Below are 121,896 nucleotides of genomic sequence, written 5' to 3' on the forward strand. Positions count from 1 at the left end.
CCAGTGCGAAAATCCAATGGTGAGTGGAGGCTAATGGTGGACTATCATGGTGTGAACAAAGCCACGCCACCACTGAGTGCTGCAGTGCCGGACATGCTGGAACTCCAGTACAAACTGGAATCGAAGGCAGCCAAGTTGTATGCCACAATTGATATCGCTAATGCATTTTTCTCCATCCTTCTAGCAGCAGAGTGCAGGCCACAGTTTGCTTTCACTTGGAGGGGAGTCCAGTACACCTAGAATCAGTTGCTCCAGGGGTGGAAAGACAGCCCTACCACTTGCCATGGAGAGATCCAGTCTGTGCTGGAGCAGGGGGAAGCTCCTGAACACCTGCAGTACATCAATGACATTATTGTGTGGGGTGACATAACACCACAGGCCATCAAGGTAGAGATGCAACATACAGATGGGCTCATGATCGAGGGGTGGACCTGACCATGGACACTATAGCACAGGTTATTCATGATTGTGAAACATGCTGCAGTCAAGCAAGCCAAACGGTCAAAGCCTCTTTGGTATGGAGGACGATGGCTGAAATATAAATATGGAGAGGCCTGGCAGATTGATTACACCACACTCCCTCAAACTCTCAATGGCAAGTGCCACATACTTACAATGGTGGAAGCAACCACCGGATGGCTGGAAACATATCCTGTTCCTCATGCCACCGCCCGGAACACTATCCTGGGCCTTGAAAAGCAAGTCCTATGGCAACATGGCACCCCAGAAAGAATAGAGTCAGACAATGGGACTCATTTCCGAAACAACCTTATAGACACTTGGGCCAAAGAACATGGTATTGAGTGTGTGTATCACATGCCCTGTCATGCACCAGCTTCTGGGAACATAGAATGATACAATGGACTGTTAAAGACTACACTGAAAGCAATAGGTGCTGGGACATTCAAAAAATATGCATTTGGCAAAGGCTGCCTGGTAAGTCAATACTAGGGGATCTGCCAAACAAACTGGACCTGCCCAGTCAAACCTGTTACATACTGTAGAAGGGGATAAAGTTCCTGAAGTGCATGTAAGAAACGTGCTGGGTAAAATAGTCTGGGCTACTTCTGCCTCAGGAAAAGGCAAACCTATTCGTGGGATTGCTTTTGCTCAGGGACCTGGATGCACTTAGTGGGTAATGCAAAAGAACGGAGAGGTCCAGTGTGTACCTCAAGGGGATTTAATACTGGGTGAGAATAGCCATGAGTTGAATTGTATTATATTAATTATTATATAATACTGTATGTCATTACTGCCATGATTGCTATATACCATAGACGAAAATAGTGATTAATTAGAATGTATTGGAAAGAGTGTAACCTGAGCATGGCATAAACGGTATGGAATAAGTGCTGGATATATGGCCTGGTTTCAGTTAGGATAGAGTTAATTTTCCTCCTAGTAGCTGTTAGGGTGCTATGTTTTGGATTAGGATGAAAAGAGTGCTGATAATATGCTGATGTTTTAATTGTTGCAGAGCAGTGCTTATACCAAGGCAAGGACTTTTCAGCTTCTCACTCTGTCCTGCCAGCAGGCAGGCTGGTGGTGCAGCAGGGGCTGGGAGGGGACAAACCCAGGAAAGCTGACCCAAACTGGCCAGAGGGGTATTCCGTACCATATGGGGTCATGCTGAGCAATATATATGGGGGTGGCTAGCCGGAGTGGGGGGGGTGGCTGCTTGGGGATAGGCTGGGCATCGGTCAACAGGTAGTGAGCAATTGCATTGTGCATCACTTGTTCCATACACATTATTTTTATTGTTATTAATAATAATAATAATATTCTCCTGTCTTACTAAACTGTCTTTATCTCAACTCACAAGCTTCACATTCCCGTTTCTCTCCCCCATTCCAGAGAGGGGGGAGGGAGGGCGAGCGAAAGGTTGTGTGGTGTTTAGTTGCCGGCCAGGTTAAACCACAACAAAACAGCAGAATGTTCAGGGAACAGTTCATAGACACTGCTGTAAATCTGACAGTGCTTCACATCCTGGTCTGCTCACTTTCAGATGGGAAAACACAGTGGATAAAGAAAGGCACCAGATCTCCATTAAATTCTGAAGTGACATTGATATTTGCTAAACACTTTACTATTAGGCTTTCAAAATCGCTCTGTAAGAGAGAGAGTGAAGTAAAAAAGTAAAGAGAAAGAAGGGAAAGCTTTCTGAATGCCAATTTAGTTACTGAAGCTTAAAATAAATATTATGCAAAATATTCTAGCTGCATGCTGTAAAGCCACTCATTTGTTCAGTGCATTACCCACTTACTCTTCCTCACGTGGGTCACCTGCCTTTTCAAAGCTCTTAATGCGTAAAATTAATCCCTGGAGGAGATTACACAAATAAGCTATGGAAATACAGCAATGATCTCCTGATTTACACAACATTTGCATCTTTCTTCATTTTCTTCATTGTAAACAACTGTTGCTTGCTTCTCTGGGAAGACTGCCATCATTGATGAGAGCCTCTTTCATAGTCCCTAGGCTGAAGACACACTGGCTCTCTGGATTTTACTGATACACAGCCCTGAATCAGCCTCCTTGATCTCATTTGGCCTATCCATCTCATCAGGATGAGCAAGAATTTTTGTCACTGATTTAACTAAGCATAGATTTGCAGACTACATCTTCCTTGTAAGGTCCCCCTGACTGATTTCTGGATTTTACGTGTCTTTTCCCACAGTGGCTTATCATTTTTGCCAAATTATTTTCCCCTACATGTTCAAAATATAGAATCTAAATTAAAAATTAATTTAGATTAATTTAGATACACTGACTGGCATCTATTTGGGAAGTGATAAGGAATAAGCACATTATCTTTAACTGACTTTACAAACATACATTTATGTCAATAAAAAAAAATATATGGGGGGGGTAGCTATTACTCTTAGAAGAAAATCATTGCATGGCTTTATTTTCATTCTAGTCATTCTCATTTCTGGATTGCTGCACATATGAAGGAAACATTCTCTTCTGACCACAATTTCTTACACACTGAAGAGAGGAAATCATGTTGCTCTGTAGACGAAGACTTCACAAGCTTATCCTTCTCACAGGTAAGGACTGAATAACCACCAGGCCACCAAGAAATGTCACGGGCATGCTGTTATCCTCGTGATGAAGCTATAGTCCCTGTTGCTTCTCTCCTTTATCCACCTGCCCTTGTGGGTCTCTGATTTCCTAACGCTTAACCTACGCCATTGCCTTCCAGATAGAAATCAATATCTAGTACATCATATGTACTAAAGTCTCAGTTACTGCTACTAGGTGTCTTCTCTGGCCTCTGCCTTCTTCAGGAAAACTTCTCAACCTCTTACGTATCCTGGCCATCTTCAACAACATCAATATCTACTAACAAGGTGGTACCTCAGGCAAATACTGCCAGAAGTATGCCCTGCTCCCAAAGACCATTACTCTTAGCAGTATTTAAAGATTGGTATGTAAATTACATTTCTCTAGAGCCTTGAACTTGTTAGTAGAATAGACATTGGCTGCAGGCAGCTGCAGCACAAGTCAAACCAATTTATTTAGTGTAGATTAATAATTTGATACAATTATTTTCTAAGGACACTTACTAGGGTTATTTTAGAATGTTCAGTCATTTCACAGTCTTAAATGTGCTCTATGATGAATGTAGCTGGATTTATACTTCTAAGTCAGTTTTGTTTCATTTCAGCTTCTTATTCTAAGCAGATGCTCTACAAAGATGAACAGAGGTCAAATCATCAGCTGTTGGCTGTAATGCTGTCCCCTTTCTGCTAGTTCAGTGAGCTCAAATCCCATAAATCTTCTTGATCTTGAAATACACAAAAGCAGATTGGAAACTTAAAAGAAAAACCTGAGCATTTAGCTGCCTCAGAAATGTCTTTCCAAATATGCATTCTGCAAGATTTATCTTGCAAAGCTTGTTAACAGATCTGTTCAGTAATGGGCATCTTCTGACTGGTGATTAAGTAAAGCGACATTGATTCCACTGAGAGAGAATAAGTAAAGGCTACCGATAAAATATCTGAGCCTGTATTTGCACTTCTTCAGAAATGAGGGCATATACCTGAATTTATACAATTGTGGAAAATATACTCATGTTTTAAGGTACATCTGGCTACTCCGTCGTCACATAAACATTCAATACCATTTGCAATATCCATGGTATTGCAATCGATGGTTGCTTGTTCACAAGGAAATGTGTTTGTGGCAGGCATTAGGTGATATAAACCAACAGGTTAGGCCTGATAACCTGGGGCTCTAACTGTCTGTTTCAATAATATTCATCCCTATTAGCCTTTTCTGGCCTTAAGATGTATGCTGATCATGTTTAGGAAGCTCCTTACTTGTTTGTGCTTGTGTCTGCAGTTTTCCAGCTCATCCATCTCATGCACAGACTTAGAAGAAGCCCAGAGATGCAGGCTCACCACGGCAGGCCTGCACTCTGCCGAGGCACAGCCTGCGCTCAGACAGCCACCAACAAGACCCATCTTATCAGTGCTGCTTTCTCCTTCAGAAGGGCTCTGCCATATTAGCTCAGGAAGGATCTTCAGATGCAGCAGAGGGCTGGCTGCTGGCTGGAGAGTTTTTTCCAGCAGTGCCAGCCAGCTCCAAGTGACTGGATGTATGCCCATCATGTTAATTAAGAGATCGCTGCTGTTACTGGGTGACGAGTATGTGTCAGATTGCTCGACAGAGTGCCAGACGCTGTGCCCAGATGCCACATGAATGTCTTGTAACAAGACAGGAGATGGGCCACGTCTGGGGGCCCTCCATGGGAAGCATTCTCCTTTGGCATGAGTGTGGAGTCTCCCTTTTGTGAAGGCCCTGCTGAGGAGGGTTTCAGATGTCTCCAGCACTATCTTAACTTTTTCTGCATTGACTCAGAAACAAAACTCATTCCATTGATTAATGCTGAATGCACAGTTCACCCATCCATCTTTTTTTTTCTGTCTCTTATTTTAGTTTTCCTATTGATCTCTGCCACCACAAGAAAATCTGTGAGATGTGGGCACAATATAATGAAGCTGGAAGAAGTGACATTTCTTTGTCCCTGAAGGCATTCTCAGCAACCTGCAAAAGTTAAAAAAGGATGCCACATTTTAAAATCAGGTTATGTTTCAGTTCAGGTTATGACACACACAGTCAATGTATAAGGCTAATCGAGATGCCTTTCCAGGATGACTCAACGCCCAGGAATCCCTGTGAAAGAGGTGGAGGACATGGGACATTTACAGCAGGAAAGGTGACCTGTTGGAGGAGACGTGTTGGAGGAAGAGACCAAAAGACAAAGGGTCCCACCCAGAGCGAAGGAAATGAAATAAGACTGTTAATGTTAAGGTAGATCAAAAGTCTCTGTTGCCCACATCCTCTCCCTGTCAAGGTCTATACGCAGACACTTAGAAGAAAAGCCTAATGGGACAGTGCCCTGATGCTACCAGTTAGCCCTTAGCCTTGAGCTCTCATCTGCTTAGCAACTTTCAGAGATGGATATTGTAACTATATCATCTCTGTCTAATGGCTTGGTAGGCTTTATTTCCAATGATTTTTCTAAATTTTTTTTTGAGCAGACTTATTCTTCTGGCTTTCTCAACACCCTTTACAACATGCTGTGGCAATGAATTCCAGCTTAAGAGCAGTACGTAAAAACCCTTTGTTTATAACCTGTCACTTGATCGTTTCATTGCATGTCCCTCCATTCTCTCATTGTGTGAAGCAGTCAGTAATTATTCCTCATTCATTTTCTCTGTGGTGTTCATGATTTTATACTTTTTGTACCTTTTCTAGTTTTATGTTTTAATGTTTGATTAATCAAAACCACGTGAAGTTTTCGATGTGTGAGCTTGTTGCAGATTTTTGCAATGGCCTACTCTTCCCCCCCCCCCCCCCCCCCCCCCCCCCCCCCCCGCCGTATTCCTTTCTCATTAGTTTTTAACTTTTCATTTTCCTTCTTCACCAATGCTGAAAATTGAATGGATGTTTTCAAGAATTACCTAGAAAAATCCAGGTTCTCTTTCATGAATAATAATTGCTTTATGGAACATAACGAGATGCAGAACTTTAGAACTGAGGTGTTTTTATCTAATGTAAAAACAGAAATAAAAACTTGGAAAAGAAAACAAGGATGCGTATATTTGTAAGAAGATGAATGATACAGACTCTTTTTCCTTAGCTCATTTTCAGAAACAAACAAACAAACAAAACAAACAAAAAAACAAACAAAAAACAGGTAGCTGAATGAAAGAAAGCTACAGAGAAGCAAATTACACTGTCAGAGATAAGAGATGATCAAGATGTGGACCATACAACCCTACTCGTCACATTCAGATGAAGCAGGCATTATCGATGAGGAATAACAACATATAGTGCAATTCCTGGTGAAGACAGATGGTAAACTTGTGATGATGATGGAAACTCAGTGGAAACGGGAGGAGAAGAAAAGGTTAGAGAAGAAATGATCTAGCTGTTTGGCACACAAATGCACCAGGGACCACCCATCAGAGGGGCCCAGGTGCAGTGTAGGAAGACAAGGGAAGCAAGAGGTGAGTGTTGGCCAGCAGGATAAACAGTCTCATTCTAGCCATCGTACTGCTGCCTGTACTAACTGCAAAATACCAATGAAGAGAAATACAAAACTAGAAGACTAGTCCCAAGTTCCTTTTCTGGTATTTTTCAAATTGTGAGAAGGTGAGATGAATGAGAATATATATATACACACACACACACATATATATATAATTTTCCACACAACTAGTGACAGCAAGTAGTTTACTTTTAATGTATTGGCTCTGTTAATGAGTTACATATGAATTTACAGCCATTATTGCCTTAAGAGGTTTTCAGCAGTTCTGTCCTACAATATTTCATGTGAAAATTCATGTGCTCCAAGCATTATTACTCTTTATTGCACCTAAGGGATTGTAGTGCACATATGTTGGCTTTATCCTAGCAAAATAGTTTAATTGTTTCAGTCTCTTGCAAGGAGATGACCATCAGTGAAAGTGATTTTTACACTTCTCTATTGACTCCATGAATATCTAGATAGTTAAATTAACCTGATTATCTCCAAAGTAATATAAAATGTTAACTCACTTGACCAGGAATAAGATGGAGACCAGACAATTTCTCCATATGCACAGTTTAAAATCTGTTTAATAATGGTAACAGGCAGCTTCTTCCAAACAAAAGTAAACACTACAGTGATATCCACAATTGATGCAGAATTTCAGCAAGCTTCCCCAGGGAGTGGCGAGTATCTGATTTGTCCCATCACCTCACTAGAGGTATCAGAGATATCAGAGGTATCAGAGATATTTGGTATCTCTGATGGGGTGTTCCCTGGACACCAGAGACAGAAAATCCTAGGAGAGGAACCTATTGTGCCTTTCTGGCAATTTTCTGTCTTCCTGGTGAGAACAACAAGGACAACCCAGTGCATCTCGCTGACCAAGCACTGAGGAACACCAGCACTGCTCCACCACAGCAGTCCATCTGGCTGACCATGGCTGGGAGCTTCTCAGGCTGCAGCAGAGCTGCTCTCAGGACAGTGATTGGAGGACTGGGCTGGTGTGTGTTCAGCTCTGCTGGTGCTGAGGCAAACAAAAAAGATGTTGGGTACAGGCTAAAGCATCCAACAAGCCTGGGTGTTTCACCTTCTCTTTCACAGTGCCCTGCCACCATGCTAGAGGTGGCATCTTCAGGCCCACATATATGTTGCTGTGCTGGATGTGTCTGGGCTAGCGTCCACATTTAACTAATGCCATAGACAACGCTTCTGATACCTGGGAGCACTAGTCACATGCACATTAACTGGCTGTGAAACAGAAGAAAAAATCTGCCTCCATCTCCTCTGGTGCCTGGGGTCAGACTGTCTGTGTCTAGAACAAGCAGCTGTTTCCGCTTGCAAAAGCTCCACTACATGAACAGAGACCCTGGAGAAATTACAAAGTCCCCTGAGCCTCCACAGATTGCAATGCATAAAATAAAATGCTAGGGGAAGACTGAAGTTCAGGGCCTTCTTTTCCTCATGACAGCTCTGTTTCCACTTCGCTTGCTATTTGAATTCATGCCTTGGCTACTTTTAAAATCACCTCGTGCACAGCAACCTCTTCTCATATTCTGATTTCAGTCATCCCCTGAGGTAAATAAAAGCTGGTGGCTGCTGGTTTAGGAACCCACAACCCTAACTGATATCCCTGAAAGAGAGGAATTTGCCTTTTTATTCCATATGGATGCGCTGGGAAATCACAGTAGATTTCCCGGGAAGTCATGTCAAAGACTTCATATATGAAATCACATAATCTGGAATTGCTTTTTGGTGTGACTAAAATCTCTTCTACACCAACCCAGGGAAAAAATATCAAATCATACAAGAACTGTATTAATTTTATTTGGCACACTGACAGCTCTGACTTCATGTATGGAATTGAATAGGTATTTACTTCACAGATCCAAAAGGCATGGGCCAAATGATCACTGCTGTTAGTCCACTGAAGTAAATGGAATTAAAGGAGGGTGAATCATTTGTGAGAGCCTAACATAATTCATTAATTTGAAATATTTTTTTCATCTATTTGGTTGCAATGGTCAATATATTGTGGACAGGCTTTTTCGATTTGGGAGAATGTGATAAGGTCTGGAGTAACTCTATGCAGTGATTCCAGATGATGGCATAGAAATGAACACAAACTTTTCTGGCTGCTGAAACAGGAGTCTTATTAGGCTTATTAGGCTGAGAGGAGGGATTAAAGGACCATCAGAGCATGGTAAGAATTATAATCTGTACAATGTAGGACAGTTAGAGAAACAGTCTGCCCTGGGATTGCCTCTGGGTTTACAAATGATAACTGAGGAATGGTAAAGCTAAAATGGCAAGGTTTGCAACTTGAAGGAAAAGCTCCGGACTATTAATCACAGGTGTCACATGGACAGGATTAAGCGCAGAGACAGCTGCATAATGTGGGACTCATCCTACTTTAGTTTCCTTGTCCTGCCCAAGAAGCAAGAGACGATCAGGCAGCTCAGCTGAGACAGTCTGCATTTACTGCATTATGTCAGTCAGAAACAGAACTGGTTCCAGAGATTTTACACATCCTGTCTGAAGGAAAAAAAAGAAAAAAAAAAAAAAAAAGACAAACAAACAACAACGACGACAACAAAAACAAACATATTATCTTTGGTCTTTGTAAAGAATTTAAAGAGTTTGTCTCTATGTGACTTTTATCACCAGCTACCTTTTGTTTCACCTCCTAGCTGCGAGAAATGCACATCAATAAGGACAGAATGACATGAGGAGACCCCTGCAGGGGCTGGGTCAGATCATTAATTCTCAAAACACCCACTCCCCATTTCTTTGCACAACTGCTTTGCTCTCTCCCCACTCCTTATTATCCCCCTGCACACCATCCAGCACCCTTCCATCCTAGCTGGTGATAACAGTGCAGAGCAGGCAGACAGGAGCTGCCTGAGCAGAGTGGGAAGGAAGGAAAAGCACCACTCCTCAGGCTTGCTCGCTGTGCAGGCTGAGTAATTTTTCAGATACAGAGACACACACAAAAAAAAAGATAGTGGCGGCTCAGGAGACTGATTGTGCTTGACGTCTCTTTTTCATGCTCTAAATATTGCTAGGGATAGGGAGAAGGATTTTGTAGAATCAGAATAAAATACTTAATCATATTTAAATTCACCTAAATTCTGATTTTTTTTATTACTATTATTTTAGTTATATTTCATTTCAGTACAAAATGCAATCTCTTTTTAATACTTTGAATTGTCTGCCAAAAATATTCAATTTCTGACCGTTTTTTATCAGACATCCTTTCTGTGGATGTAGGGAGATTTTTGAAAAACTGCTTCCTTTAAATGCTGTCTTTACATTTGGGACCCTCAGCTGCTTGGGGGCCTTGGCTGGTGGCACAGAGGTCCCTTTTAGGCTGAAGCCATTTACAATAACCAAAGTTGTTACTATTTATTTTTAAAATAATTCGTGTATTTCTGACCTGTTTGACTTGCATATTTGTAATTTTGGAGTCTGGACTCAGACACATCTAATAATAAAGAGAGGTATAATAACATATACCTACAGCTGTTTCTATCCCTCATCAACAATGGTGATGTTTTCCACATTCCAAAGGTTCCCATATGCCACACAAGAAAAAATCAGGTTTTTAGTCCCTGGAGCCACCTCACCTTCTCAGCTAGTCCATTTTTATTTTTTTAATGACTTTTACTTCTACTGAATCCCGTTTCCAATTTCACTACACCTAGACCCTTTCTTTTCTCTCCTTTTCTATGCCTATAATTGAAAATCAGAACTCCTTGCTTCTTCACTCAACTGCAGGAGAGCATGAAGGCTGAAGCTTAAAAGAATGGAAATTGAACTGCGAATAGATGGCTGTATATGGTCACTTTATTTAATAGAGTTTCAGCTTTTTAATAATCCACTGTGTGATTACAGAATTAAAGAGCAAGGAAAATCTGAAAAAAAAGCAAACAAAAATGATAGAGAACAATTACCAAAATGAAACAAACTAATGATGAATGATGCTTACTTTAAAACAATATTTTATTGAATTAGGAATAATTTGACCTATATTGGAAACTGAAGGAATTATAGTGATTGTACTGGGATAATGCCAGAAAGCAGCTTGGCTGCATTATTAAGCTTGAATGAATCAGCTTCGACTATGAAATGCATTGCTAAGTAGACAAGGACAGTAACAAATTATAGAAAAGAAAGAGAGGACATTTTGTCACTGCATGGTATGTGTGCAAGCATTGATCATCTGTCTTGATGAGGACAGTCCAGGGAGGTGGGGAAATACCTGCATTCTCAGAAAACGAAATCAAACCTTGGCACAAGGCCATCATGATTGCATCTGATGGTATTAAAGCACAGGTAGCAGCCTGCAGTTCAGTATACTTAGCAGAATACTGGGGCTGGATCGAGGTCCTTTGGGAGAAGGCAGGTCCTTTTCACGTACAGGGATGGTCTCGTGCTGTGTCTGTTTGCCATCTTGCCAACGAGGCAAGCAGATCAATGTAGGCATTATTTATTACAGGTGCTGATAACGCAAATATACTGATGTTCATAACACAAAATAGAGTAGCATAAGGTGCCAGGGTGAGAAGGGCAATTATAAATGGAGATTAATTCAATCTTGGTTACGGCTTTCCTATGTCTGCGATGTTAATGGAGTTGCTCGGTTGTAACTAAAATTAGCTTTTAAGCCAAACAGTAAATGAAGACTACTTTGTGGTCTACAGCAGCAACGTAAGCCTGTCATGTGTGTGTCTGTGTTTTAAGGCAAATGTTCTCAGGTGCTAAACCAATAACCAAGGAAGAACACGCTCTCAGCAACCTCTTGCTTCTAGAAGACAGATGCATGTATGTAGATACATGCAAACCATGTGGACTAGTCCTGGGGGCGTTTAATGTGCCAGTTACCACAGCATGAGGAAGTGACCTGATGCCACCTTGGAACAGAAGGTGGTTGAATGACACAAACCAACCCTCTAATTGCACAGATGGGGACACTCAACATCACAGAAAATAACTTGTTATTAATGGGCTACATTTAGTCAGTGAGAGGTCTTTTGGAGGCACTAAGCAGCATGTCTACAGATACTACTATTTAATAGCAGAATTTGAGGCTGGTTTTCAAGCTTTCAGCTGCAGAAATATCTGCTGTTAATTTTTGCTGCAGGGTTAGAACAGCCTATAGATTTCACACTGGAATTTTTAGACCTTTATTGTATGTTTATATGCTACAGGCCCGTTCCCTTCAGTTAGGGATTCTCTCATGGGCTTGATTCACCATCTGTAATTTCCTTACGGTGCTGAACTTCAAGACATCAGTTTCTTTCACAATTTAAACATGCTTTTTATGCTTTTTTGAAAAAGAAAGAGAGAAAAACAAATGAATATATTACTCAGTGTTTTGAAACTTGTTTCTGTCTAACTTACGCACTAGATGTAGATCAATTTTCCCAAACTTTTTTTTAGGACAAATAAAGCAAACAATTTCACATCTCTATAGACAAAGACATGAAGTCCCGTTTTTCTCATTGTTGTTGTTTTGTTTTGTTTTTAAGTAAATACAGAAGGAAATTTAGTTTGGGTCAATTGTTTTTTTTTTGAGAAACTTTGAAGTATTTCTATTGAGTTATGAGAATTATCTTACTCAAACAACAGATTATCTTTCAACATGAAAAAAAAAAAGACACAATTAAATACAGTGAAATTAAAGAGAGATGAAATTTTTTGTAATTGCTTTTGAAAAATTTTGATGCCAAAAAAATTGCCAGAACTGACACTTTCCTGTAAATGGATTTGACTTGAATGAATCAGCATTATTTCACAGGAAAACTCTATGCTCAAAATTACCCCAGTGTACCACAGATTCATTCTCAGAGAGAGTTTACTTCCATACCATCCCTTTCCTAAATGCATGAATTCTGACTGTTTGAAGAACTCCCTAAGGAGCTACTTGTTAAAGATGTTAAAGATATTTTTCTTATCTAATTCAGACCTTACAATTTTTATCACCTAATTGGGGTTGAGGTGGGGTGCTGAAATATGATCTCTCAGTTGAGATTTGACTTTTTATTTTTAAGCTGAAACAAAATGTATTTGGCTGTCCGAGTCCTTCACTATATGTAATTTAAAAGAAATAAGTTTAGAAATTAAACACATGAATTACTAAGCAATGAATAGAAAAGAACTTGCTTTTGTACATGGTTGAGTCCAAATATCTCTTTAAAAGCTGAAGCACTAAATTTATTTGGAAGGGAATTTGATTTGCTTTTTGAAAATAACAATAGTTTTCAGAGCAAACATTCCTGTTCATGAAGGGCTGTTTGTTTATGTAATTAAGTCAGTTCAAATTTGGACAGATCATGAACGCTTCTCTGTGAAATGCCAGGCATGAAGATGGCTCCCTTTTTTGATGCAAAATGCCACAGCATGAAGGAAGACTAATCTTCAGAATCCCAGCCTCCGAAGGGCAAGAAGAACCAGAGCTTGTTCTTCCACTGACTCTGGTGAATCCAGGATCCCATCCTTGCCTGTAAAACTTGAAAAGCTGATTTTTTATTATTTTATTATTTTATTTTTCCCAGGTAAGTGCTGAGGTTAGTTTATGAACATTTATTAAACATTTAGAGTTCACCCAGTGGAGAGACTGCTATAGTTAATGTTTTATTTAAAAACTCCAGATTAGGGTTGCTGCAAGGGAAGATAATCTTCATGTGTGAGGAAAAGTGTTGGCCACGTCCCATAAGTGTACTGAACAGTGACACCTCTAGGGGTGATTAAATTATTTTTATCAGTTGAAGGTGTGTCTCCTGTTTTGAATCAAATGTCTAAAAACAGTGAGTTTTGGATTTCTGATTTCTTACCTTTAATGTTCCTTATAATTTTCTGTATTCTACATGCAAAATATCTGTTAAAGCACCAAAACTGTTCAGGATAGAGTAAACAAAATATAATTCCTTCAGCTAGTTTAAAAAAAATGTGTACCTGCCTTCAAGATGCAACACAGAGAGGCAAAGCTGGTTTCACCTCAGTTTGATGTTAGGCATGTCTGACGTCCCTGTCAAAAGCACCTGTCATATTGCATTACTTTGGATTAAACTTTGGTCCTTCAACCTCTCCTTTAATTCCACCTGTTCAAGGAGTGCATGGAGTGAAACATCGGCTCACCAGGATTTCTGAGTTCTTTGCTTCTAAAGTACTCTGAGGACTGCAAACTGGGAAAGGAAACTGATCACCAGTCATGCTGATCTACAGATTTATGGGTTTCGTTTGTTTGTTTTTAACCTGGAGAAACAATAAAAGATGTTCATACCAGAAGCCTCTTCACAAACAAACAGACAAACAAAAAACTCTGTAACAACTGTTTGGCATCTGTCTGAAAAGATACCGATATTATGAATGGATGAAAGGCATTGCAGCACTGGGTGCACAGCAGGTGCATTTGTACTGCATAACTTAAAGCAGTTTGTCAATAATTTCCTGCACGATGGAGATAATATTGGAAAATGTTAGAAGCAGTGTCACATTTGTCACCTGCACACAGAGGCAGCATGGACTTTTCTGCTGCAAGCAAGAATTTGGAGCTGTTCCTCCCCATCAGTCTGCCAATATGACTTACACTTCAGATAAGCTCAAGCACAGTAAAGAAAAAGCCTGACTGAGCACCCTCCTCTAACTGTGGTGCACAGACAATACAGCACACAACCTAACCCACAGCCCATAAGGGGGGAATGGTATCTTGGGGACTGGCTGAAAATATCTGTGCTGGTAAGTGGAGCTCTTGGTCCCGATGTCAGTGGGGATCCCAAAGTCTCCCCAGGCAAATTTGCTGTTGAAAACTGGGGTAAGGCACTTCAGAAAACAAATAATAACAAACCAAAATCAAACCAAACCAAAAACTTAGCTGTGTTCATGGTTGCAAAGTGAAAGCTGGGTCTGACTGTAGAAAAAGGCGAGTTCTGCACCAGTGGCAGAGCTTCTGAAGAGTGAGCTGTTCAGGCTGTCACCAAACAGCACTCCCAAAGGGCCCTCTGCCAGCCTCAGAGGCACGGACCTATTTAGGGTGATTTTCTGCCTCAGCCTTTTCCGCTCCCCCTGTTCCCCATTACCACGTCCCACAGAGTCCAAGCAAGCAGCAGCGTTTTTCTCCCTGGAGTCAGATGAAAACAGTTACCATCCTTTGGTGGCCTCCTTGCAGGTAGGAACATAAATTTTAAACAGATAAGGGAAACACACATGAGAATTGTGCCACTAAGAATTCAGGATTCACTATGTATAAAAGACTGAAATCATGAATAAGTGCTAATTGCTGAAATCTGGATGCTTTCTCACCTGTTTTGCTCTTTTATTGCGCTCTTAGCAGATGTTACTGAAGGAATATTAACATCAAAAGTAAACACCATGGTGAAAATGTTTGATGGTTGTTACTGAGTGCCGCAATTGAAGTAGAAGCAGGGTGGCATTTATGACCTTTCTTTCACCATTTCCCTGTTGCTGATGTGGTCATGGGCAAGCTGGAACATGGGAGGCTCCCTCCAAACACCAGGTCTCATTTTCATGCTATGGGGTAATATAGCCCTGGCACAGGCTGCCCAGAGAGGCTGTGGGGTCTCCTCCGGGGAGATCTCCTAAAGCCACCTGGACATGGCCTTGTGCAGCCAGCTCTGGGTGTCCCTGCTGGAGCAGGGGTTCAGCCAGGTGGGCTCCAGAGGTCCCTGCTCACTTCAGCCCTTTTTTGATCCTGTGATTTTGAGCCCAATGCCACGCATAGTTTAGAGCAGCTCAAGGGCTGCCCTACCTTTCCCTGTCTTTGGATCATCCTAACTCTCTTGCAGGCACTGCTTTGCCCTGGCAGAGGCATCCCCAGGCAATGGCAACCCCCGGCCAGTACATGGGAACCAGCATTGCCATCCCCTTGTGAAATTCCCCGTCTGGGTGCAGCCCGCACATACTGAATCCAAATCCAGCCGCCGGGATGCCATTACTGGCCTGTCTGTCACATTGCTATTAGTGTGACGGAGAGGAATGACTCTAGACAGGAAAAGACATTAACAAAGGTCATTAATGAGAGGTTCTGGGTATTCTTAGAAAATCACAGCATTAGTGGGATGACTTGAAATATTTATTAACATGGGGAATTATGTCAGTTTGCAGATATTTCTCATTACCCTACTTTTTTTTTTTTTTTTTTCTTTCTTTCTTTCTTTTTTTTTTTTTTTTTTTTCCTTTTTGCAAGGCTACAAAGCAGGCCTGTGTGAAATCCAGCAGTGGTCTCTTCAATCACGGAAAGTGCTTTTAGAAAACATTATGGTAATGCTCAGCACTAAACGCTGTTTTTCCCTGAAAAAAAAAAAAAAAAAAAAAAAGTAAAAAAAGAAAAATCACTGGGAAGAAAATAAGAAAGCAGCACAGAGAGAAGAGTGTTCTCTGCAGGAAAGCAGCTTCTTCATCTGCAAATGTTTTTAGAACGCAAAATCAGGATGGTTTCAAGCAACAAAATTCAGGTGGTAAATAATTCCCAAGCTTGAATGCAAGTCATGTCCTAGTCAAAGGAAAATCCAAAAACATTGTTTTCATTGGTGGACTTCCTTCTATTTGCCATGTATGTTTATGACCCAAAAGAAAGTATGTAAGAGTGGTTAAAGAACAAACATGTAGGGTAAATTTTGAGCTAGTTGGTAAAATGAATATCTAATACATATTTGGAAGTTCTTCGTAGGTGCTGGTGAGGCTGGATGCCACAAAATTTTAATCCTTTCCTTACAGAAAGCTTAATGTCTTCCAAATGTCCATCATAACTACTTTGCAACATTTGGAGTCATGACATCCTCTGCAAACACTGCTGATGTCTGCCTACAACTGTAGGCTGGAAAAGTACAGAAACTGCACAGAATTAATTTGCAGGAGTGGCTTTCAATATATAGGTTCTCAAGGCCTATGTAGAATCTGACCCATGTAGGAGAACTGCTACCAGAAAAATCGTGTTTGATCATTAAACACATGCACACCTCCAGCTGAGCACAAGCACCCACTCAAAGTGAGCCTAAACGCTGATGGGAGAGGCTGCTTGTTCAAATTTGTTGCTGCAGCAGTGGAGGGGCTGTTAGAGTTACCTGATGAAAGGGAAAATGATGATAGCCTTCATATTTGTGAGCATTTAGGTGATTGTCATAAACAGGCAACCAAGCATTTGTCTTTCATGTAGGATGCCAGGCAGAGATTGTCATGTGGGTGTGTGGCTGTGCGTATGTTTGTTGTGATTGACTTAGCTCAAGTCAATAATTCTGCTGAGATAAGTACCAGAAGTGCCAGAGGCAAATGAAGGCAGTAAAAGGCACCTTGCTAAACATCTCTGGATTCTAAAATAGAGTGTAGTACCTGCACAGTTACTATCTAAAAGGCATTGGCAGCCAGTTCTGGGCAGAAATTGATTTAGACTGGAAAACTATTAAAATATAAAAATTTACTACGCAAAAAAAAAACTATCAGATGATTTTGTTGTTAGTGTTGCTTTTAGTAATCACTATAATGATTAATCTTTTGCCTTCTCTGTATCTAAAACAAAGCAAGGTATCAGGGAGCAAACAGAGATGTAAATAATCATGTAAACATGGGCTTTAGAAATTTTCTATTAAGCCTGCCACACCTGTTCCTCTTGTCAATGGGGGAAGCACCTTGAAGAAGGAAGCACAGTGTATTATTATTATTTTTTTTAAATGCAAATGAAGGAACATAGAACCTATAACATGTATCGACTACTGAGTCATTAGAGGAACTCTGAGGAGCTCAAATTCAGAGGGAAAATGCCTACATAAAATTATACCAAGCAAATCTGGCATGGCAGTTTTCCATTAATGCAAAAGAAAGCGTTTCATTATTGATAAGCAGAATGCATTCTATGTTTAAGTAGCTGGGTTCAACACAAGGGCTAAACTAACAGGCATGTTTACCATGCACAGCCCAAAAGTGGGTCAAAAACAATGGAAGGTGACCTTAAAGTCTTCATTTCAGATGTCGTTTACAAATCTGGATATATTATAAATGTCTTGGTCATCTGTCCCCCTGTTTTAGAGAAGTGACAAAAACAACATTGATCATATTTCTTTTCAAAGTTACAGACCATTGACTCTGGGGGTGCAAAAATTCCACGATATTCTCTCATTCATATAAGCAGAACTTCTCAAGTGACCAAATGTTCATCAGCATGAATAAAGACTACCCCAGAAAGATCTTCATAGTATTGCAAGATGGGTTTTCTTCTTGTATTTATTAAAAAATATAGGACACCTTAAATTGGAGCATTGTTGCTTAGGTTTAATTATATATATATTTGTAACATGGTAAGTACGTTTTCCTGGACTGCAATAATATCACTTTTGGGTGTAAATTCCTAGAGAAATGATTCCATTGTATAAACATAAAATGCATTTTCTTATTTTTGCCATTACTATTGTTATTGCTATAACTATTATTCCTATTATTGTTGTTGTTGTTAGTGAAAAATGCTCTCCAGAAAATCTCTTTCAAGAGCATTCATGCACAAGGAAATTCCTACACTTTTATTAAAGTAATTTTTTTAAGACAAAACTTTTTGTCGTGTTGTCCCACCACATATTTTCATCCTTTACGTGTGAAGGAATTAAAAAGGCCTTACAGCTTTAACAAAGACCATTCCTCAGCATGACCTCTAGGAACAGCCGAGGTCAACTATCTAAATGGAGTTCAATTGTAATTCATCTTTAAAATGCCTATAACATTCACTGAAAAATGGTGTCTTCCCCAGAAGTTTAAAATGCTACAGAAAGCACATCAACTCCTCTGAAAAATAGTACATTTCTACCCTGAAGGGCTATACAGCACAAATGAAAAATCCTCCAAATGAGTAATTTCTGAAGCCTCAAATTGCAGTAATGCCATTTAAGAACCTGTCAGCAGTTACGAAGATGAAGCTGGACTCTGACCAGTTTGGGTTTTGTGCTGAGGAATGTACGTGGCTGATGAAGTTCCTAAAAATAACTGCTGTCCATCCTGCCTTTGTACCTGGTGATGGACCCGAAACCTTTCCATGCAACATCAATGAGATGCCGGTGGCATGGTAGGTCATGGTTTTTGGAGCCGTGGTAGGAGAGAAGAAGCTTGTTGCTGCACTCGTGAAGTGAAACTGCAGCTGAGATGAGAAAAGTGCAGTGAAAAATGAAGACAAGCTGTAAGCCCTCAGAAACTAATTGGCAGCACAACCAGTTTCATTCACTAACTCATGGGCATAAAACCAAATTGCTTTCTCATCATGAAAATAGTGAGGGTTTTTAAATACTTTTCTTTTAGGCTTTCATCCCTTTTACTATTTTTCGTCTACAGTGCTATTGTTTCCTTTTGTTTGAACATTGCTTTTCTTTTTGCTCTTAGTTCTAGCATTTTTGCAAATCTAGCTCCTATGCACATATGCTACTTGGTGAACTAAACCAAGAGGTGATAACTGGAGACAATCAAGGAATTCTCTTTTTAAAACCTCACAGCTTGTGCGAAGTGAAAAGTTATTGAGATACAGGCCAAAAAGGTAAGTGCTGAGAGTCGCAGCTCTATGTGTGTGTCTAACTAATAACCCTCTGGGAGAATTCACAATAGTCTGAAAAGAAGAGAGACCCACTGTACTATTTCTAACACGGAAATTTTATTTTTTCCTTGTTATCTGAAATTTTAATTAAAGCCATGCAGACTAAGAGTTTTTGGCCATGTGCATCAACACAACAAAAGTCGCCACTTAGCACAGCACAACAATATATCGTAATGAGCAGTGTCTTTTCATGCAGCAAAAACATTCCTTCAGTGGTAAACCAGGTGTAAGTCTGTGGTGAAAAATGAGAAGGCTCCACAAAGAAATACTCACTCTTTTCCCTGTAATTCTGCTGGTCATGTCAAAACACACAGGGAAAGAATATTCTCATATGCAGTTAGAGCTCTGTCTTAGTCACCTCAAACATATAATTTTATATGAACTAAGATTCCCTCTCAACCATTACTTGGCTTCAAATAGATCATGTGGGATTTTTGTTTCCTTGCTTTTTTAAAATATTAACACTTGAGAAAGAGCAGTTTGAGTGAATGGAAGTCTTGGGAATAACAATACATTCAATTAAATACCACAGTTTTATTACCGAGTATGACAATTTGGTAGCAGCAGGGTCCATGTACTCTTACAAGGATGGATGGAGCATGCAGCATATGCAAAAAGCCAAGGTCAGGAAACTAAAAGCCAGCTCCAAATATTTTCCAAAACCAGTTTTCAGCCTCTCTCAAAATGATGCAACATTTATAAATCAGCTGGGTCAGAGGTAAGTAATGACACAAAGAGAAAACAGTATAGGCTGAATAAAACACATCACCCACCTACAATTGCATGTCTTCAGTCATCAGTACAATTCCATCAGAAACGGACCTGCTGGGTGGGTGGGAATGTGGTATTTCCTGCTACCTACCTCTTCAGTCTTTGGCTTCTCTGTTAGCACCCTTCATCACTGACAGACTGATAAGAAAACCAGCTCTGGGCTCTAAGTCATCAATATTTATTGTGGGACAGACCAAGAAGCCCACCTTCACTATCTGTCTGAAGAGCTATACCCACTCTGAATTAATTCCCACCCAAAGGAGAACAGTTTCTAATATGGGATTTTAGGACAAAGTGCCATCCATACAAACTATCAGGCTTGGTCATGAGAACTGGCCCAGGGTGGAGCAGACATAGATAGTAAATTCCTATTTTGTCCCCATTTGAATTACTAGAGCTTGAAAATGGAGAATGATACCATACACAGATGGGCCACAAGATGCTAATGACTCTTGAGCAGTACAGCCCTGACCTGGATTTAAACTGACAGCCAGAGAGGAATGAGATATAGAGCCTCTCCCTCAAGTCATCTAATTCTTTTTCCTGTGATGTGATTTTAATATAATTCTTTGCATTCACAAAGCATCGCTTAATCTGAATTAGCTTTTTGAGCAAGATCTGACATGGGCTGATCATTTTGCCTTTCCAACCTGTTTTATCTCAGCCAGGATTCATTTTAGATCTCCTTAATATTTCCTCCAGCTGTTTTGTTGTGACCTTCAGTAGCTCTAGCCTCCCTCTGGCTGACCCAGATGCTTCGCTGCTGTAATCTGAATCCCCAGCTCTCAGAGGTCACCCCTGCTCCAAAGCTCCTTTCTAAGCTTTCAGTAAGCTCTTTCACAGAAAGCTCTTAAAGGAATATAGTTATCATGACATATGAAAGAAGGAGCTCTTGTCATTAGAAACTGCTTATGACATAGGGGAAAGAGGAAAAGAACAAATGGCCGCTTTTAATAATGAAGGGGAATTACCAGCAAAGATCCAAAAGATTTTAAGCTCGAACTTGTGAAGCAGCTATATGTGACAGGAGAAGGAGGTGAATGACAAAGGTTTTGTGAATGATAAAAAATGATTTAGTAAAATCAGTTCTAAAGTGAAGAAAATCTCAGATCACCAGTTGCCCACATCTGAGGTATCAAGAAATGGAAGAAAGGTTGTTTTGTATTTGCCCTTTTCCTTTCTTTTTGTAAGTATCCTACTGGCCAGTGTCAGAGACAGGGTGCTGAGCTAGAGGAGTTGTCATCCTGACTTAGTATGGGCATCCTCCTGCAATTAAGAAGGAAGGGCTGTACAGAAACCATCTACCAAAAACACTTTCATGTGTTGAATGAAGAAAAATAATCACAATGTCCTGCTCAGATACCTCCAGTTCACAATCAGTACAGCCTCCAAAAGAGATTATACAGATGGCAATTATATTTGGACATGCAGGAAGTGTGTTTCCAAGGCAGGATCATCCCAAGAAAATTCTAGCCAAGGAAGAGTCCTGTTCAGATCTTGTGTTGCCCTAATCTTCGGATGCTGTGTTAACATATGTGCTTGTGCAACCCATCCCGCTCAGGAGAAATTTGTGAACCAGCTTCCACAATCAAATATTCTGCTGCATGAGGAACGAGCTGATGACGATTTCAAGTGAGCTATAAATAAACTGAAGAACATTAAACAAACAAGTCACATGATGGATGTGGAGATTAGCTATTATGAGGAACAATAACAACTTCTCATGGGGGAAAATAAGAGCACACACAATATAGTTGTTGCTAATAGGCCAGGCTTTGTGTCAGGTGTAGAAAGCAGACAGCAACAGAAGGAAATATGAGCTACATGTACTTCTTGGCATGGGCATACTCTGAATGCAACAAGCAAAAACTATCCTAAGAGACAGGCCAAAAGCTGTTTACATAACTATTGGGGGGGGGGGGGGGGGAAGAGAGAGAGAGAAAAAGGAAGGAAGAAATGATCCAAACAGGATGCTGTATTTCAGGACATAAGGTGGGAAGTGTTAGTCACAGCATCAGGCATGCACATCTTTCATCCAGAGAGAGGAACCGTCTGTGTGAAAGCATTGGCTACACTTTCCAAAGCTATCTGGTACAATGTGTTTTCAAAGGATGCAGGGAAAGATCATGAAATGAGACACTGAATGGGGGAGCACGTCTTGTCAGATGGATAAGTTAGTCTTCCCCTTTGCTACTGAATCACAATGAACAGCCTCCCTAAAGTACTACAAAGAATGGAAATTTCATCAACTACTCACCTACAAAAACAACATTCAATTGGCTTCTATCCATCCGAAGAGATAAGAAGCCACGACTTTTGCTGGAAGGTACCAGAAGCTTGGAAATTGAGGAGGTTTCTGAGTTCCCAATAACAACAACAACCAAAAAAAAAAAAAATCTGAGAAAATGCAAAAGTAGGTGACATTCAGATAATTAAGGTAACAAATGTATGTTTTTAAGCCATCTATTCAAAAAATAGTTTCCCAAACTTTGGTCTCAAATCAAGATTTGAAGGCAAAAGCTACAAAGTCATTCAAAATCTGCTAACTCTTTGCACTCCTATCAGCAGAAATTTTAGTTCAGGGTGTATTTATAGTACAGCATTCTGAATCCAGCTATGATTGACTAATTTTTCAGCTTTATATAACCAACATGGTAGAACTGGCAATATCATATCTACAAGCAAAGTTCCACTGCTGTATGCCATATTAAATATGTGGCTTTGATCAGGAGATCAGAACTCAAAAATGAAGTGTTCCCTACATCATACAACAACAGAACAGATGTTTTTTGACTTGCAGCTGTTGCAGAGGAATTTCTTGAGAGTGCACGAATAAAGAGGGAAAAGTTCAGCACCTTTTTACATTCTGAAGTCATACCCAGAAAAAGTAGTGCTTTAGTGAGTTTGTTTGTGCGATGACTTATTTCCCCAGTTTTTAACAAAACTGAGATGTGAGCTTCTCTTCCAAAGGCAGTGTTTCCTTTAAATACCTGTATAACCCATAAACACTTCAGAGAGCTGAGGACCAGTCTCTAAGGCTGCCGTGTCTCATGTGCCTCTGGACAGTCCACTGGTGCTGTCTGTTCACTGGAAATGGGGTCCAGGCCTCCCATTTGTTGCAGAGCTGAAGTGACCCTGCCAAGACAGGGCACTGATCCTTGGGACAAGTATTTTTCTTGTTCACTTTCTGCAGAGGGAGCCGAAGCTAAGAGACGTGAGCAGCATTTACAGCAACAGGAGGGATTCATCCTTCACACTGAACCACAGCTGCACATGGGTGTACTGGATGAACTTTTTGGAGCGCTGGTCTCCAAGCACAAAGGAACAGTCACTTGTAAAGCTAACACACAAGGACTGTTTGCCCCCTCAACCAAAAAATTGCTACTGCATCTGCAGCTCCCAGCATTGACTGAAGCAGTCCCTTGCAAGGGTGAAAATACGTATAAAGGCTTAGTCTCTCCTCTTCATTACTGGCAAAGCTGCTTATTTTTGCCCTCCTTAGTTTCAGAAAAAATAGAGCCGATGTACTGCAATGCCTTGCAAACTGAGAAGTCGTCGTGTGCCATCATAGAATCAGTAGTGTCTTAAAATGGATAGGTCACTGAAGGAGACCGATGTTTCCAAGACTAGGGCATTGCTGCTTAGGCTAAAGAGCAGGCAGTTTTTCTATTTGCTCATGCCAATAGCCACATATATCATTATTTGTTAAGGAATCTATTCTGGATCGTCCTGGTTCATAGGATTCCATTCTGGAATTTACTGTTCCAGATGGTGAATATTGTGGAAAGCTTCTCCAGGGTTTCTTTTCTGTCACTGAGCATTTAGATGGCATTAAAAAATAAAATAAATCTATTTGTGGCAGACACCCAGCAAAGCAAGTTTCATCCTAAACTGCTAAAGAGTTATATAATTACAGTCAACAGAAAGCAGCCTTATCTGCGAAGTGTCAGGCAGCCTTACAGGCAGCAATAAGAACTCAATCCCTGCTACTATATGATTTTTCATGTTTCTTCTCCTTGTTATTGCTTCCTCTGAGTAACTTTGTGCCCCATTTTTACACTGGTTGTATTGGTCCAGTATTAGCCTTCTGTAAAATCAATGGGGATGCTAAATTAAAAAATATAGATTAAAAGGATTTTTTTTTAAAGGAAGATTTTTTATTTTTTTTTTTTTTACCAACATAATATTAATGACTTGTAAAGACAGCAAAGCTTGGCATATGAAGGAAGCTCTCTTTGGCTAGCCAAAATAATTTCTGTCATAATTGGCTTCTTTCTGCTATTTTTGACAGATGTGTCCCCAGTATAGTTCTATGCAACTGACATTTTATGCTCCTCATCATATTAAGGAACTGCAGGAAAAACAGTGCCTAAGCCACACTGGGGGAAAAAATGTCTATAACTTTGCTATCAGAACTTTCTTCAGCCATTCTATTAAGAATTTTGAAGTGAGGGTACTGTAAGAAATCATTCAAATCAGTAACACCGAGGGTTCTCACAAACAGCAAAGTCATTGCAATATTCAATGAATGAAGAAGTTATTTCCCCAGATGACTGTAAAATAACTTCCAAAAAACAATCAGCAGCTATTGTGATGGAGGTGCTTTTAGCAGCTCTATCGTCCTACAGTAACACCAGACAGCAGCAGCTCTGGGTTTTGGCAGGCCACCCAATTGATTGGGGCCTATGTGTGTATTGACCCGGAAGGTGATACCCTCTGGCTTTGAGAAGGAGTGGGAAATGGTTACAACCGAAACAGGGTTCAGGCACTTCATAAACTCATTTTGACGGTGGATAAGAGAGATTAATCAACTTGGCAGGGGCAGAGCATGTCTGATGCAGGTGTCTGTGCAACCGGGCTCTTCCCAACCCTGTGTCATCTGCAACTTCTGCATATCTTCCCTTCCAAGTCCTAGCGATGGAGAATCCGTTCATGGTAGAAGCACCTGAGCACTCAAAAGCAATGCACCTGCCCACAGCTCAGTAATCATTCATTTGAGGAGAGGAGCCTTACAGATACTAGGAAACAGAGGAACCATAAGGGAAACAATCACACACCTTTCCCTCTCTGTGAAAAAGAGTAAGTCTAGACTGTTCTAGCCTGGTGGTCAAGGATATCCCTGTAAGGACTGACAGTTAATGCATGGAGTCCCTTATGTATCTTACATAAGGAGACTTTTTTTTCCATCAGCAAAACAGCTGAGCACCTAAAAGAAAACCATAACTAGAAGAAATAGTACCGGGTAGTGACTTCTTGTAGTAACAAAATTATGCTAATATAATAAAAGATACAGGTGTAAGAAAGTGCTGTATTAGCAATGAATGGATGAATAAACCCCACAGCTGTGCTTTCAAAGACTCCCTATCCAGCTCTTTTACTGAAGCCTTTATAAGAACACAGAAACCTGTTCCAGATTACAATAAAGATCTTAAAAGATTAAGGTAGTAACACAGCTTGCAACATGGACAGGACCAAGAAACTACCAGAACAACAGGATGGTTGTATTTCCATTGTGTTTGTGATATTCTTCTCATGCCAACTCTGTTGTAGGCGAGCTCTGCTGAACATGTATATGCATCATGCCTCACTTAGCCGCTCAGACTGGCAGGTCCTTTAAGCTTTAGCTTAAGGAGAAGAAAGAGGGAAAGGCCAGAGGGGTGGGAATAAGGTGGGACCTCCGTTCCCTCTCCATTCCTGCAGAGTCTCTGTGACTTGAGGTGGTGCCACCAAGCAGAACCCTCTGATGCTCTGTGGCTGGCCGAGTTCTTCAGTGCCTGGAGTTCCTCCTAGTTTGTTGATCAGCTTCCCCATTGTGCTCTATGCAGCTTAATCACATGCTGGCAGACACTAATGGGGATGTTAATCAGCTAATTAACATTTATCAGTAGCTGAGCTTCCTGGGAATGCTACAGGAGCTGCTCTTCGCATATGTCACTAGGACAGCCTCTGTTCCCAGCTTAATCAGAGATTTCCACCTGTTGTTTTCCTTTTTTTTTCTTTCCTCATTGTTTGGCATACTTTGATGGTACAGAGGATAATGTGAACCAAAGCTGGGAAGAGATATACTGCACAGTCATTGTCACATCACGGATCCCAAGAAGATGAATCCATCAATGGGACAGGCAGTGGTAGGGAAGAGAAATGGAGGATCAGACACCAGAGTATAACCATGCACATCCCATATATCAACCTAGGAAGCTGGCTCAGTCCCTGTGGTAGCATGTTCTAGAGGAATGTTGTTTCTCTTACCTATTGGACACAGCAAGAATGAGGAATTAAATGCTTGATACATGAGATACAATAGACAAATTGTTTGAGTGAAAAAGGACATCCTCAAAAATGATTCCATGTTTTAGGCAAGGCATAGCTTGTCAAAGAAAATCAAAAATGCAATGGATATTGTCTTCAAGAAAATACTGATATTGCTGCAATAAGCAACATTTATGAGAGAGTCTGGGCATTAAAGTTAAAAGAGCTGTGGCTTATTCAGAAATGAAGAAGTATGCACAAAGCCTACCAATGTACTGTATCTCTGCAAAGAGAAAAAGCAATATATGGGATAGATCTGCCAAATTCCAATGTGTCATCTGTGCCTCAGAAGACACCAGATATGCTGAACTCCAGTTCCTGTTATGCCATTTTTTGTCTATAGCTGAAAACAGAGAGATTTCCCTTGATTAAAATTGGTTTTTAAATCTGACTCAGTATTCACAGGATCCATTGGGACATCTGGGCAATTCTTGCAAGAAGGTTAAGGAGAAGAATTGGAATGGAAAACTGAAGAGAAAAAGGGAGCAAAAACTAATGGATGATAGACAAGAGAGGAGAATAAAGAGAAGTTTCAGAAAGTGTATGCATGTAAAAGATATACTAGAGAAAAGAAAGTGGGAAAGGTAATGCATCACATAAAAAGAATATTTCTATTCAGTTCTCTCTGCTTTCTGAAAACATCAGAGGGACAAGGCACTAGTGCTGGTGTTATAACTGGGTTATGGTTGTGGAATGGAAGCATGTTGGTGCATTTAGGGGAATAGTGAAATATGACTATAAGTATTTTCCATGGTTTGAACAAACAATGATTTGAGAAGTACTGGAGATTCACATATTGCTATGTATTAACTTAGGGCAGGGCAGGGCAGACAGAAATAAAAGGGGTAGTTTTTTTTGCAGTTGCCACTTCTTTTGAGCATCATGCAGTTTTGATCCTAAGACAGGACTGCAATTTGTCAAAAATGTGCTGCTGTCTCCTGTACAGTAGTGTCCTATTAATCACTGAGGCAGTGTGAGGACTTCTGCGTGCAGGTACAACAGTGCCTCGTCACAGGTATATGACTTTGAGGAAAGAGGAGTCCCAAAGCAGGGATATTTTTAAGGACATTACACATAATTTTCCAGAATCTTTATCTTAAAATCCACCCTAGTTGTTTGAAAGAAGCGGGTTGAATAAAATGAAAATAGTAAACAATACTTTAAACAGTGAATTTCAGTGTTATTAAGTAAAACTAAGTAAAAGTGTTTTTTTGTTTGTTTGTTTGTTTCTGTTGTTTGTTTGTTTTTTGTTTTGTTTTGTTTTTTTTTTTTTTTTTTTTCCTGTTATTAGGTATTTTTCTGAGTTCTTTCATGACTGGGATGAAACAGGATAGTAGGGAATTGATAAAAATGATATGAGGTATCAATTCATCTTTCTTTCACTTATGCACAACCATAGATAGGTATCATTACAATTTCTGTGCCTAAGTTTCCCTGTCAGGTAAGGTATTCCTACTAATAACTTCATGATGACTTGGCAGGAGTGAAATGAAGCTTAAATTACATTGTTTCCAGATCCAGTAATAGAATAATGCTAAAATAAAATAAAATGTTGTTGTTCACTGTCTGGGTTTCCACAGAAGACAATGAACAACTGGAGAGAAAACGCTAAATGATCATACTCTTGAATGATTGACCTGATTTTCCCAGATGCAACCCATGTCAAATAAGTTGGGATTGTTTTCTTGGTTTCTGCTGAGTTAGTATTGCTTCTCTTCTTTTCTACTGCACTTTTTATATCCAGATTCTTTCAGGTGAACAGCCAAAAGGTTGAGGGGAACAGGGGGAGCTGCACTGCTTCATCCCAGGTCACACAAGCCAGTGACATGCCAGCTGGTGCTATCTGGACAGCTGATATCCCTTCATCTGCAGTGTTAAATCTGTGTTTCCTCTCTGCATTAGAGCTGTAGAGAGACAGACATAACTGGGGCAAAGTTGGGGGGGGAGATCTTGTAGCTTTAATTCCCCCGTTGCATAACGCATTATGTGAGTGCCTGAAACACCAAGTTAAGGCTTATCTTCAATTTAATGATGCAATTGCCCCATTCCATACCAAACTGCAGGAATCACTAATTACATCTCTTAGAGGCCAAGCTATTCAGCTTACATCAAACAAGAGGCTGGAAAAAATAATTACTCTTAACAAGTGAACTGAAACTATTATGCAGACTTCCCCAGTGTGCAGAAGCCGCAAGTCATAATCTGAGATGGAGGATAATAAACAGCAAGTAGTGTTAGAGCACACAGAATTTCCTGTGTCCTATCTTAAAATAAATAATAAAAATAAATAAATAAATAAATAGATCTGAAAGGTCAATGCAAAAAATACCTGCACAGATTTCTGCCCTGGGGTCATAAAGACAAGCTAGGATGCTGATGAGACACTGCTCTCTGCAGAGCTTTCTGAGCTGAAGGAACAAACTGAATTATTGCCATCAGACAGGCCAGTGAAGACTGTCTGAAAGTCTCCCTTCCCTTTTGTACTCTTTCTGCTTCCTGCTGGTCCTGTCAGCTCAGATGTTGTGAAGAAAATTCTCTTCCTTCTCTGGTGAGGAGCAAATGTGCACTGTAAAGACTGGCTTGAAATAAAACTGGGCCAGCAGCCAAGCTTGGATTCAGGGCTCTACGTTGCTCTAAAATAAGCCCATTTACCTTCCCCCATGTGGTGAGAGCTCATCCTATGGCTGTCTTCATCTCCACCTCTCTCACTTTCTCTCTGCTCACCTCCAGTGCCTCGCCCCTCGCTGCTCCCTCTTTCCTCAGCCTCACCAGAGCTTTTGCAGGGCAGCACATGTCCAAACACCAGTCCAGCCTTTGCGTGGGCTGCTGTAGAAGAGGCTTGGGAGCTGCAAACCCACTGCCTCCCACCAGAACACATCCATTGCTCCAGCATCATCACCGCCTTATGCCATAGGGCGCACAAAACTGTTAATCCTCCAAGAAGAAAGAGGTGTTGAATTATCCTGAATTAAAGCTCGCACATCAGCAGTTGCTGCAGAAGGTGGCTTGAGGGGATGCAGGGCTGGGCAGGGTGGTACACGGCAAGGTCCTCACAAGTACATGATTACAGGAGTTGTTGGAGTATTTCTGCCTGAAGCTGGTTCTAACCGTGTACGCGTAAGTCTTGATCTTTTGTTTCATTAATGAGGACATTGCAATCACTGTTTGGGTTAAGAACAGGGTTTTTTGACATCTCAGGTTGTTAATTTGCTTGGAGGCATCTGAGTGCTTTCGAGAATTAGCTAGGGAGAAATTTAAGTACAATGTCTTTCAGGGATTAAATAAATATCCTCATTGTTTTTAGACACTATCAAAGGCAGAATGTGGGGCCAGCTGAGCTGTCAGTCAGCCTTTCTGTGGCAACTGCTATCACATATATATTAAAAGAGAGAGAGAAAAAGAGAGCCCAAAAGCTGAGCTGGAAACGTTTTTAATTTACGGATAGGAATAGAGAAAACATTTTAGGAGAGGGATGTTGCAGCATCAGAGAAAGCTGGAACAATAAAGTGGAACCGAAACCTCACATGCCATACTTTGTGAGACAAAGAGAGAAAATAGCCGTGAGTTATATTCGTAGCAAGGTGACCCAAAGTGCTTTCACGGCTGAACTCACAGGCTGCACAGAATAGTCATGGTTTGGGGCCTGTGAGACAGAAATAAATTTTTAACCTGCGTTTTCTACACTGCAAGCAGTACTCCCTTCCTTCTTCTGCATTCCCCTGTCCTTGTTGGGTGTGACACTTAGAGCCTGCGATAGGAGGGCCTGCTAGAGAGAGGAAGAGGGTGTGATGATGGATTTAGTCTATTTATAGCCACCCTAAATGCACCTCAGCCTTGAGAATTCTCCCAGGCTCTTTTCTTTCTTCTACGAACAATGCTATTGTTGTTTATATGCAGACAGCAGCTTATCCAGTCGGGCATCACTTACTGTAGTCATAAGAAATACAGCTTACTGTAGTCATAAGAAATACAGCTTACAAAGCTTCAGATGGATACAAAAGCAGTCAGGCAATGGAGACAGATCTAGAGATGCTGTTCCTGGCCAAGTGGAATCAAGCTGTGACTAGCAAAGATAAAGGTCATCGCAGAGCACCAGGCAGCATAGCACTGCCATGAATTTTGCAGTCAACAACTTAGAGGTGGGCTTCAGAAAGGCATCGAGTATTACAGCCTTGTTGTTTTCACCATGAACCTCTCCCATCATTCAGACAAGGGCTATCCATTTCCTTGAGTTCAATCTACTTTCTGCAGTATTCCCAGATGTCCTGTAACTCTTTCAGGTTTGTTTTCTCTGGTTTCTTTACTTCAAATGCTTCACACAGCACTCTTGGGCATCTCAGCAGCATCCATATATCATTCATCTTCATCAACGACCTTGAATTTGGGAGTTGGACACAATGATCTCTGGAGGTCCTCTCCAACCCCTACAATTCTGTGATTCTGTAATATATAGGTTTATTGGGTAAGTTCAGAGGACTCTGCGTTCTTCATTATCTTTCTTCCTCTGCTTTTGCCCTCTTGCTGTCCTGAACTGAGATGCAAGATATACTAGAATGCTTAGTCATGCTTTACATGCTCCAGGGCTTCCTCAGTGCTACAGCCCTTTAAGGAGTATCCCAAAGCACGCTTTCAAAAACACCTCTCAGCCCAGTTCTGGGCTGCACTCCATATCTGGGAGGTGTGAAGCTCTGATTTTAGGCTGAGAAGTTCTCCTAACTTTTCTAATTACCCATTAAATGTCTTTCCCTGGTCCCCTGTACATGCCCCCAAGGATTCACTCACTACTGAAAAGCAGCTGATGTCCATTTTGCCATTTGGCTATGGGAAAGGAAAGTGAAAGAGGAACTGAAGCACCGAAGAAAGAAGTGGTGCATTGTGAGGCTTGTTATAGATTACCAGCAAGCAGCATGAGTGGGAGTACTGAGAGCTGCTGGCATAAGTTCCTCCCTCATGCTGGCACAGGTTCCCCCACTGTGGGGTGGCTCAGGGGTAGCCACCCCTGCTCGTTCAGCAGATTGGGGTCATGGCTGATGTCTGTGCAGCCTGGCACCTGCCCTCTACCTGGATGCTTACAGTGAGTGGATGGGGGAGCCCCAGCAGAGCACACCGTACACCCAGTGCCACTCATGTGTGATTTACAGAATAGGCCAACACATTAATTTACTCCAGAAGTGGGGAATAGTTGGTAGCTGATCAGTGAGAAAGCAGTGGGATAAGTTCTTCACAGCAAATAAATGGTTAGCATGCCTGTTTCTTACCAACCTTCATAGCATACCTTTCCCATATCTCCCAGGAACCATACACTGACAGACAGCAGAGGACAAAACCACTGTTTTTGCTCTTCAGAAAACATATCAGGATGGGCATTGTCTTTTTGACACAATGATTTTTTATCATAAACAGTGTCCGCTTCATCAAAGCAGGTCCCTATAATCTCTAAGAAGAAGTTATATCTTGCCATCAGTCTTCTCTATGAGAAATTAGACCTTACTTGAGCTGTGTTCTGCATTGCATAGCAATTATCCTGCTGTGAAGGGATGGACTTAATGGCCAAATAGGTAATTTCTATCACTAATTTCTTTGCTTACATCTCAGGAGGCTGTATGCTAAAAATTCTTTTTAATAAGAAGAGCTTTCTTATCCTGGTGTACATAATTACATCGCCAGTAAAGCAAAGATAAGTTCTACTTTTTTTATGACTCATGATTTTGCCTGCCTTGCTTTTCAGATGCTGAATGTGATCCATCTCTCAGCCATCTGATTCTTAAGAAGCCTTAAGCATGGCTTACAAACATTCGGTCCCTTCAAAGTGCTATAACTTATCTAAACCAGAAGCATGGTAAAACTAGTTACTGAAAATTTCATCTGCAATTACAACCTCTTTCTATATTGTAGCTGAGGTCAGGAGGAACTTTTTTAAACAAAGGCACTCAGCTGCACAAGCGTCCTGTCAAGAGCCATTCATTACGTTTAGACTGCAGAGGACAGGCTGAAAATGGTGGAATCAACAGAAAATATAAATTCATGCCTGATAATTTATTGCCACATGCAAATTAGTTGGTAGCCTAAGTGAGAACCTGACAAAGCTGGATTAAGGGCAGAATGAGGGCTGCAAAACAGAATCTTGGGTTTCTGATTTTTTGTCTTTTTTTTTTTTTCTTTTTTTTTTCTTTCCCAGCTTTAAATGTAAAGCATTAAATGACAGTGAATCACAGCCTGCATCTAATGTGTAGTTTGGGCTAGCATGTGTCTCAGACGTGGTCTTTTTCCAATTATAAATTTTGCCTGGGCAGAATGAGAGGATTTTTCACATTTGCCTATGATTTCTGGCATTATTTCTCACTAGCTCCAACAAGTCCATGGTATGTCTGGAAAGCTGGGGTGTTTCCTCAGAGTACTGACAGGTCAGCTGTACAGTGCTTGAGCTGCAGGACCAACACAGGAACACGTGGCTGTGCCAATATATCCCACTCTTCTCGGGAGTATCAGCAAGTCAGCACATGCGATTGATGTGTTGCGTGCAACATATCCTGAAGCACTGAATAATCTGCATGGCTCATCACAATTAGCTGAGTCTCACAACTTAGCACGTCACATGCATTACTTTAACAAATCCAGCACAGAGCTAGTAAAATTTTCCGAGCAGATTAAAAAGGTTGTTTCCCAGTGACTAATCATACCAAAGCTCCCGTACCGGTGTGTTAACTGGAAACCATGGTGTGACAAATACAAAAAAGGAATGACACACACAGTATTCCTATGAGGAGCTCTTGAAACTGTCAAGATGTGCAACTTTTTTTTCACAAATATTTGAATAGAGAGTATAGAGATCTTTCTGGCAGTGAGTCAAATTCAAGTCCTTTATCTACAAGTGTATTTTTGGTGATTTCAGGGCAAGGATAATGTTTCCTTATATAGCTGCATCAGAAAGATGCTTTAAATCACTTCTGAAGATTGCAAATTTCTGTCTCCTGGGAGTGCATATGTATCTGTGATAGACACGGCACTTGAATTAATGGCTGCCCAAATCCCGTCAAGACCTCATGGACATTATTGACAGAGAATGTTGATCAGGCACCATAAAAAATGATGGGGGGAAAAACAAACAAACAAAAAAGGTAAAAAAGTTCATTTCCTTTTAAAATCACTTTGTGGCAAGGTGTCAGAGAGAGCTTTGCATGGAGTGGTGCTGTGCCAATGTGAATAACAAATGTCTGCTTGAACACCTGCTGTCCTAAACAACTCGACATCCGGTAAGCATCGAGCAGTCCTTGGATGGAGCAGGGGATGAGGAGGCTGATAGCTGCTCAGGAAGGCAAACAGCACCCATAGGATGGGACCTGCTGGAGGAGGCCAGGTAGCAATTGAGTGCCTCGCTGACCCTCTTCCCCAGCAGCTCTGCCAGCAGCAGGCAGCTTTCAGTTGTCTCTCAGCTGGTAAGCAGCCCTCCCCTGCTGGTCCCATTTCGTTTTCGGGCTAGCTCCTATCACTTAGCAGCTGCAAGAGGTTGCCAGCATTTGGTGACTCTGGTCCCACTGCTCCAGGAGGAGCTGGGATGCTGGGGAAGGTGGGTGAGGAGCAGAGCTCCTCCATTATAACAAGGCAGGGTTGGCAGGGTGGGAAGGATCTCACCAGGAGGAGAGGAAGAAAGAGTTTTCACTTCTCATTTCCACTTTCTTTCTGATCACTTGCTTTGATACAGGCTGAAGTGCCAGTCGTACTTCAGCACAGAAAAATGGGAGGCTAAGACGGAGCCTGATCGCACAGGTTGCTAAGAGAGTAATCTAATTTACAGCAGATGGTGTTTATTGTTACTTCCCATCTGCATGAGGATTAAGAATTCTTCTTAAAAGAAAACGATGCAGCCTGACAGCATCCTGGTAGGAAGGGGCAAAACTAATTCCAATCAAATATAGCTTTTCTCATAAGAGAGGCTTTTCCAAACCTTTGGGTAAGCTTAGCTTAAATGGAGTTTAGGATTTTTTTTTTCCTTTTTAAATAGTATTTCTCTAAGTTTCTAGCTGTGCACAGTCATTTTTAAAAATGTGGAGGAATGGAGTCAAGTAAAGGTTAAGTGCATTGCTTCTGACCAGAAAGGAACTTAATGTCAGAGCCAAGATTAAAGTTTCAGCTCTCCAAGGTCTAAAATAAGGATGCAGTCCTACAAAGGCACTGATAGCACAGCTTGCAAGCATCTGTCCTTCACCCAAGTACTGACAGAAGAGAGCCATGGATATGCTGTCTATGAGCGATCAGTCCCTGAGAACTGCAGATGTCTCTCCTATATTCAGCTCCCACTTGCTGATGTTGTCTCATTGCTCAGCATGCCTTTTTGTTCATATTAAGAAAGTAAATTTTTGTTCTATTGGTATAATCCACATGAAATCATAAGAGTTATACCAAGGTGATTAGCACACTGAGCCTCATTACAGTCTGACTGTTTGTTTGTTTTTTATATACCACACCATAAAACTCACACCTAGCATATAACTGTGTGACTATCACCCTCATTTGTGCTCAGGCTTTAATGAGCAATCATCAAAATGACTACAACTTTTAAACAGTGATGAAACTTTAAACTGGAAGTGGAGGGAAATGACAGTGGAAAATTACTAGAAAGCAAAGCAAAAAAACAGTAGTGTTCAAAATAGCAAAAGAACAAAGAATGAATGGATAGTTTGGTCAAATATGTGTATGTGTACAAAGGCAACTTGCCTTGATGTGTGGGCCAGTCCCCATACTGCAATGATTTTACTGTATTTATAATATAACTTCACTTCTGCTCTATGCTGCTTGTTTATAGATTCATTTCAGGCTTAGTATGCCCTCTTTTCCTTCCTGCAGTTTTTGTCCTGGAAAAAAAAGCAGAACCTCATTATTTTTCTGGGATTTCTAGAAATCAGGCAGCCCCTGGCAGATGGCTGGTGGTACAGAAGCAGACTGACTGGGTATCTCAGGAAATTCATGGCATTCCCAGCAAGGGGAAGCCATCTGAGGCCACTGGATCTGACCAAAACAGCTGCCTGGATGCCAATAGACACCCATCCCTTGCACTGCAGCTCTACACTTGATCTCTACATTCACGGCAAATCTGAAGCAGCTGGGGTGCGTCTGATATCTGGCATATGTGCTGCACAAATAGAAACCTCTCTCTAGGATTTCTAGAAGAGAAGTCTGGAAGTCCTAGATACATCTGCAGCAGGTATTCTAGTGGTTGCTAATTTAAAGCAAAAAAAATCATTATTTGTCGTCTTCTTGAGACTTGCAGTAAAAAAAACTCTGAAAAGGTTTGCAGACATGGCACCTATGTTGGCCAGAAGATGTTTCGCCATTTTAAGGTACAGTTATTAAAATCCTCAGATGTGTATTTTTCCTCTTAACTGGTTTACACAACTGTGGCACATCTGAGCCTTTTTCATTTTTATTTCCTCTTGTGGTGGTAGTAGGTGAACAGTGTGTGTGTGTGTGCATACACTCACATGCAGTGTACTTTATATATATACCACAACTCATTTTCCAGTGTGGAGTTTCTCTTCCAGCTTGGTTATGCTCTTGCTTCTTAACTGATCTGTGCAAGAAACCCTTGAAGGCTTTGTTTTACAGTTTCACAATAGAGCATCCATTTGCTACTAACAGAGTTATGAAGTTCAACACAACTTGGTGATCCCAACCAGATCTATGCTTATTGAACACTGATATAATTTGCTTCCAATTCCACAAAGAAATACTTCTCAAGACCTTCTGCTCCTTAAGTCTTTTTTTTTTTCTTTTTTTTACAGCCTGAAAAATGTGCATGGATTTCTGTGTTTGTCTGAAGCATTAGTGACATCCAGTGGTTACCAATGCAAATGCTAAAAATGCTTAACCCCAATTGTTGAGGGACACCTAAACTTCTTCCATCTCCTTCTCCAACAGATAGCAATTAGAAAAGGAGAAAAGCAAAAAAATTGTGTTTCCTGGCTCTTCTCAGTACATTTGTACTGTGGACTTGATTAAACCTCACAGAACTTGCAACACAAAATTGTATTTTTTCATTTGTGATATCTGTAAGAAATGACAGTGCTCCTTTAAGAAACCAGGTGGCTGAAATCATGCCATATACCACCAAAACACGGTTACAGACCACAGTACAAAACAACCAAACAATCAAATGTGAGACCAGAGAGAAATATAAGCTGCATACGCACAAGGGTTTCACTAGGTAGTCTTCCATGGATGTATGTGCATGACAGGTGAGAGAAGCTGAAATAAGAACACAAAACAAAAGGAGCAACAGTGATCTTCTGGACAGTCATGAATAATGTCATCCTGATGAAAAGCCTCAAAGGCACTTTGGGACAGAGCTCTGGCTAAAGGAGGTTTGGATCTATAAACAAATACATTACACTGTTGTTTGAATTCTCTCCTTTGAAGTAGATAGGCTTTTGGACTTTGTTGTAAATTAGGATGTTCTCAAAGAAATAAGTACCTCTACCATCTGTTTCCCCTCCCAATGGAAATAAGTTGATAGTCTCTGAATTTTGGGTAAGAGTCTGCTGAATCAGCCATAGGCAGTTATCTCAGCTCCAGTGTTGCCACTTCTGTGCTGGTTGGTATATCATTAAGCTCCAAGTAGCCAGCTGAGATGTCAGCAGCCCAGAATAAATTTTCAGATGATCTCCAAATAATTATGTCCCATTTTGAAAGCTTCGCTCACTGTCATGGTGAAGCTTGTCAGAAGGAAAAGGTAGAAACCCACTGCTTTTGTCAGGTATTATTTGGGTCACTGAGGCAGGATGTCTTAAGTTAAGCAGCCCCTCTCTGTTACGATTTCTGTTTGGGTAAGGCAACTCAAGCATGAGAGGGCTGAAGCCTCCTTCTTCACTGTCTTTCCTACTGTCTCTCTCCCTCCTCATCTGTCTGTACTGGACATGTCTTTGATGTAAAGTACTAGCCTGTACTTAACACATCAGGGAACAGGGGCTATTCTGCAACGTTTTAACAAGATACATGTTCAAAACATGGTTTTGTCTGGTCCATTTTCATACACCAGTTCTACGTATTACACACGTTCACTATCAATCTTACAGCACATATCATACTTATAAAAATCATATTTTAATATACTCACAAAACAATGGTGTTACTGAAATTTTACACCTGGCTTCCAAGACCCATCCCTTGAGAAATTAGCAAACTTCTTTACCTTGTCCATTTAGGCTCAAGATTTTTTTGTTTGGTTTGTTTGGTTTTGTTCTTATGTTGCATATTAATATTAAGCATTATTACAACCTCACTGATCAGACTAGAATTATTTATGTCTTTGGGGTGAGGCATTGACATGTGTTGTAATGGCTGAGAGTTATCACAGAAATCCATAGCTTTCACTCATTAACTTCAGTGCTTAGGACTGGAACCAGGGACATAAACTCTTCTCCCTGTATTAGTGTAATCAGTTTCATTCCCATGTCTTGTGCCCCAAAAGAAAACAAATAAAAGGCAGTTAGTGAAACATCAATATTAGAAAAATACCATTTTTCTGCTGTGAACTTCCATTTCTTAATTGCAGTTCATTGTTTTTAACATCTACTGAAAGCCGCCAACACAGATTTTTTCTTTCACAGTTCTGCCAGAGCCAAGTGACACATTGATGGAGATGTCATTTTAGACATGCAAGGCACTCAAACCAATACATCAATGCTAGCATAGTAGTTTGTCTAATATTATCTACATTTCCTAAAGGTTCTTGGTACCTGGAGCGTCTACCACAAATTAATTGTAGTATCTCTGTCCCTGCATGATGCATGCTGTCACACTTTTCTCCTTTATCAGAAATTGTATGCAATGCCTTGAGCTTTTTAAAATGATAAGAACAGAGAGAAATCTTAAGAATGTGGTGGGAGGTAAAAGTAGATACTTTCCTTCCCAACTTAACTAATGCATATTGGAGGAATGGAAGTATTTCCAAGATAAGTGGATTAGTCATTGGCAGCCTTCAAAAAATGATGACACAATTATACTAAATATGATTTGTCATATCATTATGCATCCTTCAAAATGTTCTTTATTTGAGAATGAGAAGGGATGCTGGAATTTTTAAAACTCAGCACCCACACAAAAGCTAAATGTAGTTTTTCTACTCTCTGGCCCCTACATCATCCCTGTAGCAATAATACTGAGATGGACTTTCAGATGCTTTCTCTTCATTCATCTGATGAGTTCATTATCATACATCATCCTAAAACTGCAGATTAAATAGTGACAACAGCTTTCACAAGACGTTTTTAAGTGTTGTATCTTTGTCTCTGGGAAAGGAAGATGGGAAAAAAGCTTAAAAACCATGCTTTGCTAGTCCTGGAAATTTTGGAATGACAGTGATGCGAGTCGGGAAAGGAAAAGGTTGAGGGGTTTAATAGTAGAAATGAAATAAATAATACTAGCACAGAAATAATGAAAGTAAAGATAGCTTCATACAACTTTGAAATGGCTCATTCCCTCACTTATCTTCTGTCATGGGGATACTCTGCTCTGTGCATAGCTGTACCAGATGAAGATGACTGCTTATTTCTGGTTTTACTGTCAACTTACTGAATGTGTTATATTGCAGTTTCCATTGGCAAATTATTACATTACCCAGAAATCGTGGTTATTTTACAATTACATGAATAAATTCATTGGGTGTAAAGAGGTCATCAATAAATAAGTGGAAGCATACTCTTTTTTCTTCAAAGAACTTTGTAAGAAAAACTTTGTCAACAAAAATATAAATGGTAACAATACATGTAGGTCTTCTTATTGCAAGGTTTGTCTTAGCGAACAAAAGTGATGTTAAAAAAGTACATGTAACTCCTTTTTAAAGCATACGCATTTAATATTGCTTAGAATTTTAGTTTCCAACATTCAGCTCATTAAATTAAAAGGACAGCAGAGCATTAATATGGTTTTATTACTATACCACTATGAAGACATTTTAATATCACAACATAAGAAACAACTTTTTGATCAGATATAGTCATAACTACTGGGAGGAAAAAAAAGGGGGGGGGGGGGGAGGGAAGTGTGGATTTATGTGGTGGGTATATCTTTCATGCTTTTCAGCTTACAACACATTTGAGCTAGAAACCATGTCTGCCAACGTCTGAGATCTCCAAGAGGGCTGGGCTGTGAAATAACAGGCTCAAAGAACTTTTCAAAGAGACAGGATGAGAGTGACCATTTCACTGGAGATGGAGAGCCTGTCTCACAGGCAAGGACAATCAGCATACAATGAGCCAGCCAGAGGGTGTACATGACCAGTCATTACTGGACTGCTCAGGTCTTCATCCTTCTGATAACATATGAAATCCTAACTCACACACCAGCTCACGGGAGCAAATCACTCAACAAGTTAGACTCTGGTGTATGGTTTTGACCTGCTAAAACCTATGAAGTGCAGCAGGTCTACAGGGCTTCAGCCCACCCTACCAAAATCTATGCATCAGGAGAGTTGCTTCCACCCATCTGTGGAGGTGCAGGGAGCACTATAGCAGGTACGCTTCTAAAATTGCTCAATACAGCTTTGAACTGAGCTCACTAAGGCAAGGTTAAACCCATACAGCACGTGTGAGGAAGGAGGTCATTTTTGTCTTCCATACTGAGGTGGCATACAAAAGCACAAATGACAGCAGGGTGCCTTTTTAGAGCCAAAGTTGCCTTTACTAATGTGCAAGAAACCTCAAATCAAGGATTTTGAAAGACAGATGCTAACAGAGGGTTTGCTGGCGAGCAGAAGGATGGAGGAGGTGAATTATGCTCTGATTCTTGATACTCTGCAGTACATGGGCACAAAGTGAAACACACTGACACATTATGGAAAAGCTGTTTTTGCTGTTAGAGCAGTCAGGCAATGGCACAAATTGCCCAGAGAGGAGCTGGGTCCTTGTCCCTGGAGATACTTAAAACCCCACGGAGACATAGCACAGGACAGCTGCCTCTGGGTAACCCTGCAGAAGGCAGGGACCTGGCTCAAAACTCCCCCAGGAGCTGCTTTCCACCTATGTTTCCACGCTTTGTGCACGGCTTTAGGTGCATGAGTCCCTTGCGTGTACTAGGCAACTACTGTAGAGCAGAATCCTTCCACACAACTCCCCCCACACGGCAGCCTCCCCCGGCCGCCATTTTGTGCTCGGCGGGCCTCCCCCCTCGCAGTGCGGCGCGGAGCGCTCCAGGGGGCGCTGCAGCGCCCGGCCCGGCCCGCTCATGGCGCACGCCCCGGCCCGCCCCGTCCGGGCGGCGGGGGGGCGGAGGTGTCGCGCTGGCAGCGGCGGCTCCTGGGCCTGGCCGCCCGGCTACAGCCGGGAGCCGCTGCCCGTCATGGAGGCGAAGAAGATGAACCTGCCGCGGGGCCCCGACAACCTCTGCTTCGACAAGGACGAGTTCATGAAGGTGGCCGGGGGCAGCGAGGGGGCTCCTGCGGGGTGAGGGGGGTGTGCGGTGGGGTCAGCTCTTCTGTATGGCACGCTGAATTTGGAGCGCTCTGTGTGTGCATAAAGTTTTTGCTTACATCCGTCTCCCTGTCCTGTTTGGTTTCCAGCCGGATTTTGACGTTGATCACTTCGTGTCGGAGTGCAGGAAACGCGTGCAGCTGGAGGAGCTCAGAGAGGATCTGGAGCTCTATTACAAACTCCTGAAAACGGCCATGGTAGAGCTCATAAATAAGGACTATGCAGATTTTGTTAATCTCTCAACAAATCTAGTAAGTGTTACTAGGTGGTACTGTCAGGCTTAATACATCTTACTGTGATTTTTATTTTTCATATGAGAAGTATATAGCTTCTATTTTGACCTGTTAGGTTTAAGAAGGCTTAAACTCTGACCCCTTACACTGAGAGAAACTGAGAGACTATTCCTACAGAATTTACAAGCAGCACTGAATTGCTGTTGGCCCATAATAAATGTTTTAGATGTATTAATTTATCGTAAAAATAATTAATTAGGAAGATAGATTCAAGGCAGACACTTCTTGTTTTTATCTGCTAACATTTGTAAAAATTAAAGGGAATAAGTTACTAAAATATTAATAGTAAAGATGCAAATAAGGCCATTCGGAGAGATATTTTTAGGACTCTTCAAACTTACTATACATCTGTGTATTCTTAGAAAATCCAACACATTTTGCTGAGAATTTTAATCGCTTTCATATTAAAATTTCTTGTCCATTGTGCCTCCTGCTCTTTTATTCTAATTTATAACATTATACAGGTTCAAAGTTTGAGATTTATCTTCTCTAGAAAGGGAAAAAAAAAAACAAACATAAATTAAGGTTTTCTTTCATTGTTGGCTTTATATGCCAAAAACGGTCTGACACCTTTATGCCTGCGTTGGAAGTAACATATTTGTGCATTGCACTTAAAATTGGAGGCCATAACAGGAGATGTCTCATCGCAGTTCTCTTTAAGTATCTTTAAAATGATAGACTTTGTCAGTAATTTACATATGAATTTACCAAAAGAGTTACAATCTTTTTTGTGATAATTTCTTTAGGTTGGCATGGACAAGGCCCTTAACCAGCTTTCCGTACCTTTGGGACAGTTAAGGGAAGAAGTTATGGTATGCTCAAAACAGTCATTATACATGGCTTGGTAATCTTTAATTCACTTTCATATAATATAGAAATGTTTTACTTATGCTAATAGTTACAATTGTTTTCTCTCTGAAAATTCTATTCTTAGGTAACATGAGAGGCATTGTTTTCTAGCAGTTGTAGTAGGCTTATGTTTTTTGTAGTGCCTTTCGATCCAGAAGTAAAGAATCCTTTAAGTGTGATCAACGAATGGACTCTTGCAAGTTAACTCTATGCAGATATTGTAATTATTTTAATATCTGAGTAACTTGGAGATGGGAGTAAATAAGTCAGATTAAAGGCAGTCCCACTGGAGACTTTTTCCTTGGCCCTGTGGTTGAACCATGAAAGATCACCCACTTCAAGTCAGTCTGATTCTTGTTCTAAGTCTCACCGTGACTTAGCATTTAGTGAAAGGCAAATTTCCATCATCTTGGCAGCTGATTCAAGTGGATATTTGCTGCATGAATGTTCCATCAAATATCTTAGCCTTGATGTCTAAAACTGAGAATAGGTTCACATATATAACATGAAATAGGTTCACCTAGAGAGCTATTTATTGTATAGAAATTGCTACTTAAATCTGACTTTTAACTTCAGTTTGAAGACATAAAATCATACTGGTTTTATTACTTTGTTCTGGGTGAAAGGTGGGTTGTACTCTATAAGTTATGGAGAAAACACTTGGCTTGAAATAATGATACCTGTCATGGCAGTACTTTAGGAGCAGGTTATACTAAGATTATACTTAAGTTACTTAGTCTTATTTCTGTCTTTTTCTTTTTGAGAGTAGTTGACATACTATAACTTTTATTTGTCCTATATTCTTATTGATGTCTCCTGTTTCAGGAATTTAGAATTTAGATGTTTGTTTTTTAAAACTTGTTCTTCATAGTGGGAATCCAGCTTTTCATACTGACTTTCTCTTTCACAGAGTCTTAAATCATGTGTCAGTGAAGGAATTCGGGCGGTGGATGACCGGCTGTCTAAACAAGAAGATATTAGAAGAAAAAAGGTACAACAAATTATTACCTTGAAAAGATCCTCACTGGGTCAAATTCTGGTTTTGACATTAACCGCAGGAAAATAGAGTTTAAAAAGTTCTAGGCTGTCCAGATGCATATTCCACAGAATTTTGCACTTCTAAAAATAAGAGGGTTTGGTTGACTGACTTCGTTTTTACAGTCTTAATGATACAAGTCTTTTTCTTACTTTTTTTTTTATTTTCCAAAAACATTTATGTTCAGTTGGCTTTTTTTTAGTTACAATTGTTCTTGTTTCTGCTTGTAGTAGTATATAAACTAGTATATTGCAAATATAAACATATGGCCATTTAAATTTTGTATGCAGGAGAATTAATATTTGTGGTTTTGCTTAACTTGGAAAAATTATAGGCTTATGCGAGCAATACTTTAACTGAGACATGATTCAAAAATTAAGGTGGAGGGAGAGAACTTGCAACGGGAAAAAAAAAAAATTACACCCAAAAAAAAAGTCCAAAAGATTTTCAGGGTTGTTATATAATGTAATGGGATCGGGGTCAGACATAAAAAATCTTTCTTTAATTACAGATGTGTGTCCTGAGACTTATTCATGTTATTCAGTCAGTTGAGAAAATTGAGAAAATTCTACATTCCCAAGGCACTAATGAATTGTCCTCTTTAGAGGGAAACAGGTAAAAACAAACAAAAAAAATAAAACAACCGAGTAAACACTTTCTTTTTAATATCAGTGGGACTAATTTAATTTAATGATATTGGAGATAAACTTGCAAACGTTAGGATATATCTTCAGACATTTAACTCTGATTGAATATGTGACTTATTTTAGTATTTTTTCAACTTTAGTCCTCTGTAAATTTGTCATTCTGAATTACTCGTAGTGCTGAAGTGTGCATTAAATTGTATTTTTTTTCCTAGGAAGTCTCTAATCCTGTCATGTCCAAACTGCTCATGCAAATGCATGTCTTTTCCAATATTGTTTGGAAGTAAAATGTGGAATAGTTTTTCTTGCTTTCCCTTCTTAGGTATAGCTGAAAGGACTGCTGCGAGAATAGTCTAAGGCAGGCAAGCCACACAAGTTATACCTCTGAAAAGTTCTGAAAAGACAGGACTGTGACAAATTCCAGTCAGACTGCTGAGTTTTGATTTTCAACAGCTTAATGGAAAGCATCCTCTCCCTCTACCTTTGAGAGAGGGAAAATGTATCTTGGCTAGTTTTGGTACCAGTGTACCAGCCAGGCACATGGAATAGTTAGCTGGGATGCAAGTGCAACTTAAAGGTGGAGGAAAATGACAATTTCATAAGCTTGTTTAAATGTGAGACATGCTTTGGGGCTCTTCCACTCTGTACACTGGATCACACGGTAGTGAGTGGGGGGAAATGAACAGACAACTCAGTTCACACCTAGAGGGATGAAGCACATGCAAATATTTTCTGTCACGGTGAGAGACTTTGCAGAATCATGTTTGGAAGCAAGATTGTATGTAAGTGACTCAAAATTTAGGCCAAGTTTTGGGGCCATATAGACCTGAGAAGCATAGGACTGTTTCTCTAGAGATAGCTGTGTTTAGTTTTATTTTATGATGGAAAGGGGAAATAAACAAATCTGGATCGTGAAGAGCACTTAATGCAGTTTCTTGAGTTCTGTTAAGACTGACTCTTCGGTGACAATAAGCAGCTTTGCCATGTAGAAAGCAATGCTTCATACTGCTGGTGCTTGATCTCTTGTTCCTCAGCTTCTGCTTCACCCATTTCATATTGTAGTAGATTCAAAACAACTCTAATTTTGTAGTCTGTTCCAGATTATTATTGTGTGACTGCAGTAGTACCTATCTGAATTCCAAATATTTGTATTAACAACAAAAATTGGGGGAAAACATTATCTATTGCAACTGAAAGTGAGTATATTTGCAAGGATCTAACTGTTCTCATTATCTCTCTTCCAGTCCACTCGTAACCGGACAGGTTTTAGAGAGAATTGCCACAGAATTTAATCAACTACAATTTCATGCAGTACAAAGCAAAGGAATGCCCCTTTTGGACAAAGTGAGACCAGTAGGTATTGTATTAAAGCCAGCTTAACACTTGTAGGATCAAGCAAAAATATCTAAATAGGAAGACAAATCTCTTTTTCCACAGAGTTCTACTGAATTGATTTACAGGATAAATGACTTTCAAGAGGCTGTTTTATCAGTAGAATGGAAGTGTTATTTCTTCTGAGAGTTTATGCTTTGCTTACTAACGTCTTTAGGATAAATTATTTGAAATAATAGTAAAAAAAACATAACAAATGCTTTTGTTAGTCTATTATGTCTTGCAGTTTGTCTGCATACTGATAGCGAGGCCTAGTTCCAGAGATTTATGTTGGTTTTGTTAACTGCAGTGTACAGATCAAAATACAAGTGGAATGTCTTAGAAGTGGTTGACTGGAATAAATTGAAGCTTGTCTTTTATTGATATTTAGTGCCTAATTCTTGGTATCTGTGCTGGTAGGCTAGTGTCCCTGATAGCTTGTTTTTAATAGCTGTCAAATGTAAAAGATGACTTGGTGTTTGTTTATTTTTTTGCCTTTTTTCCCTAACCATTCACTGGAGAGAGGGAATGAAAAGTAGTGCTTAAAAAGTATGTCATATGGAAATGGAGTAATGTTTTAAGCAGATGAGCATGAAAGCTGTCATCCTTAATGGCTTCTGAGCTAATGAGATGCTTCATAGTTTTTCACTATGTATAAGTGCCTGTTGGCGATACAAACTTGTTTTATCTCAAGACTTTAAGGATACCGTGTTGATTCATGGACTGTTCACAAGACTATTCTGGCAACCAAATTAACAACAGGGGTAAATGTGAGCAGCAGAGTAGTATTTATGGTGGGAGGACCTTTGTTCCTTTGTTGTGTGGCTGGCTTTACAATAGTTACCAGGACTTCTGTTTTGTACCTGTTGTTGCTGTACTGGTTTTGGCTGGAGCAGAGTTGATTTTCTTCCTAGTAGCCCATATGGTGCTATGCTTTGAATTTGTGATGAAAAATTTGATAACGCACCGATGTCGTAGCTGTCATGAGATCATAGTTTCCATGACTAGTTAGCAATTGGGTTACTGGTTTTGCATGTTCAGAGCAGATTCTGTGGCTATTGAAAAAATTAGTTTATAGATGGATGGCTGCAATATAGCATGCAAAATGCCAGAGAGAAAATTTGACTTGTTAAATGGGTAGTTCAACTATGATTAAATTATCGTGCATCATTGAACTCGCTTTAAATACAGAGCTGCAAGGGACCATCCTGGGCCAGGAGTATTATTTGCAGCTAGTGTGACAATGAATTGGATATAGTGGAAGAGATGTTACAGATCAGGAAATATGGTTAGCAGACAGGAGGATGTGTGTTGACTGAAGCAGCTGTTAGGCAGAAGCCAGAAGGAGTCTAATGGCATGTCGTTTGTCACCAGTGTAATTCAGTGTCTTTGGTTTGCAGTTACTTGTCAAGTTGTGCCAGGAGCACACCACAGTTTTAGTTTCTGACACTTAGGAATAAATGCCACAGTTGTCATCCCTGGTAACACATTAAAAAGGTTTTGTGCGTTATCGAACATAGTGGTTCTGTTGAATAAGGAACAATTACTGACCCATTTCTTCAGTATGAAGGAGACTGCATAACTTAGCATGTCTCTTTCAATATACAGAGGAAAATAAGTGCCTTTTTACGTAACTTTTAACTTTGTTAACCCATTAAGCTGTGTTCATGATCATTTAATGTTGACAGTTATCAAAAATTGTGTACATTTTAAATGAAATTTGAAAGCCAAATGAGGTATTTCTGGAAAAAATTTACTTCAGCATTAATGGCAAGGCTTTACTTTTAAGTTTTTTTACACTACTATATTTTGTTTCTCTTCATAGCGTATAGCTGGAATAACAGCTACGTTGCAGCAGTCTCTTGAAGGGCTGCTCTTGGAAGGCCTTCAGACTTCAAACGTTGACATCATACGTCACTGTCTTCGCACTTATGCAACAATTGACAAAACAAGAGATGCAGAGGCGTTAGTTGGTCAAGTACTTGTGAAACCTTATATAGATGAGGTAAGATAAAATCAAGAATCCTGAGAAAATGATCTGACTTGCAAGAATACTTGTTTTTTTGGTTATTTTCCAGCTTTGGATAGGAGCTTCAGAGTGCTTCTGTGGAGAGAGAAAGAGAACTGACCCCTAACGGTGTCAGTTTGTTGTTCCTATTTAAGAAAGAAAGTGGGGGAATTCTTTTTCCTGTTACCAGTTTTTAGTTATATCCCACTGCCTACATTTTGCTTGGGTCGGGGGGAAATCCAAATAACAAACCTTAAGCCAAGCACACAGCTGCAGTAAAATACAGTTTACTGTGGAGCAGGGTGCATTGGATCAGGTCAGAGGTGTGCCTTTCTCATCTACTGGCTCAATACCAGGCAAAAGCAGTACAAATAGTTCTTACTGCTGTTCCTTTTTTTTCTGTAGGAGCAGTATCTGCTGTTCCCAGCTGTACCAGGACATGTACCAGGATTTGTTTGGAAAGTGTTTGCTGTTCTGTAGTGGAAAAAAACGTGTCAGGTGGCCAGTTCTCAATTCATGAGAAACTTATTTGTAGGACATCAGTTTGCAATAGTGAGTTGGACCAATTACAGAGTACTGATTACATTTTCTGAAATTAGAGGACTTTATGCTAATTTTCTTGACTGTGCAGCTTTTGCTGTGCCTGTAAAAAGTTTCATCAGCAGTACCTTCTGGTACTGCTTTGTTCTTACTGCTTCCTCTGGCCTTAGCTGAATAATCTATGCTATTTTTTTTTCTTTCTGTTGTAGTTGATGTTAATGTAATCCTTCTGAAAAAGAAGGAAAGATTAATGAGTAACCTGCCACAATAATGGGTCAGCAAGTCAGTCAGTTGTGCCCAATTTTTCTTGTCTGTCAGCACACCTGCAGTTGCCACTAAAAACATTTTTAAGCATCTATGATTGTATCATGGCAGCTCTAGTTTGAAGCTTCCGTGAAAATACAAAAATGGATTTTAAGATTTGATATTTTGCTGTGTTTAAACAAACCTGATAAAACGAGTTTGTTATGGTTTTAATAGATATGCTGAAGTGGTGTTTCCATAGCAACAAGCCTACTTTTCCCCATTTTTAAGAGGGGAGGTGGCAATAAATGTTAACAAATTTTTAATCAATGTGTTGGGAATTATGTCTGTGTTAGGTATTGACTGTGTATCATTCAGGGGATATTTGTTCCGTACTGTGAATCAGTGCCCTTTTCACAGCATAAGCTCTAACACTGACTGCCCTGTTGCAGGCAGTTTCCTTGCCTTTCACCAGGCTGTCAGAGTGTTTCACAAAACCATTAAATTCACTGGTCTTACAGAATAGGTTAAACTGGGCCCACAGCAGGTCTGTGAAGTTGTTGAACAAGAACTAGCATTATGAACCTCTCAGCAGTATTACGATGATGAATGGTCCACGGCTTTCACTGTTGTGTCTCTGGGGAGGAAAGGCCATGAAGTATGAGAGCTGCCTTGGTGATTGCAAATAACCACTTGCTTGACCTGGGGTATGTTAATAGAAGGCAGAACAGATCTCCTTTCTCTCATCATTACCTCTGAAATAGATAGCACTTTTCAGCAGCTTTGAGTCCCAAGTCACGCTGTTGCTGCATCTTCCCTTTTGCTGTCCAGATTTTATTTTATTGCTGTTACTCTTTAAATGGAGATATTTTTAACTGTTCTCTTTGCTCTATAAACCTCTAAATGAGATGTGATGTCAGACATTCTTTTATTTTTCCAGTTCCTGAATATTTAAAATGTATTTTCTCTACTCATCTTCCACAAAAAATGCAACCGCTCATAGTATAGAGTCAACATTTCTTATAAAGACCCATAAAAGTAATGTGAACATTGTTCCTAAAAGTGTTGATTATGTTCCTTTAGGCAATAACAATTGCCTTTTCTTACACTGGTGTGACTTTCTAAATATAAATGGAGAAGTGAACTTAATAATAATAAAAATAATTAAATACCTTATTTTTATTTAGAGGCTGTTTTCCACATAGTTTTTCCAACCTAGGCAAGTGAAAAGTTAGTCTGTGTAACCTCTGGTGAAGGAGTTGTTCTTCTGAATCAAGATGGGGAAAAGAAATTACTTTTTTTTTCCACTCAGTAATGCCTTTTGCAGCCAAGAGATGGAACCTTTCCTTTCCCAGTGGAAGAATAGTCTGTCTCATAAAAGCAGGGCTATATGTCATTGTCAGTAGGATGTTCCTCTTCTTCTGTAAGAAAGGAAACATTTAATTTTTTTCTGTTCTTACCTTGTGTGCATACAGATTTATAAAACAAAGACAGCTGTTGGCTTTTGGATGGTAGAAGAAGTAGGATGGTGGATCCAGACCTTTCCACTTAAGAACAAACTTCCCCCTTGGGTGCTTTCTAATACTGTAGCAACAGCAGTGGGGACTGGTCATGCCCTCTCAATTTTACTACTATCCATTCTATCCCCACTTCTGCACCATTCTGCTTGTTTATGTAGTGAGAGGCAAAAAATAGAATAACAAAAAATATAAACTATTGTCCTTTTCCCGTATTACCCACATAGTCTGCCTTCTCTTTTCTCAGTGGTTATCCCTTTTCCCTGGACTTGAAGTACTGTCCTGTGAAACCACTTTGCCAGCTGCTTTAAAGGCTTAACTTCGTGATGGAAGATTCTTGGCTCTTGGCTTACCTGCATTTGGGAGTGGACCAACCTAACTCTACATTAAAAAAAAAAAATTGACTTTATTCTAAGGCTTGATTAGCTTTTGCCAGTCACATGTTTGCTATCACAGACTAGTTGAGGTGATAGTGACATGTACAGTGGGTGGGGAGCCAGGCACGTTGGCTAACAACTAAAAGCTAGAGGCTCATTTGTATTCTTGTGGCTGGTCTTGCTGATTAGAGTTATGCATTAAGGAAAGCAATAATTTAAGCTGGCACGTTCTGCTTGGAAACTAGGAAAGTAATCTACCAAATATTGCAATATTTAAGGTTATGATATGAGAAGTTTTAAGTGAGTAGGCTTTTGAATTTTACATTGCGGTATTTTATACTCACTTTTCTGACATTTAATATTGAACTCTTCCTGGCAGGTGATTGTGGAAGAGTATGTTCAAGCTCATCCTAATGGCCTTCAGGCCATGTACAACAAACTATTGGAGTTTGTTCCTCACCACTGCCGTCTCTTGCGTGAAGTTACAGGGGGAGCTATTTCAAGGTGAATACCTTGGGGTTTCTTACAGTTGCACTAAAGTTACAGTAAATTTAATATATATTTTTGAAATATCTTTCATAGTTACTTACCATACATAAATGACTTACCTGGTCTTTCCTGAAGATTCATATTCAAGTTTGATTTCTGCCTCACATCTGTGTTTTTCAAAACAGTGAACCCATTTTCTTGATGTTGGGGCCCAGACCTTCAGAGAAGGGAAGGAGAGAATCCTGTATTTCAGTAGTAGAATTGAGTACTGTTTTCAATACAATGTGCCAGATGCCTTGTTGGTTTTTGTGCTTTTTTTTTTTTTTTTTTTTTTTTAAATCAAGGAAACATGATTGGATGCTTCATCCAAGGAAAAGGGCATAACAAAGCTATCAGGAAAAAAACAAGTTTTAAAGTAACTGGGTTGTTAGCATACATCAAAAAGTGGGGAAGATCCTCAGAGATTTGACTCACTGTATTAATGGAACTATAAGTTTAATTGATTTGTATACTACGTCCACTGTTTTCTTAAAAAAAGTGCTTAATTCCTTACGCAGTTAATTTGCCTGTTTCAAAGTTTAAATAATCTATGTCTACTGAATTGTATCCATTTATCTGCTTGTAGACTGGTTAGTGTAATGGACTGCTGTATTTAGCAGAACTATGGATATATCCCCTGGGGACTGCAGAATTACTCTTCTAATTATTTGTCCATTGCTGAGCTTGTTATTACTCTGAGTTTTACTAACACTTCAGTTCTTTTAATCCCTCACCAGGTTCTAATCTTAAAAGTAGAAAGTCTTGACTTTAGAGTACTGAACTGGAATTAAATGTTTGTGTGTTTTCTGCTCTCAATTTATAAATTTTCATAATCAGAGTAGCCTTTAATCTTCTGCTTCAAAGCACAATATTGTGCATAAGTACAACATGGAACAATTAAGAAAGAGTTCTTTCATGCCATCGTATTAGTCACATTACTTCTACTTGTTATCTCCAAAGTTTGGAGCTGTTTAAGTCTTGAAAGCCTACAAGTAGGAGTTCTCAGCAGAAAAGTACTTGCTTTCCAGACACGCTTGCAAAATATGTAGCTGATAAAATTTTAATACAGTTCCAGAATTCTAAAAAATATTTTGTTGAGACCATGGGATCAGATATGAAACCTGAAAGGAGAACAATTAAAGAGAATCAGCAATATTAAAAAAATAAAAAATAAAATAATTTAATTACATTTTGTCTGATGCAGTACATGTCTTTCTAGTTATCCCTACCTCCAAATAGAAGCCTGGTGGTGAAATATAACCATGGAATAATTAAACTTTTATTTCAGTGAGAAAGCAGACATTGTTCCTGGATACGATTTCCTAGTGAATTCAGTGTGGCCAGAAATAGTACGTGGTTTAGAAGAAAAACTGCCATCACTGTTTAACCCTGGAAATCCAGATGTGTTTCATGAGGTAATTACCTTTTTTCCATTTGCTATTCTTGTGACACACACAAGAATTGAATGAGCCATGTTCTCCAGGCTTTTTCGCTGCTGCTCTTGTATAAATTCATGTGCTTGCATAGCCGGGAAGAGGAGGCTATCTTACAACACTTGATCTTTTCATAGGCATTAATTCTCTCCTTGTCTTTGTCAGTGCCCTCGTTCTGGCTGGGATAGAGTTAATTTTCTTCCAGCTAGCTGGCATTGTGCTATGTTTTGGATTTAGGATGCAAATAATGCTTGTAGTTGTTGTAGAGCAGTGCTTACACTAAGCCAGAGACTTCTCAGGTTCTCACACTGCCCTGCCAGCGGGGTGCAGCACTTTATTTATTTATTATTGTTTATTATCGTGATATTTTTACTTCATTTGCTGTTGTATTAAACTGTCTTTATCTCAACCCATGAGTTTTACCTTTTTTCTGATTTTTACCTTTTTTCTGATTCCCCCATCCCACTGGGGGGAGCAAGCAAACAGCTGTGTGGCGCTGAGCTGCCTGCCAGCTTAAACCATAGCAGTCAGGAAGGCTCATACAGAAGTTACTGGAAGCTGTTTAGTCTTGTGAATTTGGCCTTAAATGTTTGCTTTAGGAGTAGATGGCCTATCTCAGCTGTAGAATTGCAACATATATGAAGGTGGGAGAGTATGACAACAATATTTTGGCAAGACTGGGACTTCTGTATAGGAAGGGTTATTGTTCATTTTAATTAAATGTCTGGGTTCCAACTTGCCCTAATGCTTCTCAGTTTCCCATAAAGCTTCTATCATCCTTCAGGTTTCACCTAATGCCCTGCGTAGTGCAAAGTATGAGCTGTGCTGCGTGGTTTACACAAGAATGCATTTTCTCTTCAGAAGAGCTGGTTTTGGTGCTTTAAATCAATTCTTAATAGCCTGTTATTTCATGCTAGGCTGATACTGACCAGTGATGCTGCTACATTTATTTAAAAAAAAAAAATCCCAGTGACTTTCAGTTACTTCATGTAGTCTGTCCAAAGTTCTTTCTAGACAGCTTTTGTCCACTTAATGATCTCGAGTCTGAGTCAGAATCACAGTATTTTATGTAAAAATCAATAAGAAGTTGAAATGCCAAGTGTAATGCCATGCTATTACATCCATGGAAAAAAAGAGTAGGAGCAGTTACAAATTAGGAAGAGGAAAAAATTGTAAACGTTTGCTGTCCTGATGGTAATCGAAGTAATGCAACGCAGACTTTAGACAGTGGTTTCCTAGCTCCGTTTTGTAAGTTGATGGAAATGCAGAAAAGTCTTTTTCTCCATGTTGTTTGCTTATTTTGCATTTGTATGTAGTTTTAATGCTGAAAAGTAGTACTTGTTACAAGGTCCTTTTATGTAGACAGGATTGAAAAAAATTTTTTTCAAATCATCCTGTGAAAATCAAGCTAACAGTCTTAAGCATATATGTTAAAATAACTATTTACTTCTGCAGTTTTTAAATAGTTTCAGGTTATTGTGTCCTTATTTCTGACTCAGATTTGTAGCTTTACAGGCATTTAAAAATAATACTCCCATCTCTAAACATTGATTTGAGACTGTTAAGTTTAAATGCCTGTATTCGAAAATTGCTGCATTTTGTTTCAGACTCTCACAGTTTCTGTTAAATAACTTCTGTGCAGTCAACAATCCAATCCTGGAAGCTGAAATGGGAAGCAGTCTTGCTGTTAGTTCCCTCTCTTAGATATAATGTTATAAATAACTAGATAAATGTCTGAGTTGCCTTCCATTTTGAAGGTGATAGTTTTTTTCGGAGTGTTTTGTTTCTATCTATGGCTAGAGATAGAAGGCAGCTGAGCATTAATGGCTTGTTTGCCTTTTAGAGTATTGGGCTTATTATCTAAGAAAGCAGGCTGAAAGAGCACTGATGTCTCATTCTCCCTGCATTTGACTCCCACAGCTCTTACGGTTCCGCTGTGTTATAGATAAAACCACACTGGGATGGATGTAGTTACCTAAAAGATTTTCCTGTGCAATTGCCAGAATACCATCTCCCCACCCTGCAACTGCCATATCACGAGAAAAACGTGCTGTAATGGTACACTGAACTGAAAGTCACAAATGTACTGAGATATGCAATACAAAAATGTACTGAGATAAGCAACACTAAAGCATGTCCATGTCAGTGCATGGCCTGTGGTCCCAGGGTTGCTTCTGAGAGCAGAACCTGTAAGCAGCACCTCAGGGGCTTCTGAGGATGTTTTACTGCTTCATCAGAGAATCTGAGTATGTTGCTTGCCTATGGGTTGTGGTAAGAGTCTTGCTGCTGCAGCCCTGCTGCTGCTCTTAGCACCACACCGTCAGAAGCACTGAGACAGTGGCTTACTGAACATGCAGAGATTTCAGTGAGACATGTAGGATTTCTTTTATGGCTGCTGTTTTGGGGTTAGGAGTGTTCCTTGTTTTTTTTTTTTTGTTTTTGTACAGAAACCATTTGCACATAGTCAAACTTTTTCATTGCAGAGGCAGATTTTAACTGTAGCTATGTTTTTACTCCTTGTTTTACATAATCTTTTTCTCTGTACTGTTAATACAGTCTGTTTTGTGTGAAATAACATTTTCATGTACCATTTTGCCTCTCGTTTCTTGCTCAAGGCTTTGGTGGCTTTCTGCATTGAACATGTTAATTTATTATGTTTATTTCAGGCTGTTAATAAGTTACTGAGAGTAAGCCCAAAGTGTATTTCGGGATTGATGCATTTTTTCTTTGTTTGCAACTGGCTTAATACTATTTGTAAATATCTTAATAAACCAACCCTTCCAGTTGTTTGAAGTTTTACTGCAAATATTTGGTATTTGCAATACATATTGTTAGGGAAACAGTTCTAGAAATTCCTGTAGAACAGTTTCTATATAATAGAAAGGAAATACCATACTTCCCTTCTCATGTGTGTTTGGTGATGTCTATTTCTGGATTTCGTTCCTGATCCTTTCCATTTGTTGTATCCCTTTATCTCTAATTTCCTGGGACTGACTTCAGTGCTGTGCACCATTGTTGTTCTACTCCGGTGATTCAGCTCAGAAATACCAATACATCTGTCTGATCAGCTCTCTTTTCCAGACAATTTCACGCTTTTTAGAAGTGCTGTGTGCTGTTTTTTCTTATTATAGAGTAACACCTGCTAGATCATTGGTTTTAGTTTCACAGCAATCCAGGATTTTAGCCTTACAAGATTAGGTGATGGCAGTGGTGTCAGCCCATTCTGAGTCTTGAGCTTAACTGTAGTCTGATGCAGGAGATCTGTTGAAACCGTTGTGACTTTCATTGCTTAAGGGGGCCTTGGAAGTGATCAAAATGCTCATTCTCTTTCTGCAGAAGTACACTACCAGTATGGATTTTGTACGGAAATTTGAACGACAGTGTGGCTCACAGGCCAGTGTGAAACGATTAAGATCTCATCCGTCCTACCACAGCTTTAACAACAAATGGAATTTGCCTGTTTATTTTCAAATAAGGTTGGTATGCATTTGTAGTCATCAATTCTTTCAGAAGTAGAGTTGTCACAGCAAAATGATACTGCTTAGGGTCAGATCTTCTCGTTACGTTACAAAGTTCCCCTCGTCAACAAAATCATAGAAGTCAAACTATGAGAATATAATTACTGAGCCAAGTCATAGCTTTATGCATCTTCCAGCACGTTAGCAAAATCATAGAGTACATATTGCAGGGTAGCTGGCTGTCATTACACTGAATTTCATATGCTGCTTATGAACAGACCTAGGTAAGTCTTGAGTCTGGTTTCAGGTTCTGTTTTTCAAGTGCCGTTTCTCCCTGGAGCTAAACTGTATGTTGAGTGATACTGTTTGTGCAAATCCAGAGGAATAATTACAGTGAGGGAAAAAGATTTTATTCTACAAAATAAAAAATTAAAAGGCTGACAGCTTCTAGCTTTTCCACATCTGGCTATGCTTCTGACCTATTATTTCTGTCTCACAGGACAATTCTGAAGTTCTAGATCTTGTAGGGTTGTCTTCTCAAAGATCACCCAGCAATTTTCTTTATGTAAGAAGCTATGTCATAAGTTCTAGCTTACTTTTCCAGCTGGTGTGATGTACCTGCAGCATTATGTTGTAAAGATCTCATGGGAAGAGAGCAGAGAGAACCAAGAAAGCTCCATTTTAATTCTAGTAAAGCTAAAATTTTACAGAAAGGAACCATATTTGTAGGATGTCTAGCCTATGCATCTGATTTTAGGGCTGGTTAACAGGCCTCCAGGCAAGAAAGCTGCTTGTTGGTAAAGTCTGTTAGTTGTTAAGCATTCTGTGTGTCATCTCTCTTGGTCCAAAGACTTCTGAGAGTCTCTGGACAGCTTCATACACTGTTACATGAGCAGAGTTTGTTGCCTTGAGGGTACTGCAGCAGTGTTAGTTGTGAATCCAGTCAAAGCAGAAGCAGCTAATAGTTTCCATCCCCAGTTTTGTTTCACATGTCTTTTAGTTCCTGTATGTACGAGGATGATTACTTGGTTTTGTGGATTGCTTTTGTTTATAGTCCAGTATACTAAGTAAGTTTTTAATATTCTGCCTTTAGTTTTGAACATGCCAGCCCAAGTACTGTATTAAGTGTCTGCAGTGTGTTGTACTTGGACTGTGTATACCCTCTGGTCTTTGCATTGTACTTCAGTAGGGTTCAATAACATTTTCTGTGCTAGCAAAACCAGTTACAGGATGTTTTTTCCCTTGCTTCTCAGTATCCTGCTCATTTATTTGTTCCACTACAGCTGTTTCTGGGGCTAAACTACATGTTGGATCTCTGAAATGATCAGATCTTTTTTTCTTAAAAAGGGGGGAGGCAGCAAAAGGAAGAATTCTCAAAAAAAAAAAAAAAAAAAAAAAAGAGGGAAGAAATTGAGGTTTATTTTTAATGTGGATCACTTTTGTGACTATGTTTATAGCATGATTCTATAAATGGTAATTACTGTACAGCCGTAGACATATTTATGCAGTTTGTTTAATCCAGGAAAAAACTACAGTGATGCCAAATCCTGGAATCCTGTAAGGGCTGGAGCTAATACAAATCAGTGGCAGGAGTGTGGGTCTGGAAGCAGGCAGGGTCTTCGTGTTTTGGTGATCCAGTGCTTTTTATAAAATAATGGTTCTGGCTTCCTCTGACATCCTCTTCTGTTTTTTTGCTTGCACAACTGTTCCTGCAGCTATGCAGTGAGCCAATATGAAGTACTGTTACCTTGGGCAAAAAGGGCTGACTTTCAACTCTAATCAATTTCTCCAAACCACTTCACTGTACAAATATTGATGCTGCCCCAAGGGAAAAGGGCAGGAGCACTCAATACAGTAGTGGTGCTGACTGTGCAGACTCTAAGGGTCTGTGGAACTGTAGCAATTATAAACCTCTTAACAACAGAAAGACATCATTAATAGGTCCCTGAATCTGCCCTTTTGTTTGAAAGTGCAACTTTTCTAATACGTAACCAGTTGATAAAACGTTGATGCTGCTGCTCATAAGATGGAAGTGAAGCTTCAGCATCTTCTCTCTGTTCAAACATATTTTTTTTTCCCATTGGATACTTTGGGGTCTGGCTCATACAAAGAAAAATAAATATTTTTCTTTTAAGATTATTATAAATCTGAATAGTTCACTATTTCAGTAAATGGTTAGATAACGGCAGCTGCTTCATCTTTTACCCTATCAATCCTTTATACCTGAATCATCTGACAACTTTTGGAATTGCCCATGAATTCTTCAGTGCACAAATGTGAAAATAATGCCATATATTCATTATGTATAGCAGCAAAGCTTTTTCTTTGAAGTGTGTAACTATCCTCAAATCATACAGGATTTTTATTGAAGTGTTATCTTACACTGTGACATTTACAGTTAAGGTTGCTGTTTTGTTTTTTTCCAATTGCAGAAATTACTCAGAACAAACAGACCTCACGTAAGCCTGTACAAATGATTCTTTAAGGAATAGATGGATGTAGAGGCATTTCTTTTGTAGCAATGCAGGCACAAGCACCCCCAGTAACTCTCTTCCTTGCCGTCTGTTTCATTTATGTCATTACAGCTGATAGTGGAACTGTAATGAGCCTACATGGTAGATATTTTTTGCCCATCTAATAAATATTCAGCAAAATTTGCATAATTTTAAAAAATCTGATTTGATTCTCTAATCCTCTTCACCATAAGACCTGAAGACACTCCTTTCTCAATGAAGGTGTTGTACAGGCAGGAATGAGGGTTTGAAACCATTTCACAAATATTTCTAAAATATGTGCTATGTCTTGGTAGCAATTGAAAAAGGTAAGTCACATCACTTGCTTTTTATTCCAACCCCTGGTGTGTCAATCACAGATCGCTACTTAAAATACTGTAAGCACGCATCTAGTCCATTAGTAGTTTGAACAAGAAAAGCTAGATGGGTCCCTGTTCTGATCTGGAAATTACAGTTGAGAGGTTTTAAGATGAGCCTTGCAGGTTCGTAATTGGTAACCTTGGTAGGTGTACAGATTACTCTGCACATAAAAGCAAAAAAGGAAAAATGACAAAAACTTATTATGGAGGACTGTAAAATACAGTTTTATTTCAGCATTAGAGGTAAGAACTTGGTGAAAGGATACATTTCTACAACTCCTGCACAACAAGAGTACTTACCTAATACTTCTTTAAATATGGATAAGTACTGTAATGTTTTAATATTAATTTTGCTGCTACACCTCAAAAAATCAAGGGCTGGATTTTTTTTTTATATTTTTTGTTTGTTTCATTTCGTTGGTTTCATTGTTTCATTGGTTTGTTCAATTTTTTTTAAAGGTGGGATAGGGGGTGTCAGGGCATCCTGTGAGGAACTATTGATTTTTCAGGTGCAGAATTGTTTGCAGAACCTTATGCCACTGTTCATTAACAAACATGCAGAAAGCTAAAGGCTCCCACTGTCATGTGTCATGCTTGAAGGTCAGCTAAAGCAAGTACGAAACGATGTATTCACTTACAGTGTGAAAACAGTACTGATTAGAGGAAATAAAAAGCAGCAACAAAACCATTTCTGATAAAATCTAAGGACTTGACACTGAGCTATGGCTTTGATAATGCTCGTAATTGTGATTTTCATAATTTCCCAATGTATAAATTTCATATCTGCCTGTAAAATGTCAAACATGGTCTTTGCAGGATTTAAAAAACACACTTAAGATCTTTTAGTGTATGTGCACTGATAGCATAGATGCTGATCATTGAAAAGCATTTAGGCATCAATTTAAGCAATTGTTGATTTATAACATTCAAAACTTCTATTTTTCAGATTCAGAGAAATAGCAGGGGCCTTTGAAGCATCACTTTCAGATTCACTAGAGGAAGCACCAGGTAAACTTTAATTGCAAAAATTAATTATTTCCCTATTAAGAAGGAAGCACTGTTTTAAGTAGCAGTGGTTATTGTCTGTTTATTATTACTTACTAATGGGCATCCTGAGGGTTCACATAAGCTTTCTGTTTTCTTAAGAACTCATTAAACAGTGGAATACATTTTTGTAGGGAAGGCAATATAAGACTACTGTTCAGTGATCGCTTACTTAAAACACCTTTTTAGCAGCAACAATTAACATATTTGCGGAACTGTCCCCTCAGTGCAAGAAGGAAGTATTGGCATCCTGTAAGTGACAACCAAAAGACCATGCTGTGTTATTGGGGCAAACTTTTCTTTATTTTTACAGACATCTTCCCTGCTACATAGCCCTATCTATTGGCAGCATTTAGGGTTGCTATAGTTCGTTTGTGTTGGTGTCTGCTCTAAAAACATACGTTGATTTATGAGCAGATGAGGAGGTAAGCATCGGAAGGATTACAGTGGAAGGACAAATCTGGTGTATTTGTTAGAAGTACACTGTAATTAGAAAAGTTGTTACTTCAGTTACTGGAGTAAATGCCTGTGAAGAAGGTAGCTAAGAGTAACTTGTGCATGTGTATTTTTACTTCTGACTTTTAAATTATAGAACTGAAGAGCAAGGAGGAAAAAATAATGGTGATGAAATGCATAAATCCTACAATTTCAAGGCATTTATCTGAATCTTGCAGACACATTCCTTAGCTTTATGCTATATAATATTAGTGCATGAACTGCTTTAAAAGTATTTGGTTTAAATATGGATATTCCTACTGTGTTTTCAATAAATATTGAAGACTTCTTTTTAAATCTCAGATAATGCAATTATTAACATCAGTGATGTTCCGTCTTTCACAGTGTGCTTAGGAACTTTACCTTTGTTGCCTGATTGTTTTCAGAGGGCAGCTCGTATTGCCTTTTGGCCACTCACATGGTCTGGACGAGTCTTCTGAAGTGCTGGTCAGATCAAATGTTTTTACCACTGTTAGCACACCGTCTGTGGAAACTTAGTCTGCAAATTTTGGCACGTTACTCCATGTTCATTAGTGAGGTAAGAAAACTACGTACTTCAGGTTTTGGTGATTAGTTATGTCCATCAGTAAGAGACCTCTTGAAACAAAATGTGTAACTTCTTTCTAATTACTATTCTTCTGAACTTAAAAATGCTGAACAAGATCACCCAACCAGTTCCTGAGTTTGTTTTATATAAAGTATCACTGCAAAGCATATCATTGGGCACAAATATCAGTATTGCTCAAGTATTACTGTCTGATGGTTGCCAAGATTGTACTATGTGTAAGATTGCTTCTGCCAGAGACAGAAGTAGCCATAATCTTGTGTTTTGTACAGTTGGTATCAATATGTTTTCATATTGATACTGTGAACTAGGTTGTGAAACTGAGCCAGGTGAAAACTAACCTTGCAAAAAAAATAAGGTGTTGAGTTAATACAAATCAGTTGCTGCATGGTCAACTGACTCAACATCGTAACTCATGCTTCTGAGCAGAAGATCTTGTGCTTTGCCCCATTCCTAGCCATACAAGTTTCTCTCTCCCCCTTTCTTGTGTCACAGAATGACAGCATGATAGAATAATTTGGGTTGAAAAGGAGGTCTAGAGGTCATGTGGTCCAAATTCCTGCTCGAAACAGGGCCAGTTTAGATAAGGTTATGGAAAACCTTTTCAGGTTGAATTTTGAATATCCAAAGGCAAAAATTTCAGTCTCTTGGGGAACCCTTTTACAATGATTGACCACCCTTGTAATTAAATATCTTTTTCCTTTTGATATAAATCCCTTTGTTGCACTTCATATCCATTGCCTCTTACTGTCACTGTATCTCAAGACAAAGTCTGATTCCACCTTCTCTGTACATTCCACTCAGGTAGCTGAAGACAGCAGAAAGATCTCCCTTTATCTTTCTCTTGAGACTGAATAGCACTGTTCTCTCAGCTAAATTGTCTTACTAAAAGTGCTCATTAAAACAGTAGCTGAGTGAGGCGTGTGATTTACAGCTGAGGGCTTGAGGAGGTGGGAGAAAGGAGATGATTGACAGCAGTGAGTCATGTTTTCTGAGACCAAAAAAAGACCTTGAGTAGCCTTGTTGCAAGCACGATAGAAGGGGAGGGAGGGGGAGACTCAAACTGCTCTATTTGGTGACTGTTGGCGTAGAAGGTGCTCAAAACTCTTGCACACAGATCTCTGAGCGTTGCTCCTTGTAGTGCTGTAGTAGGACAGGTTGACTGAAACAATCTCTTGTTTCTGCAGTTAGTTGTCTCTGCAATGGAAAGTTAATTGGCACAATCCACAGCTGGTTTTGTGTTCTGGCGTATGAAATAGTCTATTTCTACAAAGCAAATAATAATCAAATTTTTGATCTAGCACGTTCTGTTTATTTGAACACCACACAGGTGGTAATTACTCCAGGATGGTATTGTCCTGTGGCATAGTAATAAGAGCTCTAAATTACTGAGCCATTTTGTGCACCAAAAACTGTTTTAAAAATACTGCTTTTAATGCAATTTAGGAATGTCAGTATCCCTTGCAAGTGTTACATTCTAATGCCAAAAACTTAGGAAAACTTTGTGCTGTTTCTGTATACACAACTTTAACTGCTTTTGCTATTGCTAGGACTCACATCTCAGTTTGATGTTTCAGGTTTCTGTAAGGCCCATTTCCAGTGAGAATGCAAAGGAAAGCAAAAAATCAGTGCCAGCTGGCAGAAAGGTTGAGGCTTCCATAAGCCTCAACCCTAACGAGGACCAAGGGAATGGGTCTTCTCCAGAAAGTCAGCCTTTGCCTTCTATATCCAGTACTCAGTTGGTGTATATTGCTGCAGATCTGGACAAACTCCAGGAACAGGTTTGTGCTTGAGACTTTACTTACAGAAGTCTTTGTCAGTCTGTGTGCCAGTACTATTTGGCGTTTTGTTAATGATATTACTACCAAAAAAACACAATGCATTTGTTTAAGATTTTTTTTTTTAATTCTAAAACTGGAGTAGTCTGATAGGAAAAAATACCACCTGAAATACAGGGTCTATTCTCTGGATACTTTGAGTGGCAAATTACAGAGAAACCACTTCAGATATTTAAACTTTTAATCAGTAGCTTCTGGACTTTACCACTAGAGCATGTTGTTTCTACTCACTTCTAATGTAAAGTGTAACTGTCCAGAGTTTTACTTTTGCTAGTAATCTCTCTGATGTCTCAAAGTGTGGTACAGTATTCAGCTTTAATGTTATTCTCTTTTATATATTTACTGTTTTTAAAAATCTTTCAGCCTCAAAAAGGTTTTATAATCAAGATTATTGTTCTATCATCATGTTTTACTAATGAACCAGAATCTTTGAAAGAGCTGTATGGTATTTATTTGCTTTCAGTGGGGACTCTTTCATGTTTTTCAGCCAATGAGGCTGGAATTCCTGTATCTTGTGAAGTTGCCTCTGGGTTGGTAGTATTTTGTTAATTATAAGTTATTTCCCTGAGGATAACTGTAAGGTAGAAAATTGAATGATAGACCTTAAATCCAATTAATACTGTATTTTTCTAATACTAGGTTTCGATAAACATAATTAAAAATTCAGAAAAGACCGAAGGTGTCTTTTAAAGCACTTGTAACTTGCAGAATGTGTAAGAGCCATTTAAATATATTTATAACAGGACTCTTGTTTGTTTGTTTGTTTGTTTGTTTAGATTCCTGACGTCATAGAAATGGTTAAGCCAAAACTTGAAATGATTGGCTTCAAGAACATGTCTTGTATTGCAGGTAAACCTGAGAGGCTGAATTCAGTCTTTCCCCATTCTCCCAAGTCCCTTTGCTGACCAAACAAAATTAGCTTTTACATGCCGTATAATTTACCATGAGAAACTTGAAATCACTCATGTTTTATTGCCTAATGATGCCTGCTTCCAACATTAACCATTCTGTGAAAGAGAAACTACCTTGAAATCTAGAAAACATTTGATTAAAATTCAGTGAGTCTGAAGTGCTTTTTTTGGGAAGTAACTTGTTCAATAATTAGGATGCTTCTCCAGGAAGAGAGGGACCCACTTAAATCTAAATCAAGATTATGGGTAGATGGATAGATGCCTAAGTCCATGAGAGTGGTAGCTGCTTGTGTAAATCCCCAACTCAGTAGATGATCTTTTGCCAATCACAGCTTTGTGTCAAGCGTTTTCCAGTCAGTCCATGGGGAATTGAGGTACTGTGAGAGAGAATTTCACAGCCTCAGTTTCTTTGGTAGGTTTGAGCCTTTTGATTCAAGCCCCTTGCTGCATCGATAACACTGAGAAGAGGGAAAAAAAAGTGAACCTGGAGAATGTCAAGTTACCCTTTTTTAATTGTCTTCCCTGTATTTGTTTTTTCTGGCTGAGAAATGGTTGATATTCGTGGAGATACTTTATAAATGGTTGGTGTGTATTTATTTAGCAAGCATCCTGTATTCAGCACCGGCAGCCATCTAGGACAGGGAATGAGATTGGGATGATGCTGGATTCACACAATTTGTAATGTGATTGGGCAGGGTAGCTCAGTCTAAACTTCATTTTTTTTACTTGAATAGAAGCCTTGGAAGACTCAAAGACTTCTTTATCAGCCTGCGTGCCTACCTTGAATAACAGAATTATCCAGGATCTGAGTGAGTCCTCTTTCACTTATCTGAAGAGTGCACTGGAAATTCCAAGATTATATAGGAGAACCAATAAGGTCAGTGCTGGTTGCAGAAGGAAAAATAAATCTCAGAAGGGCCTGTACTAAGAATCTTAACTGGGCAGTACATTTACAATTTCAGGGCTGTTCATATCTGCTTGAGAGTCAAGAAATGTATTAAATACTGAGATGACTTAGTCATTACTGTTTATCTCTTTGAAAAGAAAGAATTGTATTTTCAAAATTTTAGGTAGGGTAACAATGATGAGAGCACAGGTTGAGACGGAAGGGCAAGACATAAAACTGTTGTACAAAACCAGAACGGTTAATAAGAAAAAATTGGTTTCCCTCGTCTCATAGCATGTATTGTAAGATGTGCTGCTGTTGGGTGGCAGGGTTTTGGTAGGGTTTTTTTTGTTTGTTTTGTTTTGTTTTGTTTTTGTTTTGGAAGATGGGTTGATCAGGGCAGGGAGTGACACTTCAACCTGCTATGTCAAGAATTTTTTTCTTGGTGAGCTAGCTTCCTAGATTTCGTTCGGGAATGCCATGCACAGAAGAAACAAGATAAGAATGGTTAATAAATAAATAAATAAAATGATTTGGTGAAAAAACAATAAAAAGTAATTAATAAATATGTTTCCAAAACCATGTTCAGATCTTAGCGTGTCTTGTTGCTGTGCCTTGTCTTTGCCAATTTGCACAGTTGTTATGGTAGCTGGTTTGGTCTCATATAAAAAAAAAAAAAATAAAATAAAATAAAAAGGCAGTATAAGAAAATATAAGTAACAGGCATTTCAGATGTCAGAGATTGTGTACCCTGGGTATGATCTGTTCCCCTGCAACGCAGGAGGTCTGTCCAAGCTATTGCATGGATCACCCCTGAAGAAATGAAGCAGTCTGCTTCCAAGACCATCTCAGAAGAAAGTAGAGAAGGGATATTAGAGTTATCCCAAAAGCTTTCTTCTGAAAAACATAGTGAGTGGGTGGGGTGGTATGAGAATAGAAGGAGCAGTGGTTTCAGTTTAGTGAAGTATGATACGAAATAGCAGCTATTTTAATGAAGAGAGCTAGGCTGTTGTTTATACAGAGCGTGTTCAACTTTCTGAAGTCAGCATGAGCAGCAAGTAGGCAATAATAGGGGTGGCTGGCACATGCATCTCTCCAAAAGCTTTGGTCATTATGGACCTTGTTTCATAGCATTTTACATAGTATAAAGCTGCTGAATGATTTGGTCAAGGTTTGTTCCATGTCTATGAAGATCTCTTTATTGATTATTTGTGAATAATCTATTTCTTGGTTTACATGCATGCTCAGCATTTCACGTATGTGCTATAAATGGTGTCCATGTGTTCAGTAAATAAATTACAGATTCTTTTTTCCACCATGTTTCCCTGCCTTCTCCCAGGAAGTGCCAACTAAAGCTTCACCTTATGTTGACAGTGCTCTTAAGCCCTTCTACAGACTACAAAATGAATACAGAGATATATTGAAACAGCCCATGATTCATCAGTGGTTGGAAGGCGCCCTCTCTGAAAGCACACAAAAGTAAGAGAGCCATGCACAACATTCGTTGTACTATTTAAAAACTTCATTGTCAGTTGAGTGGGCACAGGAGAAAAGAGAAAACACGCTACAAGTTGACACAGCCGTAAAGAAAATGGGAATATGTCCCCTTTTTGACCTGGTGCATTCGTTCAGATTTCTATTACTGTTTTGTACTCAACAGATGAAAAGCAGGGCTGGGAACTCGAGACCTGACCTCTGCTCAGATGTACACAAACTGACATTGTGGATAGAGCATATGGAAATTGTTTTGCTCTAGTAATGCAACAGTAAACTAAAACCTTGCATTTTGTCTCAGAAATTACTTAAGTCCTTAACCTCATGTTATTGTCAGCAAATCATGGTCAAATTCTCAAGAAATTTGAGTTTGACTTTCCTTTGACAATTTTATTGTATACAATGATAATGCAAATTTTAGTGCTTAAAAAAAATAATGAAAAAAGCTGAAAAGCCAGTTGTTCCCAGCTGTATAAGGCAGTCAAAACACAGTGCTTTCCTTCATTCTGGTTTCCTGGCTAGCATCTTGAGGACTTCTGAGCATGAGTATCCATCTGCATTAAGTTCTTTAATGAAATTTGTTTGTCCGTCTACTTTCCTTTCAACTTCATACTGCTGTGAGATGTTATCTTCTGTGAGTTCAACCATTTCAGTGTGTACAAAAAGAAAGTAATAATTGCTTTTGTTTGGATGTTCTGCCTGATAATTTCATTGGATATGTGCTACTTCTGGCACTGTGGAAAATGAGAAGGAGGCTTCAACACTGAATTGTAATCTTTAGGTTGGCCTCTGTACTTAATGGTGGAAATATCAGTAGCTTCTTCTCAAAACCACTCCTCTCAGCATTCCTCATAATTTTTATGAGGGCCAGTGATGTGCATGCAGTAGGCTTTTCTATAAAAGTGTAATTTTTCTCAATCTTCCTTCATTTAGGTATTATGAAACTGTTTCTGATGTGTTAAGTTCTGTTAAGAAAATGGAAGAGAGCCTGAAAAGGCTGAAGCAAGCCAGAAGAACTGCAGCTTCAAATCCTGTTGGTACGAATGGAGGTATGAGTGATGATGACAAAATCCGACTGCAGCTGGCCCTTGATGTCGAGTATTTTGGAGAACAAGTAAGTTAAAAGAGAAGTTTGTCTACTGCTGTTAGGTAAGGGAGTGAGATACAGGAGGAAATGGGAGCTCAGCTTATTTTTTTGGTCTTAAAAACTTTGTGCTTTGTTGGTTGTTTTTTATATCTGTGTAATTCAGGTGACTTGAAACCTTAATGATCATAGAATCTCCTTGAGCAATGCATGCTTTCTGTGCTTTTGTATACAAGTGAAAAAGGTATTTCTCACTATTCAGAATTCAAGTATTGCTTAGTACTCAGAAGCACAAAGAAATACTGAGTGGACAGACCAAAGGACAGGGTATTTTCTTAGCTCTGATGGAAAATTCTTTATGGTCTTGCTTTTGTTTGCCTTCTCCTGGGTAATTCCTGCCTTCACTCACTGCATAATCAAGGGTTTATTCCCAAGAGCTTGGAAGGGGTCAGATTTCTTTCTTGTTGTGCTATGTAACAGTAAGTTCCTTTTGATGCTGAATACAAAAACTAAAACAACAAAGTAGAAACAAGTAAAAGAACAAAATATTCCAGGAAATGGGTGTAGTAGCTTTATCAAATTGTGCTGATTAGTAGTCATTATTTCCATGTGTAAGTTTCAGAAAAAAAAGTAGACTACTAATTGCACGTCCATGTCATTAGTTGCCAAGCACTTGTTATCAGTCTTGGTTATGAGCAGATGTTGTCTGTACAGTAAAACAGGTAGGTAAATTCTTCCTGTGTGTAAGGAGATGATTTTCTTATTTCTGAGGCTTACCACAAAGGAGGAAGATTTGGGTGGAAGCATGGAAATCTTATTTACTAACAAGAAATACTATTTGGCAGTTTTTAACTGGGAGCTTGAGTTGGGTTTGTTCTTCTATTCCTATCCAATTATGTGCATTAACATAATGTGAATTTAAGTTAAACTGGGATAGATTATTCATAATCATTTAGGAGCTGGTGGACATTACCAAGAGTTCCAGCAGCAAACATCTTTCAGGATCACTTTATCGTGGTTTCATTTAGATTTCAGTGTACTTTTGTTTTTCTCATGGTTGTATTTTTCTAACTGCCAAAGCAAGAGATTCCCTAGGTAAGAAATGACTTTTAGCAAACTCTCTGTTGTTGTCTTCATCCCACAGGAAATTCAAGGCTAGAACAATGGGCTCTTGCAGCTTATTGAAATGCTTTTGTTACTGTGCTGTTGGCTGTTATTGGGTGTATCCATGTTTGCCTTAAAGGCTTTCCTCAAATCCCAAATGAGGATTCTGGGCAAAATTTCATTTGAAATGAATGCATTAAATGCATAGTTACAGCCAAGGTTCTCTTTCTGACTGTTTCATTGGAAACTTGACTTCCAACTGACTTCGGTTAAAAGTTGCCTAGAAGATGGTTAAATGTTTTACTGCAGGACGCTCTGTTGAATGGAAAGACTTACCTGAGCAAAGCTGGATACAGCTTTTTTTTTGTAGTGTGCACTATATGCAGTTATATTTCTTTGCTCATCAGTGCAGGACAAAACATATGCTTTACTAATTGTTTTAAGGAGAGCAATCCATAAGCTTTTGTTCTAAATAAAATTAACATTTCTCTTGTCTTTCTAGATACGGAAGATGGGACTGGATACAAGCAACATAAAAAGCTTTTCAGCCCTTACAGAGCTTGTCCTGACTGCCAAGGATCAAACTACAGTGGAACAATCCTAGATACTTTTGAAGCGTGTGATTGAAGATAAACATTGTCCCTAAAAAAAAAAAAAAAAAAAGAAAGACTTCACTGTTCTTTATTTTACCAAATAAGTAGCAATGAAGTGCTTCCTGTTGTATCTTAAGCAACAAATAGGTGCATCAACTGTCAAGAAAGAATCAACTGTCACCGAAAGATTGAGAGTTTACCATAGTTTTCCATTATATGGAAAGCAGTCAGAAATTCTAAACTTTTTACTATAGAATAAAAGTGGAAGGAAATGTTTCTTTTTTATGTTTTATTTTAAATCTTACATTGTAAATGAATGAACTTACATGATGAAAATAGTATGTAATAAATTGTCTTCCTATCTTTGATGTCCCATATGTTTTTGAGTCAAATATATTTATTGCTGGCTGTCTAAAGCTTTCAAAGGGACAGCTCTTATGGAATAAAGACAATGCTCACAGGAATAGAGTCTGCTATTTATTGCTACTGCTCTGCACTTAACACCTTTCCCTCATCACGGGACATGGTTAGCTCTTGTTAGGGTTTCATAAAAACATAATGTTTTTATGTTAAAGATTATTTTTATTCCATGGACCTTGTTGATTAGAAGTGCTACATTAAAAAAAAAAAAAAACAAAAACAACAAAAAAAAAACAACTAAAATACTGTACACTTCAAAAATAATTTATAATATCAGCACCTAACTTTCTTGCTGTTACTTTCTGGCTACCTGCTTTCTTTCAAGGTAGAACTTAATTTGCTAAGCTAGAATGTATTCAGAGTTGGCGTAATTGTGATTCATCTTATGTTGTATATTAGAATTCAGAGCTATATTTTGCCTAAATACATGCAGAATTTCTCAGACTTCACACCTAGCTACCTTAGTACAAGGTGCATCTTTATGTAGCAGGAAATCTAAAAGTTTTACCATGATTTTAAATGGTAGGAGGACTACCAGAGGGCTCTCTGGAAGCTAGAGTGACTTGCCTATTGAAACTTTATGTGAGGGATAGGTAAGTCTGGGATGAGTAGAAGAATTTGAGAATTTCAGCATAATTGTCAGCTATGCTCAGTGATAAGCCATGTTGTTTCGATGACACGTTAAAGAGTCTGTCATCTTTTGTTTTCTTTCTCCAAATCTCCCACGTTAGAGCATGATTTTAGGTGCTAGTTCACCAGACTGCTGATGAGCAGTTGACTGCAGCTGAGGGCTGGGTGAATGACACCTGGGATACCTGGAATGTGTGTTACTGTGCCTTTGGCAGAGGAGTGCAGTGGGAGACCGTAAGTGTTTCCTACATTTCAGTGGGATTTTTGCATCCAGATTCTGATGGGACAAACAGAGGGCGGGACAATATGTGGCAGTAAGAGAAAAGTTGTCAAGAAATGGCAGATCTAGAAGCTGATGTGCTTTGGTGGTGGTTAGGATACAGTTACGTTACATACAGTGTGAAAATTGCCAGGAGAAAGCATGTCCTAGTATGTTTCAGTTTATAAAGAGAATGAGAGCCTTTTTAAATGGTTAGCCTGGCAACTTTCCTCAAGAGTCTGAAAGTCTGTCTTGAGTTCTTTTTGGCTTCTGCATTGCTACCTGTACTCATGTTTCTGCAACTGGAACTCGGGCATCAAGAAAACTGGTAACTACAGGGGGGAAAAAATGTTTGTTAGGACTTCATTAGCTCTACAGAGTGAAGAATAAAGTAAAATAAGCATTTTAGACATAAAATTGGTGTCAGAAACAAGTCTCAACAGAATATATGCTGTTGGGGAAGCAAAGGGATTTAATTGTGGGTTGTTTTCTTCTTTTACCATTTAAATGGTACATACACATAGAGCTTATCCTTTTCATACTGTAATGCTCCAGAACTTTCCGCTTCTTGCTCTGTCCTGCTTAGTTCTAGTTCCCTATCTATGTCCTTTCTTCCTCACTCTGCTTTTCCAGGGTGCCAGGGGGCAGTATTTTGTTTTTCTCCATGTAATACTGACCAGCCTGTGGAGTTCTCCAGCCATGTGTGGTCCTCACCTGTGAAGAATGTTATTTTGTCCCAGAGCCTACTGGCAGCATGGCCAGGGGCCCCTTTTATTTGTCCTCCATCTCCATGGTAAAAATGGAAACTCTTGTGGTCTGAAATTCCATTTGTGGCTGAAGCTACACACTGACTTCAAGGAATAAACGGAATAACTTTTAATATAGCTTATATAAGCACTTGGAAGCTGTCTCTTTCATGCTTACAGCTATACTGGTGGCTGTATTGTGTGATAATTGGCAACTTACTGTCTTATAAAACATAAATCTGACAGTACATTTCAAAAGCTGGAATGAGATCTGACTTAGACATAAACCCAAGTGAACTGTGGCAAAGTGATTTGGAGGTGGTTTTATTTGCAGTTTTCCTATTCTGCGTATTGATAGCTAATTGCTGCTGTATAAAATACAAGCACAGTATTTATGGGTTAGAGCATCTGGAATACATACATACAGTACAATATCCATGCATTTATCCAATTGCAGCATTTGTAATCCTAGTATTCTCAAGAAAGATATTCCTCTGTCTTTTCCTATTAAGACAGAAGAAGGTTATCTTCCTACATTACCAATAGCAAGGCACTGGCATTAGTAGTTTTGGATTAGATAGAAATCTGGGCCACTGTGGATGATAGTGAGCTGCTGTGCTCTGCAGAATACATCTGGCACCATACCCCAAAGAGGTTTGCAGTTACTGCGAATGCCATCAGCACCAAAGACAATCTAGAAATGCGAGGTCAAAATCCATGTTCCAGTGTAATCAAAGGAAAAGCTCGTGCAGGCTTTCTTAAGTACCAAAAATTCACTCCCAATTCCTCTCTTCCTCATTCACATTCAGGAATCAAGTCTAATAATTAATCTGCTCTTCCAGTTTTTCAAACCTTTATGACACTGCTAAGATTTGCACTGAACTGCTGAAGCCATTTTATTCACATGTATCAGCACAACAGCCATTAGTATAGATCAGTGCCATTAATTCTGGGGGATTTTTTGGTTCTTAATTCTTTTAAAAATGGTTCGGATGTGTTAAGGTTTACAGATTTGGGCTCTAACCAGTAATGTTCTTTTTCACTACAAAGCTGTAATAAATGCCTTTCAGGTTAGAAGATATTCTAAGTAATGGAATTGTATTGGCATAGTAAGCCTTATTTTTTTCTAAAAAATCCAGAGATAATGCTGTCACACCATGCGAATTCATACATTGCAGTTCATTAATGCTACCAAACCTCATTTTTAGCTTTTCCATGGAGTTAAGAAATAAACATACCCATCTGGGCTGGAGAAAGAAGAAACTTCCTATAAATGTGATTTTGCTTCTAAGGCAAAATCTTGTCTCAGTGGGACAAGCAAAGCCTGCCCATGATGTTGGCAGCATTTTAAAGGAAAATAGTGCTGATCAAGCTAGAAATTTCTGTGCATAATTATAAAACTTTCTCTGTAAAAAGTGAAAGGGAATGTCTCTTGTGAATCTGACCAAAGTAAAAGTGACCTCTCAAGAACAGAAGAGTTCCTTTTTTTCTACCTTTCTGTAGTAAATGCTGCTTGCGCTCATAAAATCTTTTTTTTTTTTTTTTTTTTTTTTTAAGTCAGTGGCTTGCTGACTACTGTTTTGTCCCCATTGTATCGAAAAGATTGCTGGGGCAGAAGGGAGACAAGATGGGAAGAAGGAAAGAAGAGAAGCTGGGAGAGGAGTGTGAGTCACCACCCCACGTGAAACAGATGATGACCGAAATTGGAATGTTGCAAATTTTTAGCTTTCAAAAAGCTGTATTTCAAACACTACCTGCTTCATCTCAAAGCTAACTAGAACACTCCACATGATCATAAAAATAGCTGATGAATAAGAAAAAGGTGATGGGAAATGTGTATCGTTTTTTTCTTCTCCACACCTTCCCCCCTTCCCTCTGCCCCAGTTCTTGGTGCTTGCATTTAAACACTCTGCAGTGGGTTTGTTATTCTGCCAAGGAAAAGCATTGCCCTTGACTTCTCTTCAAAAACAGCTAAAAGGAATGGCTTGTTCAGTGTTACTTCGAGTGGTCCCGAATCTTCCTTCTGTGCTGTGGGGTCTTCTGGTGGATCTGTTTCATCGTTTGTCAGTTTGAAAAAGGCTTTATTAATGATCTGTAAAGGAAAAGATAAAAGTAATCGGAGTCATGATAGTGAGAGCTTAAGTAGATGAAAAAGCACATGAAGTAATCAGTTGAGTTAGATCAGCTGTAGCCAACCCAGGATAGACTCCATGGATGTTCAAATAAACCCTTGATGCACTTGTTCCATAACATGAAAAGTCTCTACAGCAGCTTGTACACTTGGGCTGTATGAAATCCCAGTACCCATTATCCTGACAAAGCTTCAAACATAGGACATCTTCCAAAAAGAAAAAAAGTCAAAGGCACTGAAATTACACTTTTAGAACATAATTTGCTGCCTTTTAATGGAAGATATCCCTCCCCTTTAAGATCCCCTCTTTCTTTCCCTTGGGACCTGAATGGTTGAACCTGTCTTCAGGTGAGACAATGTGCCATGCTTGGTTCTGTTTTTGCAATTTCTGGGAGCAGTCCCACAGTGGTCAAGGGAACAGCCCAATAACTGCCAGAGAAGCTGTGGATGCCCCGTCCCTGGAGATGTTCAAGGCCAGGTTGGATGGGGCCTTGGCCAACCTGATCTAGTGGGTGGTATCCCTGCCCATGGCTGATCTTTAAGGTCCCTTCCAACCCACGTTGTTCTATGATTCTGTGTACTGCAGCCTGTATCATTCAGTCCAGTTTTGTTGCTTTGAGTTGTTCAAGCTGTTGGTATGGAGGCTAATTTGTGTGCACAGAACCTAGTGTGCCCAGACCTCAAACCTGGTGATTGTGTCACATCCTCTACTGTAATGATGAAATTTAAATGCTGTAGAGCAAACCTGTTCTCCTAATTGAAAGAGGATTCAGTACCATTCAGTCATCTTGAATGTCTGCTGCTGATCAAGTATCCCTCATTGCTCATACTGTTTTGTTTTAGGTCAAATTTTACAGTTAAACAGGCTAAAGCTGAACAGAAAGCATTTTTTGCTTAACACCAGTGATATATACCATACCTTCCCAACAGTTAGATTGGTGTCACTTATTTTACTGAGATCTGCCCCCTTCCCCAGCAATGCAGGCAGTTTCATATCTGCAAGAAGTTCCTGTAGATCAGAGCTGTCTTCTATTTTTAATTCTGGCAAGGTTAATTTAATTTCTCTGAAAAAGAGAGAGGAGAAGAGGGAGGGAGAGATGAGAGTATGTCCTCTGGTATCAAAGCATGGTGTTTAGGCAGTCTTTGGGCAGCCAGTGGACATTTCTTCTACTAATACTGTGTCATGCCTGTGTTTCTGTGAATCTCTGCACCAGTTGTTACACCCTCCCTGACAGGATCCGACCCCTGTAGGAAAGCAGGGAGCAGGCAGAGCTGCACTGTGCACCCTCTCCCACTAATTCCTATGGGAGGGCACATGTGTGTCCAAGCTGTACCTTGGGGACAGATCCTGGAGCCAGGCCACAGACTGCAAAGGGAGCTTGGACTCTACTTTGTCCAGGTCGTTGCCATTGATGGGCTGCAGCAGCACCAGAAGAGCGTTCTTGCTGACAGGGACTTCAATCACAGAAAAAGTCTCACTGGCATCAGTCTTGTACTTGAAAATCCCAGTTACTGACAGCATGGGGACCGAGATCGCTGTGTTCGAATCGACCCAGAACTCCTGAGGCTCTTTTAGCAGGGAGGCTTTCTTAGCTTTCACTGAAAAACAGACCAAGAAAGAAGTTGAATCTTCCCTTTCATCCTTCCTCCCCTCTGCCCCTTAACTGGTATATTGTTTGTTTAAAAACAACACACCACATTAGATAAGGGTAGTATGTGTAAAATCACATTTAGCTACTGTAAAAATACGTATCCTGTCTTTAATATGCCTTCTGGTAGCATCAGGCAAAGGCAGTGCAGATTTACAGAACAGAGTCTGAAAAATCATCAGGACTGTGACCTGCTATGTTTCTACCAGCTGTGTGACCAGGAAATGCCACAAATTTGGTAGAAATTTCTGCTTGCTCAGTTACCTGCTCCCTCCCAAGCTGCCAAGGTGGTTCCTGGGTGGCTGATGGGTCTGATGCGGAGGGTCTGGATTTCCTCGCCATCCCATGAGCAGCTGTGACGACCATGTGCTAGGATTGCTTGTTTGGGACCATATCTGGCAGGGCCAGCTGCAGGAGTGCCCTCACACAGCTGGAGCTGGCTGCTGAGGCAGCCAGGGGGCTGGTGCAAGGGAAGGTGGTACAAGCTCACCCTGGGGTCTTACCTTTAGCCTTCTTGAGAACCAAAGCAACGGGGAAAGTAGCAAGCACAACACCAAAGGGTTGATTGAGCCTAGGAGGTCAAGAGGGACATACCTGAACACTTGCTAAACCTTGATATAAATTTCTTACCCAGTTCAAAAGTATGGGAAGCCTTGCTCTCACCTCCTGCTGCTTCTGTGCAGCTTTGCATTTCAACATGTTATCTGCTCATTGCCATAGATCAGTGCTGCTGCCCAGTTAGGCAGATAATCCTGTTGACATTAAAGAAACTACTGCCATCAGTGAGAAGGGCAAAGATCAGTAGTCTTGAAATTGCTGTTTTGTGGAAAGGGGAATTAGGAAAACAGATTTATACATTCTGGTAAAGAAAGGAATGCCTTCATTAAAGTAATATCAGTATAAAATAGGAGCTGGCATAGCTGTACTGCTAAATAGTCTATTCTCCAATAAATCCAGGGAAATGCTGGATCCTAACACATGTAGTACATAATAAGGTGTACATAGGAACACTTGTCTCCTAAATCACCTTGTATAAAAAGCAGATTTAGGCACTTCCACTTAGTGTAAATTCAACAAAACGCAGCAGCGGGTAGGAGATGTGAAAGGTATAAGCAAAATAAAATACAATAAAATAAAATAAAAAGTAAAGAGTTGTTCACTGTTTTTTTTTTTTTTTTCTTATCTCATAAGAATGAGGGATGGAAGCTGAAAGCAGAAAGGAGACACTTTGCCTGTGTAATCTGCGGAACTTACAGGACAGCAGATGTCCAGAGTGTAACAGAATAAAACAAAAGGAAAAAAAAAAATCATTCAGAGAGATAAATGTATCAAGCTGGGATAATAACTTTTTAAATAGTCTTGGGAAGGACATAAGGAATGTCACAGATAGAGGAAGCAGTATCTAACTGCCTGCAAGGCAGCAGGTGAGGCAGTAGGCTCCTTACTGGTGGCTCCTATCATTTCTGTGAAGCAGCACTGCCCTCTGGCAGGGTGGACATGTGAGGGCACAGACCTTGGATTAGCTCCAGGCAGTTTTTATGTTCCTGTTAAGTAAAACGAGCTCCCATAAAGAGTTGACTCAAAGTGCCAGGAAGCTAATTGCCTCTGGAACATTAAACATGAATTTGGATGCAGAAAGTTTGCTATCTGAAACAAGAGTGCTGCACGTCACAATTTAGTTGTATGCAGATTTGTTAAATGCTGCCAGTAGGGAGAAAAACAAAACAAATCTGATGTGGCAAATAAACCAGACTGCTTCTTCAGCAGTACCATTTAAATTATTTACTAATTTACAATAGTGCATTTGGATCTGATTACACAAAATTTCAAATCTCTGGTGTTCTCTTTGGGGCTGAGTCTATTAATACTGGGACAGCCATGAACCGCAGCAAATCAACCCCACTGGGTTTGCAATGGCTCCCCATGGCCATCTGCTGCTGAGGGTCTGGATTCCTCTGCCCTCTAACATGCAACTAGGTGTGTAATCCCCTGAAAAGGCTCCAAGAGAAGTTAGAAGTCTTAACATGACTATTCACATCTGGTTTTACAACAGTGTTGTTCTTAGGACATGGGAGAGACCTGTTCATAGAATCTTAGCATATCCTGAGCTGGAAGAGACCCTCGAGGATCACTGAGTCCAACTCCAGGCTCCACACACGACCACCCAAAAATCAACTCGTGTCTGAGAGCGTTGCCCAGACACTTCTTGAACTCCAGCATGCTCCGCGCCATGACCACTGCCCTGGGGACCTGTCCCAGTGCCCGAGCACCCTCTGGGTGCAGACCCTTTCCCTAACCCCCAGCCTGACCCTCCCCTGCCCCAGCTCCATGCCGTTCCCTCCGGTCCTGTCGCTGTCCCCAGAGAGCAGAGCTCAGCGCCTGCCCCTCCGCTCCCCTCGTGAGGGATCTGCAGCTGCCATGAGGCCTCCCCTCAGCCTGCTCTGCTCGGGGCTGAGCAAACCAAGGGACCTCAGGGGTTCCTCAGGCATCATCCCCTCTAGGCCTTTCACCGTCTTTGTAGTCCTCCCTTGGGCACTCTCTGACAGTTTTATGTCCTTTTTATACCGTGGTGTCCAAAACTGCACACAGTGCTCATGGTGAAGCCACACCAGCACAGAGCAGAGCAGGACAATCACTTCCCTCAACCAGCCTGGCAATGCCATACCTGATGCACCCCAGGGTACAGCTGGCCCTTTGGGCTGCCAGGGCACACCATTGATTCATGTTCAACTTGCTTTTGACCAGAACCTCCAGATCCCTTTCTGTGGGGCTGCTCTCCAGCCTCTCATCCCCCAATATGGGTTGCTCCATCCCAGGTGCAGAATCCAGCATTTGTTCTTGTTAAACTTCGTATTGTTAGTAATTGTCCAGCTCTCAAGCTTGTCAAGACCTCTCTCTTCAAGGCCCCTCCACCCCCAACAAAGTCAACAGCTCCTCACAATTTACTAACATCTGCAAACTTACTCAAAACACCTTCTAGTCCTACATCCATATTATTTACGAAAACCTTGAAGAGAACTGGTCCTAAAATGGAGCCCAGCAGAACCTCATAAGTGACTGGCCACCAGCCTGATGTAACCTCATTTACTATAACTCCCTGAGTCCCAACCATCAGCCAATTGCTCACCCATTGCATTATGTTTTTGTCTAGCTGAAAGCTGGACATTTTGTTCAGAAGGATACTGTGAGAAACCATATTGAATGCTTCACTGAAATCCAAAAAGATTACATTGACTGGCTTCCCTTGATCAACCAGAAAAGTGACCTTGTCATAAAATGAAATTAAGTGTGATAAGCAGAACCTTTGCCTTGTGAACCAATGTTGCCTATGACCAATGACTGCATTATGGAGTATCTTCTGACAGCACCCACAAAAAGCAAAGAAAACTGAAAATCCAGTTTGCAAGTGGGAAGATAAAGGCACAAAAGCATTTAATGCACATCTGAGCTCCACCCTTTATCAGTAGAAAACTTAAATCTCACTGCAAATTTATTGAAATACAGTCACCAGTATAAAAACTGCCCTAAGGTGTGCCATCTCCAGTATTACATTCAGGCACTAGGATGCTGAAAAGCAAGTACACTCTGGTGTACTGGCTCTGGTGCAGTAGTATTTCTGGGAACAACCCTAGGTAATTAAAGGATTGTTTTACTTCCAGCTTCCACTCTTCCAGACTGGAAGAGTCTGGAAACCCTTCCAGTTTCAGTAACTGGTAGCTTACTTTCTGACCTAGGAATTGCCTCCAGACTATGCTTGCTTATGCTTGCTTTAAATCTACATCCTGATGATTTTTGCCAGAAACCCCTCTTTAGTGACTTTTTATGACTTTTAGTTCTTTTGTGGTAAGAAATCAAGTATGGTACTCTATTATTCATCTCACCACACCTTTACTAACCCATAGTTTCCTGGTCAAGGAAACTTTCCCTGAGGCCATCTCCCTCCACCTCCTCTCCATTGCCCTTGCTGGCTTGTGGCTGAGTGAGGGGAGGCAGCGTGCAGGCAGGACCCTGGGAATGGGACACTGCATAGGGCTGTGCTTCAGGTTCTCATCTGAGCTGTTCCCCCTTGCTGTTTGACCTTGCCTCCTTCCCAGGAGCAGGGCTGCTACCTGTCCACCTAGCCTGCCTCCAACACAAGTGCTTGTTCACCCTTACCTGCCAAGCGGACATCCACTGCAAACAGCAGATCGGTGGATGGGTCAAGGTCTATCAGTAAGCATTTGCTTCGGCCCTCGCTTTTGGCCTCCACAAAGGTGTTTATTTGCTTTGTTGCCTCACTTGGGTTTGTAAAGTCCACAGCTCGGGTGTAGAAAGCATCAGCTGAGGGGAACAAATCATGAACGAACTGTTCAGATAAGGGTATGCCAGGGGCAGAGAAGAGGCAGAGTGTCTTGAAAAAGAGCAGCTCTTCATCCCTGTTTTTGATGAGGCTTTCAATAGTCCTCAGGCTTGCAAGAACCTTGTGCCCATCCACCCTAGAGGTGCAGTCAGGATCTCCAGAGGGGGGAACAAATCCCAGCAAACCCTGCAAATCAGTGGCCGTCTGGTTGGATGCACCCAGGTAGAAAGACACCAAGGAGCCATAGAGACTGGTTGGGGACAGGAGGACATTTTGGCCTCGACGTGCTTCCCTCAGCTCACTGTAAAACCGCACACCCAGGACATACACAAAGTCCTTCAGGTAGCTCAGTTTCTGCCTCCCACGGCCACTCAGGTTCGGGGTGTCCAGCTTGACTTTGTCCTTCAGGTCATCTTCATAAGCAGGTGTGGTTTGGGACTCGATGGAGGCAGGGGCAAATGTTTTCCTTCCCTCTTGGGCCAGGTTTTCCATATCCTCACAGGTACTCTTGTTGAAAGAAAACAAACTGAAAGGATGGACATAGACCCGGTCACAAGCCACCACAGTGAGGCAGAGGAGCAAGCAGAGAAGGTCTGCTGCGAGGTTCATGTTGGAAACCACTTCCACAGTGTCTGCTGAAAGAAAAAGTGGAGAGGAAGGAAGACCGATCAGCCTGTTGTAAATACTGTTTCTTGTATTCATATGGTGAGGTGCCCATACTGCATTGGAGTTACAAGGACAGGAATTGCAGCGTATAGTGCCAGCTGGGCTGCCTGCTCCCTGAAAAGGACGGGATGAAATGGCCAACAGTTTCATGGCAGCAGGTGGGGATGTGCCAAGCATGGATTTGACTACATTACCAACTGCGATATCCTGAAGATTGAGCACTGGAAGCAACATGGTAGTGCTCTGCAATGAGTTAGGCTTGCGAGCTAGACTGTGCTAGTTCTGGCAAAACATTATAATAATGCAGCTATATTGCTCCCGGGACCTAGTCAGAGCTATCTCTGCAAATTGCTGCACTAAATCTTGCTGACACATGGACGAGTTAAGCGATTTGCCTGCTGTTACAGGGGAAGTGGGTTTGGAAACCAGGTCTCTTAAGGTCCCACTGCTGAACTCTCCTACTTTGCATGTCTAGTCAGCATAATATCTGGCACTAACCAAGCATTTTGTGTTTCCATAGCCCAGTGCAAACATTCTTTCTAGCTTCTAGGCAAACACACTCAGGGCTCCCTTACAAAAATGTGCTAACACGGAAACCAAGAGCTTATTTTCATAGCACCTTCATTATTTGAATACAGAGTTAGAAGGGATAAACTCTGGTTTTCTCTTCTGTGCGAACAGTTCTCCTGTGGTAAAAGACCTCCTGCTGCTCTTGTTTTTCTTGACTAGAAATAGAGAAATTTCTTGAACATTGACGTTGCCAGTGTTTCGGAACAAAGGACCTGGTGCATATGGGAATGCAAAAGGCATAGACACACATACATGCAGGTATTTATGAACATCCACATGTATACACAAACACACTGACAAACTGTGTTTATAATTCTCACTTATCCTGTATCCAGTTTTTGATAACTAATAGCTCTGTTGTGCCTTCCTTGGATTTGTAATCTACATCTTTGGATTTGCATATCTGAAATCCAAATGAGTCAGAAATTACACTTCTGTATGAATAATGCTTATCATTTGCCAAAAATGCTGTTAATCAGAGCTGTATTTTTACACTAATAGCTGTATCTTGTTAGTTGCAACTCTGTTCACCCTCTTATGTGCCTCACAGCAGCCACTGCTGGCAGCAAGCTCCCCAGCCCCACTGGTGCCCAAAACTTGCTTCTCCCCTCAGCCACCGTGCTGACCCTCAAGGGCGGAAAGAGCAAGAAGAGAGTTCTCACTGCTAACACTTACACCAGGCCTGGTCAGTGGTGAAGCAAACGTGATTTAGTTCCCTAAAGAAGTCAGCCCAGAGCCTTTCAGAAAAGCAGGAAAACTTGAGCTGAAAAATTGGCATTCAGAGCAGATCCATTGAGTGTGCTTACTAGCCTCTGTCCGTGCTGGTGTCCCCCTGTGGATGATGTCTCCTCTGGGGCAGGCTCCCTGTGGCACCTTCTTGCTCCGGGAGCTGTACGTGGTGATGTTTGGGGCATTTATGCCTTTCCCCGAGGAGGGGCCTTTCTAAAAGTCTCCAGTGGCATTGCACAAAGCTACTTTACATCACGGGCTGGGAGGCCAAAAAAAGTTAGTTCAGACCAGATAGGGCCTGATAAAACTGGAGCATGATTTATCACTGGGTGCACAGAAAACTCCAGAGATCAATACACAACCTTTAACCCGACCCAGCGCATTTGTGCAGCCTGCAGTTACACATTTACTGAGATGGACACAGGCACTTCATTATGTAGGAGAACTGATTATAGCACCTGAAAATAACTCTGCTCGTTTTGTGCTGGACTCGAGGAAATGCAGGTTTCCTTGTGCCTGCATTTGGTGCACAGTCAGACCAGATTTTTTCCTGTTGGGTAAATTGCCTTTAAGCTCTGACTTGTGGTTTGTGTACCCATCAGTGAGTGGCATGTCAATTTTTACCATTTTTTACACTCTTGACCTATCCAGAAGATCAAAAGTTTGCTTGTTTTACTCTTAAAAGCAAAATGTTGTGGGGAAGATGAAAACTAGATGGATTAGGTCACCAGATCCAGCTGACAGATAATTCACCCCTTCTACTCTCAACTTCCCAAGTCCTATTTAGAAAGAGCAGTGGGATTCAAAGATCTTTCTGCTGCTTTTGGAGTGGTCCTTCAGCTTTGGCATGCCCCTTCTTCCTCTTTAAGCAAACAAATAGCCAGTTAAACCGGGGATGATGCAGTTGGTCTGTGCTGTGGTGCCCAGTTACATGGGGGCTTTAAGGAGTGAGCCAGGAGCCAAGGCAGAACAATGTTGTGGGTGCACCTGGGCTGTTGGAGCTGGTGGAGCTGATGGTGCTGGTAGAGACAGTCAAGCCCTGCTGGGATGAGCACACTGACAGAGGGATGGAAATACATCTCTGCAGCACTGCTTTTCATTTGAACAATTTGACTACTTTAGCTGTAATGAGTCCTGAGCATGGGGCCATATGACATGCTGTCATGTAATGAGGCCCAAGCAATCAGCTTGAAATATTTAAGGTGTTTTCTCCTCTTGCTGCTGGGGCATCTCAATCTGAGAAGCATCTGGCAGCAGAACAATCCCTGAGCATCTGCACCATCTCCAGACGGCTATGAAATGCATGGAGCCTGGCCATGGATCCAGGCAATAGGAGAAGCAGGCACTCTGTGGCTCCTGCAGTGCACCGTGGTCTCCTCTTGATGTCTGCAGGCACGAGCCCCAAATCTCTGGCCACAGGGGATGCTGCCCTATGGAAGAGTGGGGGCAGGAGGCAGCTGAGCAGAAACTCCCACTGGTAGTAGAGCCTTTGATTTCACCTCTTGTTTATGCCCCAGTTCAAAGCTCAGACAAACCTCACCTAATTATGCTCATTCAATTAATATTTCCCTACTAAGATGCATTATACACTAGAGTATTTCTTAGACCTTTGTCATTTATCTTTTCAGTTTCTAATAAAGGAGGAGATTTTGGACTATGAAGAACATACATTGCGACACATGGGAACATATTTTGCCCTATTATGACTTAATTACACTCAGTTTTACATTCTACTTCTGAACCATTTTAAGGTAGAGTGCACAAGCGTTATTCCAATTACTATATGTGGACTTTTTTTTTTTTTTTTTTTTTTTTTTTTTTCTGTTGGGTTGCCATGGTTTTAGGAATGAACATATGCTTGAGGATAGATCTAGACTTCAGCAAGAGGAGAATCTCTATCGTGCTTTTCAGCTGTGGTGTCCACAGATTTTTTTCCCCAAAGAGAGCTGTGCCAGAAAAATTGCACTGGGAAAAAAACAGGTGAAAAACTTTCCAACAGCTAGGAAATCAAGCAAGTAAAAGCAAGATCCTTCCCAAAAACATTGCCTGTACAAAGAAAGCCCAAGGCCTGCACCCATTGCCTAACAAATCTCATTTTGCAATTGCCACAATAAAGGTATAAATAAACACAGACCTCTCAAAGCCTCTGTCCAAGGAAAAGGTTCCCGTCCTTTTGCTCCACTCCTCCTGATCTCAGGAGAGGACTCATGTCTCCCTTTTATACCCACCCTTACATAAGCTGGCCTGAGCTCCCATCCCCCCTGCGCTGCCCTCATTTCTCTTCAAAACCTGCCTCTGTTTTTCCTGTTTGTTATTCATGGTCACAGCTGCCTTCTCCAGAGAGGGAGCACAGAGCGGCTAAAAACCCTCTCCCACTGGTACTGTGGTCCCTGCTCCACGTGCAGCCTTGCTTCTCGCCCATCTTGTGCCATTGAAATGAAATCCCTTTGCCAGCCAGCCTTTCTCTTCTGATATGCAAGTCGGGGAGCAATGTGCCACCCCACGAAAACTTGTGGGTGTTGTTGCTGCCCCTGCTTCCTTATGTAAATGCTAGCAATTCTGCTTTGGAAATTTTAACCCTAGTAGGGGAACGCTGATCTTAAAACCAAGAGTGAGTACTTAGGTGTTGAATAGAAAAACATGCTTTTTTCCAAGCTCAAATTTCAATTGATTGGCAAGACAGCGGGGCCAGACATACTAGAAGGATGTCTCTCTGTCTCCTGTGAGGTTAGTATGGGATTTATAGAGAAAGAAGTCACCATGAATAGACGATAATGGGTTGTGCTGCTCACAGACTTGGCCCACAGGCAGTGCTGAGATCTTTGTAGAGATCTTTGTAGGTGGAGCTTGCACTTCTGACCTCTGCAGACTGTAAATCTGTATTGGGTTAACTCAGACAGCCTGCACATGGTTATGTGTCATTTGGTACTAAATTTGAGGGTTTCTTTCTTTGAGACTAAAAGTACCCTGAATGGGAAGCAGGCCACAAACCATCTGCACAACCTGTGGGTTCAAGTTGGTAACTGCAAATCTCTACACCCCATCAACACTCATAATGCTTCCCTCTCTCTTTTCCTTTGGTAAGGGAAGACCACATGAGGTCTGGACAAGGCACCAAGAGGAGAGAACAAACTGCAAGAAGGACAGGAAAAAAGGGAAAAAGAGGAAGCCTGTGTGGGAGGACCTGACAAAAAGGAGACAAAAAAATATTGCTTTATCAGCAGGTGCAGTGGTTGTTGCAGGGGTAGCAGGCACTCATCATGCTGGAAGGAAGAGTGTTTGTGAGACATCGAGGAAAATCTCTGCAGAGCAGCCAAGTGCCTGGGGAGACCAAGGCACTTTGTGCTGGAAGAGTGACCACTGGGATGGTGAGAGTAAAGGCAAAATGATGGAGACGAGCCCCAAGTCCTTACTCACTGTTTTGCCACAATCAGCAGGATCCCAGTAAAATTGCCATGCAGAAAATGTGGCTAAAAGGAAGTGCACTGCCTCGTATATAAACTGCAGAAGGCACTGCCATAAGATGCTGTGGAGACTGAAAGCGTTAACTGGTACAGAAAGAGATGAAATGAAATCACTGAAGGCACAGCCATCAGAGGCTGCGGAACACAAAGGTCCAGGTACAACAGCTAACTTGGGAAATCCCCGCACAGCCGTCTGTCTTGGGTTTAGTTTGATCCATGTAACAGCTCACATGCTTCTCTCCAAGGGCTTGTCTACAGCTTGTGATGGAAATAGAGATGTCTGAGCGTAACTTGGCCAGTTTAACTTGGCTCACCCTGCATCGCCGACGGGAAATACTGTTTTAGTATCCCTATGTCAGTGAAGCATCACACCTGGCAAACCTGACCCCAGCCACGGCGCTGCTGGGCACTGCCCCATTGCACAGCACATTCAGGAGCCCGCTGTTGACTCTTCAAAATCAATAAGTCTTGGACAATTTGATCAATTTTCAAAAATAGTGGGTAGGCTCCAAATATTAGTTAGCCACTTTTTATGTTCTGTTTTGTTTTCCTTGATTAGTCAAAGTACCTGTAATAACTGGTGGCAGAGTCACGGCACCAGGGGCTGAAATCTGCCTGTCTCCTGCCAGACCTTTGGGCTCTGCTCTCCCTTCTGCTGCACACAAAGTACTCGGTGGCTTTTTCCAGAGTAAACACGAAGGGAAGAGGGAGGGGGTACAGATCTGCTGATGGGTCAGGCAGGTTCCTGCACGGTAGTAAACCAATTTTCCCCAGTTCTGTGGGAACTGTGGCAAGTTGCCATGGGCCTGATTTTATTTGTTTGCTTTTCCTATCTCTGGTGGGGAAAAGCTGTGCAAAGTAATTTTTTTTTTTTGGACTATTTTAATGAAACTTTGATAAGGAATAGCTTTGTATGTGATTTTTATTTTCTCTCTGTTTTCTCTGTACACCTGATTCCTGCCCTTGTTGGCTGGAAACACTTTTCTGTGAAAGCAGCTGGGGAGCACAGGGGATGTACTCAGTGCTTGCCCAATTTTTTGTGTAAAGAGGATTGCAAAAATGCTTCTCAATAATAGCATTCAAAGTACAGATGACGAAAGAGAGATTATCCCGCTTCTGCTGCAGGGTCTCACAGAGAGGAGCAGCACGGCTGCTACAAAACTCAAGGACCATGTGCGTACAGTTTAACCCCAATGCCAATTTTTCAGTACAGAAACTGAACCAAACCCGTGCTTGACTTGGTGATTAGCCAGCATAACCGCTGTGGTCCTCCCACCTTGGCCTTCAACTGCCTCTGTCCCGTACTCATCCCTGTGCTGGGACAGAGGGACGCAGTGTGCCAGCCCGGACAGTGCCAAAATACACAGGGTGAGTGGGAGGCTGGAGGCTGACTCAGATAGCTGCCCAGAAATGATGTGTGGGGCATGATGCTCCCTCCTCGCAGGGGCAGAGGTTCCCTGCAGGAGCGTCACCAGCTCTATCTCCTTCTGCTCCTCAAGGAACAGTCCCCTTGAGGTCTTCGTGCTGGTGACCATCCACCTGCAGAGCTCATCAAACGGTGTAATACCTGCAAACAATCTGGGTCCTTCCCTGCAGCAGGTGCTGTGAGGAGGGGAGACAATCCCAGACTGAAGCAGCCAGGACAGCACAAGGCTGTCCTAAGAGGGAAAGGGGATACAAAGATGTGACATGATTCACCTTCAGCCACACAGCAGGTTAGAAGCACCTCAAGGACAAGAATCTGAGTTTCTTGCCTCTCAGCCTCGTGCATTACCTACTTGATCACGCTGTACCTGAATACCTCAAATGACATCCACGAGGCAGAAGAGCAGTGACGGCAATGCCTGCACGGTGTGATCCCTGCCTCAAAGAGCTGGAGCAAGCTTTGTTGTGAGATTGACGCACTTTGTGAGATGCTCCTGCTGAATGCTTTTGTGTCACGGAGGGGATTTGCACCTTCCCAATGTTTCTCAGCTGGGTCAGCCACTGAAGTCTTCAGGCTGTTCCCTGTGGTGAGTGAGGAAAGCAGCCGGGCGACTGCTGTCTGGGAGATGCTACAACACTAGGTCCAGAAGGCTCTGCCACCAAGCATCCTGCTCCCCTGAGTGTTGTGAGATTGCCACCACAAAGTTCAGTGAAGCTTTACTCCCTGGGGATCCTCTTGGTGAGACCTGGAGAGGTTAATCCTTGGTGGCCCCACTGGGATATTGAAATTCTCATTGCGACCCCAGGGCACCATTCAGGGTAGTTATTTCCTAGCCTGGAAAATTCAGTGAAATTAAAAGCAACACCACAGAAAGACCTTTGGAAGCTGGGGTATCCTCACCCCAGCCTTCCTCAGCCACCTCTACCCCTTCTCCTGCTCCTCTGCCCACACTTTCTTGCCCCGGACGGGCAGGTAGCAGCAGGACTCAGCTATTTTGGCTGCAATTCAGTGTTCCTCTGAGAAGAATATTTGCAACAGGTTCCCCATTCTCCCTTTCTCACTGGAGGAGTGGTTTTAATCATACATGGTAGATGCCGTCTGTTAGTGGGAAACGGACTGGCTAGCTCCCTACTGCGGTGGTGCAGGGACTCTCTTATTTCCAGGAGTTGTAGCTGCCAAAAGGAAGCTCCTACTCACAGAGACAGACAGAAATGGGGGCAAAAATGAAACTCTCTTGAGCCAGCAACCACAATATCCCCCCCTCCAAATACAGTCCATGCTATAAAAAAGGCAGAAACCTCCTGAGACCTGAGATAAGGAGGTGGCGTTTGGGTTGGCTTTGATTTGAGGGTACATAACTGCTTCCAGCCAAGCTGTGGGGCACATTGGCCTGCCTCCCACTCTCAGATCCCATAGACAGATGAAGAGAGGTGGAAAGCAGTGGGGCAGACAGGGGCAGGCAGCTTTACAGTAAGGCTGCCCGGGCTGCTGGAGCCCCGCAGAGCCTCGCAGGGCTGCATTGCAGACACATCAGCTCCAGCAGGGCTAGCTCCAGCCAAGGCAAGGGGACTATGTGCGGAGTTCAAGCCTGCAGAAGGAAAACAGCAAAGGCAGGAGCTAACCCAGCAGCCTGCAGAAGCTCTCGCCTTCCTCTCCTGAGCCGAAGCTGCCTCCATGTGGCAAAGCTGCCTCCAAGTCCTCGCAGCACCTGGCTGCCTCCACCCCAGCCAGGGGCGCTCGGAGATGCTCTCGCCTTCCTTCGCTTCGTGCAGCCCATAGTTCTGAAAATAATGGGAAAAAAAATAAATTCTTACCCACCGGTGGCTTTTTGCAGGAAATAATAAAAGAGCTTGTGACTGAAGTTTCTGAGGTTTCAGAATTTCCTGCTCACTCCTTTCTACTGGGTGGTTTTTAAGCAAACACTGAAATGTTTGCTGCAGTTTAGGATTAATTTTATTTTTTATCTTGCCTTATTTTTCCACCTTTTCTATGTTAATGGTAAAATTACATTTTAGCTTACTGCCTAAGGGAGAAAGCTGAAGAATAGGAAATTCAGCTCGGGGTCCTCCTAGTGAGAAAAGAATTAAGCCTGCCTCCCAGTCAAGCTGCTGAAACACATGCTGATGAAAGCCTCTGTAAACCATAATCCCCCCTCTAGCCCCCCCAAATAAAATAATAATAACAAACAAACAAAAAAAAAACAGTGGAAACAGTGGGAGCTCTTATAACCATTCTCCCAGGAAAATTTGAGCTCCTGTAGGGCTTTCCTCTGACTCATGGGGTTTGAAGAGATGCTGTAGCTTGGCTCCTCTCCCACACTGCCACTTGGTGTTTCACAGTCCAAAGAAAAAGAATAAAACTAATCTTAAAAGCACCCTTTTGTTTGTAAAACGACCCCTTTCCAAAGTAGCGAATTAATGAAGCAGCGTTGGCTCAGCTCTGACAAAAGCCTGGAAGAGCAGCTCGGAAAGCTGTGCCTGTTTGTCTTGGTAAAGCACTCAGATGGCTGTCTAACAATGACATTTCAGCTGCCAGCACAGATAACGCTGTCATTACTCACCAAAGCACAAAAAAATATGTGTTTCATGTTTTTTTCTGGGTGTGCAATGGAGGGGAGTAGCGATGCTGGGCAGAAAGGGGACAGACATGGTCAGGGAAGGCAGAGATGATGCCTGGCCCTGGGATGCCGTGAGCATCAGGGACCCCCATGCACCATGGGCTACACAGGGGAACAAGTCAGCCCCAGGGGATGTCTGCTCTGTGTTAGCATTTCATAGCCAGGCAGCGGGCAGTGGTGGCAGAGCTGCACACAGCGTGAGCATGGCTGAGTCCTAAAGCAGCATTTGGGACAGGCACCTCCTCAGGACAAGGCCCTTTTGCTCTTACACAGCATGGTGAAAACAGCCTGGCTGTGGCCTCTCGCCTCTTGCTGCTGTGCAAAATGATAATGAGCGCCCACTGTAATTTTGACTTCCTCCTCTGGATGAGATCTTGATATCTTGCAATTCCTCCAAGGTACATTTTTTCTTGACTAAGCCCAGAGCAGGATTTCCAAAGGGCACTAATTGAAGTCCCTTCCCTTGATTTCCAGTAGCCTTTTTCTCATTGCTCTGCAGCAGTTTTCACTGGGATGGCTGTGACATTTAGTAGGGCAGTCTAGTCCTCAGGCCTGGCTTGCAGTCCCAGCACAACCCCTAAAACTCTGCACGACCTTCCTGACCTCCCCTCCCTTTGCTCTCTTCTCCCTCTGGAAATGAAAGAGAGAGAAGGATGCTCTGGCCCCTCTCCAGAGGGCAGGCCAGAGAGAGCCTGTAGGGCCTTACTGCTGAAAGCTGAAGGAAAAGTCCTAAAAAAAATAATAGCCCCAAGCTGGGCTCAGTTTGTCTGGTCTCAGCTGTAGGTGGAGCATTGTAATGTCCCAAGTTAGCAAAGATGCGTGCAGGAGCATATGCAAACTCTGCCAGGCTGCAAGCCACCAGGCAGAAGTCCACGCTCTGCACTGAGCCAAAGGAATGGAAAGTATAAGAAATAGTGTGGTTTCATGTGACTGTGGCTGTGACATTTGGATTCAAATCAATGCACAAGTTCAGAGGCCGCCAAGCAATTTTAAATGAGACTAATCTCAGAGGCAGAACAAAGATGTTTTATATAACTTCATACAAAGTCAGAGGAAGAAGGAAGGTCAGAGAGCTGCCCGGTTTCACAGATGGCACCTCAGTCTACATAATATGTATCCATAAATTGTTGCAAATGTAAGGAGAGCTATAAAGGGACTAAGGCAAAACCAGTCATGCCTCTCAAACCCCTGGAGAAGGAGCACAAAATTAAATCATCTAGCCTAAAAGAGTCCCTTAGAGAAAAACAGATCACAGTGAAGGGGCTTAGCTAGCAGTCAACAGCACTGGAAAACTTCGGATAAGTCAGGTCAAAGGCTATGGATAAGCCCTGCGATGCTAAACTCATGACAGGGCATGAGGTTTACCCATGACAGGGTTATGAAAGACTTAATCAGGTTGCTGTCATTTGTACAACCAACTTTAAATCCTGAATGACCAGGGTCCACCTGGTGTTGATGGGGAAGGAATTACGTAAGTGTGACTAAGAAAAGCACACGCCAGATGTTAAAAAGCGGGGGCTGAGAGTCAGAGCTGTAGCACGAAGCTATGCAGGATGCCAGGGAGAAGTGGACCTAATAGTTTCCTACAGCAGGCCTTTTGGGTTCCCTTTATGTCTCCTTCTACTCCTTGAATTACAGCCTGAGAAAGAGAAAATAGGACTCTCTGTCAGTTAAGACCACAGAAAAACAAACTAGACCCTCTGCCTTCTCAATGAAAAAGAGACAATTCAAGGAAGTCTGACCTGATAGCAATGATGGTGGGAAAGGAAATGACAGAATCACCTGTTCCAGCACCATGTCTGTGCCACAAGAAGATGGTGAGAAAAGTCTCATCAGCCCAAAGCTCTGGAGAACAGGAACAAAGGTGTCACCTCTGGAGCAAAAGTAAAGCAAAATCCCACCTCTCTAGACTCCACTCCTAGCCATGGGCTGGTGGGATTTCACAGAGCACTTGCCTATGGGCTCCAAGAGCTGCTGACATCCTCGCTGCCAGTGATCCTCATCTATAGCTAGTGGTGTAAATGATATCTGTGGGCAGAAGCAGTTGAGCTGGTACTCACATTCTTTTCAGGCTTTAGAGCCAAGGCTGAGGGTAACAGATAAAGCTCCAGGTGTTCCAGGAGCAGACGTTTAGTGATGGTGCTTGGGGAAGAAAAAAGCTTTCAGCTTTAGCATACATTGCCGGCCTATGCATTGCTGATGTTGCTACACTGCCAGTTTGCAAGCCTGCCTCATCCTGTGGCTCGTGGAGAGATATCTGCAGACCACATGAGCCTAATGGTTTCCAGAGCTGGCCTGTCAGGAATTAATTGCATTTGCTCTGACAGCTCTCTTTCAGCTGGCAGTGCCTTTACACCTGTGCAGGCACCCACTTTGCAGGGCAAGGACAGCCCTGCCCTATCAGCCCTGCTGGGAGAGAGCCGGGGGGCTGGAAACTTGCTGTCCCCCTGACAGTGCAGCCCTGGAGAAAGGACTTCATTGCTCAGGGCTGTCACAAGCCCTGCTCTTACATTGCTTCAGTGTCACAGTATGTTCATTGCAATAGCTTGTCAAGTTAAAATGTACAAAGCCTGGTGTCAAAGCCTCTTATCATCTGTGTTTGCCTACCTTCCCAGTGTTAACACCTACTCTGCTTTTTCTCAGTGCACCAGCATGTCTGAGGACCAAAGCCCTTCTACATTGGCTGTTTGTCTGCCTGTATCCTGAGGTATCTGAATATTTTGGTGCCTGTCCCCAGTGGAATACCTCACAAATAATTGCTTTGCTTGGCATCCCTGCAGTTATCCCCAGCAAAGAGGCCAGGACCAAATAGGTGTAATTGTTCTTTTATTTGTATCAGGGTAACCCCTTTGTGTCAAGCCTCCCAGCCATACCCACCTTTCAAAAACACAGAGGTCAAACCACTTCTACAGCATTTCCCCTTTCTCTCTTATCTCCCCATTGCCTTATACCTAATATGTATATTGTTCCTGCAGGGCAGGAAATATCTTGAAATTGCATATCTACACAGCAAGGAGCACAATGCAGTTTAATAGTCCCTACTATATATAAATCTAATACATATAATTTTCCCTATCCTGAAACCAATAAATGAAGGGACTGGGCCAGAGATGCTATCAATTTATTTAGTTCACTCTTTTCCTAACATAATTTCATGATTTATTGCAGCATCCTATCCTATATAGGATGCAAATATTCTTGTGCATGAGACCAAGACCCATGTTTCACTTTCTTCCCACCTATTACAGTCCCTGAGGATCTGCAGACAGCACCAAGCAGCAGCAATAACAAGAGTTGTCTCTGGGGAGAAAAGCACTTCTCACTGGTTTCAAAAGGGAATTTCATGGTAAAAGAGCAAAACTGCTAGAAGTCCTTTTTCTTGTAAAACTCTTGAGTGTGGCTAGCTAGATACAAAGTTTTGTATATAACTGAGAACTGAAATATTTTGTTAGCATTTTCTGCTCACTCCTCTTTTTCCCAACTGCTTTCTCCAGGCTCCATCTCTTCAGCCCACTTTCAGCCAGGTTTGATACCAGGGCTGAGACCTCAGAGATGTGAACTTTCCTGCAGTGTCAGGACTTGAGCACAGTGAGGAGAGGGGAAAGTTGTCCCTGCCCTCTGAGGGAAAGGCTGCAGTGTGAAACATCCCTTATTAACATACCAGAGCATTCACTTAGGACAGAAACTTTATGAATTCCCCTACAGCACAAAGAGCACCCATCAGAGCTCAGCCCACACATTTCTGATTGCAGCTGAACTCTGAAAAGCGGGAACTCCCTGAGGTGATATGCGGTCACTCCCCTTGGGCTCTAGCAGGTGTGGAGGCTGTGTATCCAAGATGCTGAATGTCTCCTTCCCCGGCTTTCACATTAGTCTGGAGTGTGAGAACATGCCTTGCCCCACACAGAGATGTTGGGGATGAGGTGCATTCCTGTTTTTTTTTAACCGCTGGCTGAATGTGGGATGTTGGGTACATCACATCTCTGAGGCTCACGTTGGCACTTATGACCTTCTCCTGCCTTAGTCCCTTAGCTGGGATCCATCTCACATGACTATACACATTTAATAGCTGAGCAACTACCCTCAGCTAGTCCATGAGGCTTCACCTAAAGGGAAATGAAAGACGTGGTCATCTCCAGAGAGATCTTACGGATGAGGACACAGTGAATCACTTCCTGGAGGCACTGCTCTTCTGTACTGACTGTAGAGAAAGCCGAGGTGAGCAGTTTGGAGTCTGTTCTGCAGACCTAAAGTTCGGTCAGATGACTGCCACGTTTGGAGCACAAGGCCTGCCTCTTCTCACACGTCTGGACAGCATCCATACATTTGGACAATGGGAACTTGGTCTCAGGAGGGAGCCTGCAGACATCAACAATGGGTGCAATTATGGGGAATAAACATGGGAATATATGCTGTGAAAAAGAAAGCTTTCCTCACAGCGCTGCTGTGACAAATAGCAGAACAGAAAGGAATTAATTCTGTTTCACCTAATTGCTCTCCATTAATCATCCCTTGGCAGCAAGCTCGAGTGGTCGACCAAAGGGCCAATTAAAGCAAAGGGAGGCTGACTGGTGTTTGTACTCAGGGCTGTGTTTCGTGTTACAGGAATTGTAATTTGTTCCCAGGGCAGCATCTCTTGCCATTCCACGCATGGAGGAGTACCCATGCCTGTCTGGCTCTGAACCCTGCCGTTATTTCTTCAGAGCATCCATGGTGCATGAACTGACCTCCTCTCCAGGACAGTTTTTTGCTGTCTAATGTGAGATGTGATGTGGCAGGTAGATGCTGGGCAGCAGAAGAAACACAACAAGAGATGAGCAAGGTCATGAAACCCAGAACTCAGTGTCAAGTATGTGTGTATTTGGGTTTAAAATCCTTTATTACAACACACAGAGAAATCCTACGAGGCACAGTGTGTTAAAACCCTTTCCCCAGGTAAAATACCCTGTCACTTGCCCTGCCCTGAGCTGTCCCCACAAGATGCTAACACCCCAAACCCGGGGCCAGCCCTGGGCTACTCCTCGGCAGAGCAGCTCTAGCCCTTACACGTCATCCCTGGTGTCCCTCGACAGGGACAGCACCTGGCCGCTGGGACAGCCCCACCATCGTCATGCCGAGCTTTTCATGTGTGGGACAAAAAGGGCGAGCCTGCCGCAGTTACAAAGGCTACACCCCGTCCTGCAGCTTGCGTTTCGCTCCGTTGGCTCCCCATACCTTGAAGTCAGTGGCCAGGGGTGGCGGGGAGAGGTGCCAAGCCCCACGCAGGCCTGTCACCGCCAGGTGGGCACAGCAGCCCTGCCCCGGGGAGGACCTGGCACCACCTCGCCACTCCCGGCCCAGCAGCTGGCGTGGCCAAGCCGGCCGCCTTCCCTCCCTGTTTGCTTTCAGGGTGTTCATTGCGCTGCTCCTGCGCTGCTCGGAGCTGCTCCCGCTCCTCTCTCCCTCTACCCTTGTCCCGTTAAGCCTCATCTCCTCGTGTTTCTCCCTGGTGGGAGCCATGCCCTACCTACTCCGGGACTCGAAGCCCAGGCCGCCACCGCTGCCGCGGGAGGCGCGTGCCACCCACAGCTCGGGGAAAGCCTACGAGGAGCTAAAGCAGGAGTGCCTGCGCAGGGGCAGCCTCTTCGAGGACCCCGACTTCCCTGCCAGTGACACCTCCCTCTTCTTCAGCGAAAAGCCACCCGTTCCCTTTCTCTGGAAGAGGCCTGGGGTGAGTACATGATGTCTTCACACCCCACCATCTGGTGAGAGTGCTCCCATGTACAGCAGGGAAACCCAATGATTGTTCGGGGTGCTTTGCTGTTTGTTTGGGGTCCTTGGCAAAGAGGAGGGTTGGAAGGTTTCACCCCATGGAGCTGCGTGTTGCTGGCTTACATCTGGTGACGGGGAGTGGAAAGGTAGGGGCATTGTAAGAGAAGCTAAAATCTGATAACTATTGCAAGTATTTCTGAAACACCCATTTTTTTTGAACTGTCCTGTAAAATCCTATACCTTTTCCATATTTTCTTGTCCTTTTGAAGGCCTTTGGCTTAATCATTTTAGAATACCGTATGTAGATTTTCTTCTTTTCTGCCTGCTGTAGCTTATTGTGCATAAATTTATGTACATGCACAAAGAATTTCTAATCGGGCATCTCTCTTACATTATTGCCAAACACAAGCAATGTTAAGATGAAAATAAGATGGCATGCAAGGGATTAAGGGTAAAATATATTATGATGACATGACTATTTGAAAACCAACTGCCATTAATGAAGGAAATTCATAATTAAAGTTAAACTTAAAACAACCAAAACTTCTAACTTTTAGAGCATGAGACATGCTTGCTTCCATCACGAAACACTGAGAGGCTGTGAATACATGCCATGATCGCTGAGCCATTCAGCAGTAGCCAAGGGCTCGATGAGTATCTCTTAATGCATCTTGCGTAACAGGCATTAATAACACGGGGATAGCCCGAAGCTTCGCCAGTCACATGCTCTCAGATCACAAAACCAACATCGCTCCTGGTTCCTTCTCCCCAGTTAGCTTTAACTAGTAGCCAGGAAATTTGTGGCTACTTTTCATTTCTTTGTTAATGATTGATATTTATTCTCTTTTTCTTCATGGTCTGAAAGCTTCAGAATTAGTAGAAAATGTCCCTTTGCCAATAGTGGTACCAAGAGAGAAAAAGAACAAAATGGGCTTAAAATGGGTTTACGTTTGGGCTTCACTTAATCCACAATGAGAGACATTCAGATGCTTTAGTGTCTGATAGCTAAAGTAGTGTCACTACAGAGCATGATTAGGGCTATTACTCCTAGACGAGTTTCAGCTATGAAAAAGCAAGAGATAGCCCCAAAGGCAAGTGCAGACCCTCAGGCACTGCTGCCCACTTTGTCTGGAAGTACCCCAAAGGCTAGGTGTGCTTTCAGGCTCCCCCAAAAAGCAGGCTGGAGGTTTGGGGTTGCTTTGCTCAAAAGACATGACTTCTGTGTCCTTATTAGTGGTAGTAAGGGACATAGGAGAGTAGACTTTCTGTTATATGCAGGCTCTCATCGTCGGGATGTTTGTAAGCTGAAGTGGAAATATTTCTACTAGGAGTAAGCTACCTGAAACAGGCTCTGCCTTTACACTCCAGTGCCCGCCATGCAAAAAGGTGAACTTCTGTGAGCAGCACAAGACATAAAGCTCAGGGGAGGCTGTAAGGATGCAAAATTACAAAGTTTCAACTCCTCAGCATTTAAGCTAAATCAATTTAATGTCTATTAGCTATCAGTGTGTTTGCACTGCCCCTGTGTGTGTGGGTATCGGTGTTCAGACTGCTTCTCATGGTGGCTGGTTTTTACTGCCTTCCTACCAGTGTTTTACAGTGGTTCAGCTCAAGTGTAGCACAGTATATGCAGGTAATTGCAGGCCCAAATAATGTTAGTCCTCAGATTTACACCTTGTTACAGTTTATTATTTAGTAATGAGAGTAGAGAAGGCTTTCTCATTATTTTCACATGTATATATATACCTGCAGGCACAAAATTTTGTACACAGAATAAACAAGACCCTCTAGCTAGCCCAGATCTGTACATCTCCCACTGCAATCTGTGAGCTGCACTGATTTGCACCTGGTGAATGTCTAGATTTTTACCTAAATCTTCAGTGCCCTAAGATTCAGAAAGATATTTAGTGATTTTGTTTACCAATCCCTTATCTTTACAAATGAGATCCTTGAAATTACGCCTTATCAAAAAATTAGAATATTTTGAAAAACAGATGACCATTTTCTCATTCTATCTTCCCTTCCCTTCCCTTCCCTTCCCTTCCCTTCCCTTCCCTTCCCTTCCCTTCCCTTCCCTTCCCTTCCCTTCCCTTCCCTTCCCTTCCCTTCCCTTCCCTTCCCTTCCCTTCCCTTCCCTTCCCTTCCCTTCCCTTCCCTTCCTTGTCCTGTCAGTTTAAATCTAAATTAAACTGTTGGGCTAGTATATCTGTCATTTATTTCTAGTAGCTCAGTATCTGGGAAAGCAAGAGACATATATGTTGAAGAATTAAAAAATAATAATAATAAAAAAGGGGGGGAAGACAAATATGTTTTACAATGACAATTGAATCTGTGGTCTACAGGAGGAATTAAGAAGGAAACTCTCCTAATATGAACAGCCGCTGGCAACCAGTATGACAGGAACTATATGCTGGAACCAGAGAGATAAATACAATCACAAAAATAGGGCCACCATAAACAGCCTCAGCCTCAGCTTTTCTTAGATCTCTAAGAGGGAGATCTTTTCTTAGACCTCCCTCTACCAATGTACGCCAGAGGCTCAAGGGATGCAATTTGTTTCCCTTTGACTCGAAAGAAACATAGCTTCAAAGCAGCAGCAGGAGAGTTGCAGGCACCTTCTTTCATCTCCCTGAGAAATTCATCACCCTAATTCTAGGCAATACCCTTATGCAGGTGAATCTTTGAATATGCTGTGTGTGGATGCAAGATCTAGTCCTGGGCTTTGTCTTTTAGCATACTGAAAGCACTGATACGTGTTATTACACCATCCAGTCTGAAAATCCCTTTAAGTTTAATATTATTCTTGCAAGTGTAGCTCTTGGTTTTCTTTTGTGTAACAGAGAATGTGACATGGGTCCATTCAAAGTCCTTTAAATTCCTTTTCATTTTTTTTTGTTTGTTTTTTTTAATTTGTGTTTGCTTTAAACACAGAAGATTGAAAATATTTTCACATCTGTCAGTTGTAGAGCCGTGTAACAGGCACCGAGCCACAAAACTCTCACAGCACTCAGCAGCATTTGTGTCCATGTCGGTGGAGAGGCTTTTTATCTCAGCCCTCGCTAGCATGCAGTTTCTTGGTAACACTAAGCGCTGTGAGAATCGTGTTCTCCAGGAGCAACAGCACTAAAATAAGGCACGTTATTAAAGATCAGCTGCCTTATCAGCCGTCGTACTGGTGTTTAAAGGCAATGAGCTGTGCTCTTTATCGCTCGCATCCTGTCACACATGGCTGGGTGTGTTTAACAAGCAGGCGGGCCAGCTGATGAGGGGGTGACGTTTGGTTTCCCCTTGCCAGGTGTGCTGGGGACATGGCATGGCCTCACCACCAGCTCCTCCCCAGAAAAGGCAAATAAAAAATACACAAACCAGCTTCATGCCTGAATATCTCCTCCGAGGGATTAGCTTCTCAGGAAAGTGGCTTTCCTCATCCGTGGCCGTGTGCCATTTTCCTCTGCCATCCAGGCAATCATTTCTTATTGTGTGCTGCCAAAACTGCTGAGCCACCAAAGTCACCAGGTCACAAAAGCAAAGCAGAGCACGCCCTGACAGGACAGAAAGTCAGGCTGATAAATTTGGAACATGGCCAGGCTGTGCTGGCCGAGATGAGAACAGCAGTACCAGTTCATCAGGGACACTGTCCTGGCCACAGCTTTGGCCAGTAAGAGATGCTCCAGGAGTAAGTGAGGGAAGCTGAACTGAATTACCAATATCCTACCCTGACAGCCTAAAAAAATGCAGAGACAGGAACCAAAAAGTAACTCCGTTTCCTTCTAGGCAAATGCAAGGGTTAAGTGACTGAGTGTGCTCTGCTATATTTCCTCCCTCCTTAATTTACCTTTTTTTACAAGCTTCTGTTGATTACATAAAAGAATTTCATGCAATAGGGCCTGCAATAGCATATCGTGACAGACTGAGAAGCTCAAGGAATATTCCTCCAGTAGTATATTAGATGCTCTCTTCCTCCTCCTCCTTCTCCTTCTCCTCCTTTTCCTCCTTCTCCTCCTTTTCCCTTTTCTGTTCAGTTCAATCAATTCAATTCAATCTACAGTTCATGGGAAAGGGGAGAAGGGAGGCAAAGTCCTGCCACATATATTGGTTTGCCACTGTGATTTTTCTGTCCAGCTGAGATACAAGAGAATTGCTTTAATGCCACTGTGATCACACAGTCCCTATAACTTCTGAGCACACAGGTGTGCTCAGAAGGGTGGGTAATGTCAGCTCCTCGTAAAACCTGACTCTGTAAAACAAACAAGGCTGGAGTCTGCCTTTTTTGTTTCCTTGTTTGAGGAGGAAATAGGACATACAGCGTCTGGCAACCATGAGACTATGTATTATGTGCAGGTAAATACAAGGCCTAATACTGTGTTTGAAGGTAAATTGCCAATTTTAGGGTGTTGGGTTTTTTTTCAGCTGTTGGGGGAAAAAAAAGTAGCCAGGGTTGTAACTTAACTTTGAAATTCTGGACCAGGATGTGCTCTATTTTAACAATTGCCTATGGGTGAATAAAGAATGCCAGCCTTTCATTAGCAGCCAACTAATTAGGAAAAAATGAGGATAGCTGATTCTTTAATTGCTCTGCACTATAATTAATTACAAGGATTAATTACAAGCATTCCCCATCTAGTTCTTTGTGGTAGCTTACACTGCTGCATGAAAATATAGCTCGTGCACACACACGGCTCACATCTGGGCTCAGAGTGACAATGACATTTTCCTGGCATATTTTCAGTCACGTCTGTGTCTCACTCCCACTCTTCCAGGACATTGTCAAGGATCCCAAGTTTATCCTTGGAGGAGCCACGAGAACTGACATTTGCCAAGGGGACCTTGGTGAGTGATTCACCCCGGGTGGGTGCGTGCATGCTGTGCAGAGCAGCAGGAATATCCTCACACGCGAGGGGATGTTGTTGCTCGTGACCCAATGAGAGCAGTGAAGCTGGAGGCACCTCCCATGCTCACCTTGCCCACCGCCACCTCTTTGGTGGCACTCTCCCATCTGTGCCAGGGACCATCCTGGTTCAGAGGGATTCAAGGCCAGAGAAGGATCCCCATGCAAGGGTACTGTGACCCCAAGGGAGCTTTTCATCCACCAGCACCTCCAGACTGCCCTGGCTGGGCAGGGGCACACTTCCTGGGGACACACAGGATCTCTTTTCAACAGGGGTGGCAGCTAACTGTGACATCTACCCTCACCCCCACACCATCTTCTTTTCCTCTCTGTGGAAGAAAATGAGGCTTTTTCTTTCCCCGTCTCAATTCACAGGTGACTGCTGGCTATTAGCAGCCATAGCTTCTCTCACATTGAATGAAAAAACACTAGCAAGAGTGGTACCACTGGATCAAAATTTTGGGCCAGATTATGCTGGAATATTTCACTTCCAGGTAAGATGAAAATCTGGCACAGCATGACCACATTTCTGGGCAGCTGGTCATTGCGTGTTGTGGTCTGGTTTGTGGTGGGGATGTGGGTTATTCCAGAGGAAACATTAGAAAAAAAAAAAAAAAAGGAAAAAAAAAAAAAAAAGGAGGGGGGGGATTGCTGAACTTAATCTGTTGTTCATGTTTTGAGGAACAATCTTGAGGGCTATGTCAACCTCCCACATGCACAAGCATAGGCACTTCTGTTCCGTGAAGAGAAATATGGCTTTGAAATCGTTTCACATTTTCCACACAAACTCCTCTTAGGATGTAAAGCCTTAAAGATGAAACAAGATTTTGTCTGTGGTCTGTAATACGTATCTTGAAGATGGTTTGAATCACCTAGTGACCACTTGTATATGACTCACTGGGGACCATATGAGTGCCGTTATCCAGCTAAGGAGCTGTGGTGCAGATTTACTCTGTTAGACTTTTTTTCAGACAGATTGACTTTCCTTCAGAGCAGTCTAGCATGGTAGAGTGGGAAGGAATGGTTTACATACGATTTCTGAGCAAGCCTATCCTTGTCACTAGCTGACACTTAGAAGCATTGGGACACGAATCTCCTACACTCAGGAAATGTCATGCTGTCAACCAACTCATGCTCCATCTTTTCTAAATAGTTTTGGCAGCACAACGAGTGGCTGGATGTCGTGATTGATGATCGATTACCCACCTTCAAAGGCCGGTTGGTTTTCCTGCACTCAGCTGAACACAACGAATTTTGGAGTGCTTTACTAGAGAAAGCCTATGCCAAGTAAGTCTAGTGTACCACACTATACATAAATGATTTATAATTTGTACATATCTTATACACTATTCAAGTTAACAGCTTCTATCTAGTATTTTTTTAAGCTATTTTTCTTTTTTTTTGCACTTACTGCTGCCCTAATCTAAAGAGCTTGTGAGCTCATCCAGCTCCCATCACAGCATTAGATACAACCCTAGCTGTTAGCAATGGAGTTGGATCAAAGCCTGAATCCTACCATTTGTGTCCCCGCTGAGACCTCAGATGATGGTTCCGGCCAACTCTAGATTTTTAACTGATTTGGCAGGCAACAAGCCACTGACATGCGAAGATATCCAGTCCTTGCCAACCTGGTCACTGACACTAATAAAAGAAAAGCCCCAGGCTTTAAGAATATCGAGGAACAAATTAATTAAAAGTGTAATTAGCAAGGAAAGCAGAAGTATCCCAATATACATCATATATCTCCTGAGTACATTCTGGGGCACAACTCTTCAGTGCCCTTCTGTGCTTTTACGCCCATGTGAGAAAGCTCTCAAGCATGGGTATCGTCAAAGTTTTGAAAGCCTGTCTCACGGTTAGCATGTGTTTTCCAGGCTGAATGGCAGCTACGAGGCTCTGAAAGGAGGCAGCACAATAGAAGCCATGGAGGATTTCACTGGGGGAGTAGGAGAAATGTATGAGGTTAAAACAGCTCCTGACAATTTCTATGAAATCCTAGAGAAAGCTCTGAAAAGATGCTCAATGGTGGGCTGCTCTATCGATGTAAGTAACAAATGGGGTCTGATTTTCTCAGCTTAGTTTTGGTTTCTGCATTAAAAAACAAACAAACAAACAAAAACCAAAAAACACTACTTTATAAAGGGTGGTTAAATCATTAACAATTAGATGGATATGCATTTAACTCTCTAAATAATTGCTGTGAACTGATAGTATGTAATACCAGTGCGGTCCTTAGTACAGCTGTCAAAAACAAAAGAAGATTCATCACATTTCAGCAGGTGACAGCCACTGGATTTAAAACAATAATGATGTTAGTATGAGCACTTGGGGAAGGTGAATTTCCTGTCTTACTTGGCCCCTTGACATTAAAACCAGCCATAGCTTTGTGAGGACTTTAAGGCTCCACAGACTAAAAATTGATTTGCTTCATTCCTGGATTCTGCAACGACATCTATTTGGTCTTGTGAGACTCAAGAAACTTTTCAGGGTCAGTCTGTTTGTAAACGGGGGCTGGAGCTTAGAATGCATCAGATTTATCCCTCCAGGTACTGAAATCTCTGAAATATCAACACCTGACCCCACCTGAGAGCACCTTTTCCCATCCCTTACCTGACTCAAACTACATTTGAATAGCAGTTTAGATTGATATCCTGGAACTATGCATGGTGTTGATACAAAATCATAGGGACATAGAGCCAGGAACCACCTTATTTTCCCTCTGACTGTATAGTGCTCCAAAAGAGAAATCCCCACAGCTCTAGAGAGCTCCCTTTCAAAGGGCACCATTGCACCATCACTGCCTGCATGGAGCAGAAAGACAATTTCCCTATTCACATTTCCCCATTCTGGTTAGCCACTGACCTCCCACATAATGGCTGGAAGGGACCAAGTTACACCACTTCAGATCTCCCTATGAAAAGAGGTATTCACGTTTTTTTTTTTCCATATTACAGACCAGCAGTGCTGCCGAGTCAGAAGCCAAAACCCCTTTTGGCCTTATAAAGGGCCATGCTTACTCCTTGACTGGCATCGATGAGGTACGTTTCCTGTGGTTTGTGTCAGCAGCACGGGGCAAGGAGAAACTTGGTCAAAAGGCAAGGGACTGTCCCCCAACCTTAGGCAATGGGAGGCATTATCCTGGGGGAGTTATCCAAATTCCCATCCATCTTTCCCTGCCACATCTTCTGTAGCAGTGCACTTTTAGCCCAGATTAATGACACGCAGCATTTTCTCTTTTTCTTTCTTCCTCAGGTGAGCTATCGGGGCCAGAAAGTGCGGCTCATAAGGATAAGGAACCCCTGGGGACAGGTGGAGTGGAATGGCCCTTGGAGTGACAAGTGCGTGCACTGTGCCATACAGGCCATGCAAAAATCAAGCTGCTGCTCCACATCTAGCTTTCTGCAGGCACAGTTATTTCACAGAAAAATTAAATCAAGAATTTGCATGTGCTTAATGGTATTACTGCCATACTGGTGTGTCACTCTCAATATTTTCAAGGCTGCTCAGCTGACACTGTCAAGGATGTTTAGCCCCCAAAACCCAGTATTAGCAAAAACATACATTAATATAAATTGGATATGTTCATTCTAAGACACTTCCAATAGTAAATATTATGTTTGGTGTGATTTTCTCTTTATTTTTTTGCAACCTAGTTCCTGTAGTACTTGTAACATAACATTTGTATTTAGTCCTACTACAGGTAATCTATAAACCAGTTTTGTATTACCCCCTCTATCTTACGAGTTTGTCATTGCATTTACTGTTCGGTGTTTCTAAACATATTAGGAATAGGCAAGAACTTTGCAAGTTATATTATAGATGTGTTAGACAGTTAGGTGATACCCTCTATGTGGTACCTGCTAAAGTTATGGAAGGACACAGAAACACAATAGGATTGGTCTGAAAACCAGTCTGCTTTTACTACTAAGTTAAATGAAGTATAAATAATACAAAAGAAAAAAAAGTATGCATTAAAAAATAACATTATATTCCCCCCTCCCGTCCCAAACATACACTTTCTGATACATTTTTACACATATAAATCACTTCCTTTTTGTTCCACTTTCCTCTACTGAGTTTTTTCTTATTCACACAGATGTAGAGGAGAACCATAACCTGGCTGGGCCTTTAAAATTGCTGAGACACATAGTCATCTCTAGCATGCCTTTGAATGTAAATAAATGAAATATTTTCATATCAGCTCAAATACTTTGTTGTGTTTATGATTATATCTCAAAAAAAAAAAAAAAAAAAAAAAAAAAAAAAAAAAAGAGGTTAAGATCAGGACAGGCATCTGGCAGTTCAGGTTGTTTATTGAAAATGCTGTATCTGCAAAGTGGAGCTCTGAGGAGCTCTGACTGCACTTGGGAGGTTTTCTGGAGCTCTGGATGCCAGTACAAAGCCCTGCTAAAGCAGAGGGGCTCCCAGGTGGCTACAGGAATCTGTAATAACATTTTGCAATGGTTGCTGGAATTGAAAACCTAACACAAAATGCCCTGTGTATCCTATCAAATTGGATTTCCAAAAAGTCTTAGTGTTTCTTTGTTTGGTTTTGACCTGCTACAGCTGGATCTGTAGAGGTGAGTAAAAAAGAGGCAAAGATTATATCTGCAATCCCAGTTAGTCCAGCAATTCTCTCTGTACAGGGCAAAGAGCCTACTCGGTTCCCACTGAGTCAAGTTTGTAGAAACATCTGTCCCTAAATTACCGAGAAACCTAAAAGAGGAGATGGTGCTACAGATGGCAAACAGATTTAAGGAGGAGTGTGACTTACAAAAATCTTGTGGTTTAATGATAACCATATTTTACTCAATCCCACCACCTGACAGCAGTCCCAGTGCTGACTGCAGGGAATAACTCAGGCAGGACTCTTCTGAGGCAGCTTTAGGATCTTTGTCCCAGTCCTGCTTCCAGATACATTAGTTGGGTCTCTGCCGCTGTGTGGACTGGCAGCAGGGTTTAGGAAACCTCTTAAAGGCCTTTGTGTTTATGTGTGCTGCTCAAATAAAACACTTCTGGATGAAGAGCAGCCTACTGATCTGTCCAGATGGTTGTTCTGGGCCAGGGAAAATTAAATGCCATAGACCCATAGTAAAGCTTGGCTTTGTTTTCTTGCAGCTCTCTGGAGTGGCGTTTGGTCAGCCCATCAGAGCAGAAACGCTTGTCTCAGACAGCACTGGATGATGGAGAGTTCTGGTAAGCCACAGGGTTTTAGAGCGTGACTCCAGTAAGAAACTGAGGTGCTGGTGGCCAAAATGGGTGACAAGGAAGAAATCTCTGAGTGAGCAAATGCTTGGTTTCCTTGCAGGAGGAAGCAGGTTCTGCATGCTTCGTGTGTGTACGTGTGTATTTTAATAACAAAAAGTCTTTTGAAGGTCAGTTTAGTTAATGGCATTAGCATATTTCAAATGCTGTGTGTCTCCCGTGGTTGTAACAGCCTTTAAATCCTTACCAGGAACATACGCACACTACAGAAGGGAGCATTGTACTGCACTGTAGCGCCTATGAAATGCCTTCAGGGTTGATGTTAGTCATACACTGGTAGGGAAGAAGCGCTTAGAAGCATTGCTACTTGTTACAGAAAGTACAAGAACACCAGGATATGTGTGAAATGATGGAAAGATTTAAGAAAAGATGAAAAAAAAAAAGAAGTGGTAGCAATTGCTTTAGAAGTGTGAAGTGTTCTTCATGCCAAATTCACTATCTCAGACAGAGCAGATGGCTGACTTGCACATGATTCCCCCACCCTACCCCGTATCAGCCATGCTGTGCACTACTGACAGTGTGTCTAGTCGTATTTTCCAGGGCCAGATGCTAATCTCGTTTACACAGAGGTAAATCCAGAGAGGTATTCAGCAGGATGATTCCAGATCTTTCCCACAAGTTAAACCAAAGTTCACCCTTTGGTCTGGAAAGAGATCTAATACAGATGATGCGGAGCATTACATCACATAAAATGGTTTATCTCACACTCTGATAGCTCTGGAAGGAAGTAGGTCCAGTGACTGATCCATTACTTAAGCATTTTTACACAGTATATCTTTTAGTTATTTTGCTACTGACAGCAAAAGGCAGCAGGGCATTTCCATTTTTTCAAAAAGTTTGAGTGGGTTTTTGTTTGGTTTTGAGCTTTTTGGTTTTTAGAGATGAATAAAAAAGAGGCAAAGACTTTACCTGCAGCTCCAGTTCCTCCAGCACATCTATCTGTACAGGGTGTGGCTTAAAGCCTGGCTGTGTACTGGAGATACAGGTGTGTAAATAGGCATCAAATGAGCAATTAAATTCATCAGAAAGTTGTCTGTCCAACAGAGCTAAGCTCATAGTTAAATAAGTCCTCAAAAGGTCAGTAAAAATGAAGAAATATGAGCATACCCAGGCAAATGGTGGCCTTCCTTGTACAGCGTCGCAGACACTGTACAGAAACAAAAGCCAGCAGGACTGAAGTTTTCCCTGAAGGGGTTAAACGGACAAAAATCATATGCAGAAGCTAAGAAATGCTTCCAAAACCAGTCAGGCAAGTCTGATACCAGCTAAACCCTCCACCCAGTCCATCAGACTTATTTGTCCTCATGTCTTTTGACTTGTGTGTATTTCTCTCAGGAGCGTTTGCCCCTTTGCCCCTTCTAAGCTCCTTCTAAGACACAAGACACATCTTGGTGGTTTCCCTATCAGGCTGCATGGACAGACTTTGCATGAGCAGTGAATGTGGTGTACCCCTAAAGACATTAAGGTGGTCAGGTGAGGAATGAGATGAACAGAGCTGCTTCTCTTCAGCTTTCAGTTTGCTCCTCCTGCTGATGCAGTTTACCTGAGGAGCTGGAGAATGAGCTATATTCCTCCTTCTGCAGCAGGGGACTTCCAGCTAGTCTGTTCACCGTTCCTGCTGGTGACTCTGGTTGCCTCCCTAGAAAGCTGGGGCGATCTTTGTGAGGTGTTTTGAAACCTGCTACTAGAAACAGTGAGTAGCAAAGTAATTAGGTCTTCAAGAGTTCAAAAGGTGTTCTCCATGACACACATTTTATCTTTGTGCTTAGCATATAACATCAGATACAACAGGGCTCTTGTTGATGACAACCAGTTTGTACTGAAGTAGATCTAATGGCAGGTTTCACCCTCAGCAAACTCAACAAGTATTCTCTTGGTACATCATTTCTTCAGGTGTCTGCAAGGTGACAGGTTGCTCAGGAGACCTACTGTGCATTCATGAACAATTTCTGTAGCTGTGCTACAAGTTTGGGACCCGGCTTATTCCATGTGCTGACTGCATACAATGTTATGTTCATTTCTCCTACACAGGCTCACTTCTGTTAATTGAAACAGAAGAAACGGAAGAGGAAATGCACCTGTTTATTCTCATGTATTGTTTTTGGTTTCATCCTAGGTAGAACAGGAAGGTTAGGAGGAAAGGCAGTGTAGGGAGGGAAATTTGACTAAAAGGTATGGGACATTTAAAGCAGGATAAGTGTCATGTCATCAGAGTGGCTTCACTCAGTGCCGAAAGGCACCACGGCTTTGGAGAAATACATGGGGTAAGGCAGCCAAGGTGGGAAAAGTGGTCTGATAAGACCGTTTTTCCTTTCTGTTCTTTGGATTTGGGAGGACTGAAGAAAATCTTCATGGTAACATACTCAGGGACTGCTGACCTCATTATCTATCCCGAAGATATTTTAGCTGTGTTTTTGCAGTTCAAGTACAAGTACTTCATCTGCTTTGCAGCATGCTTCCAAAGAGCCCAAAATCGCATAGTGTGGCCAGGAAACTGAACCACTGAAGAGACAGAGATTTTGCTATACTGCCCTGCTATAGTGTAGTGAGCATTGCAGTGAGAATTAGCAGTGTTTGTGGCATGAAAGGCTAGCATTATATGAGAACAGCTGATGAGAAAGAGGACAAATCCCAGGAAAACAAGTCCTGCTGTTTCTTCCCACCCTAAAAACAAGTTGTAAAATGTCCCAGAGCAGGTGTAAATTAATGCTGCCATGGACACCTCTTCCTTATACAGCATAAAAATGGAACTAGCTTTGTCCAGTGAGCTGCGCTAAGGGCTAGCTGAGTCCTATCTTCCTCTGCCACAGATACACATGTGGTTGTGGAGAGCATTTTCTTTCCTGCTACTCCATTTTGCTGTTATGCATCAGTCACCAGAGAAAAAGGATAGCTACAGAAGTTCGTGTCAGGGAGGAGCAGTTTCTCTGCTCTGTTCCCATAGCCCATGGCTGCATACCATGCCCAGCTGGGTGCCTGGCTCCAGCTGTCCCTTTTCCTGGCTGTTTGCTCAGTCCTGAATACCAGGCTCCTCAGCCAGCAGGTCTGTCAGTATCTCTTTGCCAGTTTACTTGCTAGCTTAAAATCACATGGCTTATCTGCTTCTCAGCATGCTGAGTAGGCTAGGTTCAACCAGCCCAGCATAGAAACTCAGAAATAACTGTAATTTGGCATTTGCTTCCTCCTTTCCATGGCCATGTATATGTATCCACCTTGGGTTTTAAATAATTATGCTGCAATCTATATGACACAGTAGCAGGAAGCAGTGTCTATCACCATCAAGGGCTGGTTGGAGCCTTTCCTTAAGCCCAAACTTACCTTTTGTTCCTCTGTTTGGCATACGGTTTCTCTAGGACAAGGTCCCATGCACCCATAATTGAGAGGAGAGTGAGCAACTTGAGCCTAGGCACCTTACCAGAAGGCCAAACGTGACTTCAGCTGCATTGTGGACAGGCTAGTCGTACCATGGCCTGACTAATCCATTGCCACATGTCCCCTGTAGTGCTGTCCTGGGGCTGGTGTTGAACGCACAGATGATTTGTAGGCAGACTTGGCTCCTGCCATACAGGGTCCTGGATCCTTTGGTTGGCTCTCCATCAATGTGGATGCAGCTCTTAGGACTAGGATATAGTAGCCTGGGGGAAGGGGATGATCAAGCATCTTTTTCCACAGTAGGTTTTCTTCCAGTGTCACTTCATTGTGTCCTACACTCAACTGTACCTGAATAAAATTAGTGGAGTTACAGTAAAAAGGAAGGTGTAAGAGATGTCAACCCTACTGAGACAGTAGGGTTGCTTATGCTTCACACCACAGTGAATGAACGCAACTTCTCCCCCAGTGTACATCACCATATCTCCACAGTTGCTGAAGGTCCACATAGGGCAGTCTGGCCCTGGGCATCCTTCAATGAGGCTAATGATTGCCTGTTCCTTTCCATGTCTTTCATCCAGGATGAAATTTGAAGACTTCAAAGTGCATTTTGATAAAGTTGAAATCTGCAACCTGACTCCAGATGCCCTGGAAGACAGCACTGCCCACAAGTGGGAGGTGACCATCCACGAGGGGAGCTGGGTCCGGGGATCTACTGCAGGAGGATGCAGAAACTTTCTAGGTAAGTAGATGCAGCTTTGAAAGCGAGAAGCAGGCACAGAAGTCCTTACCCACCCTTAGGCACCTCTCCTATTAACCCATAGCCAGGATTGTGGATGCAGGTCAGGCCAGCTGAGTCTCAGCTAGTAGGAACCAGCCAAAGGTATAAATACAGTCCAACTTGAGGCTTTGGGGTAAGAAGAACTGCTTTCTTCTTTCACAAGTCTGTTGGATCTGATTTGTCTCTCACTTACATTTGCATGAGCAGGACTGGCTCCAAATAAACCACTTAAAATGCATCAGTAAGTGTAAAATGAGACAAAAACCCAGCTCAGACAGCATGTTTATGTGGCTCTGAAGTAGCATCAAGGATCTGAATTGTGTTACTCCGTATTGGCACCAGCACTATGGAATCATTGTAGCTATGTATTTTGAACAAAATTCCATCGGACAGCTTTATTAAAACCATGGTAACTTAATAAAATATCGGGCCCAAAATCTTTTCTACACCTAACTCCATGAAGAACTTTGGGATTCAGCTAATTTTCTGCAGAGCTGAGTGGAAAGAAGCATGACAACTAATGGAAAAAATAAATTTGAGCAAAACCTCAGCTTAATTGTCCTTTTTGTCTACTTTTTTTTTTAGTAGTAGTAGTGGTGGTATTATTCTGAGGCAAGAAATGCTCTGGTGTTCTTTACATTGGCAGACACTTTCTGGACAAATCCACAAATCAAGATGCATTTGACAGAGACAGATGATGGGCAAGATGATTGCACATTCATTGCAGCATTGATGCAAAAGGATCGACGCAAACTCAGGAAGTTTGGTGCTGAAATGCTAAGTATCGGCTACTCTATTTATGAGGTACTCTATTGCTCTTACAATGCGTGCAGTAGCCACCCCGTCAATATTACCATCTTTCTCTGGATTTGTAGCACTGCCAGTCATCAGACATTTTTAGGGCCCTTGCTCTTAAAATGCTCTTCTGAGTTACATCAAGCCCCATGGAGAATTTTGCCTTGGTTAGGATGGAGTCCTTTCATAGGAGGATTTAGGAGTCCCATGGGTAACCAGGACAAACTCCTCAGCCCCATGACTGTGTTGTCCCCTGCCTGGATCCCAGAGAGGGAATGTTGCTTCTTATGAGTCTCGTGGGGCTCATCACACACAGTGGTTCCTGTCCCTGTGTGAGGTTGGAATTGGAAAATCTTCTGAGGCGCTTTCTCCATGCAGAAGACAACTGTGAGGTCTCATCACTCTGTGACATGCCACCTAGGATTGTGATATTTAATAGCAGAGAATGTTTAAGCAGGAAGGAAGTGTCCTAGTGTCCTCTTAGACTGTCTTCAGGGTGAGAGAGAAACCCTGGTAACAGGTCCTTGCTGTAAAGCAGGAGCTAGATTGCGGCAAGTGCTTGGGTTAGGGTGTGACAGTCAGCACTGCAGCTGGATGTCAGGCTTGTGCCAGGGAGTTTGGGTCTGTGACTGGGAAGAGGGCAGGGGTAGCCCTCAGTACACCACAGCCAGTGCAATGCTGCCTTTGATCCCCTCTAGAGCCCCGGTGGAGATGGACACCTGAACAAAGACTTCTTCAGGTACCACGCCTCCAAGGCCAGGAGCAAAACCTACATCAATTTAAGGGAAGTATCCAACAGGTTCAAGCTGCCGCCAGGTGACTACATCCTTGTTCCAACCACATTTGAACCACACCAGGAGGCAGACTTCTGCCTGAGGATCTTCTCGGAGAAGAAGGCCATCACTGAGTAAGTCAGCAGCAAGCACTGGACCCGCTGGTGCTCTCCTGTGCATAGGGCTGCCAAATCCTGGAAAGGGTCTGGCTGCCAGCTGTCCAGCCCTACAGCAGAGTCTTGGGGTGGGAAGATCCTGCTTTTTTCCCTCTCTGGAATTTTCATGTGCTTAGTAAGGAGAAAAAGGAAAGGTCTGAAAATGAGATTTTGGTTTGCAGTGTGCCCTCCTGTGCCTCACACCTCCTGTGTGAGGTTGAGTTGGGTGAAGGCTTGTTTGCCTTCAAACTGATTGGAAAAAAAAATCTGTCTGCAGATGTATTTGCCCGTTTTTGCTAAATCTGCCCTTTTTTTGGAGAGGAGTTTAGGAGGTAGAGAAACCGGGGCCCTGGTGAATCCACTGGAAGCTTACAGGGAAGAATTGCTAGCTGCCTGCTACTCAGCTTGTTCAGTAATCTGTGAGTGCAACAGTGCTTCCTTACAAAGTCTGTCCACATGACAATTTTATATTAAAAACTGAGGAAGAAGTGTGCACAATGAATACAGAATGAGATTAATTCTTTAGCAGAAAGCACACAGAGGGACTGTGCCCTCACAGAGTCCTGCTTAAAGTATGTTTTAGTGGCTTATGCCAAAATTTAAATAAAGCAAAAATCTGTTTGATGAATTTCACCCAAATGTAATCAGTTCAGTAAAAAATGCAGTTTTATCTTTTGCCTCTGGAAAATGTTAATGAGCAACTTGGTGCCCTTTCCACACCAAGCAGATATTGAACATCTTCAGATATTGAATGTGGTTTTGTTTTCCCCAGGGATCTAGATGAAAACGTTGCCATTGATCTCCCTGAGGTAAGTCTACAGAGTTAAAATATCAAGAGGAGAGCTCAGCAGAAGCCAGCACACACTGCTTTTACTGTCTTTGGCTAAAACATGTTCATTTCACAGGAATGCTCCACAATTGCCAGCTTTGTGTGAGTGACTGAAACATTCAGTTCTGCTGAATATGGTAAAAGAGCTGTAACAATCAAAATCACAATCGTTATGCTTCTGCAGCTGCTCCAAGGCAGTCAGAGTCAGACAGCACCAGAAGCTGGTCTCAGCCACCACAGGTGCACTGAAAGTACCCCACTTAGCACTGGGGAGGCAGATGGCCTTTCGTAGCTATTAAAATTCCATTTATTGTGAAAAAATAAGGAGCAAGAGTATTTCCACAGGCCTTCATTTGTCTTACATAAAAACCTAGCAATATCCTCATGGTTTGGGAAGGAAGGCTTGACACGTGTGTACCTAGTGAAATTCTTTTTGTTCCTGGATGACCTGGCCTGCCTGCTGAGTGCTAATTGCAGCTGAATCTGAGTCAGCTCCCATTTAAATGTATCCCTGCACATAATCTGTTGATTGTAGTATGAATTCCCATGGAAACAAGCTAAATCATAATCCCATGAGTCCCTCTTTATTAAAATCCTCCTCCAGGGACCAGCTAGCAACTGAACATCTCCATTTCTAGGATCTCAGGGCCATGTTCAAGGTCAAAGTAAATCTGTACAGTGTCATTAAGGGACCACATCTGAACTTGACTAGTAGAAATTGAGGAATATGCATAGGGTTGAAAAATAAGTGTAAATGGCCAAGCACTGACACCAGGGTGACAGCACGGTAGATGTCACCTGTATTATATCTTCTGTTGGTAGAGAAAACAAAGCTTAATTCTTTGCATCCTGTGCTGTTCTGTTAGTTGCCTTCTTTTCCCCAGTTTTCTGGCACAAGAACTGCTCCCTGTTTGCATGGTCACCCCGGCTATAGCCATGGCCCTACGTGGTGGCATCTCTCATCAGTGTAGACTGAGGCCTGGGCTCTACACCCCTGCAACAACACTGAGGCTCTCAGCTGGCTCAAAGTGCTCCCGGGCATGGGTTGACTCTATGGAGAGCACCAAATCACAGCCAGTTCCAGCTGCTGCCATCAAGAGAGGCCAGAGGCCCCTGGATGATGCCTCTGGGAAGAGCTTCATTGGGCTGGGTTGTTCAAGGACTGTGGAAGCAGAGTGGTTCAGGGATGGAGTGAAAGGAGCGGCGTTTTCCAGGATAGGTGCCTTTGGTTTTGAGATGACCAAAGTAGTGGTACACTGTGCAATTCCCCAGGCAAAGGAAATGAAGGGTGAGAATCCCCTCAGGAAGCTTGGTGCTTGGGAGGCCTGAGGTCTGCAGTCAAAGCATAACAATGTTCCGAAGCATATGCAGTTATTGTAAGGTGTACTGTGCTCCCCTTATGCAAAGAGGAGCTGTGTGCAGGAGAAACATCATGTTTTACAATTCTTATAAACGTCTTCCTATGGTTGATGTTGCAGCCTCCAAACCCAAACCCAAGTCCACAAACAACTGAAGAAACTGAAGAAGAAAAGCAGTTCCGGGCACTGTTTGAGAAGATCTCAGGAGAGGTGAGCTCAAAACCCTCGTAGGTCATAACAACACGTAGAAAGTAGGAGAGAATTCTGCTCCTACTCAGGGCCAGGTGAGGAAAAATGCTGTATTTTGGGGGGCAGTAAGCTTAGTTGCAGTGTGTTGTTTAGGCAACAGATGTCACCATGCCTTATATCTAGATGGAAAAGGGCGCAGTCCCAACTGAGCAAACCAGAGGACCAAAGCTAGAATTCAAGCCTGAGGGAGCCGACCTAGTTCCATGTCCAGCTGCATTTATATTTTTCTTCAAATCAATGGTTCCATCTTGAGATTGCTTTCAGACAGCCTTCGGCACAGCAGCACTCCAATATTTTGCTAGCTGTTTGGTTTTTAGCCTTTTCTGGGTTTTGTATGATTCTCTTTTCCTGAGATGCAGCAACATACAGATGGGTGATGTTTGTGTTTTCTGAGGTTTTTGGTATGTCTGATTCCAGAAACACTCAAGTAACAGATGCTGCTTTTTTTTTTTTTTTTTCTTTTTTTAATTTAGGACATGGAGGTATCCGCAGAAGAACTTGAATATGTTCTGAATGCAGTATTAAAAAACAGTAAGTGCTGATAACCTCTGTACTGTTTCAGTGGCATGCAGCAAATGGCTGTGAAGAACTTTATAAAAGCTGCCATTAAGCTCACTTACGAATGTGAGAATAAAGGCTGTGTTAAAAATCTTGCCTGGTGGCCTCCAACCAGCCAGGGCAGAGCTGGGTAGGCATATTGTCCATGATCTAACCTCGAGTGTGTCCTGCCTCCAGCATGATCCGTGTCAGTTCACTGAAGCCAGTTCTACATTGCACTACTGCTCTGCTCTGGAGAGACAGGGAGTGGGACTAATAAGACCTGGATGTGGCTCATGGCCCTGCTCATCACAGGTCTCCCACAGTAAGGTCTAAGAGCCTGCTGTCTATGCTTATAAAATCTTATTTTCTGCTATGGATTTACAAACAGCAGATTTGCCCAATGACTTCTGTCTTATTGTTGTCCTTTTTCAGAAAAAGACATCAAATTCAAGAAGTTAAGTCTCATTTCATGCCGAAACATCATTTCTCTTATGGATGTATCCTTTCAAATAAGTACTTGTGAAGCTAAACAAATACTGAATATAATTGTTCATAGCAGAACATTATGTATATTGGAGACGGGTGGGGTTATGTCATGGAAGAACACTGTCCACAGGAAAAAAAAGTGTGAAAGTTGTATCCCTATTTTTACTTTAGAAATCTAGTGTTAGGAGCTTCAAGACAGACCATTTTCTACTGAAGACTTCAGAGGGAGATGCTTTAATCTAAGCACTTGTAAAAGTAAATCTCAATTATTTACATATAGGACAGTGCATTTTTCAAGCTGTGATTTATTTGAAAAAGATCTGGAAGAGAGAACCCAAAACTGTTGTCTGAAGAGTAGACTTCACTAGAGAGAGGTGTGCATTCAAGTTTTGGGTCAGAAAATTAAGAATGAACAGAGTGGTGAAAATTACTGGTATCAAACCTATGGGGTTTTTTACAGCCAGACAAAAAGCTGGAAAATCTGGTCTTTCATCTAGATCCTGGAACTCCAGGAAGCAGACATGTGGGTGAGATTTGTCTGTCCAAATTTAGGCGTTTGTGGTGTAGGTGTTTACATCTAAGCTAGCTTTCTAGACTTCCTTTGTAGATAATGAAAAGGATGGTGTAATTATGCTTGTTCTCAATGTGCCTAACTGTGAGGGAAGCTAAATGATGGCACAGACACTAGGTGAGATGAACCACAGCCCTGGTACTTCTCCACCAGACTCATCCTTTGCAATGTTCTGCTGTTAAATTTAGTATGGGTTCTCTTCAGGTAGAGCTGGTTTTGGCAGTATGCTTTTCTGATAGCTTTTTTTTTTCCACACGTGAAACAAAACAAAGACTGTATCAATCCTGACAAGGCAAGTATCTAACACTTGTTTCTTGTTTTGCTTGAAACAAGCTACGCTTGTTAAGCTAAGAAATTTTTATCTTATCCTATTGTTGCTCCAGTCCATGGCAAAGGTAACAAACATGCTCTCAAACAACTTCTAACACAAAACCAAAACAGACAAAAAGACAAAACTGTATTCTGGTAAAGCCATGTCTGTAATGTTAAAATTCAGTGCAAATCAGTCACTGTCCATATCCAATGAGAAACAGAGTACTGGTCCTATATTTTCTCCCTCAGCAACCAAGCTTCAGTAGGGAGCTGGTCCACGTTCACATCTCATCCTTACATGGTATTGGAACAGAGCCAGGGTCTACACTTGACCCCGGAGCATAACAGCAATCCTAGGTTTACTATTTAGGATATAACCAAATAGTTTCCATGATTTGCAATGCTTTCAGGGAAATCTCTGCATAGTTTTGAATTAGTGGGGAGACATCTCTTCATCTGCTTTGGAAGCACAAGGAATGCAGACAGAACCATCCCACTCTGGACGTGGCATTTAGAGCACAATGGAGGAGCAAAATGACACAAATGGAAGCCTGAGCTGATGCTGGCAAGTCACCTCCATGTCACATGCCACCAAATTCCCTGGTTGTAGTCACCATGTAATGGTGGGGATGGGGGTGAAGTATTGACACGACAACCAGAAAGAAGAACCTGTCTGGCTATAAAGACAGACTTCTTGTAGGAATGGTAATGTCCTTGGAATCTGTGAGTGCCCACAGTAATATCGCCAGTATAGGTGCTTAACTAACAGCATGCTATTAAATCATGGTGGCCTAGACCCAGCTTAGCACGTGTTGGCCTTTCTGAACTATTGCTGAGTTAGTGTCCATGTGAACAAGGGCTTTGTCTTGAAAAGTAAGATGTAAAGGGGAAGGAGAATGCAAGTGAGATCTACTTGGGGGACATCAGTAGCTCAGCACAGTAAATATTAAGACCCTCACACATCAGGAAGAGGGAAGTTCAGGCACATCTAATCACCACTTCTCAGCACTACTATACAGATGACTATTTCAGACTTTAAAGACCAGATTTTGCTAGTCTTACCACACGACTCCCATTAATCTTTGGTAGAGACATTGCAGTAGAGCCTGGTCTCTAGAAAACAATACTGAATAACACATTGGTTGACTAACTCATTCGAGTACAGTAGCAATTTGTTTTAATCAGGTAATTTAATTCTCTGAATCATTTATGTGCTATTTACATCTAAAGCTGTTCTCGCCTTAGAACAATCTGTCTTTCTTACTTGCATGGAGCTCAGCTGTGTTTTTGTGTCACATAATGTTCCCCAAGTATCACAGCCAGAGTCATGAGCTGCACCTCATGAGAAATCCCAATATCATGCTCAACAGCACTGCAGGCCTGCCGGCCAACGTAATGTTATATGTTTAAAGGGATAGCGATGTTAAATTCACTCAGAATTTGGCTCTTTATGTAACAAGTCATTTTCCTTAATTCAAATTACTAGACCAGTGGCAATGGGACTCTGGAATTCAGTGAGTTCAAAGTTTTCTGGGAAAAACTGAAGAAATGGATAGTAGGTGACATTATGCATTCAGTTTGGTTCTCCATTTTACTAGCTATTTCTTGTGTAGTTTATTATGTATATGCAGACAAAAATAGAGACAGGAGTGTTTACAAGCCACAATTTTTTACTTAAAACAAAAGTTTTAAAAGCATGGGGGCTTGTTTTGGATCTTCAAAAGCATTCTTAGCTTTCCATGATGCTAAACCTTAATGGTTTTCTGGAAATAACAGAGATTTTTGTAAGGAAATCAACTATGTTTGGGACAAAGAATGTAATGGACACTAACAAGGAAGCCAATAAAAATGAAACTTAAGGAGTTTCTGTCACTGTTGCACAGAAGAAACGATGATTCATGACTAGTAGGAAACAATCATTTCATAAGTCACTGCATTGCCATTATCGATCTCTCAGTAGACAACAGTACTGAAGTCTGGGAAAGTTGATTCTAATTTTAAACACATTTCCCTGCCACTGTATATGGCAGTAAAAACAAGCAGACTTTCAGAATCAGGGCACAGACTGAATATTCAAATAAAGACATCATAATTGTTTCCTCATGGTCATTAATAGTTTTTTTCTGAATTCATGCTTCACCCAAGCATTTAAAATATGCAGTTCTCTGCTTCTTGTCTATCCCATCAGAAATGACATATACTTTTTCTGGGTCCTAATGTCATATCTCTTTTATCAAAAGATGCATTGTTTTTGAACAAGGAGACTTGAGAAATCCTTGTCTTCTGTAAGAAGATTTGCACATATATCTGATGGAAAAATTTAAGCTGGTTGTGACAACAGCTCAATTTAACCCATATTCCAAGGGCGAATCATGTTTGTCATCTCATTAAAACAAAGGAATTTAACTCCAGTTTAATAATTATTTAATATTTAGGTCAAAATTCAAACCAGTTGTACCAGACCTCTCAGCTGCACAATGAATGTTTAGATCCTTTATACCTAGCAGCAAATGAGTAAGGGACAATCTCGACTTCATCTTACACGATTTTTTTCTAGCCTTCAGGATCATACAGAAAAACATGAAAAGAGATTAAGAGAATGCCTCAGGAGAGAGAAGCTAGAAGACAAATAAAAGTATATCCTTCCCAAATAAAATTACTTTTTAAAAAATCATGGAATTTTTTATGAAGAGAAACTCATTATATCTGAAAGATTGGGTTTGGCAGTACTTGTTTGAATTTCACAACAGCCTATTCATATGACAGAGAATTGGGACCCAAATTGCTCCTCGGTTACAAAATCAGAATGGATCTAGACCACGGATCTTGTCAGCTTTCTTAAGTGCTTTGTGCCACGCTGTTAGAGATAAACACCTTGCTTTTGTGTGCCATATCTGTGCTCCTTTCATGTGGAAATACTGAACTTTCCATCTGCTCTTTTCATAACAGAATATCTTTCTTCTGTTTGACTCTGATAAATCTGGCTCCATGTCCTCCTATGAGCTCCGCAGTGCTCTCAAAGCTGCAGGTAAGACAAGCCCTACTTTTTATTTTGGGAAACCTGTTGGACAGATCTGCTGTAGGCAAAGAAGTCTGCAAGCAATTACACCATCTGGGTGCCCCCTAAATGGGAGGAGGGCTACACCACAGAGAGGACCTTGGGACCTAGAGGGAAAATTGAAAGGACTTCTGGCAAAGCCTCTTTCCAAAGGTGCAGAGAGGTGTAGGTAGGACCAGGTTTCCCTTTGGTTAAAACACTTTCTCAGCCAACCTTAGCTTTCTTTGTGCCCACAAGGGTTTGAAGCAGCATGGCCAACCTGGGGCTGGGAGCAGCAAGTGAGGTGCTGATGGGCGAAGAGTCTTGCCCAGTCATCCTGGTGGGGCTCACCATCCCAATACAGAGCACCCCAGGGAGGGTCCTTGGGCCATGGCACTTCCAAGGAGAAGTGGCAACAGTGATTTCTGTTCCTTAGGCTGTCTTGGAGAGGAAGTGGGATATTTTTAGGAATTACCTTTGGGAGTGTGTCTGTGTGGGCTGCCACTGGCCCTTTCATCTAATCATCTCAACACATGCAGGATTAGACCCTAAAACAAAACATTTCAGAGCCCAGGTCCACTTGAGGGTTTGAGGAGCTGCAGGTAACCTGTTTGTTACAAAGAGTAATCAGTGGGTTTCTATTTCATCACAAAGTATTTTTATTAAAGCACGTAGTTTTGCAGAAATCCCTTCAAATTTCAAGGAGTCTCTCATATGCAGTGACCGCAAAATTTGTGGTTCAGATATACTTATTCATTCCAAGCTTTAAAAACTTTGTAGTCAGATCACTTTCTATGTGGATGTGTGCCATAGCACATTCTCCCATTAACTGATTTTCAAGATTAGTTAGTAGAGATTTGCAGATTCCATCCTGGCCTATGAGGCTGCTCATTTTTCCTATGTGTGTGTGTTTTGGAAGGATATCAACTCAACAACTACCTGTTGCAGCTGATTGTCCTGCGGTACTCTGATGAACAGTTCCAGATTGAATTTGATGATTTTCTGAACTGCTTGATTCGCTTAGAGAATGCAAGTCGTAAGTATCTTCTTCCTCTGGGATTTCTTCAATTTTGGAAAAAAAAAATATAAATCCAATTTCTGCTGTCACCAAGCATATTGCATAACATCTGAGATCAGGTGTGTAGATTGAAAGGCTAACAGAATGGAATTGTGTTTAGCATTTGCTTTTAGAATAGCTTTTCCCCTGTAAAATGAAAAATGTTCTGTTACTGACGGAAAATTTCCCCATGTGAATAAAGCCTGCTTCAAAAACTCCACAGTGATGCAGAAGGCATGTGAAGAATGTTGGCAAGGTCCTTGTTGTAGCCTTTCTTGTGGCTCACCCATCAGAGCAGTGGTGCCCAGACAGCTTGTAGCTAAATCTCATTTGTAAAAAAGTGGAGCTGTTGTGTGTCCTACTGGGTCGAGCCCCTAGACGCCCCACTACTCACACTCACTATCACCATTTCCCTCAATTCCTGCTGAATTAGCTGAAGATATGGTTCCCTGTATCCCTTCTGGTTCCCATCAAGGCACCCTAGGATCAGTTCATTTGCACGCAGGGTCTCCCTTGTTGCAGAGCAGAAGTAGTAGAGACAGGTAAAATGGCTGAAGAGATCATCAGTGTGGCTTCAACCTCAAACTCAACTCAACTCGATGAAAATCACAATCAACTTTCCTGTGTGATATTTTTTTTTTCTCTTCTCTTTATTTCCTGGTTCAGTCTGGGGCAATAGAAGTGTTAAACTACTGAGAGAGAAAAGTTCAGTCAGATATATAAAGAGATGCAAATTGCTTGGCTTCATTTCAAAGCATCCGAATCTGAGTGCTTAGACACCCGCTTCCAGTTGAGTCCTGAAGAGAGACTTGCACAAAGACCTGAAGTCAGCAAGACTTTTCCTCCTGCATGTTCATTTTTCAAAGTAGTTACCACCTCTAAGCAACCCCAAGCGACCAGACTTTGCGCCAGCCCCCCCCTCCTCATAGGCACAGCCACTGTCATTGTGGGATGGGGAGCTTATATATGAATACAAATGAGGTGTATTTATGGCTCCTGTGTCCTGTTTTTCATTTCAGGAGTATTCCAAGCACTGAGTGTGAAAAATAAGGAGTTCATTAACCTGAATATAGGAGAGGTATGAGCACAGCTTTATAAACACTAGCAGAATTATGGGGCTCCTCTACAGCTTTTTCTTCACGTTAGAACTGGGATATTTCTGTGTGACACTTCAGGTGAAATCCATGGCCATGAGAGCACAGAGGGCATCTGCAGTAGATGTCAGCAGGGCTGTGATTTTACAGTGCACACACTGATTACATCTTCTCCTTGCTATTTCCTTCCTTGCCCTGTTGCATGCTGACAGCTTCCCATCCCCCTTTCTGGCTTCTCTGCTTTTTCCTTCCTCGGGTGCCAGCTCGCTGTGGGGAAAAGGGGAGGCAGCCAGCCTGGGATGGGGAGGTCTTTCACTCTCACATCAGCTTCTCCTGTGCACGTCCATCCTCTGCTTCTCAGCATGGGTTTGTTACTTTCTTGTGCTCTCTTTGTCTCCCTGTTACACATGCGGGCTGTCTCACATTTTATACTTACCCAAAGTCTCCTGGGGCAAGGCACAATGAATTCTCTGGAACAGCAAATGTGGGAGCTGATGTGGACTGTGGGGATGCAAATGAAGGGCCTGAAAGTATTTACTGTAAATTTGATCTTTCTTCTGATATTAGTTCATTAACCTGGCAATGAACATTTGAAGAAGTTTGACTTGGATGCCAGGAGTTCTTGGGACATCGCTACCATGGCTGCTGCCCTGACAACTGTGGTCCCCTTCTGATGTAGACTTAACCAGAGCTTTTGTGTGGAGGAAGACACGTGCTGCCCACCCTTTCTGGTCTCCAGCCCTGTTGTGTTCAGGAGCTCCACAGTCAGATCACATTTTGTTTTTAATTTTGATAAAACCTGCTAATGGATTTGTTACTGGAAGAGGTATTTGGATGGGGCACACATGCCTCTCAAGTAGACTGAAATTAATGCCCCTAAGTTAACACAGTCTTTTATAAAATAAGATTGCATTTAGTTTCAGCACAGCACAGCCTACAATGATTAAAAATTTTTATTGCTGCTTGGTTACAAATTACTGTGAGGTGCTTTTAAAAATACAAGGTTGTGTAAAACTGTTCAATTTGGAATTTAGTTTGAGGCATGCTGTGTGGCTACATAACAAGTCTCTTGTCACAGCCACATGAATTTCAGTCTGATAGACTATGAACAAAGGAAGACTAGGGAATGCATGGATGAAAATCCATCCTCGAATATTTGTAACAGAGGTCCCTGGTCCAGGTTTCCTTAGAAGGATGTTTAAGCTAAGATTTGATGTTCATCACAGATTTAATTTAGGGATAAATTGTTGCATCTCACCTTCCTTCAGTCCTTCCTCTGCTATCAACCTGTCCAAAGTGTGCCCCACAAACCAAAGTCTGCAGAATTACACACGGCTTGCCTGTATCTTCAGAGAAACATACCTCTGGAGACATTGAGCTCTTGCGTGGGGCTACCTTTCCCTCATGGAGTCAGTGCTTGTATCCCATACCAACCATGCCTTTAGAAGACCAACTATAATCATTTTAGGTGAACTAAATGCAACCATTGGTAAGGCCCTGATCTCTGCAGCTATTGCTGTTTTTCATTTGTCTCTTGCATTGTATTATTCATGTGACATTGATAGTCAGCGCTGACTTAAAAAATAACAGTAATAGCAGCCAGGAACTTAAGAAGTCTTCACTGGATTTGTTTCTATGTTTATCTTCATAACTTGTGCCTATTTTATAATGAATCAACTGTCTCGATTTGTTTTCTAAAACTTTTCTTGCAGCGAAACAGATGGCCCTAGAAGAGCTTTGCATTCCCTACTGTCCAGGATCACTGAGGCAGACAGGGTTTTATTTTCTCTACATTTAGACCTAATGAGCAATTCTGGAACAAAAATCAAACTGTAGTAAAGATTAAGTTCAAAGAACAAAAAAAGAAACAAAAAAAAGAAACAACAATGAAAAAAATACACCAAGGGTCACAATGTTTAAAATGCCCATTTCTTTTCCCTAACAATTACAGTCTTATAGCTATATAGAAAATGCTCTGGAGCTAACTGGAAGCTGAGAGAAAGCTAATGCAGTACTTCATGAACTGAGGTACTCAGCCCCATCAGGTGTATTGATTTTCAGATGTGATGGTTGTATGCCCTTTCAACAGCACTGGAGGCAGCTGTCCAAGTTTGTGAAAGTTTGAGTTAAAATCTAGACCATTTGGCCACACACTTGAGAGTAGATTTATAGATTCTTATCTGGTTCACTGTGTAAGCTTGAATGTTGATATAAATTTGTTGTAATATATTTTCTTTCTGTAATGATACTCACAAGGTATGCAGAAGAAAAGAGACGTTTCCATGCCTGGCACCTCCACTGTAGCTTTCTGTGTCTTCACACAGAGCTGGGGATGCCTTGGAGAAATCTGGTTTGATATAAGCAATGGGGCACAAGTAAAAATTTCTGCGTTGAAGAGAAAATTCATGCATTTAAGAAAAAAACACCCCAAAGTGTTTTCTTCCCACTCAGAGCAGTCTCCTGCTGACTGTATGCCAAAGAATCTGAGAGTTAACGTCCAAATCCTTTACAAATTAGAGTAAGACCCAGCTTCAAAAAGGAAAAGTAATCTTAGGAATAAGTGCATCTGAAGGTGGAGGATTATATAATCCCCTGTAAGTTTTATTATTATTATTATACTGTTTGCATGAGTGAACGAGTGGGTGAGTGAGAGATGTTTGACTTCAAAGCCCCATCAGAACATGATAGCCCTTCTCAGCGCTGTGTCCATGTGGTGCCTGAACAGGAGGGCAACCTGCTGTCCAGAATCAGGGATCTGGGCTTGCTGGATTTCTTTTCTTTTAATCAAGAATCTTCAGTTTAAAGACAGACCTTGCTGCTTTCTCTGACATGAGATGTGGATGCATTTGGTTCTGTACAAGAGCTGGAGCTAATCACTTAGGGTGGTCTGAAAGCCATGAGAGCTGTACGTTCCCTATTGTGCACACAGATCTTCTCAGCGAGTACCAGCTCATGCTGTGAGCCCTGCCTCTCTGCTAATGGCTACATTAATGGGGAACATGAGATGCATTTTTCATAATTATGTTACTGGGGAAAAAAATCACTTAGCTACAGGGCTGCAATTTGAGCATGTTCTTCCACTCCCTCT

At 41.6% G+C, this 121,896-nt stretch overlaps 3 protein-coding genes and 2 long non-coding RNA genes across 16 annotated transcripts; 3 read left to right on the forward strand and 2 right to left on the reverse strand.

Moving 5' to 3' along the window:
• The first annotated feature begins 40,457 nt into the window (after positions 1 to 40,457).
• On the forward strand, positions 40,458 to 68,316 carry COG2 (component of oligomeric golgi complex 2). The gene is made up of 18 exons (XM_084515738.1): positions 40,458 to 40,610; positions 40,759 to 40,920; positions 41,709 to 41,774; positions 42,722 to 42,802; positions 43,359 to 43,462; positions 44,736 to 44,844; positions 46,688 to 46,867; positions 49,927 to 50,051; positions 51,364 to 51,490; positions 54,845 to 54,984; positions 58,785 to 58,846; positions 59,764 to 59,915; positions 61,520 to 61,723; positions 62,557 to 62,629; positions 63,426 to 63,568; positions 64,917 to 65,056; positions 66,005 to 66,185; positions 67,762 to 68,316. The coding sequence occupies exons 1-18, from the start codon at positions 40,539 to 40,541 to the stop codon at positions 67,861 to 67,863; spliced, it is 2,223 nt and encodes a 740-aa protein (XP_084371864.1). The 5' UTR covers positions 40,458 to 40,538; the 3' UTR covers positions 67,864 to 68,316.
• A 1,899-nt stretch (positions 68,317 to 70,215) lies between these two features.
• On the reverse strand, positions 70,216 to 82,812 carry AGT (angiotensinogen). Of its 8 annotated transcripts, none has more exons than XM_084515740.1 (5): positions 82,126 to 82,812; positions 77,843 to 78,658; positions 73,373 to 73,637; positions 72,958 to 73,102; positions 70,216 to 71,999 (listed from the first exon to the last, which is right to left on the reverse strand). In XM_084515740.1, the coding sequence occupies exons 1-5, from the start codon at positions 82,265 to 82,267 to the stop codon at positions 71,808 to 71,810; spliced, it is 1,560 nt and encodes a 519-aa protein (XP_084371866.1). In that variant the 5' UTR covers positions 82,268 to 82,812; the 3' UTR covers positions 70,216 to 71,807. The 8 variants fall into 8 exon arrangements, with proteins under 8 accessions (XP_084371866.1, XP_084371865.1, XP_084371869.1 ...); XM_084515739.1 differs by having other exon boundaries at positions 77,843 to 78,661; XM_084515743.1 differs by lacking the exon at positions 82,126 to 82,812 and adding an exon at positions 80,069 to 80,201 and having other exon boundaries at positions 77,843 to 78,661.
• Positions 80,361 to 84,229, forward strand: LOC311435109. Its single transcript, XR_014691947.1, has 3 exons — positions 80,361 to 80,548; positions 81,620 to 81,742; positions 83,077 to 84,229. It is a non-coding gene; the product is annotated as an uncharacterized lncRNA (long non-coding RNA).
• A 781-nt stretch (positions 84,230 to 85,010) lies between these two features.
• LOC311435108 lies at positions 85,011 to 89,823 on the reverse strand. Of its 3 annotated transcripts, XR_014691946.1 has the most exons (3): positions 89,454 to 89,521; positions 89,281 to 89,343; positions 85,011 to 86,662 (listed from the first exon to the last, which is right to left on the reverse strand). It is a non-coding gene; the product is annotated as an uncharacterized lncRNA (long non-coding RNA). The 3 variants fall into 3 exon arrangements; XR_014691944.1 differs by lacking the exons at positions 89,281 to 89,343; positions 89,454 to 89,521 and adding an exon at positions 89,559 to 89,823; XR_014691945.1 differs by lacking the exon at positions 89,281 to 89,343 and having other exon boundaries at positions 89,400 to 89,536.
• Positions 89,824 to 92,876: 3,053 nt separating this feature from the next.
• Positions 92,877 to 119,830, forward strand: CAPN9 (calpain 9). Of its 3 annotated transcripts, XM_084515748.1 has the most exons (21): positions 96,599 to 96,925; positions 97,540 to 97,590; positions 98,010 to 98,079; positions 98,513 to 98,631; positions 99,291 to 99,424; positions 100,012 to 100,180; positions 101,092 to 101,175; positions 101,390 to 101,475; positions 103,256 to 103,333; positions 107,353 to 107,513; positions 108,199 to 108,356; positions 109,046 to 109,254; positions 110,048 to 110,084; positions 111,583 to 111,672; positions 112,185 to 112,242; positions 112,684 to 112,748; positions 115,107 to 115,175; positions 116,570 to 116,648; positions 117,577 to 117,693; positions 118,734 to 118,792; positions 119,376 to 119,830. In XM_084515748.1, exons 2-21 carry the CDS (start codon positions 97,576 to 97,578, stop codon positions 119,400 to 119,402), a joined length of 1,884 nt encoding a protein of 627 aa, XP_084371874.1. In that variant the 5' UTR covers positions 96,599 to 96,925; positions 97,540 to 97,575; the 3' UTR covers positions 119,403 to 119,830. The 3 variants fall into 3 exon arrangements, with proteins under 3 accessions (XP_084371875.1, XP_084371874.1, XP_084371873.1); XM_084515749.1 differs by lacking the exons at positions 96,599 to 96,925; positions 97,540 to 97,590 and adding an exon at positions 92,877 to 93,208; XM_084515747.1 differs by lacking the exon at positions 96,599 to 96,925 and having other exon boundaries at positions 97,451 to 97,590.
• The last annotated feature ends 2,066 nt before the right edge of the window (positions 119,831 to 121,896 follow it).

Source organism: Aythya ferina (assembly GCF_964211825.1).
Source record: "Aythya ferina genome assembly, chromosome: 3".
Classification (NCBI taxonomy): Eukaryota; Metazoa; Chordata; class Aves; order Anseriformes; family Anatidae; genus Aythya; species Aythya ferina.

Coding starts and splice junctions, on each gene's coding strand:
- AGT (XM_084515739.1), bottom strand. CDS start 82,267: ATGAGGGCAGCGCAGGGGGGATGGGAGCTCAGGCCAGCTTATGTAAGG. Junction 78,662..82,125: donor TTGGACAGAGGCTTTGAGAG/GTCTGTGTTTAT, acceptor TTTTTCTTTCAG/CAGACACTGTGGAAGTGGTT. Junction 72,000..72,957: donor CCAATCTAACTGTTGGGAAG/GTATGGTATATA, acceptor TTTCCTTTACAG/ATCATTAATAAAGCCTTTTT.
- COG2 (XM_084515738.1), top strand. CDS start 40,539: ATGGAGGCGAAGAAGATGAACCTGCCGCGGGGCCCCGACAACCTCTGC. Junction 40,611..40,758: donor ACAAGGACGAGTTCATGAAG/GTGGCCGGGGGC, acceptor TTTGGTTTCCAG/CCGGATTTTGACGTTGATCA. Junction 58,847..59,763: donor TTCACTAGAGGAAGCACCAG/GTAAACTTTAAT, acceptor GATTGTTTTCAG/AGGGCAGCTCGTATTGCCTT.
- CAPN9 (XM_084515749.1), top strand. CDS start 92,996: ATGCCCTACCTACTCCGGGACTCGAAGCCCAGGCCGCCACCGCTGCCG. Junction 98,632..99,290: donor CTGGAATATTTCACTTCCAG/GTAAGATGAAAA, acceptor TTTTCTAAATAG/TTTTGGCAGCACAACGAGTG. Junction 101,476..103,255: donor AATGGCCCTTGGAGTGACAA/GTGCGTGCACTG, acceptor GTTTTCTTGCAG/CTCTCTGGAGTGGCGTTTGG.